This window comes from Plectropomus leopardus, chromosome 9, assembly GCF_008729295.1.
Source record: "Plectropomus leopardus isolate mb chromosome 9, YSFRI_Pleo_2.0, whole genome shotgun sequence".
NCBI classification, from domain to species: Eukaryota; Metazoa; Chordata; class Actinopteri; order Perciformes; family Serranidae; genus Plectropomus; species Plectropomus leopardus.
Genome location: NC_056471.1, coordinates 31,021,203 through 31,165,381, shown reverse-complemented (window position 1 = coordinate 31,165,381; position 144,179 = coordinate 31,021,203). Strand labels below are relative to the sequence as shown.

At 39.2% G+C, this 144,179-nt stretch overlaps 1 protein-coding gene and 1 long non-coding RNA gene across 3 annotated transcripts; one reads left to right on the top strand and one right to left on the bottom strand.

Annotated features, from left to right (window-relative positions):
- Positions 1-31,640: 31,640 nt before the first annotated feature.
- On the top strand, positions 31,641-89,060 carry ankrd50 (ankyrin repeat domain 50). 2 transcript variants are annotated; one of them, XM_042492882.1, is made up of 5 exons: positions 31,641-31,863; positions 35,099-36,210; positions 58,359-58,591; positions 83,524-87,068; positions 87,310-89,060. In XM_042492882.1, exons 2-4 carry the CDS (start codon positions 35,705-35,707, stop codon positions 87,063-87,065), a joined length of 4,281 nt encoding a protein of 1,426 aa, XP_042348816.1. In that variant the 5' UTR covers positions 31,641-31,863; positions 35,099-35,704; the 3' UTR covers positions 87,066-87,068; positions 87,310-89,060. The 2 variants fall into 2 exon arrangements, with proteins under 2 accessions (XP_042348816.1, XP_042348815.1); XM_042492881.1 differs by having other exon boundaries at positions 83,524-89,060.
- Positions 89,061-89,703: 643 nt separating this feature from the next.
- On the bottom strand, positions 89,704-106,315 carry LOC121947767. Its single transcript, XR_006106110.1, has 3 exons — positions 106,229-106,315; positions 99,568-99,659; positions 89,704-89,847 (listed from the first exon to the last, which is right to left on the bottom strand). It is a non-coding gene; the product is annotated as an uncharacterized LOC121947767 (long non-coding RNA).
- Positions 106,316-144,179: the final 37,864 nt, after the last annotated feature.

Genomic DNA, 144,179 nt, shown 5'->3' with positions numbered 1-144,179 from the left:
CAGTCTGTCTGCGTTCTCCTGTCTTGAGCTGGAATTATTCAACAAAAGTTTGTTTTTCTTGTGCGAACTCGATAATCAGCCGAGCATCCTCTGGAATAATGAATTTGAAACGCTCAATTAACATCACAAATATGCAAAAGTTCAAGGTTGTGAGGCCTTATTTATAGAGACATAAAATCAATATTGGGGTGCTGTATGTTTGTGTAATACAGTGATATTCAATTTATGGCCCCTGAGCCAAATCTGGCCCCTAATACGGTGCTAGGTGGCCCTCTAACCATTTTTTAAATTTACATGTGAAATAAAGTGATCAACACTAGGGACTGTTTTTGTACTTTCAGTATATATATGGTGTTAGAGTGCATAAAAAGGCTTCAAAATAGAGCTAACTCTAACGCTAACCCTTATCAAAACAGTGCTAATGGAGGATCCCCCACACCCTCCGACAGAGGTCCTAGCTAAGCCCCTAATGTCCTAAAACCCTAGAAATGTCCTAAAATCCTCAAAATGTCCTAAATACTGCAAAACGTCCTAAAATCATTTAATCCTGATATTTTTGCATGGTCCCATTAGTTCAGTGCTGGTGGTATTTGCGACTCACCTCATAGTAAAATATATTTCAGAAATGTTATTAATGTCATGATATTGATTTTTTTAACTACTTTTTAAAAAGTGAGTTCAAGAATTGCTTTGGTCTGTATATAATCAAATCATCACAGCCAAATATGTAATTTTTACAATTGTTATTAACATTTTGTTAAAAACAGAAAAAAGTTGGAGTTGTGTACTTTTGAACCATGAAAAGAAGTTATAAAGTCACTGGCTTAAATTCCCTCCAGAGCATCAGATCAAGGGGAGGCAGTGAGCAACAGTCCTCTGCCCAGTTGCCCTTGAGCAAACCATTACCCTCTGACTGCTCCAGTGAAGCAGCTCAGTATCCGGCAGCAGAGGGCCGGCTGTGCCTCAGCCTGCTGTGTTTTCTATGAGCTCTCCGTCTCCCTGCAGCCTCTCTGACAGGCCATTCCTGTAAACAAGATTTTGTTTTTTCTGAAGAACGCAGTTAAATAAATGTTTAAAAAATATTGATTTTTGTCTCTTGCCAGCTCTGGGCAGCTCTGGCCATCTGCATTGTGTTAAAAAAAGGTGCCCATATATCACAACTGTGTGAGTGTAGCACGTTAGTTTGCCCAGATTGTGCTGTTAGTCAACTCCGCAGAGGATGGAGATGTTATCTGGAAGTTCACGGCTCTCTGCACGTGTCTCCGCCCGGGCTGTCGAGTTTGGAAATGACCCGACTGTACAAACAGCAGGAGGCTGTATTTATACAAAGACAGCTGATTTCAGAGACGCCTCCCGACTCCGTGTGTCATGTACAGCTCTGTTTGTTGTGACAGCAGAGACCTCTGCGGGTCTCTGTGTGTGTTTCATTGTGTATACATGTGTGTGGTGGGGCTGACTAAAAAAGTTCACTTTTAATGTATTTTTCCACTTTTTCTCCTCGGTATAACATTTCTAAGCATTTCTTTTCTCCCGATCACCCAGTTCTCCCTCCAAAATACTTGACATTCTCAGACAAACCTCCCTCGTCCAAATGGTGGAATAGAGAGTGATTAATGGCAACCCACAGCAAACAGACCAATACACACCAACACACACACACTGTCATGAAAAATATGACAGTCATGTGATTTATGTTTCTAGAGATATTTTCAGTTTTTGCCAGATCCAGCCTAAATGCCACACACTGTCATTACAGCATGCATTTTTTTTCCACACATGGAATATAGGTTCAACAGTTTTTCCTAATCAATCAAACATGTTTCATTTTGCCACTTTGTTAGTGGACTTTCACGTCTACATATTACGCACCAGGTATACTCCTGCGTCTGTAACTGATGTCCAGGGACACCACTACCAATGCTAGAATGTCAAAAAAAGCATGTGGTTAGGTTTAAATATATGTATATGTATATATATATATATCATGGTTTGGTGCAACATTCATATGGGAAACAAACAGGTGAAGACAAATCCTGGACTTTCATGGGGGAGTCTGGTGTTTGCTTCCCGTTTGAATGTGATGTTTTGTTTTCCCACACCTTACCAGCATTTGCTTTTGTTTCAAAACAAGTGTCAAAGCTTCTCATGTCAAACATTAAGTTTGAAACCTGAAGCCTTGGCTCGATTTCTTTCACAAACATGGGAAGAGTGCAATGAGCAATCTAAGAAGAATTTATAGAAAAATTAGCAAAACAAAAAACATAGAAAACCTTAAAAAGATTCAAGAAAATACTTGGAAATAAGCAAAAAAAAACAAACCCCCCCCCCCCCAACAACAACAAAAAAACAAACAAACAAGAAAATTACTTAGGAAAAGGAATTTTTAAAAAAAATTATTTTATATATTTTATTATATTTTCTTGTAACGGCGTATAATAACAATGCCACCGGTTCAGTCCAAGCACGTCCTCATATGAAACCATCCAGCCGCATTGTGGTTGGATGCAGAATGTGGCTATTACCGTGACACTCGTATGCCAAAAGCACTGACAGAGCGGACACATTTGACGAATTCGGAGTGAGAACGGGCTGGGCCATACACATCATCCATCTCACCAACTTTTGAGATTTCGCTCTTGTGATGGATTTGAGCTTGCTCTCTGTGTGTACGGGTCTCCACGTTGTGTCGTTAGATGAGCCTTCCACATTTGCACCCAAACTGCTGTCAAAACATTCATTTATATTTTACACTGCAGTCTCCATATTTATCAACCAGGACAGAGGCAGAAAATGGCACGCACAAGTTGAATCTTTGTTTACAAATTATGAACATAGCCGATTTGCATAGGATAAAACTCACAGACGTCCTCCGAAATTATTACAAATTACCCCCATGTAATCCGAGTGTAAATAGGGCTTCAGACAATGTAGTTCAATCCCCTTTTTAGACGTAGCTTTGTGTTTGTATCTGGATCGACTTGATTCAGCTTTTATTTTGCATTTCCTCAGTCAATGAGAGACAATATCATGATCCTGCTTGGTCTTGCTCTCACTATGTTTTGAGTAATTTTCTTTGCTTGTTCTTTGTTAACAGCTCAGAGATTCACAGATTGTGACCGCTGATCGCTCATACTGTAACGCTGACGTCTTTTGCCTCTTGAGCTGCAGTCAGACAATAGACGCCTTATGAGTTGTTCCGCATACTCCACATGCCTCTGAGACGTGGTGGAGAGCTGGCAAAAACTCTGCCTTCATTTGTTTAGTGTCACTGTTGAGGACTTGTGATGGAGGACTCCTACAGTCAGATGACCTCTCGCTCATGCTCATGTGACACCGTGATGATAGAGAGAAAAAAACATGATTTCATGCTGCACAGACTTCATAAGAAACTACATACAAATGGTTTACCCTCAGGGGAGTTTTCTTATTTATTTCAGCGCTCATGCATAAATGCAAAACTCATGAACAAAGACATTATGAACAAATTCATCTATTAGAAAGATCCATAATATTAAAAAGGTTAGCGTCAGCTTTTGATCAAATGATTCAGCCATGAAAAAGTCTAAGGTCAGATTTCCTGAGGGATTTCTGCGTGCTTTGTCAACCCAAGAGCCATAATAAAAAAGGATGTGCATCATCCATCTACACCACTGCAGTGGTTAAGCAAACAAATCGAGCCCTTGGTTATTGCCATTGATAAATTCTGAATGAAATGTCTCAAATAAAGCTTAAATCATATTTCATTTTTACCATTTTATCATACTGAGTGCTCTCAGTATTTCCAGTAATTTCATGCATGAAACTGTGTCCGTTGTACAGTGTGCGTGTAAAGATATAGGGTCCAGTGTGTGTTAATGTAACGCAGAATTTACATCCAAAAGGCCAAAGACTAATTTCACTATGACATCATAATGTTTGTATGATATGAATAAATTTTAGTTCATAAAGGTTAGTATGCAGCTCTCATTTATTAGCACTAAAAAATGATGTGAAAGATGTGAAACCTCTCGTCGATCTCATTTGCTCATTCCAAAGTTAGTTATCGAGCGATGCGAGCAGTTTATCTGCTTCATCTTCTCTTCTTGCATCCTCTCCTCCGTCTATTCTGATATAGGGTTCACAGGCCATATGCCCCCGTTTCGCCTTCTGCACAAACACACAAACTCACACTTGACATACTCAACACACACACATAATTCACGGACATGCTCGCACACACACACATCTCACACATAACACCCACAGGTCTCCAGAATACATCAGCAGATGGTGCGAAGAACATGACTGGGTTTGACTTGTGGGCCGGATCGCTGAGTCTGACTTCCGTGTAAGTTTCCATCTAAGCTGCTCTAAATGAGTTCAGGCTGTGTGGAGTCTTGAAACTAAGTTTAAACAGATTCATAACAGTGGTTTTTGGGAATAATCTCAGAAAAAGAAAGAAATTATTTTCAAATATTTGCGGAGATAGACAAATATCACAGCACGTTTTCATTTCTAGTGTGTCAAATACCAACGCTTTGTCATGTGATATCAACGCCAACTTTTAACGCCTTTACTAGATATTAGGCTTTCAGCTAACTCCAATTTAAACCTATCCACAGCAATACTTAACACTGAGAGCTACTGACATAAAGAGTGAGAAAGTCTGCATATGAGGTGACTGGGTCAAATAAAACCGGACAATCATCCAGGAGACTAAATTTTGTGTCCATTGTGAACCCAAAAGTTAAGGAGCAGTGAGTAGGATTCAGTGGCATCTAGTGGTGAGGATTGTTTATTGCAACCAGCTTAAACTTCTCCCATGTGCCAAGGGTTAACTCCTGGTTAGAAGTCCTTCAGTGTTCATTGTTCATAAGGTTTTTACAGAGAGAAAAAAAGTCCACGATAGTCTCTTCCTCTCCAAAACAGATAGAGTTTGTGATTCAAACCTTAAAAACCCCGATAAAGCAAGTTTAGGCTACAAATTAATGTTTCTCTGACCCTGTTCTGCATGTCGCAGACGGCCCACCTTTTTCTGCTCCACACATTCAGGTAGTCTTTGCTGGGAGCCGGTCTCTTCCTCTCCAAAACAAATAGATCTGGTGATTTAAGCTGGAAAAACATAAATCAAGCAGTTTCATGTTTTTATGATGCTGCTCATTGCGAAGGAGTTTTTAACTACAGTTATCAATGAAAAAACGTGAACCACCAGCCCTTCCTCATTCTGAAGTTGTCAAATATCACTACTTTGTCAGTGATTTTGGCGTAAGATCCCAACGACTTAGACCTCCTTCTATGGTGTCATCAGGTGGCATCAGTTTGTAATGTAGTCGGTCAGAACCTTTCACGATGTTTTTATATGCTGCCGGTCAGCTGGACAGCACCTGTCACTTGATAACGCAGTCGGATGGTTCCCGTCATGGCCGTGTGATCGTCACTACATGGCCTCACGTTGAAACACTGCTGGTGACAACGTTATATAAAGTGCACACGAGGGTGCCTATAGTGGAGGGGTCAAACTAACTTTGGACTCTTACCCAGGAGGTCGATATTCGCTTCCTGTCTGAAATTAGAGCCAAACCATGATGTTTTTGGCCAAACCTAATCACGTGCCTTTGTAATGTATTTCCACCACGAGCTTATGTTGACATTCTGGCGTTGGTAACGGCATACTAGAACGCCAACAGCAGACACAGGAGGATACCTAAACCGTAATATGTAGACGCAGAAGTCCACTGACAAAGCGGCAAACTTTGATCTTGAGCATGACACCACTCGCATAGCCAAAAGCATGATTGGCACCTAACTGACAGTTCGTTGACAGCTAACAGAAGCCAAAATAACAGACTGTGTTGGATATCAGTGAAAACACACATAGAATATCAACCTAGTATTGAGACAAATTTGTGTTTTATTGTGTTGCTATCATTTTAAGATCTCACATCACCCCAAATAACCTTCAAAGTTCATTTTTACAGTGTTGGCCACCAGTCAGACTGTTGAAACAGAAAGCAGTGAGTATGATAAGTTATTTTTTGGACAGCAACTATAAAATGTGCTTTCAAGCTGATAGCAGGACAGTAATACATTCATTTATGGGGCTTATGCAACCACGCAAACCCATTATGTGTCTGTATTTTCCTTGTAAAGCTTATTGACTTGAACAACATCTCTGCGGTCAGGATGTTGGCAGAAGCAATTAGCTCTCAATCTCCTCGTCATAATGATGCCTTGCATTGCAGCGCTGTCAGTCGTTAACGTCAGGAAGCCTCATCCCTCGAGGTTTTTACCTTAAGTGAAATTTAATCAACTAATTTATCCATTATACTGTATCAAAAGCCTCATTCAACTTAATGTGTCTCTGCTCAACAAAATATTAGGCTAATTAAATTAAATTAATGGACGAAACTCATTATGGTGGATGGATTGAATTAGTTAGCAAGTTGAAGGAGATAAAAAACATCCACGTTTCTAAAATGGGTGCTCATTTTGTTACAGTAATCTGCTTAAAGTCCTCCTACACTCAAAAATGTGTTTTTCTTATGTTTCCATCCCCTGAAACTGTCTGACCTTGACTGTACTGACTGAATCTGTGCAAAGTTCATCGTTCCCAAGGTCATGGTAAAGTCAGGGTATTTCACAAAGACATTTTCCAGGCCTGGAAAAGTCATGACACTAGCTACAAATCATTGAAAGTTTTGGAAAAAATCATGGACATGTGTAATAAATTAAACTATGTTAATGTAGCATAACAGTATTTTTTTTCTGTAGCTGACGACGTAATGTAGCTTCATTATGCATCAACCTGTGACAACACTGTGCTTGTTTTTGTTTATTTGTTCATTGAGAAAGTTTATTATTTTCTCCCTACGTTCCATCTCACCCTTCACGTGTGCCAACTAGGCTTATTGAACAATGCTTTTAATCTTTTTGGTGAAAGGGAGGCGTATACACCTTTAACTGGCAGTATTTAGTTTTTAATCTTATTTTAATTTGACTTTTAAAGAAAACATGCTTTCCAAACCTGCACATTTCTTTAAAACTTTTGACACTTTTTTTTTTGAGTTTTTTTTTCTTTCTTATAGAAAACATTTTTTATAGGAAATTTCGAGAGGAAAAAAATGTGGAGATTTTTGTCTTTTAATTTTTAAAACAGGTTTGGAAGGCATGCTTTTTTAAAAATGCTTTAGCATTTTTTTCTTCTTTTTTTGCAATTTTTGTTTGTTTGTTTGTCTTAAACCTTTGAAAGGCATGTTCTCTTTAAACATTTTAAAATGACACCATTTGCATTGCCAAAAGCTGATTGACAGCTGACAAAAGCCACAATGACGGATGACAGCAAATTCAAGTGACCAATGAAAGGCGCATGGTAATATTAGTAAATGGATTGTTTAAGTGAACAAAATAATCCTAGAGATTACCAACAACAAATCAATGAAAACAACAATCACAGAGAAATGTGTATGTGGGATAATTTAATGCATATAAAAGGTAAAATCCACAATCTATGCTGTTATAAAAGTTAAACAAAGTAACAACAGCAGAGCTCTCCAGGCTTACCTCTGTCTCTGGCAAGCTTCGCGAACAGCAATTTGTTTGAGAAAAAGGGTCAAAGTTCAGGGTGCAGTCTAATGAAGAAGTAGTATGTCCCTATTGTGTGCATACTTCATGCAACAGGACTTTGTACTTGTTTTTACAAATAATAAAAAATAAAAAGTATGTAATATGGAACACAAATTACCTCCTCCTCTCTGTGCAGAGTGACTGAGCACACATGAGTGGATGCTGTGTGTTGCATTAAAGACTGAAGAACTTGAATTGTATTGCACCGAGATCTTCCTTTTTGTTGATTAATTTTAACATCTCTAACTTCTCAAACATCACTAAACATCTAATTTCACCACTAATTTGGCTGCGCTTTCTTTGTTTCTTTTTTTTTTTTCAAGAAAGCAGCCTGTTTTCTTTGTAAAATAAATCACAGTTTTTGTTTATACACCTACTTCTGCTTGCCTTTTCCCTTTTCCCCCAGCTGAATTTGATTGTTACCCCCTCATCCCCTGAGCCTGGTCTGGAACACCTTTGAAACTGGCACAGTGGTGCATGAAGCCAAAAAAGTTTACCTTCCTCATTATGTAAAATTACCCACTTTTCCACATTGTGGTGCTCATAGAGCAAGCCCGAAAAAGACTTCTGCAAAACATTCTCATCCAAAGCTGTCACATATTGCCACTTTGCAGTGGACCTCTGCGACTAGATATTATTTTTTAGGTATCTTTCTGCAGATGCAGAAGGATACCTAACCTACCTGTTGCTACCATTATGTCAACAAAAGCCCATGGTGGGATTATGCTGCACATGCTTCTGTTTATAGCACATGGCAACAGATGCTGGGACGACAACAAACGCACATGTTGGCACGGATTGTGAGGTTTAGGCAAAAGAGGCGAATGGTCAGGTTTAGAGAAAAAAAATGAGATTCAGACGGGATCCCTCCATCGCCCCTCCTGCCCGCCCCATAGGGACCCTCATGCTCCTTATATTACACTGTTAATGGCAGTGTTTTAACCTGATGCTGTCCTGCAGTGTGTCATGTGGACGTGGCAGGTGCTGTCCAACCGTCCACTGTCATATAATAACATTGCAACCGGTTTTGTCCCCAGCTGGTGATGTCCTGCTGCGTATCATGCAAACTAGAAAGTCTCTTTTGGCATTGAGATCTTACACTTGAAGCAGTGACAAAGTGGCAGGATTTGACGACTTCAGAATGAGAACTGGCTGTACATACTAAGACTTTGGCTACTGACTTCATAATGAAATTTAAAGGAATAAGCGTGTAAATCTACTTTTTGTTTTTGTTTCTTTTGCCCATTGTAGCTCAGAACACATTTTTTCTGCAGGTGTATTAATGTGCACTGCGTCACCTCTTTCTTGTACTGATGAACACATCATACAAAAGGGAACCAGCACATGAAAATATTGCTCAACAGCTCCCCTATTGATCAAAAACTAAATTTGCAGTATTTGTTGAGTTGTGCCCTTAAATATAATGAAAATGAAGACATATAAACATGACATGTGAATAACCTGAATTATGTGGCTTTCAGTTTGCCAAAATGCAGATGCTCAGGAGTTTTTATGTGCATATGAAACCTTGTTAAGTGTTAGTACTAAAAACCAGACTTAGAATATAAAATTTAATCTCCCGAGCTCTCCAACAGTCAGATATCAAACGAAGTAAAAAATGTAATTGCCTGGAATTGACACTAACCTTTCCCCACCACTTTGAAGATATTTAGTCCTTATTCTGGCTGAACTCATAATGAAAAACATCCATCACTGGGATTCATAGCTCAGTTGGCATTTCTTCAGCACTTCCACTGCTCAACATTCAAACACACTCGGCCATCTGGGCGCTCTGTGAGCTCTCTGCAGTTCAGCTCGGGGGAAGCTTTTCTCTCGTCTAACAAGAAGCAGCTTTTCACAACTTAACGAGAAGCAATCTTTATACGAGAAGAGTCTCAGTGCCACTGTGTATCCACTACCCAGCATGCCAGTGTCGGAGGCTGGTGCCACTGTCCAAGAGAAAATAAACAAGCGATAGTAAAGCCCCTGCAGACTGAATACAGCATTGTTGTTTCAAACTGCATACAAAGGAAAGTCATTGTACCAGGCCCAGATGGGTAAATCACAGTAGTATGTTGGATCACAATGGTGCCCTATATTCAATGTGATTCATAGGAAAATACCTCCGACAGTACTGTATGGCCACACATGCACTAAGATATCGCTCCGAGACATGTCCTTTCTGTCTTTGCTTGAGAACAACTGGGATGTATCAAACTGAATGTTGAAATCTCATTACGTTCTCATCCCAAGATGTCACGTGTTGCTGCTTTGCAGTTTACTTCCACGTCTACATATTACGCTCTAGATATCCTTGTGCATCAGCTCTTTGGTTTCTGGGATGCCGCTACCAACGCAGCTCATAGAGCAAGTGCATGAGCGGCTTCTGCTGACACAACACGTTTTTCATCCCAAGTTGTCACATGTTGACACTTTGCAGTGGACTTCTGCGTCTTATCCATCTGAATTTGCTGTTGACATTCCAGTGTGCCGCTACCGGGATGTCAGCAAATGGTCATGGGATTACGCCATCACGTGGTTATGTTTAGGCAATGAAAGCACATAGCGACCAACGTCAGGACATCAACAGACGGATGTACTGGCACAGGTGGTTAGGTTTAGGCAAAAGAGGCGCATAATAAGGTGTAACGTCACATTCAGACACGAAGTGAACACCGGACCCCATCATGAAAGTCCAGGGTTTGTTGGACCCGTGGTGGTACTTTTAGATGAGCTTGTTACCTGCAATCAGTCCAATCAGTCAAAAAGATATTTTTTCCCAACCTGGCGACCCAAAAGTTATTCCTATTAGAGGCTAATAAGCATAAGTGTATGATTTTTTAACTATTAACAAAGTTACAAGTACTTGATCCTGTGTAAAGGTTGCTTTGATAGAATATGTCGCCAAGATGTCAAATCTGGACCAGCACCAAAAGCTGAGCAGGTGAGTTTTTGTGTTAAAGTCCGTCTGTCCTGTTTTTAATAATGAAAAACAAACCCACTCATGCAGCTTTGGAGACAAAGTGCTGACGGACAGACAAACAGAGAGCAGAAGACAATACTTGTGGCCTCTCTGTTGCAGTAAACACACCCACTCGCTTCTCTTTTCTCAACTGGCACTAAACCTGCAACATTTACAGAAACTTTTGGGTCATATTTGGGTAGAAAATAAACAAGTAACACTTTGAATAAAAGCCATGAAAGCTCGGTGTAGGCGGCTGTGGGCCTGCGTTGCACCAAAACACTGTCTTTTGAGTGTGTTCTCTATCTTCTCCGTTCGTTATTTGTCCCGTCCCAGCACAGAAACAACAATGAAACAACACAGACAGGCTGTTCTTTTTTCCTTCTTTTTTTTTTTTAAAAGAGCATTTTCCCGAAAGTCACCAACAATGTCAATGTCGCATGCTTTTTAAACTGCGGTGTCTTTTAAAGCCCTGCTTGGAATAACAGTGCACGGCCATAAAAAGGCCCATAATGTCAGTATACCCTGGATGGATCGCATTCCTGCAAAACACACAATTTTCCAGCACCTGGTACGGCGCAGAGCTCACTTTAGGCAATAATTGCATATTGGTTGTGGAGGGGAAGGAAGTGGCACGCTGTGAATCGCCACCTTTAAAGAGGTTGACAGAGCAATCTTCTCTGAAATGCATTGGAGGAGCGGCGGAGCACGCTCAGAGGGAGACAGGGGAGAGATGGAGGGGAGAGAGGGGAACAGCTTGCAAATGTTGCAGATCATTTGTATATTTCTCAAGGCATTAAGTCCCTGTTGTCTTGCTATTGTGCTTCCAGGTTACAATTTGTGGAGCAGCTCCTAATGCTTTCTTATTACTGGATCAGAGAAACCATGCCGCATGCTGGATTTAAAGGAATTAAATCAATTTCATGGATGTATCTTGGGACTTAAAGCTACACTGAGCAAGACTTTTTGGTAAAAATACACCAATTTAAATGACAACACGGGGCTGCGACAGAGAAAAGCAAATCTTTTCCTCAAAATTGAGGATAGCAGTGAAATGGCAGTGAATGAACATTCGTCGTGTTCCTCTGTGATTCAACTAATCGTTCCAGACGGCATTTTAACAATCGTGAAATTACAGGATGTTGTCTGTAATCGACATCCAGCAGGAAAAGGCAAGAGAGAAAGAGAGCCCAAAGTCTCCCAAGAGGATTGTTTATTAAAAAAAAAAAACTGGTTAAATGTTAATAAACATGTGCATCTTACTTCAGGTTATGGTTGACTTTTTTAACCTTTTGAGGGTTGGATCGACATCAGTTTTCTTGTGCTGTGTTCAGATGCCTTTCACAAGTATTTGATCCTAAGAAACATTGAGCAAATTTGTTTGTCTTTCAGAAACATGTTAAAGGGGCAATCAGCATCTTGCAAGAAATGTCATGCAAATTGCCAAAAAATAGTAAAAGGTGACAACAAAATTACCTGAAAAAGCTTATAAAGAGAGAGAATCATTAGAAAATTTTCAAAAAACATTTGGAAAATACTCAGAAAACTACATTTATATTTGTTATAATTCTCAGAATTTTTTATTATTTATATGTATTATTTATTTATTTATAAGCACATTTTTTATTTCATTACTTTTTTTTTTGTGGGGTCATTTTTTAAGTGTCATTGCTTGCTTTCTGTGTTTTTCAAAGACAGCTAGCTGCTCAGGTTGCTCAGGATCATATAACAGAGAGGGTAATGATTGTTATTGGCATGTGATTCCTTTGTGATTGTTTATAAAACGCTGCAGATGCATATGTTATAAGTCCTATAAGAGGCCGACGCTGTTGTGTTAAACATCCCGCCTGTCACGCCTCTTTTGGTTCTGTGATGCCGGATGCTATTTATAATCAAACACTAGACTGGCATGATGCCACCGTTGTTTCGTTTTGTGTAAAAATGCAAAGGAGGCATAAAGGAGGAACTTAGTTACGACCCTGTGCTGCAATCTCTGTGTAAAAAGGGCTCGTGTTTGTTTAACCCATCTACAGCCCCTCCAGCCCGCTCTATGCAGAGTCCTCACTGTTTTTACTTTATTCATGTGTCCAACATGACAAAGGACCCTTATTGACCTCACACTGGCGCTGTTTTCATGTTGCCAGCACTTAATTTTAACACATTCTGTGCCCTCAGCCATGTAATGTGTTGATAGGTCATATTTTCACTTATTTCTATGAGAGGCTGATATTTTGTTCTCTTTCCACTAGTCTAAAAAGAAAACATGTTATTAAAGCAGAAAAACCCAAAAAGCCCCAATTTGATTGCTGCATGAATAAAGTATGTTTTTACATGGAGTGTCTCCCCTTACACTGACAACTTATTTTACCATAACCTAGAATAACAGAAGAATAATTTAAAGCAGAGGTTGAATTTGTGAGCAGCAGGGGGTTGCATGTAAGAGAGGGAGTTTGTGGATTACAGCGTTCAGTTAATAATTTAATTTTTTCTTGGCAGCCCTTTTAAAAACTCCCACAGCTCCTGGGTGGGTCGCGACACAGATTTTTGAAAAACATCTAATTTTAGCATTAAGTTCAACTCAGTGAGGAAAGAGATGAGATTAATCTTACTTTCTCGGTCGCACAGTTTGCAAAATTGTTCTACTTATGCAAATGGTAGAAAAATGATTTAGTCAACTCATTTACAACTGTGTTTGCAACTGAAGCAGTTGATTCCCGTATGCAAATCAAAGTAAATACAACATTAGAATAAATGCTTATTACCAGCACTGCAGTAAACAATCTGTGGTTGTTATTAGGGCTATATGTGTGGCAAAACACTGCAGCGACCCAGAGTGAGCTCATGTTGAGGGAACAGAAAAAGAGCTGAGGAGAGAAACCGGGAGGGATTTTTCACAGCAAAAGCATTTGTGATTGATTTCCATTTCACATTCCAGCTCACACACTCTGCTTACAGTACGTGGGACTTTAAAATGTGTCTGAGGTTTTATTTAAAGACCTGAGTGAAACAGATTTCACACACTGAGATGATGGGTTTTACTGTCCTGAACTGTCACAGAACCCAAACCTAATTCACAATCAAAATAAAGGGATTAGCACTGGGAACTGTTTTTGTACTTTTAGTATGCATGAAGTGTCAGAGTGCATAAAACAGCATCAAAATAGAGCTCGTTTATAAGAACGTAAAGTGTCAGTGGAGGATCCCCCACAACCCCTAAAAGAGGTCCTAACTAAGCCCCAAATGTCCTAAAATCCTAGAAATGGCCTAAAACCCTGGGGACATCCTAAAGAAATCCAACAACCCTAGAAATGTTTTGAAAATCCTAGAAACACCTGAAAAATCCTTTAAATGTCCTAAAATCTGAGAAAATTTCTGAAAACATCCTACAATTCTAGACATGTCCTCAAATCCTATAAAAGCCCTGGAATCCTAGCAATGTACAGCAATAGTAGAAATGTCCTAAAATCCTGGAAATATCCCAAAATCCCAGAAATGTCCAACAATCTTAGAAAACGTCCTACAAGCCTACAAATGTCCCATAATCCCAGAAACATCTTATAATCCTAGAAAGATCCTAAAATCTAAGAAATATCTTGAAATCCTGGGAATGTTAGACACATCCATAAGACCTAGAAACATCTTAAAATCCTAGGAATGTCCAGAAATCCTAGAAATGTCCTAAAACCGTAGAAATGTCCTGAAGTCCTAGAAACATCCTTAAGTCCTTGAAATGTCTAAAATCCTAGACATGTCCAAAATGTCCTGAAACCCTGAACGTCCCAAAAACTGTAGAATTGTCTTGATATCCTAGAATCCGAGAAATGTCCTAAGATCCGAAACATTTTTGGGGCTGATGCAACTGGCCCCTGGCCTCCTGTCATAGTGGCCCCTAAACAAGTATAGTAGGTAAGCCCCCAGCTGAGTTTCCCTGCTCTCCAGTATAAAGAGATCCTTGTTTAATCCAACTTTTTTTTAACTGCAATGAGTCTTTATGATGCATTTTATGACTTCAATACACTTTACCTGGCATTTATGAGAAACTTTACTGCATATGACTTCAACTAACCTCCATGAAGCCAACTCCTCCTGCAAGGCTTTGGTCATTAAGTCGCCAAATTAGTCCGAGTGGAAGAGAGAGAGCAGAGAAGTTAAGAGCCTCGGCTCAGAGAGCGCTGACCTCTGACCTCCTTGGTCACTGCACACTTGAGTGAGCGTGTGTGTGACAGCGAGGGGTTAACCAAAGAATGCGTGAAGTCTGCTGGTACCTTGGATAATTGAGCCATTTGTTGCAAGGTCACTGCAGAGCAAACCCCCCCCCCCCCGACATCCTGGTGTTGTCAGCAGCCTTGACCAGAAACAGGCTTTTGTAACATCAACAAATGTGTAAGAAAACGTGATGTGTTTTGGTCATTTCTCCATCTGTGACATACGGCGGTGTGCACCAGGAAACATAAAATGCATGAATTTATAAGACCGATCAGACAGAACAGCACATGTGCAGGAAAGGTTTATTTGGTGGGTGTCTGCTAAATCTGTTAAATCTCTCCTGTTGTATCAAATAACAACTAAAAGTGGAAAACCAGATATTTTTATTCATGAAAAAATTTTGGAAATGTTAGAAAACATCACTTCCCCATATGTATTTTTGCTGTAGCACCAAGCTGCTATAATCTACATTTTTATAATCATATTGTGTCAAATGACATTGTGACAACAGTGTGACAGTGTGAGAGGCCGGTTAAAATGATGATGTCATGAGATCACTCAAAGAGGAAGTGTAATAAACGGCAGAGTCTGGTGAGACCTCGCTCTAATTCACTTTATAGCCTCCACAAACACAAACTGCAGCCTCAGCTGAGAGTGTGTGTGTCCTTTAAACAACCAGTATCACCGTCATAAAATCACACAGACAGGCTTCTCCCCAAACGCTCGGTGCAGGTCAACAAACGGTCGAAACAGACAACAAAAAGACAACTTCCATTTGTTTCATTGCACACAATCCGATTTAGTGACGCATTCTTTCCACCGAGCGTCACAAGCTGCCAGTTTTGGTGCTGCAGCGTTTCAGGGCAGAGCAGATCTGTGTCACACAGGCCGCTGTCTGTTTGTAATTACACATAAACCAACCAATACTGGGACTCTCAGATTCTGGCTTTTTATCAATAGAAAACAAAACGTGGGGAGTATTAAAGTGCACCACTGTATCTTACTGTTTTGTTCATTTCATTTGAATTTATTTGTTTTACTTAATACTTTTGGTGTCTGTAAAATCATGCAACAAGTTGTTGAAAACTTCGTTTGATACTGGGAAGTTTCATAACGGGCCAAACTTTGTGGCACTGTGCGCGTTGCATGTGGGCGTGCCTGGTGCCGTCCAGCCGTCTGGCAGCCAATTATAACAACACCATCGGTTCCGTTCGGTCGTGTTCTCATCTGATGCCGTCCAGCTGTGTTCCAGATGGACGCAGAATGTGGCTTTTGGCGTCACGCTCGTACACCAAAAGCACTGACAGAGTGGACGTATTTGACGAGTTCAGAGTGAGAACGGGCTGTTTCAGCAGTTACAGAGCAGCATTATCATTCATTTGGAGTCATGTTTGTGTCCACCTGGTGTTGCAAATTTCAATATTCACTCTTTTTTAGCTCACTTTTGGTCTCCACCACTTCTGAGAGAAATATTTGGTTCTTTGGCTGTAAGTTTAGTTTAGTTTTCACTGCTTTACAAAACCACCATCATGACTATAAAATAGCTTAAGCACTTGCTCGCTCTGTGCATCCAAACCTGAGTCATACGTACCGTTTGAAATAAAATGGCAAAGAAGGAAACATGGTGTGCTGTATGTGCTAAGAGCCGATCTGTTTGGTGTCGTTGCACACAAAGAAACTGCCGTCTTCATGTCACCGAGTGCTCAGTGTGTCAAATCTCTGGGCGGCAGAGTGAAAAGACTTTGGAATGAAAACCTGACACTTACACTGAGGATTCAGGAAAAAGGGAGATTGAGAATGAGAAATGACGCCTGTAAGTTGTTCTGTGGAGGTTATGTAACAGAAACACAACGGGGTGATATTTTTAAACTCCGTCCTGTGCAGAGGAACAAACATTAGACACCTCGCTCACCTCCATCATCTCCTTCTGTCATTAATGATGCACAAACTGTACCAACTGTTTTACAGTGTTCACGAGTCGATTTTCATGTCCTAGATTTCTGGAGATGACATGTCGCTGTGAGACGCCTTTTGTGTTGTTTTAGGATCAATTATTCACAGGGGTTATGAATTTACAATGAGGAGTTTGTGTTGAATTTGAGAGCAGAAAGCGTAGTGATACTGAGGCTGGGGTGCTTTGGCTCTCGATGAGTGTTTTATTCAGCTCACTCATTCAATCATTTTCTGGTTATTTCATTCAAAAATCATTTGGTTTGTTTATTATGTGGTAACTTGTCATTCACAGACAACGTTTGTGATAAAGCAAAGCGACATTAGAAATGAAGTATGAACAGATAACAAGTTCTCATCACATTGTGCTGCTCTGTCAGTCACCTTCTGCGTCAGCTTCTGATGTTTTAGGTATCCTTCTGCATCAGCTGTTTACGCCTTAGGTTTACCGTGATGCACAGTATGCATGGTGACGCAGCACATTGTTATGTTTACACAACAGCAGATGGCAACCGCAGCCTGTCTAAATGGTTAGGATTAGGCATCGAAGTCATGGATGGTCCATGGATGGAAAACCCTCACATCCACACAGGAAGTGAACACCGGACTCCTGCATGAAGGTCAGTTGTTTATGGGACCAATCCACCACCCCTCCACCCGCCCTATAAGCCTGCTTGCGCTCCTTAATGTTGCCACTAGCAGAGTTGCAAACTGACACCATCCTTCCATGTTTCATATGCACGCGCCCTGTTTGGTCCAGCCACGTTGTCAAGCGATGCCGCCTTTGCGAGTTGCATTTGGACGCACCTGATGCCATCAGGCCGTACAACAGCGTATATTAACAGCACCACCGGTTCTGTCCAGTCGTGTTTTAATCTGGCGCCGTCCAGACATGTTCCAGATAGACGCGGAAGATGGTTTTTTGCATCATGCTCGTACGCTGAAAGGACTGACAGAGTGGAGTTTAGAGTGACAACAGATAGGTAGAGTTCTGCAGATTCATCAAGAAAAAGGTGGGAAATTTTTCTCGATAAGAAACAACTTTGACTTGCTGATGGCGCTAAATAAAAAGTCAGGCAACTGATGCATAAAGACACCTAACTCATAAACTGTACACGCAGACGTCCACTGACAGAGCTGCAACATGTGATGCGTTGGGATGACACGTTGGTAATATATGACCGTTTCATGCCGCCTTTATTTACATTTTCATGTACGAGTTTATATTACATCACCCACCAGTGGGAGTGTTTATTTGTCTGGAGCAGCAAAGTGCATTCTGGTAGTTGTATGTTTTCGACTACTTGAACAAAAGCCTACTTTTTTTTTTAAATGACGCTATGCACGTAATCTGCAGAATTTGATCATCCAAAGCTAACGCTAAAGGGGTATTTAGAGCGTCTTAGTTTGAAGTGTACGGCCACTGACCAGTCTGCTATTTTTAATGATTTGGGAGTGAAAACACTTTTTTTTAAGTATCGTTTTTTATATGGGAACTTTTATTAAAAAATCTTGCTACATGTTTATGTCTGAGGAGTTTGAGAAAATAACATCTTTTTGAATATCTAAGTAGTCAAGATATCATCAACAGTGACAGAGAAAAAAACTGCCCGCAGGCACACAGAGTCCAACCTTTGCTTTAATGCCGTGCACACATTAGCTTGGATGTTATGTTGTGCCACTTTTTGCACGCACACACACACACACACACACACAGACACAGACACAGACACAGACACACACACTCTCTCTCCAGGGACATAAATATTTCAGAGAGTGGTTGTTAGTTCCAGTCTGCTGGGCTGGACGAGCCTGTAGCGAAGCAGCAAACACCAGTTTTCTAGAGTAGAGGGACACGAGTTCATGACCCATATAGAGGAAATAAAGTCAATAGAAGCAATCTGGCTTAATGATTTCATAGTCTGCGGCGCCTGGAGGAGGTGTTTTGGGGAGAAATTAAAAATTAGAAAATAAATAAAAGTGTTCAAGTCAGCAATACAGGTTGTTTCCTCGTTGTTATAACTTCTCGTGGGGTTTTTTGTTCTTTCTTAAATCTGTGCTTGGTTGGTTTCTGTTTGACCCTTGACTCCCATCAAATCAATTAGCGTCATTATCTTCATGAAGACCACCAGATGTTCGATTACAACTGCTTTAACTTACTTTCTTACATAGGTGTTTTTATTGACTTAAAGATCACAAAACAATAAAACTTATTTTCCACCCCTACAAGGTCTCATCTGTTGCCCAAATATCATTACATAGAATCACGACAAGTAGAATAAAAAAAAGTTAATCCTAGTTCTGTTTTATGAATTAACCCTTTAAAACCTGGTTTGACATCAGTTTTCCCCTGCTGTGTTCAGACACCTCATACAAGCTACTTAACCAACCAGAAACAAACAGCAAGAAAACAGTAAAAGGTGAAAAAGAAAATGACTTGAAAATTAATTTTTAAAACGGGGGGAGAATTATTAGAAAATTATTAAAGCAAGGTGGTTAAGCTGTCCATTATGGGGGGTACATTGAGGGTAATTTCTTGTTTGCTTTAGTTTTTTTGTGTGTGCTTATTTTCAGGTTATTTTGTAGTTTACTTTTTTATTTTTTTATTTTCTTGTAAACATTTTTTCCCCAATTTCTTGCTGTCTTTTGGGTCATATGTTTTTAAGTTGCTCACTGCCTTCTCCTTGTGTTTTTTTGTTTTAAGGAATTCAACACAATTTGCTCAGTTTTCAAAGGGTTAAACTCATATAATCAGGAGTGAAAAAAAGCGTGTCACGCACGTTTTATGCAAAGTAAGATTTTAAGAGTCACTTTCAGGTTGCTGAACGTATGATGGATGTTTCTGCAGTGCAATTCGTCAATTGGTCAAAAAGTATCATAAGCTAATTGAAAAAGATTCAAACTGTCCTTTCAAAAACATGACATTTTAATTTCGGTCCCTTTCTCCTATCAGACATATCACGTTTTCCCCGTAAAGTAAATATATGCCTCCAAACTTCCCGACATATTCATCATCATATCTCTGTGATCTGAGGAAAGCTGCGCTGTGAAACACAACATCATTTTCTGCAGCTCAGTAGCCTTGAAACTGCCAAGTGTGCTCCCTCATTTTCCGAGGGGTCACTCATGTGAATCACACAGTTTGCCTGTCGACTGTTTGCGGAAAAGCCGGAGGACACTGAGCAGGGAAGACTTGTCCGGTCTGACAGGGAAAACAGAAAATCTCTATTTACTCCAAAAGGCCTCTGGGCTCTGCAGACATCATAAAAACATAATCTGAAAACTGACATGAGCGAGTAAAGAGCATACAAAGGAAACGAGATATGTTTCATGATTGAACCACCGCAGGAAAAATGGACTTAATTAAGACAGCTACATCAGAGTGTTACAGAAAGCAACCGTGATCTCAAGACTTTCAAAAGGAACCATATTTACAGTATGTTCTCAGACAACAAAAGTTAAAAAAAAGAGAAATTGTGTGCTTAATCACATATTTTTCGCAATACTGGATGTAGCACAGTTGGCACCCTGGGCCTCCCCATGATATTAAAACATGAGACTTATTATCATTAGATTTATTGTATTTATTGCAAAAGAAGAGGGGCAAATGTTTTGGCGGATCTTTCTTTCTAATTTTAAGAACATAATTACAAGGTTTTCTTATTAAATTATTTCATAAGAGAATCATTTTAGCGCGTTTGCTTGCTGGGTGACTTTCACAGTAATGCATTGACGCTGAGCAGAGTTTATAAAGAACTGAGTGCCGCCACGAATCACCTCAATGAAATATTATTCTATAAATAAATGGACAAACTAATCAGCTGTGAATGCTACCAAGGTACATGCCAGGTTTAATCTGTTTTCGCACGCTTTATCATCGCCCACAGTAACAGAAATTGATCATGCGTCTGACTTATTTCTGTACTTTGTAGCACTCGAGCACACACACATTTACACATATATATGCACACTTGGGACACACACAAAGAAAACTCTCAGAGTGCCAGCGCTGGCCCACCCAGTGATTGCAAATTAGCGCTTACAGGCCTGTAGCTTCGGGCTCCATGATTGCCAATTATGTTTTACTCAGCCTCTATTCAGAGAGCGAGTGAAGTGCTGTTGCATGAGTTATCACGGTCAGCATCCTCATTGTTCATTATTACCACATTATCATTCCGGCTGGTGAAATATTGATTTCGCTTGTCATTGTGCAGAAGTCATTCCTATAATATGATGCAGTATTTGCTCTGCAGGGACCTGCGTGGACATTCTGAGAGGAGGTGGCTGAATAAAAAAAAACCCTCCCCTGACAATATCATCTGCTCACCTCCTTCTAGTGTCAGCCGTCTTATAGCAAATGAAATGCCAGGTCAGGACACACACACTCATCTCTCATATGTATGCACATGCACAAACACACATTTCTTGTTTGGTTTTTTTATTTGCTGGATTTTAGATGTTTTTATTTGTCCAGAAAATGTAATTCTAACAAAACAGATGCCAAATAAAAAGGCTTTTTTTTTTTTTTTTTTTTGCAACTTCTTGAGGTCATTTTTTTATTTGTTTTGGGGGGTCTTATTTTTAGGTAATTTTCTAAATATTATGGGCCATTTCTTGTCAAGTTATTTGTCCCCCTCTTCCCATTTTTTAAGGGAAATGAAGCCTATTTTCCTCAGGTCTCAAAGGGTTTCAATTTAAGACTACATGTTATTGTTTGGGCAAAGTTTCTGTATGGCTGCTTGGGATTATTAAAGAGCTTTAAAGGGATTTCAGAGAGGAAAATCTCAACATTATGCATGAAAAAGTATGTTGGTATCAGTACCAACTCTCACATATCAGCAGTGATAATATAGTAGTATTACATTGTATAGTAATAATATATTGAATATAATACTGTGTTTTAATCCTGACTGGGGTCTAACTATAGAATCTGATGTGCAGCAGTGTGCACTTGCATTATTTCTATACAGTGCCGCCACGAATCACCTCAATGAAATATTGAGGTTACTTGCATCTGTAACAAAAGAGAAAGAAACAAATATAGTTTTGGAGGTCATGTTTAAGAAGTGTTTGCTGGAAGTTTCAGTCATCATTATTCAGCCGTTGTCTGTCTGCTGCTTTGAAACCAGCTTTACAGCAAAGCCTCCTTTAGCTGCCTCCCTCAGCCTTTTCTTTCTTTGTGCTTCTGACGCCTCTATTTATTGGGCACTGCCACCGTAAACAATGTGCAACACCCAATATGAGCCTTTATTTATAACTCAACATTCGCTAACCGCAGTCGACAATTAGCCTTTTGTTGGGAGCAAATATGAGCTCCGGGATGTCTAATGCGACATGATTTCCAAAGTAAGGGCCCGAATACTGTTTGAAGAACATAAACACAGACATCTCCCCTCAAAGCTTGTACAAATTTCAGTGTCCTTTATGCTGATTAGCTGATTTATGGAGAACAAGTACAGAAAAAAAAATCTTCAGTCCTAGTTTCAGTAAAATATGCAAAACGACCACAATAAGTGCCTTCCATAGCTCGCCTGTTACACCACTCTGGAGCCGCAGCCAAGTCAGAGAGAAGAAGAGACACAAAGCAGAGAAGACATGGACCAGTCCAACTCAATTTTCTAAAGCAAACCTAGCGTCCCCGAGCCAAACCCCAATCACCAAATGTGCGTCATCACGCTGTTAATAACAAGGTGGAGAATATTTCTGAATATTCACAAAAGAGGGAACAATCATGGCGGCTCATGCTGATCCAGCCTCTTGAGGACTACGGCTTGGACCAGTTGGTATTCAGTCGGCAAAAAGACAGAAAAATTACTGCAATTATTTGAATTGGGCAGATTGGCGAGCGTGGTGGGAGCGGATATACACATTGGTCTCCGTGTGAAAAAAAGGAATAAACAGCAACATGCGGCGTTGCATTTTTCCTGTGTGTGTGTGTGTGTGTGTGGGGGGGGGGGGGTTGTAGCTTGGCTCCTGCTGATACTGGAACGGCAGTCAGATTGAAGAGGACTCGTGTTTAGCAGAGCACTCTCTAAGAACTGGCTGCATGATGCGTGTCTGTGTGCAACGTGGTATAAAAATATGCTCGTACGACAGAAGGCCCATGACTTACAGCCTCTGGTAACGTGGCATGAAGTAGTAATAACTTTGATAACTTTATTTATATAGCACCTTTTTAAAAAAGATACTTACAAAGTGCTTAAACAGACAAAGCAAAGGCAGGAACTCAGGGAATAATAAAATCAACTTCAGCAAGCACGCCAGAGAAAGGTCGAGAAAAGTCAACAAAGGCAAGAACAAAATGTGAACACAAAAGGTCAACAAGAATAAAGCAAATAAAAGGAATAAAAGTGATAAAACAGGCCGATCTCGAAAGGCAGTTCAAACATTATATCAATAAAGATTTAGAAAATATGAGAATAAAAGCAATAAAACGCGATAGAAATAAGAAATAACATAAGAAGACGACATCACATCAGGGGGATAAAACAAAGACAAGAAGATTAAAACAGATGAAAAAGAGATGGATGGACAAGTAAATACTTAAAAACATGAAAGGATGGTAAGAACAGGACATCAGCAGGATGAGGAAAGGATTAAGAGTAAGAAGCAAAATGAATAAAGAAAGATAAAAATGATGAATAAATAAATAGTTGAGTGTCTCATTAAGTATCTACAAAAATCTGAGTAAAAATAAATGTTTCCAACTGTTTGAAAACCGAGTTAAAAACAGCTCACGTCATCAGATCACATTTCGATTGACACTTCCTTGGATCCCACCTTTGTCAACTGTCTCTCGTCTCCACGGCAACAGCCATGGAGCAAAGCAGACTTTGAATTTTTGATTGCTTTTATCCATATTATGTGTAATGGATCGGGGATAACCATGCCCAAATCAGCCCAGCTTCAGGAATCTGTGAAAAAGCAAAAGTGATAATATGTCAAATTTTATGCTTTTTATTACGTATGTAAAACCCTGCATCACATATTCAGAAAGCTTTTGGTGATTTGGGTTTCCCACAAACTTTAAGGGTTCATTCTTATTTATTGAGCATCAGTGAAACTAAATTTGAATGAACAGAGAAGGTGATAAGCGTAAAATTTATGTTGTGTCTCAGATCATAAACTTCCATCAATACTCTGAACAAGTTCTGCATGTATACACTGTATTTAGTTGTTGTCAGGGTATTGTGTATTTAAATATTTCCAGCTTTTCTTCTGTTGCTAAGCAAACTGTAACTGGACAGAGCATCATCGCCAGCATTTAACCAATCAGTCAGTATGTTTACATGACGTTTGAAAAAGTCAAATTATTGTGTTAGTGCGATTAAAACTGGATGTTTAAAAACACATTTAAAGTATTTGGTTGGCTGATCTACTAAGTTAATGATCGCTGCCAAATTTTGCAAATATTTACATCGTGTCAAGAGTCTGATCACAAATTTAATGTTAAAATCTTTAAAATATGCAAGTTTAACATGCATTAACACAATGGATAATATCACAACATGACAGCGTGAAATACGAGGCTAATGGATCACTAATGTACGGGTTAATTAATGATGAAAATGATCATTAGCTGCAGCCTTTCAAGGTGAAAATCAAGACCCGGGCAGTTCATCTTCCTCCTGTCTTTCTCTTGCTTATTTGCGGAGCGGGCATTAGCAGATGAAGCATCATGTAAGATCGATCAGAGTTTGTGATAACTCTGGAGGGCAATTCAATATATGGATTTGTTTATCCCCTCTCTGCATCCACGCGGGGCACCTCTACGCCTCCCGCCCTGCACACCAACGCGACAGGTCCACATCCGCCCGCACAGAAACTGAATAAACTCCAGCAAGTTTTCAGTAAAAGAAGTTCACATAACGCTCAATAACAGGAGTCCTTGAAGTCATATTTACTGTTTTAAACACTCTGCGGGGAATCAAGCGTGATTTGCTACAGAAGTGACAGCGGACAGCTGGTAAGTAAAGAGGGAGTGTTTTGTTTTCCCAATCAGCAGGCTTCCTACTGTCGTCCTGGTGGGCTTTTTTCCGACACTGTTATTATCGCAGCGCGCAGCTTATTTTGCTCTTCGATAAACCTAACAAAAAGATCATTATGATTTTCCTCAATAATCCAGTAGGGACTTCTAATATGTTTGTGGGACTCAGTAATGAGAGTGTTTATGAAGACTTTATCAAACTCGGGCTTATTACTGCAGAGTTTTCAGACAGCAGTATTTTGCTTGCAGTTGCTCTGTGATATTAAAACTTCTAAAATGTAACCCTTTAAAACTTGGACAAATTGGCTTCATTTCAGAAGGCGATAAACAACTTAAGATGTAATTGCCCCAAAAATTTTGTGAGAAGTTATAAGAAAATTAGTTGAAAATAAAGAAAAACAAACAAACAAGAAAGAATACGTTATGAAAGTGCTAATCTATCTCATTTCATATATGTCGTTATGATTATAAGAATTATAAATGTACATTTTTCCCTTGTTTTTATTATTATTTTTTTCTATCTAATAGTCCTTTCCAGATAATTGCCGGGTCATTTCCTTGTCACCTTTTACTTTTTTCTTCTTTCTTCTATTTCTTTTTTGCTTTTTATTTAACATTCCTTGCTAAGTTGCTCATTACGGTTTTTACCATGTTTTTCAAAAGAAATCAAATCAATTTTCTCAGGTTTCAGAGGTTTAAATGCTTGTGAAATACTATGTCATTCCATGTGATGTGTTAAAGGGTTAAATGCACACTTCTCTTCCACAATGACCATTTGTGTATTAGTTACTCACCCTGTGTTACACTGAAAGAAAACCTTATTTCCCTTGTATGCCTCCACAGTACATCTCAAAAATCTCGTAATCTCATAAATTCGGGATAAATTGAAGTAAATTGTGTCCTGGTTTAAAACGGTAATTTGTAAATGGATGTTTTACTGTTGGTAAATGCAGTGACCTTTTACTTCAAGGCATCAGTTTTTGGATTCTTCATCTACTACAAAACAAAAGTTTTGTTCACTAACTCAACATAACACAGGGTGAGTAATTAATATAAAAACGGTCTTTAAGAGGGTCAGGTATTTCTTTACACATGGAAATGAGAAAATGTATAAATGTACGTTTAGTGAGTGTGCACTCTACTGTACTCATATACACTCGTGCTGTATATTATGGTCAGATTAATCTGTTAGGGGCCCACCGTCCCCCATATTTAGGAATGTGCTCCATGTGAGCACAATAATAAACTAAAATAACCAAGGGCAAAGCGGGCCCCTGTAGCAGCCTGGATGGGATTCCTGCCTCGCTGCATATGTTGGTTATAATAAGTAACATTCACAGGCTTTGAACACTCAGATTCTTCATTATCTTTATTCCACACTAAGACTGTAATGCTACTAGAGTCCTCCACATCTTTCCCCTCTGCAAACCCTCCCTGACGTGCTGTTTGTGTAAGTTTTGTAAATCACAGTCACACTTCTCACTGAGTCAGTGTTCGGTCATTGTGTTTCATCAAACGTCATTATACTCGCTTACTCTGTGACTGAGTGTAGACGCCCCTCATGTTTTTGTAGTTTGCAGGCTGTGCAGACCGTCTCCTCGAAACTACATTCATATATTACTAAAATGACATCATAATCTCTGCCTAGATGATGTTTAAATGCAGTTTTTGTTCTGAATGAATCAAGTGCGACAAGTGTGACTCTAAGCAGAGCCACAGTGAGTTGTTTGGGGCGGGTGTTGAGTCTACAAAGTGCAGGACCACTTTGACACCACAAACCAGGCTTGGCATCCAGATTCCCATTTGAGGTCATTTTAACCCTTTAAAACCTGAGCAAACTGGTTTAATTTCTTTCAGAAAGACAGAAAAAAACATAAAGAGCTATTTGGCAAGAAATGTTCTACAAAAGACAAGAAATTATTAGATTTAGAGAATTATATTTTAAAAGGCTAGTGTTGAAAAATTATTGTCATTATATATATTCTTTACATTATTTTTTATAGATTTATCATAATTTTAAGCCATTTTTCAAAAATAACTGTTGTTTTCTATCTATCTATCTATCTATCTATCTATCTATCTATCTATCTATCTATCTATCTATTTTAACTTAATTTGCTTATTTGTTGTGCTTGTCCTGTAAAAAGGTAGTAAAGGGAAACAAGGAAATGACCTGAAAATTAGTAGGAATCATAAGATTGTCAAAAGAAGATGAAAACCTTTTATCTTTCTTTTTTTCTTGTTTTGCTTATTTTCAGTTAATTTTTCTATAACTTTTAAGTAAATTCTTGCAAATTTTTGGGCCATTAAGTTGTTGGGAGTCAAGAAATGTAGCTCAAAGTGCTTCAGAATAAAAATGCAACACATTAAAACAAAACCAAAAAAGACAACAAAATTCGTAAACAATAAATAAAATGTATGTGAAAGTAAAAGCACGAGTAAGCAAATAAAAATGAGAAAATTACCAAAAATAAATGAAAAAAAGAGCATGCTGACACATTTTTCTCAGATGATAGTCGTGCTCATTAAAAAGACATTGTCTGTACTTGTTAAATTGGAGTATTCTGTTCAACTCTACTGAACATGTTGTGTCTTGGGATTCAAGCTTTGCAAACTTTTTCTGTGCCAAACCAGAACCACAAACGGCTCCTAATCTTAGCCAAAGGGTTAACTGGGAGTGCAGAGAAGGCTTAAAGTAATCACAAAAGTGCACCAGTGCTGCAGTTACAAGTTCTGCATCAGATTATTGGTTTTGTCCTTTGTCAGGTGTTGTGTCACGGTCCCGTCCACATTGATTATATTAACCTGAACCGAACCGTTGACCTAAACCCAATCAATCATCTCTGTGCAGCCTAAACTTTATTGATAACCTGAATTAAAGCCCAGCTACAAACACTGAGGGGAGCAATATCGCAAACACGATTTGAAGCGGGAACTGGCTCCGACACAACAGTGGGTTATCTCCGTGAGAGCGCAGACAGACTGTCAGTTATCAGAACCGACTGCAGCTACACCTCAAAGAAAAAGTCCCCGAAGTCCGACCGCGGGGAGCGATAAATAAGTTGTAAGATCAGCAGCCTCCAGTTCAATCAAAACACATCCTCATGTGAATCCCTGCCAGAGGGAAGAAAAAGAAATCTCACATTTCTGCTACAACTTGCCCACTTGTACTATTCAATTTTCCAAAGGGGCTTATGTAACAAATTTAATTTTGTTCTGCAGCCGAGGCGAAACACCCAGTAAACTGCAGGTCAAAGTTTTCACATCTCACTGAGTTTCACTTGAGTTCACAAAACAACAAAGCAGTTTTGTTTGAGTGCGGGCTGTGATGAAACACAACCGGAAAAAATGGACGTGGCATGACACGGATGGACTTCTCTTTGGATTTTATATCTTATTTTAGAATAAATCAGCATCAATCAGTCCAGTCACCAAAGAAAATGTGAGATTGTACATTTCTGCAAATCACAGATACGTTTTAATGTTTAATTTGTGTCACATCAACGTTTCTAGAGTGATACAGCTCTGAAACGTCAGTGAGCAGTGGTCCCCAGCTGAAGACCCTGCAGCTCAACCTGTTCCTTGGTATGCGGTCAGGTTTAGGCCTGGCTCAGGGAAGCGGACGCCCCTGCCATGCACAAGTCCTCCTTTGGCACCGTTGGAGGTGCGCCAGGCTTAAGGCCAAGCGGATATACCATCACCCTGTATGTAATAATCCAATTTCATGTATATGAGCTGACAAACAACATGTTTTAGTCGAGTGTTTTTAGTGAGATATCAGCATTTCCAGCATTACTGTGGCTGTGGATGAATGGATGGACAAGGCCGGCATTTATTCGGGTGATTGGGTTTACTCAGTGATAAAATATGAATAAAAATCCAGATCATCAACCTTCTTATTCAGGCTGCAAAACTGAGGAAGGCCTCTTCAAATTACTGTCGAAAATAAAACCTAATTCCAAAACACACACCTGCCTGCTGCTCACCAACAATGGCAACATCTGGTGCATCAGCTGTGAGCTGTGCGAAGAACAACGAGGGAATGTTTTTATTTCCGATTAATCCTTCATTAATTATCTTCCAGCAGATCCATAAACATACATAACAAAGTATGAATAATAAAATTGTAATGGAGCCAGAATACTCAACTTACTTCACCTGGGGGCCACTTTTGCAAAATGACAGGAGGCCAGGGGCCAGTCTCAGCAGCAGGGGATTGTAGGACGTTTCTAACATTTCAGGACATTTCTCAAATTAAAGGACATCTCTAGGATTTTAGGACATTTCTCAGATTTAAGGAAATGTCTCAGGTTTAATGACATTTCTAGGATTGTAGGACATTTGTCAGATTTAAGGACAGTTCTAAGATTTTAGGAAATTTCTAGGATTTAAGGACATTTCAAGGATTTTATGAAATGTCTCAGATTTAAGGAACATTTCTAAGATTTTAGGACATTTCTCAGATTTAGGGACATTTCTAGGATTTCAGGACATTAGTGGCTTAGCTAGGACCTCTGTCTGATGGTGCGGGGGATTCTCCAAAAGAAATTCTTCTTAGAAACAAGCTATATTTTGATGCTGTTTTATGCACTCTGGCACCTTGTGTGTACTAAAAGTACAAAAACAATTCCCAGTGTAATTCACTTTATCTTAATTGTGAATTAGAAAATGGTTGTTGGGGGCCACCCGGCAACCTATGGGGGGCAAGATTTTGGCCGTAATTTAAGTTTCATTGCAAAAGTGGATAAAAGCTGCGTCTATATGCAGCCCATACCACCTGTGGCATTGCTTAAATGTTAACTTTCCATAACCCTCCTACATTTCTGTAAGGTTCAACATATCATTGATTAAGAGCAAACTCTTGCTCGCCTGTCCTGCGTTGTTTCAATCTCCGCTCCTGTCTGAACCCATTCGTCAACAGCCAGGGGCCGAATGTTACAAATACACAGAATCTCCTCCCAAAAAACGAAAAGCCTTGGGCAGAGTGGAAACAGGGAGCCAACAACTTTTACATCATGTTTGTAGAGACGAAACTATTGCATTTCATGTCAACTTCAAAAGACATATTGGACTGTATCATCAAAGAAACATCGACAACATTCAACCCAGGACTGTTTTTATGTTCTCACAGTTGGAGAAGCATTTGAAAAAAGTTTTTAAAATGTAATCTTATCATTTGCATCGACTGTGTTAATGCCACCATGACACATGAGCACATTTTAAAAAATCAGGGTTTGGATTTTGTCCTTCCTTTGTCCTCCAGGTCTCTGGCTTTCTTGAAAGTCTGCAGCAGTTGTTTTGATTCTGCTTTCAATAAATTATTTTTATGGCTGGATTTTATATGTTCTTTGAGACTGAGGAGGGACAAGGACGGAGAGAAAAAAAGCAGTGTTTGGAGTGTTATGAGACTCATAACACATTTCAGTCAGGTCAATCAATTTACTTCATTTCACCAGGACAATCTGTTCGGTATCAGTACTGCTCTTCAGGAGGCCGTGACTTCAATAAACAAACAAACAAACAAACAATAAAAAGTACTAAAACACGTCAGTCAGTGCAGTGTTTCTAAAAGAAGTGTGTGTCCTTCGTTTGTCTTTGAAAAAGGAAAATAATTTTCATCTATTGTACACCTCGTGTTAAAAAAAAGCTGGCTCAACAGAAGTAAAAGATTTTAAGCTGCATTTGTTTTACTGAAGCAGCGACCTCGAGGGTTAAAAAATGAAGCCAACATAAAAGTGCCTAAACTGCAGTTCCTCTAATGTCCACAAGAGCCTGACTCCAAAATGTTTACAGCCTGGTACAAAAATGTTTTTGGTCTCTTTAGCTAAATTAAACATTCATGACAACTGTGCGGGGGGTTAATTTAACTCACCTGTTTACATTTCATAAAGGCTTAAAGTTACTCATATTTAGGGATGGGGCCACATCTTTTTTTGGAAAATAAAAAATATTTTGAAAATGAAAAACAAAAATATTTTGAAAATGAAAAACAAAAATATTTTGAAAATGAAAAACAAAAATATTTTGAAAATCTCAAGGCAAAATCAAACAGAACTAAATTAAAGATTTCATATAACAATGTACCCAGTGTTGGGTAGTAATTAACTACATTTAATTAAAGTAGTGTTTATATTACCTCTTGCAGTTGCATATTGGTAGTTCAACTGCATTCACATTTCTATAGTGATTAAAGTTGTTCAGTTATTATTATGATAATGCTAATACTAATACTAATGTTACTGCTACTACTACTACTACTACTAATGATGATCATAATAATAATAACTATTATTATTATTAATTTCTCACATATTGCAAGAAATTAGTAAATTTAAATTTATTTCTTTAAATCTAAGGAAGAATGTCGAGAAAAAAGCAAAACGTTGGGGGAAAAACTGTATAATTATTATTAATCTATTCTTAGCATCTGTCTTTGTAATTTTGTTTAGTTAAAAAATGATCTTCAGGCAATTTTCTTACTTTTTGCAAATTTGGGGTCCTTTCCTCTTCCCCAAATCCTGTTTGGCTTATTAACTTTTTTCCACACTTTTTTGTTTTTATATGATGTTATAATTTGTGTAAATGTGTAATTTTCTTGTAGCCTACTTTTTTTTTATTTTTTTTTATGTACTAATTTTTTAAACTAATTTCTGGCAAATTTTTTGGTAATTTCCTTTTTCGTTGAATACAGCGGTAAATAGCATATACTACTCATAGCAAGGAAGAAATCTATGGTTGTAATTTTGGTTCTTCTTCTTTTTCTTTTTTAAAGTTTTTATTAAGCCAAATATTAAATCTCTCGATTACGTCTAACTAATGGCGACAGGAGGCAAAAACTCCAACTCCCAGCAGACCTTGCGCGGCTCATTAGCGTGTGCTCTGCATGCAGGGGAGAGAAATGTAGAGTGTTTGGAGGCGGAGAGTCAGTCGGCTCGCTGTGGAGCTGTGTCGGGCAGCAGGAGGAGCCGCCGACAGAAAACACGGATTCAAAGAAAAGACCCGAATGCAGAAATTTGGCTTTTTGAATTTTACCGGAAGAAACGACCGAGCGGTTTTCACCTGAAGCGTTTTGATTTGGACAGAAAGGGTGTTGACTACGGAAGCAGCAACCCCCCTCCCCAAAAAAAAAACCCACCGGGAGGGAATCGGCAAAGAGGTGAGAGCAAAACCGTTTGAGAGATTTGAAACTGTAGCGAAAACAGTGAAACGCTCCACGATGGGATTAAATGAAGTTTAAACAGTTTTAGGAAGCTGCGGCGACACAACAGGCTACATGTATGTTTGGAGGTTTCTCCTGAAAGCACAGTCCAGTCGGCTTTTCTTTTCTAAAAAACAGAGAGGAGCCCCCATAGGTGTAAATCGTATCCCAAGCTGAAATGGGTGAGGTTTGTCTGCTCATACAAAAGACTTGTGCTGCCTTTTTGAATTCATTTCGTGATTTTTTTGGCTGAAAACACAAGTGGCGGTTGATTTATTTCATATGCGTGTGTTCATCTTTGTGCTGGAGGCAGGGAGCGCCTTAGAAAAACAGAAAGGTGGGATGGCAGCTCCTGTTAAACCTTGTTATTTGGCAGCGTTACAAAGTAACCAGCAAGACTGTGACTGTGTGTGTGTGTGTGTGTGTGTGTGTGTGTGTGTGTGTGTGTTTTCTTGGCTGTAGAGGCTGGGTAATATTTGCATTTGCTCCAGTACAGAGATGAGGGGCTGAATGAGAGGGTGGTTAACCCCCCCAAAAACCTCCAGAAATCGAGAGAGAAGGTTAAATTTTATGCATTTTTCCTTCTAAAAATCCATCTTTATGTCACACATTATCACATATTCTGCAATAAAGATTCCTGCCACCTTTAAAAGCCATTAACCCCCTTTTTTGAGGTGGCGTTACCTTCCGCTTCCACCCATGCAAACGACCCCTGTAAGTGCAGGAAAAAGGGGGTCCTCTGCTCTCCTCTCTTTGGACTTTCCCCCTCCTCTACAGTCCAGGACGGATGTGGACTGTTTGGGATTTAAAGCCACATAGGAAGGAAGGGGGGGATCAGTGGATAGACTAGAGAAACTGGACGAACCCCTGCCAAGAATTTAGTTGCAGGGCAGGCAGGCAGTGATGTGGGTTGTGGAGGATGAAAGCACCGAAACTTGCACCTTTTTGTAGCTGCAGGAATAGAGTTAACCCTTTTTGTGCAGCCTGGAAAATAAATATAACAATGTGCATCGTGTAATACATAAGGGCAAACTGTTACAGCGTCTATGGGAAATGTTGTACTGCAAGAATAGAGTTAGCCATTTATTTGTAAGTTGGAAAATATCTATTACAAAAATGTGTATCGTCATACATATTGACAAACTGTTGCAGCTTATATGGGATATGTTTTGTTGCAAGAATAGAGTTATAGAGTATCTATAGGTCCACTAAAATGTCAAATGTTCGGTCTTAAAGTAATTAAATAGTCATGAACTTAGGTTTTGAGGTCATAATTTGCTTCATTTATCCATCTGGTCATAATTTTTTTGTCAAAATGAGTTTTACATGTTGGTTAATCCTTTTTTGTATACTGGAAAATATCTATACTAATAATATGCATCATTGGCAAGCTGTTGCAGCTTATATGGGATATGTTTTACTGCATGAAACGAGTTTTTCAGGGTGTCTGCAGGTCCTGATAAAGTATTACAATGTTAAGTATTAGCTCCTGAAAGTCACCAAATAGTCTAAGAATTTAGGATTTGAGGTCTTTTTTTTTTTTTTTATCAGAATGAGTCTTACATTTGGTTAAAAATGATCTTGAAAAAGTCTTTAAAGGCATTGAATTTCAATGTCTGATAACTGTAGACATGCTGTTAACCCTTTTTTTGTAGATTAGAAGATATCTGAAACAATTATGTGCATCACAATACATATTGGCAAACTGTTGCAGACTTTATGTGATAATTTATGCTGCAACAATAGAGATAACCAGGTTGTCTGCAGGTCCTTAAAAGTCTTAAAATATCAAATATTAAGTCATTAAATAGTCTTTATTTTTATATATAGATAATACATAAATTAACATAAAAAAGAGACACTGCACGTACACAAGAAATACAATATGGAAAATATCTTAAACAATAATGTGCAACATAACCGGCACCTTCTGGATTAAAAAACGAGTTTATGGAAGCACATCTGACGTGAGTCTCACGCTCACACCAAAACACAGAGACAACAGAAGCGTTGAACAATTACGTAATTAACTGAGTGAATTTGACTCCAGAAAACAGCTGAGTGTTCGGCGTTTTTATGATCGCGGATCAATCAGCTGATCGGTTAGCTCGGTTAGAGAGAGACAAACAGAGCAAACATCCAAATATTCAGAGGTGGAAAGTGATTTCTTTAGACTTCTACAGATTACTTTGTGTTAGTTTCGGGTTTAGTCAGACTTTGAATTATTTAGAAGCAGCTTGCTGAGCTCTTATTATTGTCACCAGGGGCAGATGTAGTGATTTGGGGGCCTGGGGCCACAAGTATGTTCCCCTTTTTCACCCTTTCTCTAACTTGATAAAATAAACAAATACAATAATATAAAAACAATAATGAATCAAAATCAGAAATAAAATCTGTTTAAATATATGGTGGAAAAAGCAAATAGTCAGATTCAGATTCAGACAACTTGATTTATCTTTATTTATTTATAATTTCATGTACTAATGATTAAATTGAAGAATTACAGTAAAATCAAAATACTAACATGCATCAAATAAAAACGTCTGTATAAAATGAAATTGGGTTTTGTCAAGTTTTTAGTGAAGCAGTTTGAGCACAAAAAATGTCAGCTGTGCAGTTACAACACCTGTTAAAGAGTTAATAAATAATAATGCATCATATGTTTATTACACTCCAACAACACAATGAAATAACGTCAGTAAACTACAAGGGCAAATAACAAACCGCAGGCAAAATAACCGTTCATTAATAGTAATCGAGGCAAATGTTCAGTTAATCGTGATATTGATTTTAGGCATAATCGCCCAGCGCTAATCTGTAAAGAAACATTAATTACAAAAAAATGCATCAGTGCATTGCAGTTATGAAGATGCATCGATGATCGTTTTATCATCACATCGTAGCCCTCTGAATCGTAAACTAATCGTGAGGTTGTAGGTTGTCTTTCTTTGTAGGTTGGAAAACAGCTCTAACAGTGATGCGCATCATAATTCATCGTGGCAAAGAGTTGCAGCTTATGTGGGATATGTTTTTAAAGCCAATAACTGCACTGATTTACCACGTCCTCCCCTTCAAGACTGTAAATTATGTCAACAAACTCCTCTTCAGTCTCCTTTCGTGCATCAGCGTAAAGCATAAAGTTGCATTTGAATTGTGTCCTAATCTCGCCTTTATTTCTGTCTCTGTTTTCCAGGGAAAGAGCCAGGCCTCGTATGTTATTGGAGAAACTGACTCCGTGCTGGCAGCCTCCTCCATGTTAATGTAATGGAAACGCGTTTTGGTCACCCCCGGTAGCATCTGAAATGCATCAGCGGAAATATATCAGCAACTCCCATGGCTAATTGTATCAAGCGGCGGTGGCTCGAGTTTGCCAGTGGATGCACTCTAGAGCCGGGTGCCTTGCCATGCCCAGCGCCATGCTAAAGCAACACACTCATAATAACAAGGAGCACTCGGTTCATCCAGTGGGGAAGCTGTGGAAAAAGTTGGTGGAAAATCTATGGTTTGAGCCTCAATTTTGATTTCCTTTTTTATTTTTTTATTTTGACCTAGATATTCTGTAACGCACCGAAGCTCGGCTGCTTTTCCTGCCATCTGCAGCAGCTCTCTGCTTTCACTCACTCACTCTGGCTTTTTCTCAACATCAAGGACGGTGAGACCTGCTTTTTTTCTGAGAGGCACAATTTCAGCCGGAGAAATGGATGTTCAAATTTACAGCCGACCTTTGTTGGAGTTGAGAATGTGAGGGGCAGAATGACGGGACCCCTATGAAGAGAAGGAACAGCAGCAGTAGATCAAAATGGCCCAAACCAGTTTGCTGCAGGGGAAACGCTTTTACTGCCGGGAGTGGGTCTTCCATAAGATCCAGCATTGCCTCCAGGAGAAAACCAACAACCTCAGCGGAGTGACCAGCACTCCCAGCAAGCAGCCCCCGCTGACGCCCGGCGGGGGTGCGTCCAACCCCGGCACCCTGACAGCAGGATCCACAAAGTCAGGTAGCTCCTGGGGGGTGTTGCTGGTGGGGGGTCCAGGAAGCGGGAAAACGGCTTTATGCACTGAGCTGTTGTGGCCCACATCGGCTCAGGGAACACATCGCGGCCTGCAGCAGCAGAGCCTGGCCTTCCACTTCTGCCGGGCGGACGACTCGGACACGCTGTGCGTCGGCGGGTTCATCCGAGGTCTGGTGGCTCAGATCTGCCGCAGCGGGCTGGTGCCGGGATACGAGGAGAAGGTGCGCGACCCAGCTGTGCAGAGCACTTTGCAGCCTGGAGAGTGTGAGAGGAACCCCACAGAGGCATTTAAGAGGTAAGAACCAACAAAAGAGCACACACACACACACACACACACACACACACAAATACATACTGTCTTTATGCTACTTACTGTCAATCACAGCCACATGATTTAAAAGATAAGCACAACTTCAGGCGATATATTGGTCTTATGCTGGTATTAGGGCTGGGTGATATGGCTTTAAAATAATATCACTATATTTTTAGGCTATATCGCGATACATTATATATAGCCTGATATTTTGAAATCTCCAATAAACTACTGTAAACTACTAAAATACAGAATTATTAAATGAACTACTGTTACAAATAAAGTATCTACTGCCCTAAAATAAAGTTACATAAACTACTGTTTTAATAAAGTTTCATAAAACACTGTTTTCATGTTGAATAAAGTATAAAGTTAAATAAAATACTGTTAGATGGTAGATTTAAGCATTTCTTAAATTCATGTTATCTAACAAAAAGTTTCGCCTTAATCCACATTTGATGGCGTTGAGACTTTCAGACTCTTTGAACTTGTATTATTTTTTTCACATACTTCACATACTTTGATATTGTTGAAACACACAATTGTTGCACTGACCATTTGTGTTATGTTTAAGTCATATTGGTGTTTATTGTTGTTTGCTTTATGTGTATGGCATATTGGCCTTTGTGTGTTATGGCTGGTTTGCCACACTGCACAGAGAGGGGCGGCAAAATTGCAACACAAGTGTGACATTTTGATGACGTTATGTGTGCGACCCACTGTGGGAGATTTTAAAAGGAGCTAAAATCAGTTTGCAGCTAAGTTAAGTTAACTGCTAACAGAATGGAAAAACGTTAAGGTCATGGAGTTCCTTACATAGCAGGAGACGACATCAGCCGCATACAACAGAGATGGTAAATGATTGTCATTGCCATGTTATGCCATTGTTATTGTTTATAAAGCTCTGGTTACACACGTTTGTCACACTAGAGGCTGACACCATTGTGTTAAATGTTGCATCATTTGCAAATGTTTTGCTTCTGTGATGCCGGCATGCTGTCTAAAATCACACACTGGAGCAGCATGATGCAATCATTGTTTGCATCTTGATTGTTAAGTCGTTTGAGTTTTGCAGGAAACAAACATTTTGCAGATGGCCAATTTCCACAATTCATTCTAAAAAACAAACAAAAAAACCCTCTAAAAAACTGGTTAATTTCTAATAAACAACAAATTGTTGCAGCCCTGCCTGAAATCACCTGCACTGTAGTTTAATAAAAATGAAAATGCACATATTATCTGCTCTTTTTGAAACATGCATGTTGTAGGGGGTTATAAGCACAGGGTTCCCACAGTCCTGGAAAACCTAGAAAAGTCATTGAATTTCACAGTCACATTTTTCCAGGCCTGGAAAAGTCATTTAATTGTTAAAACATATTGAACTTTTTTGCAAAGCCATGGAGTCTTGTTCTGTAGTGAAACGTTTAGTTTTTCATGGATAAGCTTTGGAGACATGTAACATTACTGCAAATTTATTTTCTGTAGCTGTCAGTGTAACGTTGATGTGCGTTTACTTCATTTTCTCCCTGCGTTACATCTTTCTCATCATATATGCCAGAGAGCTGGAATTATACTAAAATAGAATCTGATACAAGCGCCATTTGGGGAAACAAAACAATATATGTATCATGGATCCTTGGAAAATCATGGAAAAGTTTTGAATTTCATCTTTAAAAATGTGTGGGAACCCTGTAGGTAATTAAATTTGACCGCCTCTCTGGTGGTCCCAGGTAGTGTTTGAAATCTAGGAATCTGCTTTGTGTAGAAATGTAAAATGCAGCCCCTCCCCCTCCACTCCTCTCCACCTCCTGACCCTGATGCACCCCTCCCCCCTCGTTTTTTTTGACTGCTCACACTCACCGCATAGCTCCGCCTCTGCAGCCTCTCCACTTTATTTGATGTCATGGTTTTGTTGGTTTTCCCCCCTGGTGTGGCATGCTGGGTGGGACTGTCCCCGCTTGGCTTCTGATTCAAGAAAGGTCAGATATTTTTAAGTTGCAGCCGAAGCTCAGGTGGCAGGAGACTCATGAGGAAGGAGCTTTGAACTGCGACTGACTGACTCACTGACTGACTGACCCCAGTGACTGCAGAAAGACAGAGTGCACATGCGAAGTACAGTAGGCCTGTGGACTTCCAGCGCCCTGCCCGGGCATGTAACGCGATCAAGATGGACTGTTATTGTAGGCTTCGAAAGGAGCTGCACGTGTGTGTATGTGGGCTCCGTGCACGACTCGTCTGCACAGTATAGGTCAGGCGGTCTATGTAACACAGGCTGGAATGCAGCATTGAACACACACATACACACTTCTTGTCTGGCCATCTGGTGACGCTTATTGCACCATCTCAACATCACACACACACACGGGGGAAAAGTAGGTCAAACGTTCAGCAAGGTAAATAATTTTTCTAATCGCTCACCAGAGTCAACAGCTCAACCCACGCTTTTTTACCCCAGTACAGAGATACTTCATGTCTCTGCTTAGGGGCCACTTTTACAGAATGGCATGAGGCCAGGGGCCGTTCGCAGCAGCCCCAAACATGTTTCCAAGATTTTTGGACTTTTCCAGGATTTCAAGATGTTTCAGGATTTTCTGAGGTTTCTAGGGATTTAGGATGTTTTTTAGGATTTAAGGATATTTCTGGGTCTTATGGTTGTTTTAGGACATATTTAGGATTTTTGGGCAAATGTTTGGGATTTAGAACATTTTAAGATTTCTAGGACATTTTAGGATGTTTCTAGGATTTAATGACGTTTCTTGGATTGCAGGACTTTTCTTGGATTTGCAGATGTTTCTTAGATTTCAGGACATTTCAAAGAATTTTGGACATTTTTAGGATTTTCGGATGATTCTTCGATTTCAGGACATTTCAAGTATTCATGGAAATTTCTAAGATTTTTGGATATTTTGAGGATTATAGGAAGTTTCTAGGATTTTCAGACATTTCTTGGATTTTAGGACATTTCTAACATCTTTGGACATTTGTAGGATTTTAGGATGTTTCTTGGATTAAGGACGTTTCAAGGACTTTAGGACGTTTCTTAGATTTTAGGATGTTTCTAGGATTTTCAGACATTTCAGGATAATTCTACAATCTTTTGACATTTGTAGTATTTTAAGATGTTTCAAGGATTGTAGGGCATTAGGAGCTCAGCTAGGACCTCTGTGGGGGGGTGAGGGGGATCTTCCACTGACACTTTTTGGATAAACAAGCTCTATTTTGATGCTGTTTTATGCACTCTGGCACCTTACGTATACAAAAATACAGAAACAATCCCCAGTGTGAATCACTTTATTTTTTATAGTGAGTAAGAAAATGATTTGGGGGCCCTCTCAGGGGCCAGTTTTGGCCAGCGGGCTGTAAGTTGAGTATTACTGCCCTAGGAAGTGAGGGCTCCTCTTGTCATCTGCTTGTAATCACGCTGCGTCTACCAATGACTCCAGTTTGACCCTCTCAGATAAAAAGCAGGTTATCGTGGGGACACAAACGGAGACTGAACCCAGCTGCGTCCGACTTCTCACTTCAGCTCTGCTCTGTGTCACGCTGTATGTCGCGGACACTTTTTTTACAGTCACGTTTGCTCATCTTTCCTTCATGAAGCCAAGTATTCTGCTTTCAGCCTCAGGCTCTAAATCTGCGCGCTACAAAGACACCATGCTTATCGCCGCAGCCTGTTTTGTTTGCGGGCCAAATAAGCACTTCGCTGAATGCCTTATCACCATCTCAGGTGTAAAAGCGTTCCAGGCAGCGTTGTACACAAATAATCTGAGCGGCTCGCCTGCTGTTCGAGATCCTATCTGGTTTCAGGAAGCCAAGATTGTCGGCTGAATCTGGCAGTGACGTTTAAAAAAAAAAATAAAAACAAGAACCAGAAATGGAGGGGTGTAAAACTTTATTATTATTCCAACATTATGACCAGTAATTTACGTCAGGGATAAAAGCTCGCAGGCCTCGCTTTGATTGCACAGATTTAGGCCTGTACTTTACATTTATGAAGGTTCTCGTTTAACGCAGAGTTTTTGGGGAGTTTTTGACCTCCTTTCAGCCGTGATTTAAATGTTAGTTTGTGAGTGAATGCAAGAGGCCCTGTCAAATTCTTCAGCCCGGTCAGAGACAAACAAGTCTGTTTGTTGTTAGTAATCACCAGTCTTGTGTTAAAACATTGAAACTGGTTCAAACAAGGGTTTACGTCCAAACTCGGCGCAACTCGATCACTGCCTTTCCCATCTGTACATCTGCAGCCACAGCCAACCACAATTTGAATTTCAGAATAAAGTTTTGTCATTTCCTTTCAATAAACCCCCTTCATGTCTGAAATATACTGACACACTTTTCACACAATAAAAATGACTGGTTCCAGCTTTTCAGATGTGACTTTATTTTGGATTTCTTAGTCATCAGTGATAGTAAAGTGAAAATTGTTGGAATTTGGGATTGCTGTTTTGATAAAACAACATTTGAAGATTTCAGCATGACTTATAGGAACCTGTAACAGACGTTTTTAGGAAGGGATCATGCATTTGGTCGTATGTGCGAGTTTGTGTATCTGTATGTTTAATATGCTGCTGGTTACTTAAATTTCCCTCGGGATCAATAAAGTACCTATCTATCTATCTATCTATCTATCTATCTATCTATCTGTCTGTCTGTCTGCAGCTTCTGGCAAACTACAAGACCAATCAGCCTAAAATTTAGTGTCCACACTTATGACTGTTTGCTCATTTATCTGTTGTGGTCGCAGTGATTCACAATTGTTGAAAAACCTGTTTTATTGACTGTTTTATATCGTCATTGACTCCTCACTTCTCTGAACTGTCTGCCAGGGGCAGAAAGTTTACCGGAAACTGGTTCAAAAGTAAAACATCTGCTCAAAAATTGACATCTATATACAAGTTTGGTCTCATTTTGAACCAGAGCATCTGCAGCTTCACTCTGCAGCTGAAACGTTGTGGTCCACTTAAGGTCCAGTTTTGCGACACAGTTGTATTACATCCTCGGCATAGCATCAAACCACACTGTGAGCATTTTGGAATCAGCATATTTTGCCTTTTTTTGGTAGAATTGCAGATTTTGTTGATTTGGCCATTTTTCCTTGCAGTTTGTGCTTCTGGCACATGTAAGCAAGGCACCTGCATAGTTAATGGTTTCTTTTTGTCTCTTTTAGTTGTGTTGATTGTTGTTATTTCCTGCTTTGTTGTGCTGTAGCCTGCAGACACAGTTAATACCTTTTTTAAAAAATTCCAGCTATGAACGACGTGGATCCAAGATTTCCGGCTGTGTTTTAGTTATTAAAAATGCATTCATCCTCATAATTATATCTGTACAATGCTTGTTAACAGGAGAACTCAATCGGTTCTGTGCAACGTGCTGCAATAGATTAGGCACATTTTTATTATTAGAGTCCGGGATACTTTTGAAACGTACAACACCGTGTCTGCTGTAATTATCCAGAACGGCAGCGATCAGCCGCGGCGTCTGCTGGTTCACCTGGTGGAGATCTGCGCTCTGCTGAGGGCACATTTATAGTTGTTACTACTTGTGACTATTTGTTGATTCTTTAATAAATTTCTAGAAAAAAAATAATCAACTCTTAAAAATGGACCTCCTGCAGCTTGTTTGCATGACTGTATAAAAAGAGCTTCTTTAATCATGTCATGACCTTACGTTACCTTACCTGACGTGCTGTGCAGATTTAGTATTTTGAGTATTTCCTCTAATGGCTGCTGTTTATATAATCCTGTATATATCGATCTAAAATAAAAAACTGTGATAGCTAAAACATTCGCTGTTTTTTCTGTTAGCAGAAAGCTAAGACTTCAGCCTTCTGTTTCTTCACATCGTAGGCTCGTAATGACATCATTGCGCTGCGTTACCTGTTGTGCAAAAACACGCCAGAGAAACGAATGATAGAATCATCACAACGCGTTAGCACTCTGATCATTACAATGAGCGTATCTCAAAAATGAAATAATGTAGGTTGGTCAAATAGCTTATGACGTGTTAAGAATATTAAAGAATAAAGAATAGAAAATGGAATATAAAGAATGTTTTGTGTATATTTCTACATTTAAAAATCTTTTGAATCAATATGTTAGGGTTTTTATTTTATTAAAATCTGATGAAAAATTTCAGAATTTTTAATTAATTTTTTAATGAAAGAAGTTACATAATGTGCAAAGGGCAACTAAAAATGACTCAAGAATAATTGAAAATTAGAAAAAAAAAGCAAAAAAAGATATTTTTTTCTGGAACATAATTTTAAATATATAATTTTAAAAATTTCTAATAGTTTTTGGAAATTTTCCTGTTAAAAAAATCCTATATTCTCTCTCTCTCTCTCTGTTGTCCTAATTTTTTGGTTAATTTCTTGCTGCCTCCCTCTCCTAACTTGTAATTTGTGGGCACTCTTTGCCAAGTTGGTCTTTGCTTTTATCCTCGTGTTTTCAAATGAAATGAAACCGATTTGCTCAGATTTAAGCGGTTTAGATGCTTGTGAAAGGCGCCTCAGTGCAGCACAAGAAAACTGATGTCTATCCAGGTTGCAAAGGGTTAATATGATTTATTGACTGACATAATGTTTTTGCTTAGGTTGTGCAGATTTTTGGGATAGAAAACAGTAAGTGAAAATACCAATGTAGGCACTGGCGGACCTTTTCAATCGCACAGTTCAAAGGGTTGATTATCGTAAGTTTCACCCTTAATAGAAGCTTTCTGGAAAAAAATCCTCACTACTGACTGTTATTGTTTTCAGCTGCATCACACAACTTAACTAGAGTGCTTTTTTTATTTCGTGCATTACTAAAAGTAATGTGATGCATTAGCGGGGCAGCTGCCTGCCAGCAAAGGTCATGATGAGCCAGAGTCTCCAGATAAAAGGCAGTTTCACCTTTCACTTTGCCTTTTTTTCTGCTTCAGGTCTTCCAGTACAAACGATATCTCGTCCAGACATGAACTTGATACCTGTGACTGCACTGCGCTGATTTATCTGAAGAGTTTGACACTTTGGGCTGCAGCGTATCATCAAGGACTTTATTTCTAGACAAAGCCAAAGCACATTTCTTTGTATCTTTAGTCTCTTGTTTTAAGCTTTATCAAAGGCCACCGCTGTGTTTTGACTCTAGTTTGGATGAATTTAAACAACCAGTCAGCCTCCTGCGTCCAACATGTCTCACTATTTCTCCCTCCTGGACAAAAGAGCAGGCTTCAAATAGGTGGATTTAACCCAGCCATGTGGGTCACACTAAAGGCAACAGGTTTTTTTTTTTTTTTTTTGCTGATGGGACAAAGCTGGCTTTTAGTTTAGGTGTGACCTTACGCGGATCTGTCGTCGGGCTGTTCTCCCCTGAACACAGAGTTAGGTTTGAACTGCGGCTGGACAAGTTTTTTATTTCTTTGTAAAGGGCACAGGCTTCAGAATTGATGAATGACTGAGGCTTAAATTTGTGAACAGGATTTTAGGTTTCTTGGCTGTGTTTTATTCCCTCAGCGTGTCCGAGGAGGAAATTGATGCAGCAGTTCAGATTTTTTTCATGTAAGATGATATAAAAATGTTGATTTTCTGGCAGCTACATCAAACATTTCTCTGTACAACTTTGCCTGTTGCTTTGTTCCAGATAACTGTTGATATTTCAGATAAATAGTTATGTTAAAGGGACAGTTCAGATGTTTTGAAGGGGTGCTGTTTGGGGTGTTTATCCATAGACAGTAAATTACAAACAGTGGATGTCAGTCAGCTTGTCCCAGTTTGGAGAAGCAGGCTGAAGTCCGACATTAGCGTGGACGGATCAGCACCAAACATACTTTAGCCACCTAAAAAATCTATCTCAGTTTAAGTGTTTGCTATATTAAGAATATTTCCACTGCTTTGCCTTAACCCTTTGAAACCAAATTGGTTTGATTTCCTCAAAAAACATGGGAGCATGGCAACGAACAACAAGACATGAGCAAAAAAATAAGTTAAAAAGTCACAAGAAAAAAAAAACAACAACAAAAATAAAACATAAAAAATCAGTGACAATGATAAAATAGGTGGTGGGGAAAATATATGTAATTATTTGGATTTTTAACATTTATAATCTATAATCACTATACTATTATTATTACTATCATTTTAAATATATTTTTCTGGACTTTTTCCCGAGGAAAAGTACGTTTGTTGGTGCTATTCTGTGACTCAGACGTTTGAAAGAGTTCCTTTGAATTCACCAGCTGAATTTAACAGCAGTAGTAGACCAGCAGCTCTGGGTGTTCAGCGAGCTAAAATTAATTTTTGTCAATGGAGTCTGGTGGCTTTGACCAAAGACTTTAACGGCTTTCCCCGTCTGAACGGGCTTTCTGACAGAAAGGTAAAGTGGTGAAAATACACTCAATATAGCATACACTTAAATAGATATTGATTTTTTGGGTGGTGGAGGTGGCTGAAATAGATTTTGTTGCTGACCCCCATCCACAGCATTTCTTAGCTTTTGTATCAATACTCCAGCTACACGACCCCACATCAGAAAATCCCAACAGTCCTTTAAAATAAAACAGGGGTGTGATTGGGTCTAGTCTGGTCGCCTCCAGTTAGTGTGAATATTCTTAGGTGGAATTACGGGTTTACAGCAAACTTTATTTTAGTACATTTTGAGAAGTTAATTCCAGTTATTGAATCGTGGAAATGTCGAAAATTGTGAGTTGCAACGCCAGAGATATAAATAAATATGTAGCTGTCTGCAGTGACATCTTGACCTCTTGTGATCCAACAGTTACCTAAATGAGAGAAACCCTTAAATGATGTGTGATTAGTGGGAAACAGTAAAGTGTCTGTTGGCTCTCTTTGTCTGATTTTTAACACAGTTCAAATTGGGGCACATTTAAGCTTCAGGCAAAACCAACTCAGACATTTTTATAGAGTTTTCGAGGGAGCTTTGTGGGTTATTTTTCCTTTGTGTTGACTTTTTGACTGTTGCACATGGGCGGCCCTGCTTATTGGGGTTAAGGGACGCTAAATGAAAGCGGCCTTGTGCCTTTCATGTGGTGCACGGCTGTGGAAAACTCGCTGCAGATTAGGGCCACGTTTTAGGAACAAAAAAAGAAAAAAAAAGCTCCCAGTGTGACGCATCAACTCCAGTTGAGCAGATGAGGAGAAACGGCAGTACTGGTGCGGCTGCAACGATGACTCAGCAATCTGAGGGCAGCCTCTGTCTCCACACCACCGGCGGATGGTGTGTGTGTTTATGTGAGGGTTTGTTTGTGTGTGTGGATGTGCCTACACGCCTGTGTGGGCATACATAACTCATTCATATTATTGTTATCCCACTCAATAAATAAATATGTGATGGTGCCTGAACTCCTGTAATAGCTCACAGAGAGTTGATGCGAGTTTAGAGCCAGTCATAAAGGCAAAGGACGGCTGTAAACATTTGGTCTGTGAAATATAAGACAATGGTAAAAAAAAAAAAAAAAAAGTAATCTTTGTTAAATATGTAACAGTTAACCCCTTGAGATCAGGGTTGTTTTCTTTAAAAAAAAAAAACATGGGTTGAGGCAATGAGGAAGAAAAGAAGACATGACTCAAAAAATAGGAGGAGCAAGAAATAAGTAAAAAGCACAAGAAAATTACCTGAAAATTTGTTAACAATAACAAAACAAAGAAACAAACAAAAAAATACCAATAAAGGCAAATAAAACTATGAAAAAAACATTTTAAAGTTACCTTATTTTAAATGTATAATTATGATAATTTAAAATATTTTTTCCCTAGTAAAACTGTAACTTTTTTTAATGAATTTTCTAAATCTACTTATTTCTTGCTATTTGTAAAACATTCGTACTAAGTTGGTCATTTTCTTTTTTTCCCATCTTTCTGAAAGAAATCGCACCAATTTGCCTTGAGCTCAAAGGTTAAAATACTTGTGAAAAGTGTCTGAAAGCAGCTCATAAAAGTGACGTCGCTCCAGGTTTCAAAGGGTTAAAGCTCAAGTTTTAAAAAGCATCCTCTGGTATCATTTATGAAGAGTGAAACACTAAAAGCTCAGCAGATCTGCTTCATAAGGCCTGTGTGTGCGTGTTTTGATCACATTTGATTGACAGTGGTTTTGGCATCAAAAGCAAACAACCCCACAACTGTCATCACATTTTCATTCAAACACGGCTAAACTCTGATTTATGGAAATAAACCTTTTCTAGCCGAGTCCTCCCACTTCAAAGCAGTGAAGAAAAAACAGAAGAAATATCAGAACGGTTCTAAGTTTGGCAAAATTTATGTTTTGTGAATTTTGGATCCCGTCGCTCGTAGTAAGAAGCTGATTGAGGAATTTTATTTTCAGGGCTTAAAGGAACTTCAAAGATTAGATCTGCACTGATCCATTGACTTTTGACTGGAATTGGCTGATTTTCAGCCTGATGTTTCAGAGTTTACATGCATGCGCCTCACGATGTTTCAAGTCACCAACAGCAGTACCTAACCTAATCACCAATCACTCAATTAAATGCACAGTTGCAGGATAAAAATTAAAATTTATTAATCTAATGAAACCTTTAAAGTTGTCAACATAATTTTGATAAATAATGTTGACATAATAATGTTAATAATAACATCAAGTTAATATTATGGGGAAATTTAAATTCAAATGTATGTGTCAGTTGGTTTAAAACTAAATTGAAGTGATAGTAAAGGTAATGAACATGGCTTGATAATTTAACCCCTTCACCGCCAGACCACTTTAAATGCCTGGACAAATTCAGTTAAGACAGTTAAGACTGTTTTAGGGACCTGCAGGCCAAACAACTGTGACACAGAGGACATTTCATACTTTATTACTTAAAAACTTGTGTTTCATTATCAGTCATAAAGTAAACGCAACTTAAAAATGCCTTTGATGATAGAAGAGAAGCTAATTCCCCTATAGTGCACACGTTGCACTTGATTTCTTTAAGTTGTTATTACTCAAAAAGATTGTTGCAAACCATAGTATTAATGTTAATTTTTTTGTTGAGCCAAATAATTTGTTTTTGAGTGCAGATAGCAGCTGATTATTGTTACAGCAGCTGCACCTGTTCTCAAAAGTTGTAATTCAATCATAAACTTGATGCACATGGTTTGAAAGCTAATGTAGCCCTTTTTTACACGGAGATCGTGTAATAAAGTGCCTCAGGGATGACGTTTTTTATGTAGGCCAGCTCTGAAGTTGGTTGGTGTCAGCTTGGTTCCCTCTTCAAAAAGCATATGGGATTTTTCCATTTGGATTTTGGATCATTGCAGAAAATAAGCTCTGTGGCAAACGTTTCAGCAAGATAATCATATCATAATCATAAATGAGCTCCACTTTCAGGATTTTTTAAACCTAAACGCAACCGCCAAAAGTAAAAATATAACTTTAGGCTATAAACAAACTACGCTACAGTTGCATGACTCAGCGTCGCCGCCACAATGAAGCTGTGAAGCCATATTCAGTGTCAAGACCTTCTGTAGTCTCATTTAGCCACTTCAGCCTTTTTTAAGTCACATTTAATCTTTAAATCTCGTCGGCTTTGTTATTATTAATTCCATGGCAGCGAATTGTTTGTAACACTAGTGATTGAGAGGGAAAAAAATGTTACCTGAGCTTAAAGGTAGCTGTCAATCCAGATTGACCTGATCCCGCCCCCACCACCATGAGAAATAGTTTGAGCAGCTAAAAGAGCTTTTTTTTTCCACTCAGATCTTTGTTGATGCCTAATGAGACAAGCATCTTTGATATTATTTATGCACTTTCAAGCCGTGTTTCCAGTGGTTTTAAAGAAAAGTTTAAAAAATGTTTGTGTATGCTCTCAAAGGCTCGAAAAAGAAAGACTTGAGAACTTATGAATGACTGAGGCTTAAATTTGTCAACAGGACTTATTTTTAGAAAGAATATCTGAATCAGCAGATCCGACTTTTAAAACATTGGAAATCGAAATTTGCCAAGAAAACTGTAATCGATGCAGCTATGTAAAATAGTGTTTTGATGATGGACTAGTTGTTTCAGCACTCTGTTATTAGCCAGAGAGCTCACACTGCCGCCTTCTGTCACCAGAAATCTGTTCAGCTGTGGTACACCCGTCTACCAAATCCTGTCTTGGCTGGAGCTGGACACCTTGCAGGTTTACCTGTCCGCGTGAAGTCCACGTGAACTGTGTGTATTCGTGTGTCGAGGGTTTTTGCACACAATGACGGTTGTGTGAGGAGAGAGGAGAGCGGCAGCAGTGTCGGCGGGGAGAGGAGGGAGGGGGTTGAAGAGGATGAAATTTCAGATTCCTTTGACAGTATTGGATGGCTGGCCAGGAATGCACACCTCGTCTGGGCTGGGAAGAGCTCGGGGGTTTGGAATAGTTATCCCAGGTATGTGTGCTGGCCGGAGGAGAGGTGTGCACTGTGTTTACATTTCGGCAAATCATTAATAGGCTGCATCTGAGGGATAGGAAGCTTGCCGTTGATTGAGGAGCCTGGAGTTGAATGTTTTTGGTCAGAATTTGGTCTGTTTGAAGGTTCGGATTTTTGACAGTAGCCTGGGGGTCTGCAGGGGGGTCCGGGGACATCCTCCTGTTTGATGGACAAGCTTTATTGTGATGCTTTTTATGTACTCTGGCACCTTATATACCCTGAAAAACCTTTTTTTTTTTAAACTACAGATCCCTGTTTTGTTTATATTTTTAAATCATTATCAGGGACTGGCGAGTGGCTGGTCCAGAAAGGGGAGGCATTTCAAATAATTCTTGAGTTTTTTTATTTATAACTTAGAAGAAGGCCATGCAACAGTTCTGTATTTATTTTTATTGAAGAAACATGCCAAAAATAAATAAAAAAATTAATTTTTTCTGTTTAAAAAAAAACTTTTTTTTTTTTTTTTTTTTCTTTAAACATTTCTGGTTATGTTTTTTTTTTCTTTAAAAATGTTTGGTGATTTTATGAAGAAAAAAAGGCGATTCTTTTACTCCAAGTTTTGGGAGATTTTTTTTTTTCTTTTTAAAATTTTTACTTTTTAAAAAGAAAGCATGTCCTCCAGACCCCCCCGGCTTGTCAAAATTAAAATGACCAAAATAACAACATTTATCAAAGCCAGAAACTGTTCAAGCAGAAAATACTGCTGCCGTTTTAAATTTGTAAGTTTGGGGAGGCTAGAAAAAACCCCAAAACAGCCAGCCAACACCCTCCTCCTCTGACCCCTCAGGCCAAACAAAATGACTTAAAATGGCAGGTCAGAAAAGAATCATACTTTCAACAGCATCAGTGTGGTGTGACGCAGTCGAAGGGTGGGCGATGTGTTCGATTTTAGGATGGGCTCCCAGATGCAGCCCTCGCCCTCAAAAAACAATGTGATCACTGTGTGTGACCGGTCCCATGACAGCGTGTTTATAATCCAAAACATCATAAGACTTCATCTCAAGATTCAGCCAAAGTTCAAATTTGAGGAACTCTGGTCCATTTTTGGGCTTGTTTCTCAAAAGGAGGCTGTTGTTTTTGGTTTGAGTTGCCCTGATTTGGCTCTCACATGCACCTCGGCCCCCCCCCCGAGCAAGCAGTCTCCAAGACTTTCTCAGACGGCTGGAGGCAATCGTCTCGGGATCCAGCACAGAATTGATTGTGCAAATCCATTAAGCCGAGATCAGATTCTCGCATCGTCCGGCGTGTTTAAAGAACGGCAGGAACAAGCACTTTTTAAATACTTACAGGACCATTCAGAGCTGATTGTGAGGAGTTTTTCGCTGATGTGTTATGTCAGTGTATGAGGTAATGTGCCGCTGAGAGATTGTGGAAAACACCTCACTGATAGAGGCGTGGCCTGAAGTGGAGCATGGTCAAGAGTTTTACCTTTGAGAGAGTGAAACTGGGAAGCTTAAGAAATGACTATTATGATGTCATCATTTGTATGTCAGTGTTGGGTGTATTTTATTTTTGTATCTTTTTTGTCCTTGGTTTTATAATTTATTTATAATATGCATTAACATGCTTTTTAGTTTTCTTTGTAGTATCTTCAATTTGCACATTTTTTGCCTTTTTTATTGTGTGCTTTGGAGTTGCATATCTTGATTTTTTTTTCTTTCATGTTGTCTGTAACTTGTTGCTGCCGGTCTCGACAAGGACACTTTTGATAAAGAGATTTTTTAATCTGAACATTTTTCAAGGTAAAAAAAGGGTTAGATGAGAATAAAATTAAATCTTTTTTTTTATACCATCCTAACATTTCACTGTATGGTGATTATGCTACATTCCACACAAACTAACTGTTTTAGCTTAAATACTCTGATATACCATCATACTGTGATAGCGCTCGAGCCAGGTGCCAATACGACACTTTTTTTAAACAAAATAAAACATTTTTTTTATTTGTTTTTTAGGTTTCCTTTACACCAACAGCCATACAAGAACTTGCTAGATAAATAAAACTGCCTGAAATGAACAAAGGAAATATGCTTTTTTTTTAAATTGGAACAAATCCATGAATCTAAGATAGTGCCAAAATTTCAGTCTGTGATGTGATACTTCTGACGTTTTTCTGTTTGGGATTCCATAAATTTTTAAAAAAATAATAATATTCAAGCCTGGACCAAACTGGTGGACTGAGAGACAGACTGACTGACAGACCGGGAGACTGACATCATCAGCTCGTGGGGCTAAAAACAGAGGAGATAAAATATTCAGTGAGGAATTCATCAGAATTGGAGCTTCACAAATTGCACAAATTGCAAACTGCAGCTGGCTCTCAAAACTCATCCCTCTGCGTGTGGCAGAAAACGTGCTGAGACATGAGATGTGGTCAGAGTAGCTTCATGTCAGCGAACACGTTGGTTAATTGTGCCCTTAATCATAGAAATAAGCGCGCTTTGAAACTGTCTTCTGTCTAAAACGTGCTGAGCTGTTAATAAGTAAAGAAGACTCAACTTGCTTTGTTTGGACGCCACTTTTGCAAAACTACACGAGGCCAGGGGCCAGTCGAAGCAGCCCAATACATGTTTCTACAATATTAGGACGTTTCTTGGATTTGGGGATGTTTCTCACATTTAAGGACAATTCTAGGATTTTAGGACATTTCTCAGGTTTGAGGACATTTCTCAGGTTTGAGGACATTTCTCAGGTTTGAGGACAGTTCTCGGATTTCAGGACATTTTAAGAATTTTAGGCCGTTTCTCAGATTTTGGGATGTTTCTTAGATAATATGATGTTTCTAAGATTTTAGGACATTTCTTGGATTGAAAAAAAAACATTTCTAAGATTGAAGGACTTTTGTAGGGTTTTAAAATGTTTATAGGATTTTAGGACTTTTGTAGGATTTTAGGACATTTGGACTTAGTTAGGACGTCTGTCAGGGGGTGCAGCGGATCCTCCACTGTCACTTTTTTTGATGAAGCAGCTCTATTTTGAAGCTGTTTTATACACACTTGCATCTAATGTATAATGAAAGTACAAAAAAGTGAATTACTTTATTTTTATGATAAATCAAAAATGGTTGGGGGGGCCACTGTGCACCATCCCAGGGGCCAGATTTGGCCCGTGGGCCGTAAGTTGAGTATCGCTGCTTTAAAACGTTGCCCACTTCTTCACTCAGTCATGATGAACAAATGAATATAATGACCATTTCTGTAATTTTTTGAAAAATAAGTCATTTACTGCTGCGAGGCTGACATCCTCAGAGGGGTTATCCGTCTAATGAAAGGCTCTCAGCTCAAATGAATGTAAATACGTCTGTCCGCAGCTTACATAACCGCCGTGCAACCACTCTGCAACAAACCCTGATTTATTAAAAAAAGCTTTGAAAAACAAGCTTTATTCAATTTGTAGCCATCTTGCAAAAACTGTAATGAAGCTTTAGATTTGGAGTTTATGTCCAATCAGATGAAACTGGAGTGAGATGATAACAGATTGAGGAGGAAACGAGAGCATATGGCCGATGTAACGGAGAGAATACAGTTTAAGTGTCTGAGCCGGGCTGTTCAGAACATTTGCTCTCAGCACCGCTCGCATCGCTCCCATTGTCCTCATCAGTGTGATTACTCTGAACAAGATGATTGCAGTAACGTTATGCATAATGTAAGAACTGCATGTGGAAGTACGAGGGGAGAATCTGCAAGATAGTCGTCTCTCTCTTTGGATGAGCCGGAGCATGAGTCAGCTGTTGTCGTTCTACTCTGAGGCGCTAAGCTCTCTGACTTTGCAAAGACGCTGAGCAGGCTTCCTCTAAATTGACTCGATACTAAATGAAGAGTTGGGGGTTCTTCTAATGAAACGGCGCCTCTGGTTTTCTATCACGGTGGAAAGCTTTGTGAGCATCAGTCTGCGTGGTGGTGACAGCTCGACACGCCAGTCGGCTCTTTTGCCATTAAGGGACAGTTCAGATTTTCTGAAAAGGGGCTGTGTGAGGTAATTATCCATGGACGGTGCATTACGTACAGTAGATTTTGGTTGACATGACCCCTATTTGGAGAAGCAGGCGTGAGTGCCATCATGTAAGCTGTTCATGTGCTGCTGTGGAGAGGGGCAGCAACAAAAAATATTTTTATCATATAAAAATGAAAAATTAAATCTGGATTGGCATATGTTTCCTTTTGCTGCGTTCCAGCGCCTTTTACAAACCTTTGAAACCTGAACAAATTTGTAAGATTTCTTTGTAAAAAATGGGAAAAGGCAATGAAAATTAAGAAAATTAGAAAAGTCAAAAAACTTGATTTGTCAAGGTCTAATTATAATTCAAATTATTCTACAGAGAATGAATACATTTATTGTTCAATTTAATTTTCAACAACCTTTCTTCCAGGTAATTTTCTTTTCTTTTCTTTTCTTTTTTTTTTTTGCTTAGTTGTTTAATTTTCTTGGCTTAATTTTGGGTAATTACTATAGTTACTTAGTTAATTATAGTTAGAGGTTTCAAAGAGTGTACGTTATTAAGAATATTTTCAAAGCTGTACCTGTTTCGTCACATAGCCTGCTCCTAAAAGGAAGCTCTCATCAAAGCCGCCACGCTCCTTTGACCAAAACAACAATATTTTGACTCGATGAACATGTTAGCCGCTCCTCAACTACTGACTCTAGCTAGTTTGTGTGTGTTATTGTTTACGGATGCACTGATTTGGAAATTCTGGGGCAATAACAATGGATGTCCGATAACCGATACCATTGTTTCCATATTGTTGTTTATTTTGTTGTTATTATATATTCTCCTTTAAGAGCCATTGAAACAAAGACATCATCAATATGATATAATATAATATCAATAAATCTAGTAAAGTAGGTGAACTGTTAAAGTCATTCAGCCCTTCATTACATTACCTCAAATGAGCACAAATTCACGAAACAACGTGTGATTTAACCCGTCACATAAAAACATACTTACTAAGACTGATGCAGATTTTTTTGGCTTTGTTGTCCACAGCATTACATTGCTCAGCTTTCGTGTTGGCACTATTGCCACTTTGCCAAACTGTGGGCGTGCTGACTTACATCTACTGTATGTAATACCTGACTATGGCCAAATACCGCATACAATTCTACTTCAAAATGTTTGAACCACCCCTGTGATAAAGCCGTGTCAGGGCCAGCCATGAGCTGCATATTTCACCTCCTGTTTTCTTGTCTTCTGCTGTATCCTGGTCAGTGTTTATGTGTGCGAGTGTGGCGGTGTTTGGGTATGTGGCATGGATTTCAGGCTCTGTGCCCGCTCCTATAAAATGAGCAGTGTAAATTTGCAAGGCGCTGGCTCGGTGCCCGGTGCTGCCCTGTCGGCCCCAGACATCTTCACTAAACGTCACACTGAAAGCTTCACTTTGCACATTGCGGTGGGAGCAACGGCCGCTGCAGTTGCGAAGGCAACACGACAGATGGTGAGTGCATTAGATGCATTTCACATCCCCCTTCTTCCCCTTTTTCTCTCGTCTTAAGTAGCAATTGGCGTCGGCTTCGGCATATGTTGAAGACCTGAGCAAGAACCAGTTGGTGCAAATGTCCGCGGTGTGTGGCTGAGTCACTTTTAATTTTCTGGCTCAGGTATGCTGCAGGTTTGTCTGGCAAACTAAATCAGCTTTTCCTGAGCTCATTTTCTCTCCAACTCCAGCATCCCGTGGAGTTTTCTTTGTCTGCACTCTGTGTCTTTTGACTCCTTGACAGCCCGAAAGAAGCTGAATTGTAAGAGAAGAATGCGTCTTTGTTTTGCCCACTTGCTGTCACTGTGGATTTGATTGTCTCAGGAGGCAACATGGCCTCGGACACGGCCATTCACACGCACTCACACACAGTCACCCCTGTGGATGGACATTCCTTTTGGCGGAGCTCCCAGATGGCACTGCAGGTTCTCTGTGGGCTGCAGCCATCAGAAAGAGTGATTGACTGTGTTTCTGAAAAGCTGAGCAACATGACGACAGAGTGTGAAGGTTGGAGACACTTTGCACTGATTTCTCTCCCGCTGAGGGTTCAAACTGCTCGAGAAAAAAAGTTTGAATACAAGCTGAAGTTTGTAGAAGCTTTGCAAAACAGATCCAGTGTCCACTCGAAGGGAAGCTACATTTTGAGGGATTTCATCTGGTGCTGAAAGGACCAGTTGAATAAAAGAGGAGCTGTTTTAATTTAATTCCAGCTTCTAAATTGTGAGATTTTGTTACTTTTCTCAGTACAAAAAGGATATTTTCAGTGCTTTCGCAGAACAAAACAAACTAATTAAAAGACTTTGCCTGGGCTACAGGGTTGTAATTAAAATTTATCAACAATATGTTCATTATTGTAGACCGTTTTATACACTAAAATAATCAGTTAATATAACAAATAATTAACAGCTTAATTAATAAGAATAATCTTTTGGTTGCAGATTTAATTTCCACCCAATGGCAGACATTTCGGAAAATGTGTTCCAAATAGTTGCTGTGTTTTTTTTTATATAGTAGATATTATATCTTATTTTAAACTTTATTTCTGTGCACAAACTTCCATAAAAATAAAAAAATATCTTGTGCGTGTTTGTATCCTTATATTAGAAGTGCTGATGGAAAGATTGTATTTTTTTTGTAAATGCATATTGGTTACACATATTGGTTATTGGTCTCAATAACCAATAAAAATTGCTTTCAGCCCTGAAAAACCAATACCAGATGACCCCTGGTCCATGAATATTAAACAATATGTGGCAGCAGATGTTTTAATCTAACAGGCTGCCACAAACAAATGATGGGAAAACCCTGCTGACACTGCTGCAACGAGGTGAAAAATATATCGCATCTAATACACGGCAATAAAAGTTATCAGAGTTCAAATCAGGAAATTTAGTCCAGCAAGACAACTGAGTCTGTACTCACACTTTTCTGTAGTAATCAAAGGGAAGCCACTTTAAAAATGGCCTCCTCTGTGTGTCCCAGTACTTTGGACTGAAAGCACACAGACCTTCACCCCAGCCGGTCCTGCTCCCGGTGCTGGAGGATAATGAGCTGTGGGTAAAGCGGTAGATGCTTGCAGGGAATGGCTTTGGAGCCACAGGCTTAGTGACAGGCTGTTGAGCATCCAGAGGAAGTCTCATTAAAACAGTATTTTAGTGTTTTATGACGAAGCTTTACAACCAATGTCAGTTCCATTAAAGAGGAGTGGTAGTTGAAGAGTCCCATCATCTGGAAGGTGACCGATTTTTATCAGCACAACAGCTTCCCGTGAAAAAGCCTCAGATGCCCCGAAGCCGCTCTTGAATCAAGTTTTTTTTTTTTAATGTCGATTAATTGATTTGCTCAGCCTCTTTTTAAATGTTTAATTAACCCAGACCCAAATTAAAATGTCACTAATATGAAATCTTTAGATCTTTTATCACGGACAGTTGAACTGGAAGTAATTTTATGAGTCTTGGGAAATGACATTTTCTCGACATTTCCCTCTTACGGCTGGCTTTAAACTGTTGGTGGAAGTCACAGTGGAACTTTCTTTCCAGCGTGGAACAAAAAATGCATCAGTTGGCTCTCAGTGAGTGTTTATGTGTGAAGTTGCACATTAGCGCTGGAGCAAGAAGATTCCACATCTAGTTTGCAGTTTGGCGTTGCTAAAAGGCTAATGTAGCATTTAAACTGGGATATTTTTTGTGCTTAGCTGAGTATCGATGTGATGCTTGATGCAGAATGTTTTACATCATGTTCACTTTATCGCTGGAGGCCACAGGGCGGCTTTTAATCGGTCTACATATCCAAACATCAATATTTATTTTGCACAGAGGCTTTTTGAGGCTTGACACGGACAAAATCTTGCATGTTAAGTTGCCATGAACACATTTCTCTCTATGATATAGTGTCATGACTGAACGTTTAGCTCGCTCACTCACAAAAAAAAAACGCCCGCTGAATTATAAATGACTGTGTCTGCTCTGAATGTTTCTGTGAGCTCAAATCATCCGCAGTGGGCCCGTTAATGGATGCAATTTGGGATAGATGGAGACATATTTAAACGCCTACACTACCAATTGAGACTGATGAGCTGAGAAAGGTACGCATCAAGAAAATCACTTTTTTGCTCGGCAGGACTGTGTGTGTCGTTTTAGCGGCGGTGTTGCACCTCAGAGAGCAAAATATGATCCATAGGGAAAAATTGTGATGCAGGAGTATTGATTCTGCATCGAGACTTGACCTTAAAACCAAATTAAAAGAGCTCACAGTCTCAGATGTTAAATGAACATCACATAATTTTAAAGTTTTAGTAAGTTTACCGTGACAAGAGCCAAAGGCAGAATTAAAAGGAGTTTGTATCTGTTGTTGGGGTTAAAATGAGGAGAAATGCAGATATAAATTTAAAAATGTATAACTCATTTTTGGTTTTTAAAAGGTGGGTTTACAACATTACTTTTGGGGGTTACAAGTCTGATTTTTTATTTTTTTGTTCTTGAGACTAGGGCTGGGCGATATAGCTTTAAAAAATTATGATATTTTTTAGGCTATATTGTGATACATGATATACAGTGATATTTTGAAATCTCCTATAAACTGCGGTACACTACCAAAATAAAAAAATTATAAAATGAACCACAGTTACAGATAAAGTAGCTACTGCCATAATGTAAATTTACTGAAATGAATGATCTACTTACTAAATGATCTACTGTTAGAATAAATTTACATAAAATAATGTTAATGTTACGTAAAGTATAAAGTTAAATTAAGTACTGTGATAGTATAGTTAAATTTAAATATTGTCATAATTGAAGAAATCAAGGTGGGACCCACGGTGCTTTTATTCTGAAGGATTCGGCTGGTCTCGGGCCGGAAGTGTTGATGTTTTTGTTGTGGACTCGAAGCTTCCTGTAAACTGTTGGATGTTAGCATTAGCAGCTGAAAACACACTAACAGCTCGCCAGTTCATATATTGCAAAGATTTCCACGTCGCATTGGTGATCTGTGGTCGCGAAATGTCACTAAATCGTCGTGTTTGGAGTTCTGCAAAAAAAACCCACATCTCACCTGCTCACACTACAGCCACTAACACTCATTTAGTGAGACTGTCCTTTTCCCTGGTGCTGTGCGTCGTGTAGACGCCCCCTCGGCCAAGTGAACGGATGCAACCCCTTATCTTATGACTTAAAGTAAAGAAATGATAAAGCGTAATATGAAATGATGGGCACATTTTTTATCATCAGATGATATATTTCATCATATTGCACAGCTCTACTTGAAAGTGTAGTTTAAACTGATAATAGCAGGATAGACATAAATAAGTTTTTGCATCTGCTGGGCTTTTTCAGTCACTACTTAATACATATAGTGTTGATTTTTGTTTATACAGTTTGTACTTATTGTATTAATAGTGACAACTGAATTAAAAACACTGCAACAAATGCAACAAATAATTAGAACCATAAAACATCACATAAGAGCTCCTCAAACAAACACACATTTTATTAGGGACCCACTCAAGTGACCACCTGTGGGTCCCGGGACTCACTACACTGAAAACACATCAACTTCACTGCTGTGTTTTAACGGCGAGCAGTAAACTGCAGCCATTTGTACTCAGAAAAAAAACGTGTTTACTGTCCATATGGGAATCATCTTCACCGGTGTGATTATATTCTGCCTTCAGACAGAAATGTTTTCCAAAAACTGAAATCTTATTATCTTTTTAGTCAAACACAACAATGAATGAATAATAAAAACTCTTTCTTTCTCTTCTTCTCTCCGCTCAGATGTGTCCTGCTGCCTCTCCTGAGCGTTAAGCCTCCTCAGCAGTCTCTCTTCCTGCTGGTGGACTCCATCGACGAGGGCTGTCAGCTGGGCGAGGGGGAGCAGAGGTCCTCCCTCGGCTCCCCCAGGACCATCGCGGAGCTCCTGGCCAGTCATCATGAGTTCCTGCCTCCTTGGCTGCTCCTCATCTGCTCCGCGCGCAGACAGAATAAGGCCATCACGAAACTCTTCACAGGTAAACAGTCCGGCTTTTCTCCGTCTCTAATCACACTGTTGGTCAGTTAAGGTCATTATTCAGTAAGTGATCTCCCAATAATTGATTCAAGGTGTCATGTGGCGTCAATATATCACTGTCAGAATAATTGCGGTGCCATTAATCACGACTCAATTGAGCTGATGTGAAGAGACTGTTTGATAGATGAGACAATATTTGCACCTGTCAGTACCGCTCCACGCTTGTTTCCGCTCAACGGCAGCTGTTTCTTCTGTGTAAATGTGATACATTTCACTTTAAAATGCGGCTGCAAACAAAGCCGGCGGCGTTGTTCCTTTTCTGTCCCGGCTGTTTGAAAAGCACGGATGCAAAAGGCTTTCTAACATCACGACATGCCTAAAGAGATTAGGGTCAGCGTTGCAGACCTCTGTTGGAGCCGCAGCGCTTCCTTGATGTCCTGTGACACTGTACCGAACCAGCTGCTATTATCTCTTTGTCAGGCCAGCAGCCTCTTCTGTGGTGATGAGCTGGCATAACATTAATCAAGAACCTGAGTGTGTGGGAGGAAGTCTCCTCCGCAGACTCTCACTGCTCTGTGTACCCTCTCTACCTTTCCAAAACCACTGAGTGTGGGAGCTTCTCGTGCCCTCGGCTTGCTTCTTAAACCATTACGTAATAATCCCAGCAGTCGTTTCTGCGCTGCTCCTCACTCAGGAGATGCATGAAGTCATGTTCAAGGCTGATCGAGCTATATGTTTATTTTCCTTCTTTTACTGCCTTAATGGTGTTGTAGACTGTCTCAATAGTGATATTTTATTGAATTCTGGACTGTAATTTGACATTTTTAATGTATAAATTGGGGGCTGTGAGAATGTGGCATAGAGACAGAGGGAGGTTTGACTTGTCTTGTATACATTTGCGCTGGTTATAGCTCAGGCTGGGTTGTTTTCGGTTTGTACGTCGGTCTGTACGTCTGAACACCTTGAGGTAATTTCTTCAAATTTGGCACAAATGTCCATTTAGGCTTAAGTACTTGGTAGATTTTGGCAGCCATATGTCAAAGTTTGAGGTCATTGTGTGTCTCAATGTCATGAATGCGATATCTTAAGAACCCCTTGAGAGAATTTTTCTTTCAATTTTGGCACAAACACAAGGCTGAGGGAGCTCTTATTGCCTTAATGGTGTCATAGTTTCTCAATTTTACTAGTACATTACAATTCTGTACCTTTATTTGTCATTTGCATAAGTTTTCAGTGTTTATTAGATTTTGACATATTTGATAAAGGTTGAGGTTATTGTGACCTCGTCTGTCTCACTCTCATGAATGTGAAATCTCAAGAATGCTTTGAGGGATTTATTTGTATTTTTTCATATTTGGCACAAATGTCCAAGTGGACTGAAGGATGAAGTGATGGACTTTGTCAGTCATAAGTCAAAGGACGAGGTCAACGTGACCGCGTCTGTCTCATTCTTGTGAATGAGATATCTCAAGAACATCTTGAAGGAAGAGGGAGCTACATATTGATTTTCTGTCTTTTATTGCCTGAGTGTTGTCATAGAGTGTCCCAAATTTAATATTATATCACAATTCTGGACTGTTTTGAAATGTGCACCTTTGTCAGTGTTATTTAATGTATACATTGAGGGACTGTGAGAATTAAGAATCAACACAGAAAGAGATTTTGAGTCTCCATTTGGACTCAAAGATGTTCTGGTTAGATTTTGATGGTCAGAGGTGAAGGTCATTGTGACCTCGTCTGTCTCATTTTACATGAAGATGATACCTCAAGAACACCTTGAGGGTTTTTTTTTAATCTGACAAACATCCACTTGGATTCAACAAAAAACTCATTAGATTTTTGTGCTCAAAGGTCACTGTGACCTCACAAAACATATTTTTGGCCGTTACACAGGAATATTTGCACTAATTATGAGAAAATTTCACACAGAGGATATCATGATGAAGTGTTGACATTTCATATCCAAAATGTCAAAGGTCAACATCACAGTGTTCTGCAAAAACATCTTTCCGGCCATTATTGGACGTCATATCTCAGGAACAGAAGTGGAGACATTCGGTCAGATTCTGAATTGGTGACATTAATCACGAAACCGTGCTGACTGTAGAGATCGTCTGTGTGCAAGTGCAACTTGACAGGTTTGCGGAGACATAAAACCATGAAGCGGTAATTGTAGTTTCTTCGTGTGTCACAGTGTGGGAATGATGCAGAATTTGTGTTGTGCAGAGCAGCACAACGCGCAGCCAATCAGGACCCTGTATGACACAGGTGTGATCTTGTTTTGATTTGTCTCTGTCAGAAAAGTCGTGATGATATAAAGATGAAATGTTAACAAATCATCCTAACACGTTGATGGACTTGGTGACGGGTAAACCCTGCTGATACTTCGCACATCCAGCGAGTCTGACCGGCATTTAGCCGTCAGTGGGCGAGGATTCAGCCTCTGGCATATGTTCAGATGAACGCTGTGGTGTTTCGCAGGTACGCTGGAAGTCAGATGGTGCGTAGGCTTGTTTGAGACTAGCTGGCTTTCAAATGTTTCTTTGTTTAATGGAAAACAATACAGATAATGTACTAGTGCATACTCAAAATATGACCGCTTTCAATGCAGCAAAGTAGCAGTTTACTGTTAAAACATGTCACGTGTGTTGTTAACTCTCTGAAGGTTGTCTGTGAGGTCTTTCATAAACCATATGCAGAATAGTCATTACAGCTTACAGTTTTCTATCAGTGTAAGCTAAATGTGCTTTAGACTGCTGGTTGGACAAAAAAAGAATTTAAGAGTGGATTCCTGAAAATTATTTTTACTTTTTTATTGACAAAATAATTGACGCCAAGGCGCTAGTCTTCCTGCGGCCCAAGACAACATAATTTCACATCACAACAAAACACATGTTATAAAAATGGTAATCAATTAAATAAAAAGGAAAAAAAATAGAAAGAAATTATAATAATGATAATATAGAAATACAGCTACACCGAAAATAGTAATAGTAAACAATACATAGTTACCAACCAACATGCTACGGCTACACATAGACGACCATACATCTTCCCAGAAACACCCTCGGTCCAGACTACCAGACCTACTTTATTACGTGAATTCTGCTGTCACAATAAAAGTCCCGCTGAGCCCCGTTTGAACTTTAAAACTTTGCATAAAAAAAAAAAACAATTGTTGGATGCTTGTATTTAGAAGCCAAATCAGATTTGACTGACATCATTTGAAGTCGGTTACAGCTCTAGCTGTTATATATTGGCATATTGGATATCTGCAAAAAATCCTAAAATGTGCTTTCCGATCTCCAAGAGAGTGAGTGCAGACGTAAGAAAGGTCACGTCAGTCTCTTCAAACTGCTTCTGTCGAGTTGAGTTAAGAGCCACATAGATTGAAGATCAGAGCTTTTCGGACTTAAGTTCGTCTTTAAAGTGGGTATTATTCGTGTATTGATTGGGTGTAATAACGTGATGCGTTACAGTGTTACATTATCGGAGCACCTGTCTCTCATTAGAGGGATTGCTGTGTGTTTACACCGCAACTCAACAATGTAGTTTTAAAGTAGGTTGCAAATGATCGGGTGCATTGTTTGGGATTAAGTGAAATCTTAAGTGTAGGCGTCAGACTGGTGGAAGTGTAGCTTAGATCCGAATAGTGTCGACGGTGGCAGCGGTAGAGGGGTGGTGGTGGGGTTTAGGACACCAGAACTGTTTTTGAGTCCTTTGTGGGTGTCACGCATCTAATTCAACAAACCAACTGTGATGCAAGCTGCCCACTTGATAATTGCAGAGACATGCCCGCCCACGCTTTCCTCTCACATCAAAGCCTCCGTGTAGGTGCCCGTGGTAGATTAGATTCTGGATCGGTATCAGAGTGTAGTATAAAGCATCCTCACAGCATTTCCCAAAACTTTGAGCCCACAGACAACACAGATGGAGGAGAAGTTTTATATTTGATTTCCTTTCAGCAGCAATTTGCATTAAATCGTATTTTCTGCTTCACCCTGTGCGTGTGTGGGTGTGTGTGTGCTGTCTGCTGCCCGAACCGCAGATTTAAATCGTCAGATTTTATTTGCAGTTGCACATAAAGTTGACGTTGGAGTCACCAGGGGAATATATAGCCGTATATGCCACAGATGTAAATGCTAATGGGAAATTTTTTATCTGTAACTTGCTGCAGAGTGTCTCGGGGAGTTCTGTGATTGCCTCGTCTCCTCTTATGTTGCTGGCTGATGAGCTGTCTGTTCTTTTTGTTTTTGATATGGTTTGAAGGGAATTTCATCTTGGAACAATCTGATAAACAGCAGCTATCTTCTTTCTTTTTCCTTCTTTCTTTTTTGGACTGGCTCTCATCTCGTTCCCTTTTTACTGCCTCTTTGATGATGGCCAAGCTTTTGTAGAGCTCTTATTCCAAACGCTTTCTTTTTTTTTAAAGAGATTGTTTTTGAACAGAAGAACAAACTCACACATCAGATGTGATGCTCCCGACTGAAAGGAGTGAAGGACGTATGTGATGTCGCCGTGTTTATGTCCGGGTTTATACACATTTTTGCCAATACATTTCCATGACTTCTCCATGACTTTGAGGCAAATTTTAAAATCCATACATTCTCTGAAAAGGCCACCGATACTTCTTATTGGTTCTTTTTCATTACTAGAAAAATAGTATAAAAATATATAAAATTATTTTGAACAGGATTAGAACTAAATATTGAAATATAACGTAGGGACTGTTTGTTATTCATGACAGGAGAGGGGGAGGGACTTTTTTTCTTTTTTGGCTTACAGGAGGCATACAAATTAAAATGCCTACATTTTGTATTATTTTACTAACGATTATTTTTTTTTTTTTTTTAGGAAGCTAAAGTATGTATATAGTATATAAATAATATTTTTTTTGATGATATTCAAAGAAAAAAGACTTAATGATGATTTTTATTGAAATATACCCTCCAAACCTGGAGGTTATTTAAAAAAATGTTTGGCAATTTTTTTAAGTAAAAAATTTTGGTGTTATTCTTCTTAGAACGTTTTAGGTGATTCTTTAAAAAAAGAAATGTCCCTTTTATTTGTTATGGCTATTTTCAAAGAAAAAAATGCATTTTTTTTTTTTCATGGAAAAATTACACCACTTATCACAGCTAGAAACTTTAAAAACAGAAATTATCATAGGATTTTAAATTTCTGGCAGTCAATGAACACATCATGTTTTGTTATTATACAAGTTTGTCACAGTTTTCCAGTACTTTTCCAGGCCTTGAAATTGCTATTAAATTCAGCGCAGCGACTTTTCAGATTCATCATGACCGTACAAACCCTTTTGTGTGAACATGCTGTTCTAGATTTAATGCTTTTATTGGATGCTGTTGAGTTTGTGCATCAAGACGCTCCTACAGGTCGACTCGAGCTTTGTCCTTTGTCCTTGGCAGATGCTTTTAGCTGCGTTTTTGTTTTGTCTACATTCAGTCTTCCGCTTTTAGTTCAACACTGGAAATTCTTCTGCTAGACTTGAGTTTTTTTCCCCTCACACATAGACGGATGTAGACATGCACATTTACCCATTAACCGTGTCCTCCATTAGCTTGTGCGCTTTATTATGAATACAGTAGTGCTCCTTATTCATGCAGCACTGAACCTAAAATAGACCAAAGGACTTCGGAGTATGAAATTGAGGCCAAGTGTCCCCTAAAAATACCCTCCATATTGTTTACAAGTCAGAGATGGCAGTGACCTGCCAAAAGACTCCACTTTCATGCTCAGTGCAAAGCCAACTCCGTTTTTATGTGAGCGGCCTATTTTGTCTGGGGTGGAGGTTGTGTGGGTTTCCCAGTATACTCTGGTCTGCGGCGATGAGAACTTTGTGGCTGTGTGAATATAGTGTCGATAAAGCTTGAGGAATGACCTTTAACCAGAAGGTCGCTGTGCAGAAACATTGCAGGACCAGAGGTCTGCACCAGTGCTTTTAAAGGGATAGTTTGGATTTTTTAAAGTGGGGTTGTATGGGTTTCTTAGTCATTGTATTACATGCTGTACCTCCTTTTTATTTAAATCACATGTCCCTTTTTTTTAAAAAAAAAAAAAAAAACATTCGAAGTCCTCTCTCTAAATTCAGACATTTTTTGCAGGTCCTTGAATGAGTGTTTTTTATTCCTGCTGCTTCGATCAGCTTCTTAGTTTGTGGTATCGTGTGACTTAGTGTAACCCATTTAAATGCCAAAGTCAAACAGTAACATAAGCAAAATAACTGTTAAAGGCAATTTTAGACCCGCAGCTCCTGTTTTCAATTATGTTACATTCTGCTTTTTTCATTTACAGCCATCAAACATTATAATATGCTTCCAACTGAGCTAAAAACAGGCACAGACCATCAGACTTTCTCCCGTGGTGTCAAAAAATGGATATTGAGTAACCATGAGCCAGGTTTTATGAAGTGTTGGTATGTTGATGTGTTTGTATCTGTTTGCATTGTCTATTGTAATGCAATGTTTTTTATTAAATGTTTTTTACTGTGAGGTATTTGTCTTGTTTGTACCTGCAGATGTAAACTAGCTAATAGCTAAATCTCTCATGAATCCTCTCTTTTCTTTTTGAGATTAATGTTTTGTTATGCATGGTCTTTGTTTAAATAAAGACATGTAAATTACTTTTTTCTCAAAGGAGTCTAAGAGTGATATAACGGCTTCAGTTTCCTGTTGGAAATCTCTGTCTGACATTAAGGTAAAGCAGAGTAATTATTCCAAATGTAACATTTGCTGAAACTGATATTGAATTTGATTTCATTAGCAGGACATTGTTTAGCTTATATGTCAGGCTTCTACTTGGGGTGTGCCAACTGATATGTGCTGTATAACACAGTGACCACTTCAGAAGATCCTAATACTCCCTTTAAACTGATATGGAGTTAATATATTAAGGGGATGTAGTGCACAGCAAGTACCACCAGAGGTCAGCCTGTGCTGTTGGAAAAGGAAGCTGAGCTAAGAAAAATAGTAACTTCATGTGGTGGGGATAACGTTACAGGAGTAGTCACATGCTGGCCGATGGCAGAGAGAGGAAAAACAGCATATTTTCACATGCAACTCAGTGAATTAAGGCTTCAGTTTGATCATACCATAAGTCGTTATTGTTGGAGAAGTGGCTAACAAAGATGATTTTGGTGAGATTTATTTTGTTCAAAGAAACTGTCTTTTAAGATAGCAAGTCAGGGAAGATTGTCTTGGTTTGGTGAGAGCAACTTGATCTCATATAAGGAAGGAAAGTAATGAAAATAGTTGTAGTAATATATTCATTCTTGACATTTTGAGTTTATTAGACTAAAAAAAAAAGCTAAGAGAGCTTATGGAAGACAGCAAACTCGCTGCTCTGTGAAATGTCAGGATGGAAAAACAGATATTATTTTATTTTTATTTTACCCTTATTTAACCAGAAAAATATCTTGTAATAAAAAAATATCTATTTTTTTTAAGAGTGTCCTGGCCAAGACAGGCAGCAACTAGGTCTGGACTTCAAAATAATATTGCAGTATTTTTTTCAATATATCCAGATACACAGTTGAAAACACACTAGGAATAAGTACCTCATACAACCCCCCACATCAAAAAAAAAAAAAAAAAAAAAAAATCAGAACCATCCTTTTAATAGTTCTGTAAGAATTTGGGATCCTTTTGAAGAGAGAATCTGAAGCGTTTCAGCTGATTTGTGTGTAATTCGCTCGAGTCGGACACAAACTATCTGCATCAGTTGAAAGAGATGCCTTTTTCCCCAGGAGCAAAGCTCTGAATTCTTCTCTCCTTGCTCAACTGTTATTCCTTGTGTCTCAGAGTGGAATGTGCTCTGGGAAGTTTTCAACACCTCTGAGACCGAGCAGGAAGAAGGAGGCATTCTGACTTTCTGCAGCAGAAAGCCTCGCTCGCATCCGCTCGGCTACAGCCCCACAAACAAAGACCGTTCTGTTTGTGAGGAGGAGTACAAGAATTTTACAGAGTACGCTGCTGGCTGACTCACATTATGTGATCACACAGTTTTGATTACGCCTCAGTCTTTGTGTAGTGCCTTTTGAAATGGACTTAAGATTCAGTCTTGAGATGGAAACAAAAACGACGTCGTGCTTTAAACCGAAGTCGCTGTTTCTTTATGTCCTGAGTGACAGCAGACCTATGGAGAAAAGCTTTTCCTGTGCATACTCCCCCTGTGCGCTGTGCTACTGTAAGGCCATGATAGGGGTAGCGGAGTGGAAACACTTAGGCAGCGATTTTGGTTTGGAGCTCGGGTAGAATCTGTGCCAATTTAACAAGGCCTCCGGCAGAAGGGAGAGCGAGGGAAAGGGGAAAGAGAGGGCGGGGTGGAGGTGGGAGGCGGGGGGGGTTGGGCATTTAAATAGAAACAGCCTCTCAGACATGTATTTTTTTTCAACAGTTCTCATCATTTTCTTACTGCAAAAGGTGATGATATCTCAAAATTAGACTGCAGACTCAGAAATGCTTTTTAAATTCAACCCTAAAAAGGCCCCTTTTCAATATATATTAGAAAGACGACATTTTATTTGGGGTTTTTGAGGACGTTTTTTTTTTTGGCATTGTTTTTCACAAACTTTGCTCATGGTCTCATTAAAATAATTACAGACTAATTTTAATCATAATCCCCTCATGGCATTTGATCCAGCCTAGTGTGTGATCTTTTTATCGTGTGGAGGCATCACTGAACTGTAATGGCTACCATCTGCCCAATATTGTTGATGGTGCACGCTTGTCAAAGTCACTATTTCTCAAGTTGTTAAGTGTGTGTGGGCGCTGTCCTGAGGGAAGTGAGGACTACATGGGGAACATAAGAGTTTGTCTAAAAAGCGCTGCGAGTTTTAGCATAAATTAAAAAAAAAAAGACTTTAATTGATGCGTTGACTGTAGCACATCACTGCTTAGTCAGTCCTCAACCTCAACTTTTATATTTTGATATTTCTTGTTAGCAAAAGTAAACCTCTCTCTTCATTGTGCTTCAGTATGTCCATTTACATTTCTGTTTATATTTTAGTCCCAGATGCAGAAATAAACTGCTTTCCCATATTGTCAATGTGAAATCCCACGAATAAGTCATGTAAGGTCACAGCCATCACTCAGACAGAAGTGCTAGAAATATTTTTAGAAATAGGTTAAAGGGATAGTTTGGATTCTTTTAAATTGGGATTGTAAGAGGTACTTATTGATTTGGGTGGGCAATATATATAATATATTTTAGGTATCGCGGTTTGTTGCGATGTATAACATAACTATATTGCAAGCATCAAGTATAAGTTGTCATGTTGTTATTTTAAGCAACCAGAATTTTGGTTCTTTCGCTTTCTTCTCAGGCTCTCTGCCTCTTACAAACACACACAAAAAGCAGAGCTTTTGCAGAGCTCCAGACCCTGACTATTTAGTCACATTTTGCAACCATACAGCAACACTGCAATTTGCAAAAACTATTAATATATGAACTGCTGTTAGTTTGTTTCCAGTGAATTAATCAAGTTTAACAGCCCTGCAGTAACAGCCTGATGTAATGAGCAGTAGTGGTGTTAGTGTGAGCCGGTGAAGAATGTGTTTGCATTTGCAGAGCTCTGAGCGTGATTTTCGAGGTTGATAATTGATCTGGTGATCTGTTCACAGCTGATCAGATCACATCAATGGATGAGAGCAGCTGTTTGCAGATGTATGTCAGTGAAAGCAACGTTTTAGAGCCAGCAGAATGAACGGTTTGTTTGACTTTCAGTGCGCCTAAAGTTTCGTTGTGCCGTTTCTACCCTGAGTGCGCTATAAATTACCAAACATATATGTAGTCCAATAACACTCCTAATAAACAGCCCAGTTCCAAAAATGAATTTGTGGCAATGGATAATTTAGTTGTGGCAGCCCGCCACAAATAAATGATTGTGTGGAAAACCCTGCTTTTAAATGCCGAAGTCACTGAGTACCATAAACAAAATACCTGATTGAGGCAGCTGTAGACAGGAAGCTCCTGTTTTTAGAGATCTAGAATTACTGTTTTTCTTAATGGAGTCTGGCCTTGAAGAGAGCAACATAATGACTTCAGTTCCCTGTCGGAAATCGCTGTCACTTAAAGTTATACTTACCATTTAGGGTTGGTTTTTTTTGTCTGTTTTTAAGTGGCTACAATACGTTTTCTTGCTGCTCCATCCACAGCAGTACAGTCTTTAGCCTCTGTGGCGGCCCTCCTGCTTGCTTCTCTAAACACCACTTCTAAAGATCTGAACCATCCCTTTAAATAAAGGGATGGGGTTTTGGGATTGGCAGCTTTTGATTGAATCTAAATTCCGTATTAAATCGGCCTATCAAATCAGAATCCTTTGGACTCCTTTGTGAACTGATTAGCTTATAATTAAGTTGCAAAAGTTACAAATAATTTTTATATTTAAGAACTAAACCTCAAAAGACATTGAAAGAACTGAAATTCTGGCAGAGGATGTCGTTCTCCATCTCTCTCCTCTTATTTCCTGTCCCTGCTTTTCTGTTGGATATCAAATAAAGGCATACAATGCCTCTAAAAAATAATTATATATATGTACATAGAAAACCTAAAGAAGAGTTAAAAGACTTGATCAGACTCTTTATCTCTTATCCAACCTGGCCATTTGACAAACTATCTGAGCGCCGTCCTATAGAGGTAAAAGGCATGTGTTAAGATCTGAGATAATCAGTCCGAGCCGAATATTGCCACTCAAATCTCTCCTCCTGCGTGGAAGCATGTCGTGACTAATCCGCGAGTATGTGAGGAGGTAGATGACAATGATACAGCCCAGTTTAAAGGAAACACAAAGCAAAACCCTGAGCAAGCTGTACTTAGGATTCTGACTGAAAAGCCAACATGAGCGAGGGATGAGGAAGGATGGAGAAGGCATGGATCTGACAACTGCAGTGCCAGGAGTTATAATAATATAGTATCAGTGTGTGGAGCCGTGAAAGATAATAGCTCCCCTTAAACAGCCACATTCCTGCTTTGCAGTGTTATAGCAGCTTCAATTAGAATGATTTCCGCTATCATAAAATACGTTATTGTTTTTTTATTCTTTTTCAATTTGATGCAAAGGCTCCTCCAGTTGGTCACAGGGCACTTGGCATGCGTTTGGGGGGAGGGGGGTATACCAGCAAGAAACCTGGAAAAAGGCCACAGATATACACACACAGAAACACACATAAAAGCCCCTCTTAGTTATGAATCACAGCTGTAATTAAGACGGTTTATTCCTGGCTCCGTCTGAGGAATGTTGCAGGAGCGTGTGGCCGCTCTAAGAAGACACTCATCCTGTGAGGCATTTTGATGCGGCCTTTACTCATTTCCTTCCTAAGATGACACATAAGTGTTTTTTTAACCCAAAAGTAATCAGCAGGTCTCATTCCATACACTAGAACCATAAAGTGTCCTTCAGCCTAATCCCATTGGAGAACACTTTTGAGTTACAGTTAAGATCTTTTATGAAGTTCCCATCTGGAACCCTTTCAGAGGTTTCTATGTTGAACCCAACATAAACGGTTATACACAGCGCTAGAGAACCCCTCTATGGTGAAACGGTTTCACCCAAAACCCTCTCTTACCTCCTCTGTGCCGACATTGTATGAGTTTCATTGTGGTCTAATTTTGAACCATTTGGAGCATTTTAGCCAAAAATAAACTGATTACGCAGACTTTTTACTTCCGTCTTTACTCCCGTCAGCAAATTGGTCATGTGAACGCAGCCTTCTTTATGACGTGGGTTTTTACGCAAATTCAGTGTTTTTTATAGGTATATACACGAACAGCGCTTGAGAACAGCCTGCTACTGGAGGTCCTTTACCATTCAACAGTCCAGTAGCACCAAAGACAAAAAGGCCATGAAATGTAAAAGTAAAGTTAACTGATTAAGGGGATACACATATACATTTGTAAATACCATTGAAACATTTATTAACCTTTGAATATTTGAGGCTGAGGATATTTTAATACCTGTGCATTCAACAAGAACCCTTCCAAAAAGGGTTCTCAGTTAAACCCTTAATATTCCACAGAACCCTTGAATAACCCTTTCTTATGAAACATCATTTCAGCTCTTCAGAGAGAACCCTTCAGGGACCCTTATTTCTAAGAGAGTATATAGATAAGTCAATACAAATTCCAGGTCTATTGTACAATCAAAGCTACACTTTCAGGAAATTCTGAGACTGTGGGGTGGGTCTGTGTTTTTGTTTCCTGTATTTGCGACTCTTTTTGAGGGAGGGTAGCCCACCCTGCCACTTGAACCACATCTTCCACCTCCACTCTGCCCGCCGTGAATGGAGCTTTCTTTACGCAGCCCAAGAGACAGAGCTGATTTACCACCAATGATCACAAATGAAAAGAGCAGCCCTGTTTAAAGCATGCGCCCTCCTCCTCCACCTCTCTGAGCGGCCCCTTTGTCCCGAGGCCCGCGGGTGAATCCGACACAGGGCACGGTCCTTCCTCCGCAAAAAGGTCAACAAAACTCTTAACATCTCCCTGGATGTGTATACTTTCTTTTTGGTCAAATGTGAGACCTCGCCAGAGGGACCACGAGATCATCTGGCCGACTGACAACACAAACACAGTCGTAAAGCAGCGAGGACGGTTTATTTCTTCTGGCCTGAGGAATGCTCCCCGAAGAGAGACGAAGATGGCTCTGCTTTCTGACTCCCCAGTAAATGACATTTTGCAGCATCATGTAAACGGTTGAATGTTTAGTTGTAAGAACGCAGATGACTTTAACTTAACTATGAAATAAAACTGAAAGTTTTACGAGAGAAAGATGCCAAGAACAGTTTTTGATCAGGAAGGGGAAAGAGCTCTGAGGCATTCTTTGAGCCACGAAATTAAAAATCTTTATTTACTGCTTTAAAACCAATTCCAGCATGTTTTGGCCAAAGAGACTAAATTCAGGGTTCATACACATTTTTCCGAATACATTTCCATGACCTTGAGGCAAATTTTCAAGACCGTACATTCTCTGTATCTACCATCGATACTCCTCGTTTGTTCTTTTTTATTACTATGCAATAGCTCTTTAAAATATATATAATTAAAAAAAACCCTGAATATTTATGTATAATATAGGGACTGTTTGTTATTTATGAGTGGGGAGGGGTGCTGCAAAAATGGAGGAGGTTGTCAAATTATTTCTTAAGCACTGGTGAGGGACTTAAATTTTTTTAAATTTCCAAAATCCTCAGGCCTGCCGGTCTGGAAGGCATAAAGCAGCTTGTCTGTGTTAATCAATTTCAGGAAAGTGGAGAGAAAGAGAAAGTTTCTTTAAACAAAAAAAAGATTAAAAATACACCTTTTTACTTAAAAAACATCTGATGATTTTTAGGGGGAAAAAATTCATTTTTTTAAATTACAAAAAAAAATTAAATTCTGGACATTATGATTTTATTTTTTTTATTTTTTTTGTCTTTCCAAAGCATTTTTTCTTTTGAAAATTTGGGCATTTGACACCATACATCACAGTCAGAAACTGACAGAAATAATTGTTGGATATTTGTGATGGTCCTTGAACACATTATGTGTTATCATACAGTCATTCCATGGCTTTTCCAAAACTTTCAGGGTATATTTAGTTTTCTAAAACTTTTCCAGACCTGGAAATAGCTATTTGCAATTCTATGAGTTTTCTCATATTTTTATGAGCACATGAACCCTGTAAGCTGCTCCACACTAAACCAGAAAGAGCAATTCTGCTACAAAGCATAATAAAAAGTCCTCTCTGTCTTCTCTTTTTAGTATTGATTGTCTCCGTGCCTCGATGCCTGAGTAACGAGAGCAAGGACAACATATTTAATTAGCTTAACTCCCCCTTTCTTGAAATTGGCTTACACAGACAAGCTGATTTATGTCCATATTCGTGTACGAGTTGTCGTCTGTGAGGCTGCATGTCGAGCCTCACTTTGGATGAGCTGAAGACCATAATCCTCGCTGAATACTGTAATTTACCACCGTGCAGCCTGACAGCCGGGCAAATTACAGGTCTACCGTGTCTGTATCTGTAACACCTTGGGTGCTCCACTGCGGTAACGCGACTCTGAGCATGGCGGACGAACTGGCTGGCCTCTCTCCTCCTGAGGTGATGCCCTTTGGTATGTGGCATGCCCCTGCCACATTTTTATAGGCTTTTTTTAAAAATTCTTTTTTGGCTGTAGTACAGAGCACCACCTGCCATTTTTTTGCTTTAATTGAAGGGTATTTTAATTATGTCTTAATTTAACTGTAGCTGGCATGAATGCAGTGGAATTCCTGTCTGGTTCTGCTGAAGCAGTAAAGGCTTTAAAGGGTTTTTTTATACCCCACTACCTTTTGACCTGCATGCCAAGGATGACTTTACCTGATTTCACAGCATGTTGCCACACCTCTCCTCGTGCTGAAACTCTTGTCTGGACATTTCAGAGAAATCCTTCTAAAATGGTTCCAGACCTTCCTGGCTCTGTACGTTGGTAGCAGATAATGGCTTGTTTGACTGACATGCTTGACTTAGTAGTTCCTTGTGCAGGTGAATGGAAACATGTGCTGGTTGGGCTAAATAAGGTCGCCGGGAGGTCAGCCAGTGTAATGATGAACAAAAACACGGGCAGGGTCTGAGGAAATGTGATCCTGTGAGGGGCAGGAAACTCCCAGCACTGAGAGCAGACTGCATACGTACTGACCCAAGAGATGTATCAGAAACAAATTGTTTTTTTACTTTACAAGCAGGCATTTTTTAGGTAACAGGTTTTTTTTTTAAAAAAAAAATCATGGTATTTAGGATCATGGTACATATTTCTCTCTCTGTCTCTCTCTCTCTCTAAAAGACATCATCCTTGCAGCACTATATATATATATATATAGTGCTGCAAGGATGATGTCTTTTGTCAGCCGACACATATCTTACACCTTTTATGTTTTTCTAAATGCAATCGTCAGGAGTATAATGATAGGTTATAAAGAAAATACAGTGTGTTGGGACTGGTTAAGGAGTCGGTTCTGGATGTTAGCTCATGATAACTGGAAAGATGAACTGACGGGAAGTTGAGTGGATCAGTCTAACCTATGTAACGGCAGCAACAGAAAGCTTGCAGATTTTTCTAATGTTAACTTTGAATTAGTGGTTTCATAGACTAAATAAAGCTTGGTTGTTCAATAAAAGAATTTGTTTTCTATTGTTGGCCAATTTACAATCCGATTCTTACTTTATTATGCGAGTACTCTAAAATAATTTAATGCAAGTATTTGAATATGGAAGTTACTTAATATGCCCATTCCTAGTCCGTGCTATTTATGAACCGATGGTCCTGTCTGATCTGTGTATTACCGGCTTAACAATCTGTTATTTCAGTTCTCTTTTGGAATTTCTTCACATAGATGAAATTTCCAGTCATCTGTGCAGCTGCAAGAAGCTCCATGATATACAGTTACAACTCTCTTAGAGAGGCATCCATTATGGGATACAGTGAGTGAAGGCACACACATGTGACCAGGTGCGCAGCATGATGACTCAAGTCTCTTGTCACAACTTAATGAGCTCCTGTCACTCAAACTCATATAGACAGAGACTTTTTTTGTTTGGTAGTTTAAAAAAACCCACACAATTTCAGGTGTGTCTTGCATGGACGATCATGGTATTGATGTTTTATTTTATGTGCAGGCGGTTTGATGGATTTATCAGAGTGCAGCGCTAAAGGTGAGCCGTGCTGTAAGAGACTTTCCTGCAGAGGAAGAGAGAGAGAGATTAAATTCATGATGAAGACATCATCTCGTATGCACAAAATCAGCACAGTTGGCATTGAGAAGACCAATGTTCTCATACCTCAGATCAGTCATTAAAAAAATGCTTCCCATCCCGGTGTGACTAGGGAAAAGAGGTTAAAAAAAAACTTAACAATATTATGACCCCCATGCATTTCTAAAGTTCATTCATGCCAACTGCACGAATGAATAAATTATCTGGAAAACTTATCATCCTGTCATTCAATGCTTGTGCACTGTGCTGTACAAAAATGATGCAGAATTTGTGGTGGTGGGTTGATTTCTGGTTTTGACTGTCTAGCGTAGAAGCTTTAACTGCTTTGCAAACCAGCTGAAGTGACATTTGTCTTTATGACAAGTTCTGAAAAATTTAAAAAGTAGTCCACATCAGCAACCTGTGCTGACAGCATCCCAACACTAAATCCAGCTTGTATTGCTTTAGTAATAAGCAATATGGCAACCTGATTAACATATAATCTGGAGCAACTTAATGTCTGATGAGCTGTTAGCCAAGCACAGGCAACGTGATGATTTTAGATTTCTGTAGAGGTCAGAGGGGGAAGAGCAGCGCATGTTGTGTTTGTTTACTGTGAAGTTCATGTGTTTTTTGGGGTGACGAGCAGAGTTGGGTTGATTTCCAGTCACATGTACAAAGTTTAAGCAGTTTGATGTCACAGTGGCTGAATTGGCATTTGTCATTAAGATATGATCTGGCTAAATTAAAAAGTAGCCTTCACTAGTAACCCGTGGCAACAGTGTTAAGGCGCTAAATCCAGCTTGTTTGTTTTCTAGAAAGTATGTTTTTTGGGGGGGTGACGAGAGTGCAGCTAGTCTCAAAGAAACATTTGGGATTTTTGCGTGATGCCCTGTTTCTTTTTTTCCTGTCGCTTGCTTTGAAAGTGCTGCAATGGACAAGGAACAGCTGATTGGTGAGGTTATAATGAGGGAGTGTCTGTACATTACCTGAAGGGATGCACAATAATATTGGCACATTGGCATCGGTCAACATGCTGATTTCTGCCAACATGACAAACCGATACATTGATCTGTTTTTGTTTTATAATTGACAAAGAGAGCATGTACAAAACATCAACCTTAAGTTGAAGTATTTTTCTTATTTTGCACAATGAATGAATATTAAATGCATTAGAAAGCATTATATTTCATGTCTCCGTCTGCTGGTGGGTTATCACAATAAGAGTATTCATAATATGATGTTAATTATGCTACAGAAGAAAAATGATAAAATTACTAAAATTAAGTGGGAAAAAAAGAGGATATATCGATATCAGCATTGGTTTTCGAGTTGTTATATACTAAAATATCGGGTATTGGCAAAAAATCCAATATTAAATTATTAAAATTAAGGTGGCAGCTGGCTTGAGAGAGATCCTAAAAATGTTTAAATAAGGTTTCAAATCCCGCAGTGATGCAGAGTGAAAGAAAACAGAAAAAAACTCTTCTTCTGAGCTATCATAACTCTCCGCTCTCCCTCCCTCTCATTCAGTAGGTGACAAATATTGCACGAGCATGCAGCTCATTCTGTTAATGTCCTGTCACGTCTGAAATGAGTAACACCAGCGTAAAAGTCACCTACATCTGAATGACAAAATGCTGTCACTTTAACAGATAGATGCTGCGTTGTATTCAATATTTGAAAAAGGCTTTAATGTGTCACATGTATTCCTGTCTGCCCCACCCTGCAGCCCGTCAGCTCTGTTCAGTCGCACCACAACAGGTTTAACTGGAAACCTTTTTCACATCCTGTTTGAAATCCAGCGAGAGGCGTGTTTGGGCAGGAGTGTTTTTCATGTGCTCTGCCTCCAGCCTCACATAAATTAATTGTTAAAGTGTAATCATTTCAGTGTCTAGCCTGGTGGTCGTTTAGTAACGGCAGGAAATACACACTGCACATAAAATGTAGCTGCTAATCTCAAATGATTTTCTCCTGCATCGGTTATCTTTGCACAGTTGAATCAGTGCCCCATTAGAGTCAAAGCTTTGTCTTTTCTCACTTGTGAATAAGCCACATTTATCCAAGATAAAATAGAAAGTGTTATCTGCATTCGTCTGTAGGAGTAGAAATTAGAGAGTAATCAAACGAGGAGCCGTATTTTTCAAAGATTAACTAGCAGCACTCTTTTCAAAGGCCTGTTGTTTGCGGACCGTTGGAGCCGACTCTCATCCACATACTTGTGTTTAGGAGGTTGGCGCGCTCATGTTTTTTGGAGCCGGGAACACTGCAGCTGTCGAACAGACGTTTGTCGAGCGCGGGTTTACTTGAGAGCCTGAGAGGGCAGCGAGGGCTTGGGTTTCTGTTTTCTTTATGGATCAGATGACCTGAGATGGTGTCTCGCAAAGAACGTGCCGAATCAGAGCCGCTGCCACTCCGAAAATCCCGGCTGATGAGCTCGGACCTCTAATTTCTGAACACGCATGCACACACGCTGCCTCGTTTGTCATCTGAAAAATTAATCTAGAAGGCAAACAGTCCCTCTTTTGTACGCGGGGCTCTGTCTCCTGTGGCTGGTATCCAGTTCTGTAACGAGCAGCAGCTGGCTCAGAGGCCTGTACTCGGGAGCTGCATCCCTCACCCCGATGAATGTGTCATTTGTTGCTTGTTTAGCAGTCGCTTTTGTTCAGACCATCCTCTCTCTCTCGCTCTCACACACACACATAAATAGCCCGAACGCACACAATACTCAGCTACAGTTTGCCACTTATAATGGTGCAAAACCGAGACCCTCATGACTGGGTTTGGAAAGAAAGAAAATGGTTCTTGGACGGCGTTTGAACGTTTGTAGCCAATGCAAGTTCTTGCATTCTTGTGTAGTTCTTAATAGTAGTTCCTGTTACACCACAGTCATCAAATGCAGGTTGGACATCTTTCCCTCTGTGGTTGTTTTAGTGCTTTATCTGCAGGAGTGGGGCAGTAATAATGCCATGACTTCACAGTTGACATCCAAGCCGTATGAAGTGATGTCTGCTGATGACTAAAGTGGAAATTATAGGTCATCTTCCACCATGTGTGCAACTGAAAGAAGAGGTCTTTGTGTGTCTGTGCTGACAGGAGGCCCCTTCTTGTTCTGGTCTTTATTTCTTGCCTGTAGAGTCGGGCTGCAGCTAATGATTATTTTCACTGTGAATTGATGAGGAGACTTTTTTTTAATTAATTCGTTTGTTTGGTTTAAAAATGTCAGAAAATGTCGGTTTTCAAAATAGTCCGTAATAAATTCACGTCTTGTCTTGTCCATAACCCAAAGATATTCAGTTTACTGAATATCATTGTGATGGTGATTAATAATTGACAACTAATCAATTAATGGAGAAATTGTTGAAGCTCGACTATAGAATATGCATGAGCAAGTTAGTTTGGCCTATGACCCATTCACGAACATGGAGGGGCGGGCTTTATGACCTATACTGCAGACAGACACTAGGGGGCGATCCAGACCGAACAGATACACTTTGGAGTAACTGTCATGTTGTCCATCTTTATATACAGTCCATGGTTGGGACGGCAGCCGGTATTAGTGGTAATTGCCAAATTAGCGGCACCGCTAGCTAACTAGCTCCCATTAAACTGAAGAGTAGTAACCCATTTCCCTAAATGTGTTACGAGTCAGAAATATTTCTGCGGTTAACCGGTCAATAGTTGAGATTCCTACTGACTGTACATTGTGGCCATTATTGGGTATTGCAACGTGTGTGTCTCTAGCCCATAAATATTAGTATCTTTGTGCATCTCTCTTCTGCTTTTTTTGGGGGGGGGGTGACTTTATTGTTACTCTCAAAGTAGCATTGTCAGTCGGAAAATGTTATTATTGCCAAACCCCAGTGTAGAAATTCATTATTTTATTTTATTTCATTTATCAAAACAAGTGCTTTTTTCATAGCGGCTGCAGTGAAACGTCTGTCTGCTGCTCCCTCCTCCAGCGCTCCCAGTCACTGTATCTTTATAATTGGTGTGTCAGCGACCGTGGAATGTTAGAGAAACTGTTTATCATAAACTACAGCACAGAAGCCTTTTTTTCTTTTGTTCCCCAGAGAAAATATTCATGATAGAGCAACATCTCCAGATTTGGGCTGTAATGCACACGCTATGTTTTCCTTAGTCCCTCTGCGAATGGAACAAATCAACATCCAGACAAAATACTAAATGTCACACTTTATTGAAGTTACTGGCTGGGTTTAAAGTAGTTTCTTTTCTTTTATGTAGTTGTTTTTTCCCTGTTTGCAGCCTCTTCCACACTCTTAGCCAGTGGGTTTCCTGTCCCAACTGGAACAAACCCAGAATGCCCAAAGAAGGATTTGGTCCAGAAGGAGTAGGAGGACCAGTCAGTGACGGAGTCACACACAGGCGACCTGGGAACCCTTAAAAACCATTTGCACGATTCTTTTTAAACAGATCTATAATATAAATCATAGAAGCTAGAGCATTTATTCTTTTGCAGCAGAAACTTCCGGCATCTGTCTTTCCTGTGATCATGTTCAGGGCTGGGGCGACGCATTGGCGTAATCGATTAATACGTCAATTTATGTAATATACGTCGATGCGTCGCAAGGAGGATGTAAAGCCCGTTTCACACAGCGCGAGTCGGGACCGCGTGAGCAGTTCCAAGCGTTTCGTTTTCAATTTCGGCGCTCATGTTATCAAACTAGGGCATGCACACTGCTCACTGAGCATGTTTTAAAAACCAAATAATGTCCATAGTTCAAACGACTCGACAAACAAACTTTGTGTGATGCAATTTTAGTGCTTTTATCAGTCGTTATTGTTTCTTGACCCACATACCCTATTAGCTTCGATTGTAAAGATTTTAGGGACATAAACAAGGTTTCCATGGCCATGAACTTTTTCGAACATGCAATTTGAAATACTGTTTTCCAGGCCTGGAAATGCTTTGGCATTAACAGAAAGTTTTGGATATGCATTGTTGGGGCCAAATTGTGTCCATAAAACCCCCAAAACATGTTGAATGTCACACAAAATACATTGTATTTAAAACCTACTGCTAAGCTGTGTGACTGATGATTGGATCGGTGGTTTTTTATCCCCTAAAAAGGGGATATTCAGGAGGAAAGTAGTCTGGTCTCTTTGCACATGCACCTAGTTGGCGCCAGAAACGTGCAAGTAATGATTGCAAGTGGTCACAGTTTGCTTTTCCTGGGAAGTGCGTGATTACAGGCATATTTACTTTTATCTCTGTAATTGTGGTCGTCAAAATGGGGTAAAATGTTATAGAAAACTTCTGGTAAAGTTTTGAAAATTCATTGGTAAAAATGTGTTGAAGCGCCTGTGTGAAGCATTCGAAGATCCTCCGTGAAATAACATCACAACTAACAAACTACCAATGTAGGAACTGGTGGACCATTTTTATTGCAGAGTTCAAAGGGTTAAACGTAAATTGTAAATGCAAATTTGATGCCTGTGTCGACTGAGGCACTTGTGATCGAGCTTGAAAAGCAGGGGGAGAAAGCGAGTTTGGCCTTTAAGCTAAACAAAAGAGCATCAAGAACCTGACATGAAACAAAAGGCTTTGGACAATAAGAGTGAGAAATCCTTTTGATGGTTGCATGATAGGCTGAAATTTGATCTTTAGTGCTTCAAGTTTGAGCCAGAGGAGTTCGCTGAGAAAACAGGAATGCACATTAGGAACATGTGGTGCCTTCAAGTGTTTTCTGTATCTTTTGATGCAAACCTGAAATAATCCAGCACCAGCTCTTCCCGTGGCCCTGTCAAAATGAAGAATCAGTCAGCTTTTTGGAGCAAAGGTTTTGAATATACACAACGCTGTTAATGGTTTTCAGTTCTGAAAGGTAGAAGAGCTTGAGTGTTTTTACTTACCTTTAGCTACTAAACATGCTCACTGTTGATCTGTCTGGGATAGCGGATCGTGGAGCCGCTGAAAGGGGGCTGAAGGGAGAGTGGAAAATGTGCACAGTCATTGAAAACAAAGACGGACTGAAAGTGGGTTAGGGCCATTGAGTTTTAGTAATGAGTGGGCAATTATATGGTATAATGCAGGAGAATGATACTTTATAGCTTTATTAATTTAAAATGTTTGCACAGCTGTCCCCTTGTCCTGCATTTAACTACCTTTATAGATGTGAATATTCCTGAGAGGAAGAATATTTTTTTAATAGGAAGATTTTGTTTTTACATTTATCTTAGGTTTTTCACAGTTTAGATTCTAAGGGAACACAAATTTAAAAGTCACAACTCTTTTTTTGGCACAAATTATCCTTATAAAATACTTTAGGATTTAACTAAGGGACAGTTCACGTGTAGTGCTGTTTATCATTCAAGATTGTTTTAATGCGAGTTGTCGAGTGTTGGAGATATCAGCTGTAGAGATGTCTTTCTTCTCTCCATTATAATGAAACTACATGGCCACAGCAAGTCAAACCAAAAAAAATCTACTCTGATAAAAAGGAAAAATATGCAGGGTTTTTTTGTTGTTTTTTTTTAACTTTGGGATGAACAGTCATTTTAAGTCCAACCTAATTGTGTGTTTTATTAGAATTAAAATCAGTTCTTTCCTGATTTTTATTTTCTGCCATGTATCGCAGGATGTATTTACACAGCCAGTGTCTGAGGTGTGAACTTTTATCACCGTGTGAAATATAACGGACGCCTTAAGGACGAAGTAAAAGAAGATTATTGTGAGGCACAGTTAGTGGAGGCGTGCTTATCTTAAACAAACTCAGAAGCAGATGATAAAGAAAACCCATCGCTGCTTGTGTTCACCAGGGTCTGTTGTCCGAAGTGTCAGTACCTGTTTGGGAACTCTCGTTAAGCTCATCAGCTCTGTTATCTGGCTTCCAGGTGCAGTTAGCACCGGGCCTGTGTGGAGTAAGATTTCACAACCTTTCCTGCCCACACAATAGCACTCAGATGAACAGAGCGCTGCCTCGGGCTTGCTGACAGAGTCTGATTCATATTATGTACAGGGAAAAGTTGTGTTATATAATCAAAGCAATCACAGTTAACTGTTAAAGATAAAAGTGCTGGATTTTATAGTTTCTTTTCACAAAATCTCTTAGAGTGGTTTCCTGTCAGTGCATGAAATGTTCAGTCAGTAATAAGATGCAGTAATAAGGTTTAATTACCTCACTTTGAAAAGGTTAATGAGTCTGTGTTCTGCCTGGCACCCAAGTGCAGCTTTGTTAGGGAGAAAAATGCAACTGCTTTTCCCATAGTAGGAGGCCTGTTAGTCTTTAGTATGTCAGTAACACACAGAGAGCCTCTGGTGACATTTTATTCCTGTCCCAGTAACCCCGAGAACCATGGGAACTGTAAATATAAGTATGCAAAATGCTCTCGTTGCCCTCTGGCTACACAAACCACGACCAGATTGTTTTAACATGGAGGGAAGTTCACTTTATGCCCATTAGCCAAGGCCATTACAGAGCCATTTTTCCACGTCTCAGAGAGGAATTCCCATTAAAGATCATTCATTAAGACCCACTGTGATAATTTCTTTTTCTCTTTTTGTCAAGATTTCTGAAGGTCCGTGCTGGGAGCATGTAGTAAGATAATAAGTGAGGCACTGGAGAGATATTTTCCAGCACTGATGTGCTACAGGCATGGAAATGATGTCTCTCTTGCTCTTCTCGATTTTACTTAAACAACCTAATTCCCCTGCCACAGATTTGCTCCTGCTGATTAAGCACTAACAACGTATACAGTCAGTGGATCCGTTGAATGACCAATCAACCAAGTGTTGAAAGTAATTATATCATTTCTCATGGTATCTTTTTTAAGGACATAGTTACCATTTCATATGCTATTTCTTCAAGGCTTTTTTCCTATGACTCATGCTTTTCCTCTTGCACACGTATAGATGCTGTGATACATGGATAGGCAACAGCACAGGTGTATGTAATATAATTATTATTTCAGTCATGTTTTTACTGAAATCATTGCTGTTTTTATCCTCACACAGGCCCACTCTAAATTATTAATGCTGAAATCGCTTCTGCTTCAGACACGATGTGGTTCACTAATTGCCAAGATTTTGTTTTTCTTAGTTCTTTATGGGCTACACTGATCCCGAACTCCTGCTGATCATGTGTGCTTCCAGCGGCCAGAGGGGTTATGCACTCAATTCCTTTGAAAGGTTTTCCCTTCAACAACATGGCTTTACTTTTAATTATCCTATGCCTTAGGAAATTAAAGGTTGCCTTAACCTAATTATCCAAAGGTTCAAGATCAGCGGATAAATACAGGGTGTGATCTCAAGGTCAGACAGAAGTTAATGACTCAAGGGGTACTACTTGAGGTAGCACTACTCATCATCAGCTGTGATTTCTACAACCATTGCTACTACATCTTTTCATATTTTTACGGCTCTGTGCCAGCGACAGCTTTGGACAAAGACATTATGTTTTCAGGCTGTCCGTCCCTCTGTCTGTCCATCTCATTCTGGTGAATGTCATATCTCAAGAAAGACTTGAAGGGATTTCCCAACTCTGACACAGCTGATTAAATTTTAGCGGTATATAGTCAAGATCACTGTCCCCACTCGTCCGTCTCATCCTGGTGATATTTTATGAAGGTCTTGAGGGAATTTCTTCAAATTTGGCACAAAAGTCTTCTTGGACTCAAGGACAAACTGATTAAGAATTTAGTGGTCAGAGGTCACGGTGACCTCACAAATATGTTTTGGCCATAACTTAAGAATTCAAGCAAAAATGAATAGAATGATGAAGTGATGACATTTTATATCCAAAGGGTCAAAGGTCAACATCACTGTGACATCATAATGTTCTCCACAAACATTTTCTGGCCATTATTCAATGCCATAATATATTTGGACTGATATTGAATTGGCAACACTAATTTTGGGTGTCCATGTTGAAACTGTGCTGATTGTATAGATCTTCTGTGCTGCTGGGTTGTGATGTGAGCGAAGCATAAAGCTTTTAGAATTTGTAGCTTCTTTACAGCAGCATCTATATTTGAAGCATTGTCAACTGTCCTGGCTTCATATGAGTCCGGACAAATATGGACATAAACTAAAACTGTAACTTGACTGGTTCATGGAGGCATACAACCATGAGGCAGTAATTCCAGTTTATACTCTAAACAAGTTATTTTTGAGTCTTTAGATGTCCTCTACATTACTATTATCAACGTGTAATCAGACTCCACTAATGTCCATTTTTTTTCTCTTACAGGATTCCGCAAAATCAGCCTTGATGATCTGCGCAAAGCCTACATCGTCAAGGATGTGCAGCAGTACATCCTCCACAGGCTTGACCAGGAGGAGGCCCTGAGGCAACACCTGACCAAGGAGACTGCCGAGATGCTCAACCAACTCCACATCAAAAGCAGCGGCTGCTTCCTCTACTTGGAGCGAGTGCTAGATGGCGTGGTGGAGAACTTCATCATGCTTCGCGAGATCCGTGACATCCCCGGCACACTCAATGGCCTCTACCTTTGGCTATGCCAGAGACTATTTGTGAGAAAACAGTTTGCCAAAGTCCAGCCCATCCTTAATGTAATCCTGGCAACGTGCAGGCCACTGACGGTCAAGGAACTGTACCATGCAGTCTGGACCAAAAACATGACTCTGACAATGGAAGAGTTTCAGAAAAAGATGGACATTCTCTCCAAGTTGTTGGTCGACGGCCTTGGGAATACTAAAATCCTTTTTCACTACAGTTTTGCAGAGTGGCTACTAGATGTCAAACATTGCACCCAGAAGTACTTGTGCAATGCAGCAGAGGGACACAGGATGTTGGCGATGAGTTATACTTGCCGGGCAAAGCATCTTAAGCCACTCGAAGTGCAGGAATTTGCATTACACCTGGTCAACTCCAATCTGCAGATTGAGCCATTTAATCTGGCTCTTTGGATGGTTTGGAATGGAACTCCTGCTAAGGACTCTCTGACCACCTCCATACCAAAAGAACAGGAGGTCCTACAACTTCTGGTCAAAGCTGGAGCTCATGTAAGCAACGAGGATGACCATGCATCATGTATTGTACAACAGGCCCTGGAAAGAGAGGACTCAATACGGACTTTACTTGACAACGGGGCATCTGTGAACCAGTGTGACTCCAGTGGGAGAACTCTGCTGGCCAACGCTGCATACAGTGGAAACCTTGATGTGGTTAACTTGCTCATATCTAGAGGGGCCAACATGGAGCTGGAAGACAACCATGGACAAACGGCACTTACTCTTGCTGCGAGGCAGGGCCATACCAAAGTGGTCAACTGCTTAATTGGCTGTGAGGCCAACATAAACCACACAGATCATGATGGATGGACAGCCCTGCGCTCAGCAGCCTGGGGTGGACATTCAGAGGTTGTATCTGCTTTGCTTTATGCTGGTGCCAAAGTGGACTGTGCCGATGCTGATGGCAGAACTGCGTTAAGAGCTGCTGCTTGGGGAGGTCATGAAGACATAGTGTTGAATCTTCTTCAGCATGGGGCTGAGGTCAACAAGGCAGACAATGAAGGGCGAACAGCTCTCATTGCTGCAGCATACATGGGACACAGAGAGATCGTTGAGCACCTCTTGGACCATGGGGCCGAAGTTAACCATGAAGATGTGGATGGAAGGACTGCCCTCTCAGTCGCTGCTCTCTGCGTTCCTGCGAGTAAAGGCCATGCTTCTGTCGTGAGCCTTCTGATTGAAAGGGGGGCAGAGGTTGACCACTGTGATAAAGACTGCATGACTCCTCTCCTCGTGGCTGGCTATGAAGGACATGTCGATGTAGTTGATCTGCTCTTGGAAGGTGGGGCTGATGTGGATCACACAGACAACAATGGTCGCACGCCTCTTCTTGCTGCTGCATCAATGGGCCATGCCTCTGTTGTCAACACATTACTCTTCTGGGGTGCTGCCGTTGATAGCATCGACAGTGAGGGAAGGACTGTGCTGAGCATCGCATCTGCTCAGGGTAACGTGGAGGTGGTCAGAACTCTGCTGGACAGAGGTCTGGACGAGAATCACAGGGATGACGCAGGCTGGACCCCGCTACACATGGCTTCATTTGAGGGCCACCGCCAAGTGTGTGATGCCCTCATTGAGCAAGGTGCTCGTTGCACAGAGGTTGATAATGATGGTAGAATACCGCTGATATTAGCTGCACAAGAGGGACATTACGACTGTGTGCAAATTCTTCTGGAAAACAAGTCATGCATTGATGAGAGGGGATATGATGGGAGGAATGCTCTCAGGGTGGCTGCACTGGAAGGCCACAGGGACATTGTTGAACTGCTGCTGAGCCACGGTGCTGATATAGATTACAAAGACGCAGACGGACGCCCAACTCTCTACATATTGGCACTTGAAAATCAGCTGGCCATGACAGAGTATTTCCTTGAAAATGGAGCAAACGTGGAAGCTTGTGACACTGAGGGTAGAACGGCCCTCCACGTGTCCTGCTGGCAAGGGCATGTCGAAATGGTGAGGCTGCTGATTAACTATCATGCTGATGTGAACGCCTGTGACAATGAGAAGCGATCTGCCCTCCAGTCTGCTGCATGGCAAGGACACACAAAAGTTGTGCAATTTTTGATAGAGAATAGCACACATGTGGATCATACATGCAACCAGGGAGCTACAGCACTAGGCATAGCTGCACAAGAGGGCCACATCGATGTTGTGCAAATACTTCTCGAAAACGGTGCTGACCCCAACCACGCCGATCAGTTTGGACGCACAGCAATGAGAGTGGCAGCAAAAGGTGGCCATTCAATGATAATAAAACTTTTGGAAAAGTATGGAGGTACAACTCTAAATGGCTGCAATCCCTCCCCAGTCCACACCATGGAAGAAAAAACACCATTGTCTGTGACTGGTAAAATGCAATCTCTCACCATTAAATCAAGCAGCTCTGGCAGCACCGGGGCAGGAGATATGCAGTCATCAGGACGTGGTCTACCCAACGGACCTGTCCATGCTTTCAGTTCCCCGTCAGAATCTCCTGATTCCACAGTAGATAGACAGAAGTCCTCTCTCTCCAATAATTCTCTCAAGAGCTCAAAGAACTCATCCTTGAGAACCACATCATCCACGGCCACAGCACAGACAGTGCCGATCGACAGTTTTCACGGACTGACGTTCACAGAACAAATCCAACAACATTCACTGCCTCGCAGCCGGAGCAGACAGTCTATTGTGTCCCCTTCTTCGACCACTAAGTCCATTAGTCAGCAGCCGTCATCTCCATCCAATGACTTTGACTGGTCTCAGTTAAAATCTGGTCTCAAGTCAACAAAGGGAAGTAAGAACGGAAACGGGACTTCAAACAGTAAAGGAGCACTGGGAGACAAGAAAAAGGTCAAGAACAGCGGATCAACCCAAGGTCAGGTTCTGGAGTACGAGATGACGCAGTTCGACAAGAGGATTGCTCTGAACAAATCGGTCGCTAACATTTCAGTGAAGGATCCACATTGCAAGATCATGATTGGTGGTTCAATGCGGCAGGAAAGGGGGCAAAGCCAAGATCAGTTCTTTATCCAGCAGCAGAGCTGCTCTGAGAAGAAGAGGAATGGCATCATGACCAACCCCAACTATCATCTACAGGGTAATCAGGTTTTCCTGAGTAGGGTATCAGTTCCTCGGACTGTACAGAACAGAGGCCACCAGGATGTTCTAGAGAACTACCCCATAGGGGAAACCGAGCTAAGCCTTAAACAAGCCCTGAAACTGCAGATTGAAGGATCAGACCCTGGTTTTAACTACAAAAAGGAGACTCCATTATAGCTGGTAAGAGATGCTTTTCACAATAGTTCTCCAGTATGTGCTCTTGACTTTGGCTTGTCTCTTCATTTACAGTGGCTAACAATGAGGCTGATAACTGACTGTTAGTTGATACTGGATTGCACTCAACAAAACCATCATTATTTGGATTCTATCAAACTTGCATGAAGAATGCCTCAATCTGGTAAGCAGACCTTCTTTCCTCCTAAACAAAACAGTAACCCAAATCATTCCTGTACTATTTCAGATGTCTTGAATGCCATTCGTCATGCAGACATTGGAGGGAATGTGCCAAAGCAACTGTTTTCATCTGCATAAAAAAATACTAGATTTCTTTTTGCCATTAGTGGGAGACCTCAATATAAAACCTAGGGATGATTGTTGATTGCTGCCTAAGGCTTATGTGAACTGATACATCAATGTGCCTACATCTGTTACAGCCTTCTTCACGTATTCATGCAAACTATCATTTTAATTTAATGTAATGCTATTTAATAAGCAGTGTATGCACTTTTAAAAGAGTAAAATGACAGACATGCATTTGTTCTATTCACTTTGTATCCCATCCATGTTTTATCAAAGTAATTGTTTGAGAGAAACATACCAATGCTTTTTTATTATTATTTTATATTATGTTTGTTCTATTTTTTTCCACAATGACAGCAATGTACCGCTTAGTACATTGTCACAAGACCAGAGGACATAACAGTAACTGATGCCATGGTATGAATTCAAGCGCATTGATAGTCTGCCTTTCTAGAGACCCCAGATAATCTGTGTTAACCTTGATCAGTGTGCTAAACCTATGTTGTGTGTAATATGTTAATAGCTATGGCAGTTTACTTCACGAGTATATACAAGCATATTTATTTTTGGAAAAAAGCCACTTTTGCTGCATTTTGTGTTGCATTACGCTCTACCATGGTGCTGTGTTCAGAAGTTGCCTGCAGTTATTTTGGACTCCCGATTTTGTTGGTTTTGTGCGCTTGTGTGTTATTACTAAGAAAGAGGGAGGTGAAAATGTTTAAAAAAAATGTTCATTTTGTCCCTATGGGATTTCTCAATTGCTTGTGTGTTTATTATTTTTTGTGTGCAAAACTATTTAAATAACCCATTGTGTACCGTCAGCAACAGTTTGGTGCTAAATGCAGCGATTTCAAGTGAAAGCAGTGATTTAAAAAAAAAATGCATCTGTCCGCAGAGTTACATGTATAACCTACCGCAATGCAAGAAACAAAATCCAAGCTTTGTTTCATTCTTGTCATGTGGTTAATTTCCAGTAATTCCTGCTGGATTTTTCAGGGGCATGGCTCAAAAGGGTTCAGCCATTAAGACAACTCATAGCTGTGAATGATATTGTTTGAAATGCAGAGTTGGTAAAGCCAAAGTAGAAATAACATACTGTAACTCTGTCCCACCTCCTCCCTGTGAGAAGCTTAATATCAGTTCAACAAAACTTAACCCCCTGCGGGAGATGGAGGGGAGGAGGTGCTCGACTGTGACACTGAAGGAACTGAAACATCTGTTTCTCATGAACTGTGCAGAGCTGCGTTAGCGTTTACAGGCTGTGTCATATTTTTGCAGGCTTTTCATATTGTCAACAGTGAGCTATTTTTTGCCAAGAACTAGGATCAGGGTGAGTAGAAACCTATCGCATGCACAAACACTTATAAGCCCTAGTGAAAGCTCTCAGCTCTTCAGTACTACAGTAGCTCAAACGTATGCCATGAAGGGTCAATAGAAGGATTCAAGGCAGGATCGGGTCTAGAAACAGTGTTGGAAAACATACTGTATAGTCTTATTAAGCAGTTATCTCGTTTGTCTTGACTGTGTTTTGTCTGTCATCTTTGATTTGACTGTCAGTGATTGGATTGTAAATAGCTTAACATGTACATTCAACTTTCATTTAAAAAGAATTCCTGTATTATATGAAGTGGAATTTTCTGATGTATATTAAAGTGCTTAATAAACATATTTGCTTTACTGCTGAAAAAGAAATATTTTGCTAAGTGTTCAATTTTGTTAATTCATCCTATTTGTTCTCCCTTTTCGTTCTAAAATAGATAGATTCATTCAAAAGTAAATGAAACTTGCCTCGTACTTCCATGTATTTTTTAATGTTGGCATAGATACAGCCAGTAAAGGGCGCTGACAACAACAAAAGAGGCGACGCTGCAGAGTTCGCAATAATATACAGAGCCTTCGTGGGGGCAGTGTAGCACAGGCCAAGCGAGTTACAAATGCAGGAAACAACAAAGTTTTTTGTTTTTTTTTAAATTACACAACTTTTAACTCTGCTCTGTAGTGCTATCCAGTGGTGACAGTCAAAACAATGCAAATGTATGGATCTATTTTCTATGTAAAGGGAGTATAAATGAGCCCTGAGGCTTGTGTCAGCACTGATGCTCTATTAACTTTTAAGTTTTCATTTTTTTGAGGATGGATTATCCATTAGCAAAAATCAAATTTAGAGCAGATTTATAACCAAAATAATTGACTAGGAATTAGTCACTGCAGGGACTAATTCTTAAGTTACTTTGAATTCTTTAAATCCCAAGGCCCTTTTTGTATCCACTGAAGTGTTTTCCTCCTGTATCTGCGCTGCAAAACCACAGGCTATGCTTTTAATACTCACCTCACTGTTGGTCTTTTGGTGGTGGAGGGTCAAACCAGGACACTGCAGGCATCACAACACATGGATCACGGCGAAATGGAACAGACAAGCGCGCCAAGTGCTATCACCCCCTCCTTCCTGCAAGTTCACTCAGTTCAGCTCAAACAGGAACTGCGAGAGAGATCAAGAGATGGTGGATGTGTTTAATGTAAATACAAGTTTCCTGAAATCTTGAAAACTACAATTAGTTAGTACTGTAATGCAATGCTTATTTACTGTTTATTGAGTTTTATATACGTCATTTAAGGGGAGACAGTACAGGTGGAGAGTGTAAAAGGTTACCACTTAGAGACTTCCCCAGTTTATTATTTACATCGAGACATTTGTTTTTGCCTTGCATGCTTTCTGAAAATTCATTTAAGTATGCAATAATGCATTATCTAATGCACTTCCTGCATACTTTTCCTGTGCAGAAATTTGAACAAAAACACATCTAATGTGTATTTTGGAAGTTACCTTTTAACATGTCTGAGAGAAAACATGTTAAAGAAGCAAAATTGCCTGAAATCTAAAAAATTTATCCGTGCATGAAAAAACTGTTTTGTTTTTTTTTTTGGCCTGTATTGTCTCCCCTTTAATTCAAAATAAATTATTAGTCCGTAAGAAACTGACCTCAGCTCTGTATCAAATACATTTAACTGAATGAGCAGCATTTTGGGCAAAGCTGTTACAAAAATGTCCCGCAGAGCAGCTAAAGTGATATTTAGGGATTTAGACTTGCAGCAAAGCCTTTTCCTTCATGTTTTTAAGGGTGGATGTTAATGAGGAAACCATCTGGTGCTGATGTCATGTAGTATGTACTGTCCAAGCTTGGAGGATCTCCTCGTGAACCATCTGCCAATGGCCACATCTGGTTCTTCTCCACCCATGCCCTTGTTTTGGATACAGTGCTAACAAGCTCCCACGCAATATACACAACATGGCGACAGTTGTGGCCGACCTGTTCCAGACAACTTTAAACCCAGCTGCCTTCATCTGCTCGTGTGCGTGCAGGTTTCCATTCCAGAAAAACACTCTAACTGAAGATTTCTCTGATTAGCAGTTTTAGCTGTGGCTAGCAGGAACATCTGAGTGAAAACAGCTGCTTTGTCGTTTCGCTGTACTGAAAATGGACACATACATGGGGTAAGTTTTGAATGAAAATAGAAACGTTGTTGATTGTTGTGTCCTTGTAAGGATTACTTCCCAGCTCTCCTCTAGAAAAATGACCTTCTTGTGAGGCTTTGTGCCTCGACGTTGCTTCGACGTCTCTGTAATCACATACTGTGTTTCTGTGACACTCATCGCTGAGAAACGTATTATTAATACAATGATATGACGTATGGTGCTAAAACATTTTTGTTATTTTGAGTGACGTAATACGCAATAACGTTTTTGTCATATTTTGAAGGACTGTTGTTTTATGGGTTTTGGGTCCATTTTTTTGAATGTTTTTTCAATGCTGTATGCTATAACATACCTTTATACACTATACTCAGTGATTTTCAGCTGTTTTTTGGACATGTCAAATTTTGACATTTTCGCCATAGTATAGCCTTGGTGTTTTGGTCATTTTTTCACCATGCAGTTTTATGGGTTTTTTGGCCGTTTTTGCATGTTTTTTCAACACTGTATACTACAACATGCTCCTATAAACAATCCTAAGTGGTTTTAAACAGTTTTTTGGACATATCAATTTTTGACATTTTCGCCATAGTATAGCCTTGGTGTTTTTTTCGTCATTTTTTCACCATGCAGTTTTATGGGTTTTTTTGGCTTTTATTGGATATTTTTTCAACACTGTATACTATAACATGCTTCTATAAACAATCCTAAGTGGTTTTAAGCACTTTTTTGGACATGTCAATTTTTGACATTTTCGCCATAGTATAGCCTTGGTGTTTTTTTCGTCATTTTTTCACCATGCAGTTTTATGGGTTTTTTGGCCATTTTATGGATATTTTTTCAACACTGTATACTACAAACATGCTCCTATAAACAATCCTAAGTGGTTTTAAGCACTTTTTTGGACATGTCAATTTTTGACATTTTCGCCATAGTATAGCCTTGGTGTTTTTTTCGTCATTTTTTCACCATGCAGTTTTATGGGTTTTTTGGCTGTTATTGGATATTTTTTCAACACTGTATACTATAACATGCTTCTATAAACAATCCTAAGTGGTTTTAAGCACTTTTTTGGACATGTCAATTTTTGACATTTTCGCCATAGTATAGCCTTGGTGTTTTTTTCGTCATTTTTTCACCATGCAGTTTTATGGGTTTTTTGGCTGTTATTGGATATTTTTTCAACACTGTTACTATAACATGCTCCTATAAACAATCCTAAGTGGTTTTAAGCAGTTTTTTTGGACATGTCAATTTTTGACATTTTCGCCATAGTATAGCCTTGGTGTTTTTTTAGTCATTTTTTTCACCATGCAGTTTTATGGGTTTTTTGGCTGTTATTGCATATTTTTTCAACACTGTATACTATAACATGCTCCTATAAACAATCCTAAGTGGTTTTAAGCACTTTTTTGGACATGTCAATTTTTGACATTTTCGCCATAGTATAGCCTTGGTGTTTTTTTCGTCATTTTTTCACCATGCAGTTTTATGGGTTTTTTTGGCTGTTATTGATATTTTTTTCAACACTGTATACTATAACATGCTCCTATAAACAATCCTAAGTGGTTTTTAAGCACTTTTTTGGACATGTCAATTTTTGACATTTTCGCCATAGTATAGCCTTGGTGTTTTTTTCGTCATTTTTTCACCATGCAGTTTTATGGGTTTTTTGGCTGTTATTGGATATTTTTTCAACACTGTATACTATAACATGCTTCTATAAACAATCCTAAGTGGTTTTAAGCACTTTTTTGGACATGTCAATTTTTGACATTTTCGCCATAGTATAGCCTTGGTGTTTTTTTCGTCATTTTTTCACCATGCAGTTTTATGGGTTTTTTGGCTGTTATTGGATATTTTTTCAACACTGTTTACTATAACATGCTCCTATAAACAATCCTAAGTGGTTTTAAGCAGTTTTTGGACATGTCAATTTTTGACATTTTCGCCATAGTATAGCCTTGGTGTTTTTTTAGTCATTTTTTCACCATGCAGTTTTATGGGTTTTTTGGCTGTTATTGGCATATTTTTTCAACACTGTATACTATAACATGCTCCTATAAACAATCCTACGTGGTTTTAAGCACTTTTTTGGACATGTCAATTTTTGACATTTTCGCCATAGTATAGCCTTGGTGTTTTTTTCGTCATTTTTTCACCATGCAGTTTTATGGGTTTTTTTGGCTGTTATTGGATATTTTTTCAACACTGTATACTATAACATGCATGCTCCTATAAACAATCCTAAGTGGGTTTTAGCACTTTTTTGGACATGTCAATTTTTGACATTTTCGCCATAGTATAGCCTTGGTGTTTTTTTCGTCATTTTTTCACCATGCAGTTTTATGGGTTTTTTGGCTGTTATTGGATATTTTTTCAACACTGTATACTATAACATGCTTCCTATAAAACAATCCTAAGTGGTTTTAAGCACTTTTTTGGACATGTCAATTTTTGACATTTTCGCCATAGTATAGCCTTGGTGTTTTTTTCGTCATTTTTTCACCATGCAGTTTTATGGGGTTTTTGGCTGTTATTGGATATTTTTTCAACACTGTATACGATAACATGCTTCTATAAACAATCCTAAGTGGTTTTAAGCAGTTTTTTGGACATGTCAATTTTTTGACATTTTCGCCATAGTATAGCCTTGGTGTTTTTGGTCATTTTTTCACCATGCAGTTTTATGGGGTTTTTTTGGCCGTTTTTGCATGTTTTTTTCAACACTGTATACTATAACATGCTCCTATAAACAATCCTAAGTGTTTTTAAGCACTTTTTTGGACATGTCAATTTTTGACATTTTCGGCCATAGTATAGCCTTGGTGTTTTTTTTTGTCATTTTTTCACCATGCAGTTTTATGGGTTTTTTGGCTGTTATTGGATATTTTTTCAACACTGTATACTATAACATGCTTCTATAAACAATCCTAAGTGGTTTTAAGCACTTTTTTGGACATGTCAATTTTTGACATTTTCGCCATAGTATAGCCTTGGTGTTTTTTTAGTCATTTTTTCACCATGCAGTTTTATGGGTTTTTTGGCTGTTATTGGATATTTTTTCAAACACTGTATACTATAACATGCTCCTATAAACAATCCTAAGTGGTTTTAAGCACTTTTTTGGACATGTCAATTTTTGACATTTTCGCCATAGTATAGCCTTGGTGTTTTTTTCGTCATTTTTTCACCATGCAGTTTTATGGGTTTTTTGGCTGTTATTGGATATTTTTTCAACACTGTATACTATAACATGCTTCTATAAACAATCCTAAGTGGTTTTAAGCACTTTTTTGGACATGTCAATTTTTGACATTTTCGCCATAGTATAGCCTTGGTGTTTTTTTCGTCATTTTTTCACCATGCAGTTTTATGGGTTTTTTTTGGCTGTTATTGGATATTTTTTCAACACTGTATACTATAACATGCTCCTATAAACAATCCTACGTGGTTTTAAGCACTTTTTTGGACATGTCAATTTTTGACATTTTCGCCATAGTATAGCCTTGGTGTTTTTTTTCGTCATTTTTTCACCATGCAGTTTTATGGGTTTTTTGGCTGTTATTGGATATTTTTTTCAACACTGTATACTATAACATGCTCCTATAAACAATCCTAAGTGGTTTTAAGCACTTTTTTGGACATGTCAATTTTTGACATTTTCGCCATAGTATAGCCTTGGTGTTTTTTTCGTCATTTTTTCACCATGCAGTTTTATGGGTTTTTTGGCTGTTATTGGATATTTTTTCAACACTGTATACTACAACATGCTCCTATAAACAATCCTAAGTGGTTTTAAGCACTTTTTTGGACATGTCAATTTTTGACATTTTCGCCATAGTATAGCCTTGGTGTTTTTTTCGTCATTTTTTCACCATGCAGTTTTATGGGTTTTTTGGCTGTTATTGGATATTTTTTCAACACTGTATACTATAACATGCTTCTATAAACAATCCTAAGTGGTTTTAAGCACTTTTTTGGACATGTCAATTTTTGACATTTTCGCCATAGTATAGCCTTGGTGTTTTTTTCGGCATTTTTTCACCATGCAGTTTTATGGGTTTTTTGGCCGTTTTTGCATGTTTTTTCAACACTGTATACTACAACATGCTCCTATAAACAATCCTACGTGGTTTTAAGCACTTTTTTGGACATGTCAATTTTTGACATTTTCGCCATAGTATAGCCTTGGTGTTTTTTTCGTCATTTTTTCACCATGCAGTTTTATGGGTTTTTTGGCTGTTATTGGATATTTTTTCAACACTGTATACTATAACATGCTTCTATAAACAATCCTAAGTGGTTTTAAGCACTTTTTTGGACATGTCAATTTTTGACATTTTCGCCATAGTATAGCCTTGGTGTTTTTTTCGTCATTTTTTCACCATGCAGTTTTATGGGTTTTTTGGCTGTTATTGGATATTTTTTCAACACTGTATACTATAACATGCTCTATAAACAATCCTACGTGGTTTTAAGCACTTTTTTGGACATGTCAATTTTTGACATTTTCGCCATAGTATAGCCTTGGTGTTTTTTTCGTCATTTTTTCACCATGCAGTTTTATGGGTTTTTTGGCCATTTTTACATGTTTTTTTCAACACTGTATACTACAACATGCTCCTATAAACAATCCTACGTGGTTTTAAGCACTTTTTTGGACATGTCAATTTTTGACATTTTCGCCATAGTATAGCCTTGGTGTTTTTTTCGTCATTTTTTCACCATGCAGTTTTATGGGTTTTTTGGCCATTTTTGCATGTTTTTTCAATACTCTATACTATAACACACTTCAATAAACAATCCTAAGTGGTCTTAAGCACTTTTTTGGACATGTCAATTTTTGACATAAAATGACCAAAACACCAAGGCTATACTATGGCGAAAATGTGAAAAATTGACATATCCAAAAAACAGCTCAAGACCACTGAGGAGAGTTTATAGAGGCGTTTTATAGTATAAATTGTAAAAAAAAACAACAAAAACGGAAAAAAACCCCCCACAAAATTTCATGATGAAAAAATTTCCAAAAAAGCAAGACTATACAATGTCGAAAATTTCAAACTTTGACATATCCAAAAAACAGCTTAAAACCACTTAGGATTGTTTATAGAAGCATATTTTAGTATACAGTGTTGAAAAAACATCCCCAAAAGGCCCCAAAACTCATAAAATAGCATCTTGGAAAAATGACCAAAAAAGCAAGGCTATAGGATAGTGAAAATGTAAAAAATTGTCAAGTCTAAAAAACAGATGAAACCCACTAAGTGTAGCAATTAAAGGCATGTTATAAAATACAGTGTTAAAAAAACATCCTCAAAAGGCCCCAAAACCCATAAAATAGCATGTTGTAAAAATGAGCCAAAAAGCAAGGCTATAGTATGGCGAAAATGCCGAAATTTGACATGTTCAAAAAAAGGGTTCAGTGCTATGTCTCCTCCTTTTCAGCATCTACCTTCTTCCCCTCGACAGCATCATCCGTCTTCACTGTCTTTATTTCCACTGCTATGCTGATGACATCCAGCTCTCTCCACCAACTCTATCACCACAGACGCCCACTCCAAACTCACCAACTGGCCTCACTGAAATAACACATAATGACATGTCGAAAAAATGTCTGAAAATTACATATTATGGGTTGTAGAAACATATCATAAAAATGCCAAAAACGTCATAATTGAGTATGTCAAAATATGACATGTCCAAAAAAATGCTGAAAACCACTGACAACCACATAAAATAGCATGCTGAGACACATTACGGCATAGAATTTGGCAAGAATGGCTTGCAGAGACACTTCATAGTATACAGCATTGAATAAAAGGCACATAAACACCATGGTATAGCATGTCGAAAAATGTCAACCTTGACATGTGAAAAAAAGGGCTGAAAACATCAAAGTATAGTTTCCGAAAAACCTCAAATTTTGACATGTCAAAAAAAGTCTGAAAATGACATATTCTAACTTTTCAAGACACATCATAATATAAAAAAAATGGCCAAAAACGACACAGTATAGTATGTTGAAAAATGTCAAATTTTGACATGTTGAAAAAATGATTGAAAATGACATGGAAAAGTATCTCAAAAAACATCAAATTTTGACATGTCGAAAAAATGTCTGAAAATGACATATTATGGGTTGTAGAAACATATTATGTTATCGCATGTCAAAAAAAGGCCACAAACTTCATAATTTAACATGTCAAAAAAAATTACGAAAACGCCATAGCATATGCTGAAAAATGTCAAATTTTGACATGGCGAAAAAAATGGCTGAAAATCACATATTATAGGTTATAGAGACAGGTCATAATATAGCATGCTAAAAAAAAAACAACAACATAGTATACTATGTTGAAAACCTTTAAATTTTGATAATTTGAAAAAATGTCCGAAAACGACATGTTATAGCTTGGAGAGACACGTCACACTTTGTAATATAGCTTGTCGAAAAATGTCTGAAAACAACATGTCGCTTAATGTCAAACTTTGACATGTTGAGCAAATGTCTTAAAATGACATATTACAGCTTGAAGAAACACGTCATACTATACCATGTCAAAAAAAGACCAAAAACCTCATAATGTAGCCTGCCAAAAAAGTGGCTAAAAACCACATATTATAGCTTGTAGAGACATGTCATAGTATACAATGTCGAAAAAAAAAGGCCAAAAAATGTCCAAATATATCATGTCGAAAAAATGTCTGAAAATGAAACATACTATGTTCTATACTATTCTGTGACATTTTTGTCACGTTTTTGGTCATTTTTGACAGCACACTATACTATGAAGTCTTGGGGTCCTTCTAGGCGATATACTATATTGTGACATTGTCACATTTTGGGTAATTTTTGATGACATCCTATACAATGACATTTTTGTCATATTTTCAGCCAAATACTATCCTTCGATGTTTTTGTCATATTTTGAGCAACATACTTTACTATGTACTTTTTGTCATATTTTCTTACATACAATACTTTCATATTTCTTTTGGACTACATACTTTACCATGCTATTTTTAGATATTTTGAGTTCTATTATGTTGTTATGATCTTTTGAACGACATAATTTACTGTGATGTTTTTATAATATGTTGAGCAACTTGCCATATGATGCAATGACATTTTTATGATTTTTTTGGAAGACATAATATACTATGACTTTTTCTGTTTTTTTGACATATTTTCAGAGACATGCTATAGAATGACTTCTTGTGATATTTTCAGTTACATAGTATACTTTAACTGTAATAATTTAATGGCTTAGTACACTTTTTACATTCAAAGCATCATACTATATTGTTTTTTCTGATTTTTTTTAATCAAATATGATATTGATAATTTTTTTGCAACAATCTTCATGACATACTATGCAATGAGATTTTTTTCCCATTTCTGACAAAATACTTTACAATGATTTAATTTTTTTTTTTTGCCAATTCTATTGTATAACTTTTTTGTGATATATTTGACAACATACTGTACTATACAATTTTTGTCACATTGACATACTATACTTTGACTTTATTGTCGTATTCAAAATGTCAAAGAATACCATGAATTTTTTTGTGTTTTTTTAATTACTTTTTTTCATGACTTTTCTTTTTTTGTGATGACATACTAAAACTTTTTGGTCATATTTATGACAACCTACTTTTCTATGACTTTGTCATGTTTGTAATGATATATTCCACCATAACCATTTAATGATATCTTTAACCACATACTATACTGTAATTATTTTTTTGTCATTTAGAACATCATACCATACTATGACTCTGTTGTTACATTTTTTTAACAATATACTGTAAAAATGTTGAAAATATAATTAGAAGTCATAGCATTGTATCAAATCAAACGTAGTATAGTGTGACATTAAAGATATCATCAATCAAAAGTTATAACACCCATTATGGCAAAACAACTGTCATAACCAGTATAATATATCCTAAAATGTAATAAAAATTGGTCACAGTGTATAAAAAGGATCTCATTCATAAAATAGCGGAAACAACACATCTGCAATTGCAGAAGGTCAGTCGACCTTCAACTGCAAAATGACACCTTTTTAACCTTTTTTCAGTTCAATTTTTTTTTTTTTTTTTAACAATTCTGGTACACAAGCAATGGCAGTCAATCTAATTAGAAATATGATGCAGAGCTCTGCATGGTAGTAGACTAGTGTCATTATGAAAATGGATGGACAGATTTAAATACCCCTTTGTAGAAATCCTCCATGAGTCTGCCACTTGGCTGCCTCCTCACCAAATCACTGCTGGCATTGATCCGCCGAGGTTGAGTATTTATGCGTGCACGGATGCCAGTTTCCCAGAACAGCAATTAACTTTTGGAGAATAAAATTAGTCTGACAAGATGTACTCTTAAACAGTTTCACTCAGGCACTTACTTTGTACTGTGGGAGTTGTATTGCAATAGGTCAGTTTTGCAACATATATTCTCACATTTTATCCACAGTCAATAGATATGTCATTAAAGCACATATGTCAAAAACCTTCCAGATCTGTTCATTTAAGTCAGCTGTTCCTGATTCTCACAAGGTGCCACTTGTTGCGATGCAACCACAGTGTAGTATGTTGAATGAGAGCTATTGAAAGTGACAGTATGAAATGGAAAGCAAATGATTAAAACACAATGCATGCATTTCATGTTATTGCCATTGGTTTGCTGGCCGCACATTCACATACATAAACATTTACCTTGAGGACAGGATGTGATAAGAACGCAGGGCATGGAGAGTTCTTTCCAAATAACTCTAATGATGTCTTGAAATGGGTACGTGTGCCTTGTTCTACAGTAGGCAGAAGAAAAAAAATACAATATTGGTCTTTAATACTTAAATAATAATTCTGGTTAATAAAGTAAAGAAACTGGAGTATAATGGCATGTTTATATAATCACATACTATGACTTTTTATAACAATTTTGTGCAATAGTATATTAGGACTTTTTTCTAGCATGCTATACTATGACAGTTACATGTGATAGTTATGGACTTGTTTGGACTTCTCCCTGTTTGCCCCTGCAGAGAAATCAAGGGAGATATAGGCACAGGTGAGATTGAGGACAGTGAACCATAACTGATTTATACATACAACCCATATTCTACCCATAGCTGGTTGGAAAATTGTATATCGTATATATAAATAAGTATTGTATTGTATCATATGATATCTTATAGTATCTGTGTCATATCTGCATCATATCTGTATGGTATGGTATTGTATCGTATCTTATAGTTTTGCATTGCATCGTATCGTATCATAGCCTTATAACCTCCCTAAACAGGGAGATGTAGGCACTGGTGAGATGGAGGGAAGTTTATATTGTTATACAAAGTATCATATCGTATCGTATCGTATCGTATCGTATCGTATCGTATCGTATCGTATCATAGCCTTACAACCTCTCCAGGCTTTATTACTATTATTATTTTTTTGTATCAGCTTGCTTTCAGCCCCTTCCTCCTAAACAATCAATGATGACCTTGGCATCTGCAATAGTTCATAGAGCCACATTTACATTTATAGTGACAAAATGCGGAACTTCAGCCTGTAGTTAGCGCAACAGCCCAAAAGCCAGTGAAACTCTACAGAGTTTCTCTGGAAGGGGGACAGACGGGGATATCTAGACACTTGTGAGATAGGGAGACCACAGGTGATATACATACTACCCACATAGTTATGATATGAAGCTGGTTGAAAATCGGCAAAGTATCATGTCATTTCATATCGTATCGTATAGTGTTGATCGTATTGTATCGTATCACATTCCATTGTATTGCATCATAGCCTTATAACTACTCAGGGCTTTCTTCTTTTTTGCATCAGCCTGCTTTCAACCTCTTCCTTTTCAACAATCAACAAAGCCCTTGGCATAAGCCATAGTCTTCAAACCACGGTTACATTCATAACCTTTGCTCCGGTTCCAACAACCTCCAAAATCCAAAGTTTAAAAGCCAGATACCTCTGAACCCCCTGAAGTAGTTACTGATGCATTTGTATTGATCAGAAATCCCATCATCTCCCTGCAGATAAATTATGATCACTTTGTGCTGAAGGGCAATATAAATCGTAGTTATAGCTCCTATAACTATAACATTTTAGACTCCCACAATGCCAACAAGCAGTAATCACAAAGTTGGTTTCAGGTTGTTGTGATAGCCAGACTGCTGAGTTTTATACTCTTAACTGGCAACGGTTCAAACACAGAGCGTTTGAGTTGAACAAGGCTATTCTCTTCTGGATTTGTGTCTGTGTAGTGGAGCAGGTGGGTATTCATGAGCCCTTCAGGAACCAAGCATTTAAAATACGGCTTAACTGACCTGCTGGTGCTCATCTGTTTTCATTAACAGCTCTTAGATCCATCAAAAGGAAGAAATACACTTTTATGAAAGCACATTTCTGACAAAAGGGAGTTTTAAAAAGAAACTTCCCTCTCCTGTCTGTTGCAGTTCAGCTTCAACTCAAAAGTTTATTCAAAATTTGCTTTAAAAACAGACAGCTATGAAAGCAGTCTCCACTTGACAACAATGCAGGAGAATGAGAGATTAAACATACTGTACTCCTCTTTGTTGCCTGTTTACATAATCCCCACAGTCTCTCATCAAGGAGCGTGGATGAAAAGCTTTCATCGACTCTCTGTGGATAACCCGTTTTCTTCTTTGAAGCTCGACACAGTGCTGCAACATGCACACAGGTGTTCCACTTTCACTAAACACTGAACAGGATAAGTAAAACACCTGACGGTAAAATCAAAATGTCTGAGAGACCAAACACTGAAAAAACTGGTCTTTTGAGCGTGGGTGACTTGGCTAAAGTGCACCGTCATACTCTGCATCATTAATCATTACGGCTGGAGCCAAGGACAATAAATGGACCAGAGCTCTGCACAATGAAACGGCTGTAGCTCCACAGACAGAGATATTCTGGTGTCAAACAAAGACAGCTGCCTGTAAACCAGAGATCTCCATGCTTTCTCTCCATCACAGTCACTTTCAGATGCAGATGTTGTATCTCCAAAATATTTACTTTCGAGAAATGCAGGAAAACAGCTTGAAGACAATCCAGTTTTGAAGCCACTCAGTGTTTTTCTAAAGGTTTTATAATCCCAAGAATTTTCCCAACCCATGGAGCATATAATCCTCTCATTCACCCCGACTAGAGTTACGAGGTTGGCTGTGAGAAGCAGCTGGGAATTGCAAGCTTTAAATATATACCAGGAATCAAGCTCTCTTTTTAAGGAGTGTCCTGTTTACTATGTAGTACAAAAGAGTACTCATCATAAAATACAATGCAGCATCAAAATAAACAGAAACACTGCACACTAAATATTGTACAAAAGGGATACAAAACTTTCTTTTCTTGGGGGCCACTTTTGCAAAATGACAGGAGGGCAGGGGCCAGTCGCAGCAGCTCCATCCATGTTTCTAAGGTTTTAGGACCTTTGCCTGATCTTTGGACAGTTCTAGGATTTAAGGGCATTTCTAGTATTTTAGGACTCTTTGTAGGTTCTTAGAAATGTTTTTTGATTCCAGAACGTTTCTAGGATTTTAAGATGCTTTTTAGGATTTCAGAACATTTTTAGGATCTAAGTATGTTGCTAGGATTTTAGAATGTTTTTTTTTTTTTAGTATTTTATAAGATCTGTAGGATCTTAAAACATTTTTAGGACTTAAGGACCTTTCTAGGATCTTAGAAAATTTTGTAAAATTTTAGAACCTTTCTTGAATTTTAGGATGTTTCTAGGATTTCAGGACGTTTTGGATGTTTCTAGGATTTCAGGACGTTTTGGATGTTTCTAGGATTTCAGGACATTTGTAGGATTTTAGGACATTAGGGGCTTAGCTGGGACCTCTGTCGGTGGGTGTGGGGGATCCTCCATTGGCATTTTTTTATGAACAAGCTCTAATTTCATGCTGTTTTATTTGCACTCTGGCACCTTATGCATAGTACAAAAACAATTCAAGTTTGAATAACTTTATTTTTACTGTGAATTACAAAATGGTTGAGGGGTCTCTTGGTACCCTATTGGGACCCAGTTTGGCCAGCGGGCTGTAGAGTTGAGTATCACTGGTCTATCGGAATTTCTGAACAGGTAAACAGGTAAAAAAGCCAGTTTCTGTGAAGCATTGCAACAATTTGCAGAGTCCTAGAGTGTCAAACACTCAGACAGATCACTAAACACAGTACTACAATGTTAATTTTTATCTAAGCGGGAATGATCATCGACACCCTGCGGACCCCCCTACAGCTCCCTCCTTCCTCCCTCGCTGAGTGTTACGAGTGCAGCCCTAACAGAACAATGCGAAGCAGATTCACTTGAAACACAGCGTTTGTTCATCAAGCTGAGAAAAGTGAGCACCACCTGGGTGTTTTATTGGTACTGAGCTGCGAAATCGGCTCATTATGCAGAGCTATTATCGCCGGGAGTTGAGGAAATTTCACAGTGTTGGCAAAGGTTTGCTCTGGCTCTCAGTCCCTCTCCACTGCTACCTGGCTCCGTCTCTCGTCTTGGCTTTGTCTCCTTTATTTTTCTTCTTTCACATACTTGCTCTCAGCCTATTTGCGTTTCTTCCTGTCACTTTCTTTTCGCTCTTTGTTTTTCACTCTATATCTGTTTTTTTCCCTCATCCTCCATGTCGTTTTTTTCCTGTCTCTGGTATTCCCCCCTTTTCCCTTTCCCATACCCCTGTCCTCTGTGATTGTTCATTTTTTCCCATCTCCAGCTTTTCCTGTCCCCATTTATTTTCTTGGCTTTGTTGTCGTCCTCCCTTTGACCCCCTTTTTTCATATTTTGCTCATCTTCCTGTCTTTCTCTTTGTCTCTTTTCCTGTTGCTCTGCTTCTCTCTTTTTCATGCCGCTCACTCATGTGCTGTTTACTGTTATTGTGGAATTTCTCTGTCTGGCTTTTCATTTTTCTCTCTCTTGTCTCTTTCAGACTTTTCCTTTTACTCTTATTTGTCATGTCCGCCTTCTCTGTCGCCCTTTTTTCTCTTTGTCTGTTCTCGCCCTCCCCTCGCTCCCCCTGCTTCTTCCCTCTGTCAGCAGCGCGCAGCCCTCACCACGGCTGTTAGTTCATCTCAGGACAAAACCCCGCTCTGCCGCCACTGCTGCACACACACCGTTTGTCGAATCTAAGTCTTGGGTGTAACGGGGCCCGGGGACAGATGGAGAACTGTGGAGACGAAACAAAGACGTTCTCCGAGTTCCACTGACGCACAGAGCAAGGGGAGAAATATGAAAATGACACGGCAGGCTAAAACTGGGATGCCACATGATATCACAAATGCATGCTGTTCAACATTGTTTTGCACATGAAAAAAAAAAAAAAACTGGCACAGGCTCTGCCCTCTTGGCTTCAATTTTGGGATCTCTTCTCTCCGTGTTTCCTCTGCCAGTATTTAAATTTGTTTTGTCAAGAGTGCTTAACAGATTTGACCTGGTTTGACTTTTGCAGCAGATGTTAATCAGCAGTCTCAAGACCTGACAGGATATTAGCTGTCAAAAAGTATACACCACAACAGAGTTTGGAAATGGAGGGATCAGTTTCTAGGTGGCAGCTTTGGGATAAATATATCAATTTTGTTTATCTGACACTATAATGGTGCAGTAAGATGAAAGCATATCAAACTGTGAGCGAAAATCTGCGGCTCTGGGTTGCCAGAAAGACTGTTGTTCTTTGGCTCCGAATGTTGAAGTTGAACTCAACCAGTGAGATTAGCCACGCTAGCAGAGTTTCTCCGGGGATGGTAATGCTGGCCGATCCATCATCTTTCCAACCATTTCGTGTGAAATTTCTCAACACATATTGAATATATGTACATGAAAGATGATACAGATATTATGGCACCCAGAGGATGATTCCCAGTGTTCCCTGTAGGATGACATGAGAACCGATATTTTGATATTAAGCTAAGGCCAAAATTCTTTAAATGTGACGCGCTAATTTTCTGAAACACAAAACGTTCTGGCAATGCGATTCTTCCAGACGTGACGGGGCAGCATATATGCCTACAATGTGTTCTAGTGCGCTGTTAAACGCCAAAGAAAGTAGTAAAACACAGACCAGCATGGAAGAACAACAAAACATGGAAGACAGCAATGAGCGCAGCTGCAGTGACAGCTCCACCTCGACTCACAGAAACGACAAGCACGTTTTCCTGAGGTCAGAATATTTTAATTCTCAGCTGAATATTTACAGTCTGCCACAAACGCAAACCGTGGGACAAGGTGCTAAGCATCTATTCTACACATCACATTTATTTTTTTTTTTATTTTTTCCTGGTTGCTGAGAGTCTAAAGATGTGGGGGAAAACACTGCACAAAGCAGCAACATCCGAGGCTGTAAAATATGCAGAAATGCTAAAAACTACAGTTCCTGTAATGGCCACTTGAGGCAGGCTCCGAACCACACCCATATCTTCAATATGTAGTGGGAGCATACATTAAGCTGCCATGGAAAGCAATACAGTACGATTCAATTTTATGTGACACGGTATAACACGATACATTGTATTTTCTGTATTTTCTATTGTGCATTGTAGTTTCTGCAACCAGCTGCAGACAACTTGCTTTCTGTCTACATCAGCACAGGCATGCTCACTGTTTATGAATAGTCAAGTAAAATGCATTTTCAGGCATGTAAATATGGACGGAGATTATTTCTGAAATAATGCTAAAATGCTTCTATGCAGAGATTGTAAGTTATTGGATGTGGCTTTAGTCTTGTGTTTACCACAGAGACACATTTGCATAACCGAAGCTCCGAGTTGCTACACAGTTGCTACAGTATTAGTAATGGCTGCTGGCTGGGGTGTCTCTTCTTGCTGCAGACATTCACTCTCCCCCATTCAAATCACCAGCTGAGCTTTTATGTGTGACACTAGACCCTGAAAGTGGCTGCTATTCAGCACAACCAGTGCATGACTTTTTAAATCTGGACTCCCCGAAATGTGAATTAGGCCTGACCTGGCAACCCTGCACCTCCCATCACATCTCCCGGTCACCCTCTCGCCCTCTGCTCATTAGCACTAACCCTATTCCAGGTCAATACCTATGGCACACACACACACAGACACACGCACACACACACACACACACACACACACACACACACACACACACACACACACACACACACACACACACACACACACACACAGACTCTCTTTATCCCCTTCTTTCTCTCTCTCAGAGGCACACACACTCATTCTGTCTCTCTGCAGGTCTCTCTTTGTCTTGCTTGCTTTACCCCTGTCTCTCCCACTCACTCACTCACACACACACACACACACACACACACACACACAATGACACACATATTGCTGATCAGGGCGGCCGAGCAGGCAGGAGTCTGACCTCATTAGGAGCCATGGCAGGCAGCCAGAGGAGGGTCTGTCGATGAATGTCCAAGAAGAAGTGTTGAGGGAGCCGGACGAGCTGATCTGCGGAGCGACAGGAGGAGAACCGAGCCTTCTTTTCCTGTTGGATGATGATTTCATAAATAGCACTTAATACATGCGGGTGAACTGTGTGGATTAATTGATTAATTTAATCAACTAAAGGCATTTAATTTCCTTTTAGTCATGCCAGTGGTCTGGCTCTGCAATGTTAGTCCATCAGTCAGTCGTCTACTTAGGTCAAGACATGAATATCTCAACAAATATAGGATGGATTGTGATTAACCCTTTGAAAACTGAGAAAAATGGTTTGATTTCCTTTGAAAACACAAAAGGTGCTGTAAGTTAAAATTAAGCGTTAGAAGAAAATTACCTGAAATGTATCCAAAAAAAGGGAAAACAAAAAAGGCAAAAAAACAACAAAATAAAAGAAGAAAAAACCCAACACAGACAATCATATATATATATAATATATATATATATAAATATATAGATAAACAATAATTACAATATTGGTATTATAAAAAGCTGTTTTCTGGACATTTTCCATTTTTTTTTTTCCATATCATTAACTTAAATTTTTTTTCTCTCTCTCTTTCTCCCGCTGTCTTTTAAAACTAATTTTCAGGTTATATTCTTCTAAATTAAGTTTTTTTTTTTTACAAAAAAAAGAGATAGACCTGCTGTGTCATGCACCATATAAAAATGTCTTTACTTGACATTTTAGTGTTAAGTGCAAGGTTATTTTACTGTACATAAATAGGTGGATATGTATTTGGTTTAAAAAAAGTCTCTGTTTTTGTTTAGCCCTAAACCTTTGTAGAATATGCTGCATTTTAAAAGCAGCACAATCCAAAGCATTATTTGTTCTTTTAGCTTTCATCCATCATACCACTCTCTCCATGGCTTTCAGCAGGCTTTTGCATTAGTGGCCTGTGAAAAATCTCTTGTTTCCTCCTTTCTCTCCCACATTTGCCATTTACAATTTGCAAGTCACTGGATGGAACCAGAGCACAGTCAATCATACGCAGGCAAATTCCTACTTTGTCTTCTGGATTTATGGCAAAAGTTAACCTCAACTGCGCAGCTGCTCTATATTCACCAGATATTTTACAGGTAGTCTTCTATATAAATGGAACAGTTATGGAGTCTGGAGGGCCGACATGCTGCCAGACCTAGCAAATGATAGATTGCTTCCACGTTACAAGGATGTATAGGCTTTCCACTGCCGTCAGAATATGTCCAGCTGAATGCATTACCAAACCGTATGCTGGAATCGCTCAAATCCTAACCAAGGACCACAGACAGATTAACATATAAATGAAACTACAGGCAAGATCCTGCCCTTCATTTCCTATCTGTTTATGCCAATGATGTGCAGTCAGAGAGGTTTGGAGGAGGAGACCGCGAGGTGTCTCGTGGAATGCATGTCAAACCTTGGTATCCCTAAAACTGAAGGATGCTCCAAATGAACAGCCTGAGAATGTTTCTGAATGCAGAAGTAGCCACTCATGAAGCTTTTTAAACTGCAAATCAGTTACAGAAATGAATGTGCTTCTTACTTTTTTTCCCAAGTTGAGAGTATATTTAATTGCTATTACCGTTACTAAAAATACCTCTGAGCTTATCGTGAGAGAAAAACAAACCTGTAATTAATACGCTGCATAGCTTTATCAAATAGCTTGAGGATTCATTCCTCAATAAACTTTGCAAACTGAAGTTGTCGGCGGTGTTCATTTTATTAAACTGAGTTTTGGCATTCAAGATATTATGCGAGTGAGGGAGATGAATGCACACTGTCTCCAAAAAAGTCTCCTGTGTATAAAGTATAAAGTAATTTAATCAGCTGTTAAATATTAAAATCTATATCTCTTCTTTATGGGAAAAACTGTCTACTCTCTGAATGGATTTTTTTGGGCAAAGAGAAATGACTTCACTTTAGCTGTGCATATTACTTAATATAACACTTATTTTAACTAGTATTACTACCTCATGGTCGTATGCCTCTGCGCACCAGTCAAGTTGCACTTTTTAGTTTACACAGTTTACATCCATGTCTGTGAAAACATGGATGCTTACAACACACATCTTTTCCCCCAATCAACACAGATTCGATATATTTTTTGCATATTAAATGTTGTCACTTGTCATCATCATTTTATACTATTAGACATTTGTGTAACATTTTGTCATAATTAATATATGAATTCTTGAGTTATGGCCAAAAACATGTTTTCTGGGGTCTCATTGACCTTAACTTTAGATTTTTGACCAACCATTTCTAATCAGTTTATTCTTAAGTCCAAGTGGATGTTTGTGTCAAATTTGAGGAAACTTCCTTCAAGGCCTTCTTAAGACACTGAGTTCACAACAATGTGACAACAACAGTGACCTTTGACATTTGACCACCAAATTCGAAGTAGTTCACCTTTAAGTTTAAGTGGATTTTTGTGCCAAAATTGAAAAAAAAATCCCATATGGTGTTCTTGAAATAATGCAAAAAAATGTGATGGGCAGGGCCACAGTGACCTTTGACCACCAAATTCCAATCAGTGACTCAAACTGTCCGTTTATGCCAAATTTAAAGAAATTCCCTCAAGGTGTTCTTGAGAAAACACATCAACAAGAATGACAAAGATACAAGGACAAAGCAATCTTGACCTTTGACCATGAAAATCTGATCACTTCTTCAGTGACACAACGTGGACATTTGTGCCAAATTTGAAAGAAAAAAAAACTCCCCTCAAGCTGTTCTTGAGATATTGTGATCACAGGAATGAGACAGATGCAAGGGAACAGCAGTCTTGACCTTTAAACACTGAAATCTAATCTAAAATGATCATTGACTCAAAGTTGACGTTTATGACAGATTTGAAAAAAAATTCCTCAAGGCATTCTTGAGATTTCACGTTCACAACAATGGGACAGACCGATGCATGGACAACCCGAAAACATGTCTGGCCTCGGCCATCACCAGCACAGAGGCATAAAAACAGGCTTTATGGCTTCATACTCTGGTTGAGATGGACACCTTTAAAAGTGCAAATTAACTCTAATTAGTTTGCCTCAACAGCAGTTTCTAAACACACAAACTTATATCCGTCAACCAAAGCTGACTCCTTAACTGGTGCTCTGTAAAGCCTCTTTAAACCCTGTGTTTGTTGTAGCCTTCAAACATGCAGTGCAGTAAACAATCAGCATATCCAACAAAATCGCTGTATAATTGCATGTTGCGCTAAAAGAGCTGCTGCTATTTTCATCAGTGTACTTATGTAGGTAAACAATGTTTATCTAAAACAACAGTTGTGTTATGTGTTTAGTGAAATAGGGGGTATTTGAATGACTGTAACTTAATTCAAGGGCACATTATTTGCCAACTATTAGAAACATAAATACACATCTGTCTGTCTTGGTTGCTGTGCTGCAGACACAGGCCAGTATGTTACGTTAAAACACAATAAGCACAATAAAGAAAATTGAAGTGCACTCGACTATGCCGAAAATTGCAGATATGAAGGCTGTAAATGGGTTAAAGTGTTAGAGGTTTGCAAAAGAGATGTTGCATGGGAGCTGCAGTTTAAGCACCTAAAGCACCTGGAAGTGTCAGCTGATGCAGAAGCACTAAAAGAACTGATCAATAAATCAATTTCGCTTTCTCTTGCTTGCTGAGAAGACTGCGTATGTGCACATGTGGGAAGCTTGTGTTGCGGGTGGTGAGTTCTTGTGCTTGAGTTCATTGGAGATATACTCCCCTACATAGGAGATAACATCCCATACACAGGAGATAAATTTTATATTTAAATTCGCCTTGCCTCTCAGGGCTTCAGTAGATCTTGCAGGGTCACTATTTCCAAGACTACATCTATATTCTTTTTGAGATTATTTCCCATCCTGCTCCTGTTGGAAAATATTACGGTAAACTCCCTTTATAAAGTATGGCACTTCAACAATTTTCTTACGTGTTTGCAAAAACACATAACTCTAGAAACACAAGATAAAAGGCATCATATGTAGATGTGTTCTTGACATATTAGCATCAGTACAACCCATAAAGATAAAATGTGTTTTAAAACAACTTTAGTCACAGAGAAAAAGACTTGGATGAAGTGTGAGTGAACTGATTTGTCTTCCTCTTGCTCTCTGAGTAGACTGTCACACAGGCACACATCAGCCTGCTGTCATTCTGATGACATCAAAAACCGTTGCTTGGTTTTTTCCCCAAAAGTCATCAGTTCTAAAACTTTTTTCAAAAATATTTTACAAGTCTCTGTATAAGTCATGATATCAACTAAAAGGCAATACTTTAAATAGTGTGAAAATTGTTGAAATAACTGATAGTGAGACTGGTATGATACATTGACGGGCAGCGTCACTTTATAACTCAGACAGATGGAACCATTAGGGGCAGTATGATATGCTGCCGGTCAGCTGGACGACACCTGTTCCAGCTTTGAGACACGCCTGCAGTGGCACCTTTATAGGTTGTATGACATGCCGCTGGACAGCGTTAGATTGAAACGCTGCCAGTGATGACATAATGGTTTGCGTAAAAAAAAAGATCCACAAAAACAACTGAAAATGCTGTAGTATGCATGCCAGGCCAGTAGTTGTAAGCCAGGCTTTGTAATGACACACCATAGAAGAACAGAATCCACCTGGAGATAATAGGAGATAATGTCTCTGATGTATAAGATAAACTTCAAAACTTTAAACTTTAAGCTTAGGTTTTGGCCAACATTGCACACAAAAACATTTTGCACCTCACCTCTCAGGGGCTTCAGTAGCTCTGTTATAGTCAACACAGGAGTAAACCAAACAGCATCTAGGCAGGACTACAACCACGTAGGTCAAAGGACCGGTTGGAAACGGCATGAAATAACTCAGGACATGACCAGAGAAGACGAAAAGTCCCATGGCCCCCTCAGAGAATAGGATCTCTGGTTTCAGACTACACTAGCTTGTAGATTAAAGGCCAGTGACCATAATAAAATTAATTTCTGTCTTCTCCAAAAATCAGGTGTAATTTTACCAAAAGGCTACAAGACCATCTCTAGTCATCAGTAATCTTCCATGCTGATAGTTACTGACTTTTCAGCTCATGATCAAAGGCATTGAGCAGAGACTGAAAGCCCATTTTGCCAATTTCGCAACATGTTTCAACACCATGCAAAACCCAGCAAAAAGCATGGTGACTAAGCTGAACTGAATGAGTCATTACAGAAAGGTAAAGGGCTGCAGAAGGCCCTCAGAGAGCAGACCACCCACTCATGTCCCCCATTAAGACGGCCGGCTCTTCTTGCACATCAACGCCCCTGCAGCAATTTACTGCTCAGCCTGCATGGAGGGCGAATGAATGGTGAAAGACGAGGAATTCTTAATGAGACATGGGTCAATGAAATGTCAAAACTAGACAATGAATACAGGAAAAATGCCCTACATTTCAGTTTCAGTTCCAGTTTTTACACCTTTATTGGGAACAATGTTCTAGAAATGTCCTGGTGTCCTAGAAAAAAAAAAAAAAAAAATCCTACAACGTTATGAAAATCAAAAAATGTTATCAAAATGGGAACACATCCTAAAATCCTAGAAATGTCCTAAAATCCTAGTAATGTTATAAAATCCTAGAAACGCACTAAAATGCGAAATATGTCCTAAAACGAAAAAACATGTCCTAAAATCTGAGAAATGTCTTAAAGTATTATAATTGTCCTTAAATCCTAGAAATGTCCTAAAATCATAAAATTGCTCTATTATCCTATTCATGCCCTTAAATCCTAGAAAAGTCCTAAAACCCTATGGATGTCCTAAAATTCTAAATGTCCTTACAGCCGAGAAAGGTCATAAAATCCGAGACAAGTCTTATAATTCTAGGAAAGTCATAAAATCCTGGAAACATCCTAAATTCCTAGAAATGTCCAAAAATCCTAGAAACATGTATTGGGCTGCTGCAACAGGCAGCTGTCCTCCTGTTGTAAAAGTGTCCCTGTGAGTCTCCCTGACCTACATATTCTCTGTTGTGTTCAGCTGTTGATCGAAACTGAAATAATTTGTGGCTCTTAAGTAATGTGTTTAATAATGTTTGTTTAATGTGTTTAGTAATGTATTTTTAAGGACATTTTGATTAAGATTAAATCTGTTTTTCTGTAAAAAATGTCCACTCAATTTGAGATTTTTTTCACAACTTGCAGATAGAAGAAGCCACTCACTTGCTCACTCACTTTTATCCATGTCTGTAGTGTCTGTTAGGAGTCACTGTGCTGTGCACAGAAAACCCACTGGACCACAGTCACTCACTAACCTCATTTATTCAACTCAATGACCTGTGCAGGAGCTTCATGTCTGTCGCTCAATGTGTCCTTGTTTGATTCATTGCACCTTTGCCATTGTGCTTCCTGGCATGAGGGAACTTGGCAGTGGCGGGTACATGAGAATGTAGGTCACACAGTACGATGAGATGAGTAGGTTTTGCTGCATCCTTTCAAACAACAATGACATCCAACTGGCCTTGTACTACCACAGGAAGTCATTTAAGGACACAGCTGTCTATTAACAATGCTGCGGCTGCATCCTCTTCCTGTTGTGTGATAACACTGAATACAGTGAAAGGTGTATTTGACAGTTTCCAGGAGTTAGGTTTCTCTGTGAAGAAAGGCTGGACTTTTACTGGTCTGTGGGCAGAGGTGAAAGAAATACTCAGATCTTACAGGTCCAGTGTGTAGGATTTAGGGGTATAAATTGGCAGGAATGGAATATAATATTTATAATGTTGATTTTTTATTAGTACAATCACCTGAAAATAAGAATCATTGTGTTTTTGTGTGTTTTTTTTACATGGGAATGAGCCCTTTAACTACATGGAGCAGAGGTTTTTGTGTCAGCCACTGTAGCAGAAGCCTATCTGCAATAAGCTGAAACTACTTTAAACTTTAGACTTGTTAGTATTGTCAGACAACACAAAACACAACAGCACAATACCCATGTAGGCAACAACACATTTAATCAGTGTTTCTAGCAGTTTAAATCACCAGATCCGTTCGTTTTAGAGAGGAAGAGGAAGAGACCTCTGTAGATAATTCTACTTCAGGTAAAAACCCCTCGACTGGATCTCAAGTTACCATGGATAACAGGGCGAGCACACTTTAGCGTGTGTTGGACATGCCAAACAGAGTCGGAAATACATGATTTGTGACGTGAAACTGCTATATTTGGTATTTTTTTATTGGTTTAAAACACCAGGTCTGTCTTTGTTTGTTTGTTTGTTTGGGCTTTTTTGTTAAAGAGAGGATAACTCAGCTTTCGGTGAAAACCTCCTGAATGTCTGGATCAGAAAAAGGGTAGTACACATTAAGTTTTTTAGAGAAATTAAGAGAGCACACATTAGCAGGTGCAAGCAGGCCATCTGAAATGTACCAAACAGAGCAGAGAAACAAAGAAACACTGATTTGTTACATGAAACTGCTCTATTCAGTGTTTTTACCACTTTGAGGATGAAGAGACCTCTGCTAATAATTGTGTCTCATGGTGAAAAACCTCCTGAGCGATGAACACTGAAGGACTTCTGACTGGAGGAAGCTTCAGCTGGTAACAGTCTGCAATCCTCACTACTAGATGTCACAAAAACCCCCTTAACCGTACATATTGGACCTTTAGGTACAGTGTTCATTGAGTGAATGTACTTAGCTTTTTTCCATCACTAAGACTTAAATAAAAACAAAGAGGACTTCACTAACCACATTCTGCCTCCAGCAGTAAACTGAGTAAAGTTGTGTTGCTATGAGCAGCTCCTTCTGGCACAGATCCAAAACACTGTTACATCCACCATCTCAGAGGGAGTCTGAGACAAATACAACGAAATACAAGCAAATATAGACAAGCATCTTTGACCCTCTATGTCTGAGCCTCTCTGTGTCAAACTACAGCACATGCTCATAATCCATTTCAACAGTACATTTGGTCCACCTCGTCTGTGTTTACTACATCTCTGTCTGCTTTCAAACCACAGACAGCTTTGACTTGGGACTTGACTTGCCTCAGAAGGTTAAAAATAGCTGTGTCACTTACCAACAATCCACTCTGCTGCTGTATGTCATGTGTCACAGCTGTATTATGCCTCTAATCCCGAGTTAAACCACAATCTGCCTCCAGCAGTTACTTCCAGTTTCATGTTCTGTTGCTACTTGCAACCCCAACAGTGTAAGATGCACCATCTCGTCAGAATAAGACTGAGAAAATAGACGCCAACATCTCTTATCCAGGCTCTTGTAGCATTAGGTACCTTGTGTACATAATAATGGATAACATATTTTGTTCGTACATAATTTTTGTGCAGAACTGAAATGTTAAATAAGCCCCTTTTAAGACCAATTCATGAAGCTGTTAGTAGCTAATGCAACACTGTCGGTCACTTCATGCTGTTTTTATTTTGTGGTAGTGTTTTACTTTGCGTGTTTTATTTCTCAAGGGGATGGTGTGTCACCAACAGACAAGAGACTGTGCAAGACCAACAAACAACACAGACGTTTCTTTAGCACCACCATTTTTAGCATACATGGGCTTTTTTTTTTTTTAGAAACCTGTAACTGTGTTTTCACCGCTGATACTGTCACAAAAAGCGTCAGCATTTCTTGCTGGTATACGGTCACAAAAAGCAGTTGATTTTTCCACAGAGACATTGCTATACTACTGATAGTGCCACCAACTCACAATTCACTTTTACTGTGACATTGCAGTTTTTCCGCCTAAAGTACTGCCTCAAAAAGTGGTTATGTCTTACCAAGACATCGCTGCTTTTCCACCAGGGAAAGTGCCACAAAAGTGGCTGTTTTTGACTGAGACACTGTTGTGTTTCCACTGGTGATAGTGTCATAAAAAGTACTTGTTTTTTGCCAAGACAATACTGCATTTCTTGCAGGAATATTGCTACAAAAAGTTGTCTTTTTTTTAACAAAACATTGCCGCATTTCCACCAAAGATTGTGTCATGAAAGACACTTGTTGTGCTGTGTTTTACGACGAAGATTGTGCCAGGAGACCAGTTGTAATTTTTCCAAGACATCACTGCATTTCTAGTGGGGACTGCGGCACCCAAACTGGGAAGTTTAAGTCAAAAAATGACATTTGTTGTGGTTTTTATGCTTAAATTTGTTGAAACATGAAGTTTCATTGTATGATCCACATAATAATGTCTAAATGTAACATATTCAGGGTTTGAAGAAATGTCCAATATCAACATTTATTCTGTCGATTGAGTTGTGTATACGGTAATAAACTAATAATATATATGTTTTTCTAATAAGAATTTTTTCTTTGTTGCTTAATCTACCATTACAGACGAGCACCACCTGTGAGTTAGTATCCAGCTATTTGTTAGCCTGTTGTACTTTTAGTTTGTATTAAACTGATTTTAACCACTATTACTGAGCTTACTGTTGTTTATTCAATACTGTTGTCATCCTGCTAATGCTCAGGTCAACTCCTGCCTTAAACCATTATTGGAAATGCATTTAAGTTGCTGTATAGCTGTGCAGCTACACACATAATGAAGACAAAAGAGGCATCTTTAAAAACACAGAATGTTAAAATGTATTGTCATTAAACCCATGGATATAATGTCCCAAATTAATATTATGTTACATATACCTGTGGGTGATATTTTCTTGCGGTGAAGTGATCTTTAATGACTTCACAACGTTTGTCACGAAGCAATCACAATTTGTATGCAAGCATCATACTTTTAATACGTTTTTATTTCACGGCTGAGGAATTGAAGTGAGAGGAGCGGATGCACTCAGCGATGGCCTTTAATCTCCAGAATACTAATAAACAAAAAAGAGAGCAATCTGAAGCCTGCAATCAGTCTGCAATCAGACGGGACAACTACGAAGTCTGCAACAAAATCCAAAAAGCTTCACTCAGAAAATCAGAGGATCACTTTGCTCACCACACGACCAGCTGCTACAGCGTCACACAACAGACGGTTCAATGTGGAGCCAGAGTTAGAACTGAGACTAATATATCGATTAATGCTGTAATTGATTCATCAGGTAGGAAATCTGCAGCTGAGTGACAAATCTTTTGACAACCACACCTGGCCCTTTCATCTGAGAGCACTATGGAGCCCAGCAGGCATCTGGGGTAACTTGTATGCACAATTAGATTTTTGTACCCCTGCTAGTTAATTAATAAGTTCACTTTAATTAACAATGCCTGCACACAATTCAGCAGAAACAAATATTTTCATGTGAAATTAACTTACGGACGGCAAAGATAACAACACAATGTTTAACCGCCAAAAATAACATTTCCAAACTCAAATTCAAAAAGCAATTAAATTATAAAACATGTAAAATATATAAATAAAAAAATAAAAAAACAAGCTTTTTTTTAGATTGCCCATGACAACTTTAACTTTGCATTTTGCATTGTGTTACTTTGCACAGCATGTATACACTTTAAGGGTTAGACTGAAGTAACATAACTGAAGTAACATGAGTAACATAGCAACGTGATGCCTGCATGTAAGTTACATTAAGACAATGTTGACTTTTGGTTTTACATGAGTCCCGGACAGCTGTCTCCTGGGTAAAAGTCCTGTGTTTGTTTGTAATATAAACCCATCCATGGAAATCCTTGACACTGAGAGCAACTGACATAGTCCTAATAGCAAGAAAGTCTGCATAGGATGGGCGGGCAGGAAGGAGAGTTGGTTTATAAGCCAAACAGTTGAAAGCCTGGTGCATCTATTAAAGATGCTAACAGATGCCTTCAGCATCGGTTTCACATGCTGAGGGGTGTGACAAACAAGCCCCGAGGAACAGCACCAGGATTTTAAATGAATTTTACACAGTGGCCAAACTGTGGAATTACAACTTCTGTGTCCGTCATGTGATGCCAAGAAGCCCAAAAATGCCTTTTCACGTAGACTTAAATTGACAGAGCAGCGCCTGCAAGTCAGCTAATACATCTTTTGTGTGTGACAAACCGTTGGAAATGACAATTTAACTGTCAGAATTTGATCAACTCTGTACGATTATCATTTGGAAAGTCTACATGAGCCATGAAATTCAATCATTTCATTCCTGAATATTGGCCACTCAGCCAGCAGAGGTCTTTAGTGCACTTGCATTATGGGCCATATCCAGTTACTTTTGTACTCAGGAAGTCAAGATCTTTTTGCTGTATGCACCAACATTCACAAGGAATGAATTGGGCCCCACCACCGATGCTGCATCCACTTCTCTTTACACATTCATGGTGACAAAGCATCAGTCTTTGACCCCCTGGAAATGAGAATGGGCTAACACTTAACACTCATAAATATGATCGATTACAAGGTAGAAATAACTTACTGAGTTGACTTAGGCAGGTTTAAAGTGGAAAAATTGTGACAAGCAAGGTTGAGATCAACGAAAAGTCAATATAAGTCAACGTTAGGGAAATATCAACCTTTAACAGTATTTTTGCTCCGCTTCCTAATATATAAAAACAGGTACATTGGTGACCTTGCCTCAATTTTTTTGAACAATCACAACAAAGAATTTGTATTAATTATTTTTCCTTGATGTAATTTTTAATAATTGTAACACACCTGTTTGTTTTGACTACGTTGGTTATGAATGACTTGAAGGTTTAAAATTGAGTCCTGCAGCACAGAAACAGCCTCTTTGGACTCCTGGGGGTTTAATAATTTCCGAGCCAATCAATAACCTCTCAGCAGCTGTCCAAACGCGTTGCACAGGTTTCCTTAGTTACCATCCCCCACTACTCCTGCGCACACATACACACACACACACACACACACACACACACACACACACACACACACACACAGAGCTGAGTTGACAGGCTTTGGACAGATGACACACGACAGACACAAGGAATCACTACATCAGAGTGAATGAAGGATAATTCATCCCCTGTGTTCAGTGTTCAGTGCAGATCTGAAACTGTTTCTATTGTTGACTCGCTAAATGCTGTCTTAAAGGACAGTTTCAACATATTTCCTATATTCCCACTTTAAAACTGAAATCAAATACCCTGACATCTGACTGCACACAGCACCCGTGTTTTTCAGTTGATACCTAACAGCTGAACAGTGGTGCAGTGGACGGGATACGCAGGTGCGCAGCATATGCACACCTCTCTTCCTGACTATTTGCAGTATACCCACCAATCAGCTAAAAAGCACTGGAATATACAAAAAAGTATACAAATTTCCTCCCAGTGGTGCAATGTAACAAAATAATAACATTTTAACAGTATTCAAATATTTTTAGGGAGCATGTGTACTACAACTTTCACTTTTACTCCACTAAGTAACCTAAATAAAATGCATATTTTTATTCTAATACACTTCCCTAAGCATATTTGTTACTGACTACAAAATAGAGAAGGAAGGGAAGAAAGACGGAGGGGACGGGCACACAAATGAAGGAATGGGAGGGAAGGCGAAATTGGATTTTGTTCTTAACCCTGAGCAAATAACTTGATTTCTTTCAAAGATATGGTAAGATGGCAATGAAAAACAAAAGAAGAAATGACCCAAAAATGAGCAAGGAATTAATAAAAAGTACAAGAAAATTCCTTGAAAATTAGTTGTTTTTTTAAAAAGGCAAAACAAAAGAAATTAACAAACATACAAGGAAATGACCTGAAATGTCCATTTAAAAAAATGCTAAAACATAATTTCCAATATAATTATAATTTTTTTTTTTTAAAAAAAGCTTCTAAATTATTTGTGTTTTTGTAACTTTTTTTTAAAAGACTGACATCCTCAGTAATGAATACATTTGGGCTGAGTGCCGAAGCCTGGATATGTAAGTTTTGGGATATGAGAAATAAATATCAGAAATAAAAACAGAATTAAATCCCCCTCTACTTTAGAGGAATGACATCGAATTTCTGTCTTTGTGGATCAGAGTCAAATCACATTGAGAAATTAAATGTCTATATATAAGCAGCACTGTTTAACTATTGAGCTCCAAATTATATCAGGAACTTGGAGTAAAACACACTCACGCATCAGGTTAGTGCAGCGTCGTTCGGGCTGATTAAGATACTGTACATCGATTGCAATGCAGTGACAGCAGTAATACTTCAACCCTGACCACTGTTAATGGGGAAGTGTATTTGTTGTCCAGTGCAGTCCACCGGTGCTTGATGGGAGACATTTTGTCCACTGGCCTTGCAAATTGAATTTCCCCCAGGACAATAGCTGGTATTGCATCTTACATCTGATGAGCTGAAGGAGGAACTGATGTGTGTGCTCTGCTGATCATTGATTTCTATTTTGCTGAGTCTTTCCTGAGAAGAGCAGGGCTTTTTGTGTTTTTTGCTGGGAGACTGTCGCCGGTGAAACAATCTATAACTTAACACTGAAATATCAATACTATATGTCATTATGTCAAATCATAGGTGAATCACTTCCAGAGCCACCTTTAGAGCCTTTTTATTGGTCTTAATAGCTTTTATTGCTTTTAACTGCTTTATCTGAAGCCTATTTTTATATTGTTGCAAAGATGTACTGTTTTTTAAAATAAATGTCTGTTTTAGGGATGTCAGTTTTGATTAATTTTGCTTTTGACAGCCCGACACCCATTAATCAGCAACTAACTGGTCACGGAAAAAATTGTATGTAATTACCCACGTATCCCTAACAGCAGGAAAAATGTGGGCTCTCATTAGCAAAAAGAAGCAACAATTGGGTAATTCTTTAGTGATACACCAACTGTAAAAGGAACTTTAATGAAGTGATTTGCCAAAAATAAAAAAAAGAAACAAGCAAGGCAGGACTAAGAATGGTAACACAAAAATCAAAAGAAACAAAACTCCCACCACTGTGAACAATCAGCTTCACAAAGGCAAGACAAAACAATAACATGACAGTCAACAGTTAAATAAATTATTGAATAAAAGTAGCCTCACCAGTTGATTCACATGATTTATTGGTCTCAGTGTGCCTATGTGTCAAATAGGAATGTCAGTTTTGGTAAATTTTGTTTTCGATAGTCCTGCACCCAACCAAAATGCCAAATGACATGATTTTCTATCTCCTCTTCTTTTTTTTTTTTTTTTTACTTTGTCTCGAAACATCCATCTAGCTTCACAACAGCCAACACGACCTGATAAAGTGGCCCTTTCCAAAAAAACACTGAAGCACCACCATGTCTCTGTTTGTACAGTAAATCGCTCTGAGGTGAAAAATGTCAGCTAATCACCTGGATGTAAATAAAATGAAACTGTTCCACATGGCTCTTTCTCAGTCTCGTTTCCTCTCAGAGTGTGACTGAGGTTACTGATCACAGGTCAGCTGAGACGGCGCCCAAACTGCAATCCATCCAGAGAGGAAAGTGCGGCTGCAGAGCCAGACTGACAGTTTCATTTGTGCAATATTGATTGTGTTGTCATAAACATGATAGTGTACTTAATATTTACTCTCCTGCAAATATTTGCTGAAGTCGAGCTCGGCTGCGTGAAAGCAGTCCAACAATATGCAAAAGACAGAATGCTAACGTTGACAGAAAATGATTGCTTTGGCTGTGACTGAGCTTCTGGGCGTGCCTCGTTCATTAATCTCCCTCTTTCCCTCTCTGTCTGTCTGATCGTCAGAGCTGGTTAAAGACGGGGGTGGGGACGGCGGCGCAGGATGGGGGTGGGGTTCACAGGTGCAGCCAAACGGGTCTGCGCCATGGTTAATGGCGTTGTCTGATCAATTATGTCCCAGCTGAGGCACAATGTCTATACATATTTCATGACAGGCAGCGGATGCGAGACCAGCTCTCTAAACCTCTCACCTTCCACCCATACACACACGCCCTCTCCCCCAAATCTACCAGCACTCAGCCCCCCCGAGGGCCAGATGAAAGGGAGGCTTGACTTGTTAGTTAGCTCCGGACAGGAAGGTGGGGTGCCACAGCGGGGGAGCGTGGCCAGCTTCACCCCGAGCTGTGGGAAGCTCCTGGTTCCTATTTGTCTTTGTCTGCCGGCACATGCCCTGTCTGCAGTAGGCGTCCATACGTTACAGGCACAAGGCAGAGGTTACATTCGCCAGATACTACTTTTAAAGGCAGGTGATATGATAGAACAGCAATAAAGATTATTCATTCATTCATTCATTTTCTGTAACCGCTTGTCCTCGTAAGGCTCGCAGGGGGGCTGGACCCAATCCCAGCTGTCATCGGTACACCCTGGACAGGTCGCCAGGCTATCACAGGGCCAACACATATAGACAGACACATATACACGCTCACAGTCACACCTACGGGCAATTTAGAGTCACCAATCAACCTGAGCTGCATGTCTCTGGACTGTGGGAGGAAGCCGGAGACCCACGCAGACACGGGGAGAACATGCAAACTCTGCACAGAAGGGCCCCCGCCCACGGACCAAACCCCGTTCCAACCAGGTTTTGAACCAGGGACCCTCTTGCTGTGAGGCAACAGTGCTAACCACGACACCACCATGCCATCCGCAACAAAGATTATTAAACATTTATTTTGGAAATTTTCTCTATATATAGTTTTTATCATCCATCCATACAACACGTTCTCATCCCAAGTCATCACATATTGCCGCTTTGCCAGTGGACGTCTGTATCTTCATATTATTCTCTGGGTATCTTTCTGTGTCTGCTGTTGACGTTCTGGGATGCAGCTACTGTGACATCCACACAAGCATGGAGGGATGACTCTGCACGTGGTTACTTTTAGGCAACAATTTCACACAGCAACCAACACTGGGATGTCAGCAGACACACATGCTGCCATGGATGGCTAAGATTTAGTAACAGAGGCACATGTGGGAAACAAACAGCAGTCTCCTGGGTGAAAGTCAGGAGTCTGATTGATCCAGCCACCTCCCCTTTAACCCATGTTAGTATGACACAATCTTTCTCGCTCTTTATACCATGGCAGTTGCTTGGATCGTCAAATAATGTCGATGACCAATTCACTTCATACCCCCATTTAATCTAAAACATTTTTCAGTCTTCAATGATACAGCTGATAACTACTCCCATACACTCTGGCTCTGCCCACCAGTACAACACTTCTGTGTAGAAATAACTACTAAACTATTTTTGTAATTTAGTCGCAGCATCCCCTCTATCTTCATCACTTGAGCATACCAGGAACATCAAAACTCAAATCAAAACACCCGTACTTTTAACTCTAACTCTTGTAAACTATTCCACTAAACTGGAAAAACAACTCACAAAAACATCTCACGGTGGTCAAAGCCTTTACCAAAACAGAAAAAAACAAAACTAAATTCCAAAAGACAAAACAAAACAAAACCAATCTGAACAAAATAATGAAAAATATTACAAACATTTTAAATGCCCTGAACCTTTGTTCTTTCTACAGACAGCCTTTATCTTAGTTTCTTTGATTACTGCAAAACAAGTACCATAAGTGACTCAAAAACTTAAAGCCTAAACTAACTCCACACAGCTGCTTCCCTACAAAATCATCACTTTTTATTTTCTGCAAACACATCGACAGTAAATCCCTCTATTTTAATTTTTTAATATTCCGTCATTTACCTGAAACCAATCCAACCTCACAAAAGAAAACAACTCCCCACACATGCGATTTCAGGCATGTAATGGAGGCATTGGTAATAATCGGGGTCATAGTAGATAATTACGGCAGGTCATGAAAAAATGGGATGGGGGAGGGAGGGGCACATACATATTTAGTGGAGGCTCTGGTTGCCCTCTCTTGGGAATTTTTCAGTGTAAAACATTTCATTTCCGGCTTTCTGATAATTTTTATGCACCAATTTATGGTGGAAATGTCTGTTTATGCAAAGACAAATCTAATTAAAAATGGAAAAATATGATATAATGGAACATAATGCAGGAAGGCTCTCAGGCATTCTGAATTTATTTAAAATACTTATTCTCCCGCAGATCAACTTTTCCATTTCATATTATCGCTGCTGAGTGGCATGACATGATTTACCACTCAGTCCTTTGTCTTTTGTTTGGGAAGTGAAGTCTCTAAATGTGCATGTGGCACCTATTTACGCCATTTAAGACATTATATATCTGAATTTATTTATAAATCTGTCGACTTAATATCAGTAGGCTAAGGGTTTTTTTGTTGTTGTTGTTTTGCTTTTTTGTTTTCTTTTCAAAAATATTTTTAAATCTATTTTTCAAGCTTTTGTTTAACTTTTTACAAGCCTTTATCTTTCTTTTTTTTTTTTTTTTAATGTTTTTTAATGCTTATATTACCTTTTATTGTATGTTTTCTTATTCTGCAAATAAATCTTTGTCAAATTGCCTTCATTTGTTGGTGAGTATTTCCTAGTGCAAGCTATTTTCAGAATATTTTTAACTATATTAGCGATGGAGACAAAATCAATCATTTAAAAAAGTGGTCGGGACATACCCTCAGCATCACCAGTCAAAATGACACCTGCGACCATCATTTTTAAATTCATCCAACCACCCAACCATTCATTTTTATATCCATCAATTGATGTGTTTTTCCATCCAGCCACCCATGCATCATTTTTATATCCACCCATCCCTCCATTCATCTATTTTTCTGTTATTTAATCACCCATTCATCCATCCATGTATCCATTTTTTTATGTGTTTATCCTACCTTTTTTTAGATATCAGATTCTTCATGTGTTCTAATCCATCTCACGTTTAAAGGGGAATGTGGTGGTGATACCATTTTCCCTTTTTCTTGCTCGTTCCTGATTACTCCTATGATTACACAACTGAACCCTTTCATGTAATCAAACTGCATCACTGTGGATGGAAGCCATTTTGGTTGAAGGGTGCAAGGGCCCTGCAATTATGGCGGTGGGGGCTGGGAGAGAGAAGTGGGTGCTGGAGGCTGTTGGCCAGTAGCCGGTTGGTAATGCTTTGTAGTCTTTTTCCACAAAATAACCCACTGCTGATGCTCTCGAGAAAAAGACAGACACTGCAGAAAAAGTCCCATGTAAAATAAACCATTTTAGGTTGCTCCGATTTAAAAATCCAAAATGAATTTAGACTGTTTCCCACGCAGATTTGACTGTTCCCAGAAATTTCTTGACATTCCCAAGATGACAGCAGTAATCTACACCATTCCTAAAGCTTCGTTTTACTAATGGAAATTTGTGAAACAGTTTGGGTTGCATTATCAAACCTGAAGGCCAGATGTGTTTTTCCGATTTAGCAGTACCACACAGAAAAATGAAATAAAATCCCATATGGCAGTGGTAGACAAAAGCAGCACCCACTGGAGTTGTCATAATCATAGGAAAAGACCGGTGCTGATGTTATTTGAAGAGACTTGAAGCATGCATTCGCAGCGCTGCTCTTTATCTTGTAGCAGATTTTAAATTGGTGCGCTCACAAAAGACTCTCTCGCCTTAATATGTTCGGCTGGGAGTGTGTCCTGATCAAACAGATCAAAGTCTCTCCTCACTCTGTTAGGAGGCTGTGTTTGAGCCCTCCCTAAACCCTCTTTCTGTTCTCGATAAGAAAGTTTGATGCAAGAATTCATTAGTTCTTAAACTTGAAATGTCATGCTTTGAGGGGTAGAGAGGACGGAGTGATGACTGGTTTCGTTTTCAGCTACATTAAAACCCTTTAATGGCTTCTGTATCCTGGGAGATACAGTCATTTGACAGGCTGTGGATGGACGGGCATTAAGTGGTTGCCTTTTATATCATGAGAGGTGGGTCAACCAAGGTCATGCGACTTCATGCCAACGTTCAAAAATATACTCATCACTGGTATCAAAATTCAAAATGCAGTCCTACGCAAACAAAGTCGATGGCCGTGGCCTATTTGTCATTTTATTTCATGTTTATTATGTATTTTTTTTAATATCGTTTTTCTAAGGATGGTTTTGTATGTTCTTGTTGAAAAATAATGATTTGCATTATCACAACTTTGATAATAGGCATTCAGTGTCTGTATGATACATTGCATAGATAAGGATTAAACATTTATATATTTTTTAAACTAAATTTCCATAAATAGATAAATGGATATTCAAAATTATTAGTTACAGAATAATAATTATGTTTTTAGGAGTTTTTTTTCCAATTAATTTCCTCTAATTTTTTACTATTTTCTAGCTAATTTTCTTGTATTTTATTTTATTAATTATTATTTTTGTTGGGTGATTTCTTTGCTCACTTTCTCATTGAATTCTTACCACGTTTTTGAAAGAAGCCAAGCCGGTTTGCCCAGGTTTCAAAGGGTTAACAAGCACATTCACTTCTCCTTCTCTAATGTATATATTTAATGAATTTTCTCAGTTTGTAAGAAAAACAAACTGTTATATTTCTGCCAAATTAGATGCTTCACAGGGGGCAGAACGACTTTGTACTAGTAAAATTAATTTATACTCTCATTCAGTGCTTTTGGGTATGTAAACATCTTATATCATTTTTTTTATGAATGATTTCAATCAAGTTAAAGAAAGTTGCTTTAACAGCTCTGCAGAGCAGAAAAGAACTGCAGAGTTTAAAGATGTGTCCGTGTTTGTCATCACAACAACTTTTACCTTTCACATAGTCATTTGATCCATTGCTAATATGACAATATGGATTAGTGCAGCTTTATCCAGGCTTTACATGAGCCAAAGAAATGTCAGATTAAAAACCTTCTAGAGATTTTCAGATGCACAAACAACCTATTTTGCCTTTAAGATGTGAGGACTTTTTGGTTTCTGGCTGCAGAGGTGGTCAAAAAAGCCTATTTCACCCCTTGTTAATTTGCATGATAATTAACTTTTTTAATTAGCATTTTGAAAAGCTATTAATTTCGTACGCCGTGATGCACATTTAAGACAGCAGACAGAGTGTTTTGGGTCCAGTCATGAAGCATCCCTCTATGTTCAAACAACAGATCCGTCGCGGCCTGTTTACAGGGTGTTTCCTGGCAGTTAAGAGGGAGAGAGCAACATGTCCGAGGAATTTCAACAGAGAGATCGACATTATCAGCTACGCTTTAAAAAAAAAGCTTCCCTATTTTGTTGTAACTTCTCCAAAATGGCGTCATGTCCCTTGTAACCTTTAATAACTGCCCCTCGGTTAGTGAGAGCTCTGATCGCTGCTCTGGGATCGATTCGCCCCTTTGCATGGACTCAGTGTGTCTGACGCTTCGTTGTCGATATTGTGCTGCAAAACAACTGATTACTACGGCATTAGTCACTGCAAAACACTGACCACAACATTCCATATCGGAAATGTCAGACATTTTTCAAATAGCTTTCTTTTGAGCCGTCGATATGAAATTGAACAGCAGAATAAATTACACAGTGCTCCCTTCAAAACTTGTAAATGGCAGTAACTGTGCAGATTTAACACACTATTAACCAGGTGAAAACCAGAAGGTGAGCGCTACGCCTGAGTGATGATGCCGTCCCGAATTCAGTAGTAATCATCGTATGAGCATAATTCAATGCGGCAACGATGACCCAAGCACTGGAATACACAAATTCACTAACACGCTCAGCCGGACCATCTATGATGAAAAACAACAGAAAAGCTCAGATAACAACACACACTCACGGGAGCTGTGACTTCAATTTCTGCTGAGGACACCATATAAATCTTTACATAGCAAATAGCTGATGCTGCTATAATAACTTTATTTATATATCACCTTTCAAAACAGAGTTTATAGAAACATAGACGGTGTTACAACAACAGTCCTACTGAACACAAGCGAGATGAAACCAGAGGAGAGTTAAAACCAGATGACAAATAGTGCAAGATGCAGGACGTATAATGTCAATATGAGATAATACAAATAGACTAAAAACAACAACAGAAGCAATAACAGCAATAAAACTGCAATTAAAAGGACACCAAAATAAATAAAACAAAAACTGAAAAGGTAAAATAAATCAAAGGAAATAAAAAGAAGACATCACATAAAAGAAAATCTATAAAAATGGGTTTTAAGAGGTGATTTAAAAGAAGTCACTGATTCTGCCAGCCTCATCTCCTCAAGCAGGACGTTTCAAAGCCGAGGGGCCCCGATGGCAAAAGAACGGTCACCTTTAGATTTAAACCTCGATTTGGGACCCACCTGAGGAGCTAAGGCTGAAAACTGGCTGATATGGGGTCAACATTTCTGTTTTGTAGCTTGGGGCCAGACCCAAACGAGCTTTAAAAGTGATCAGTAAAATCTTAAAATCAATTCTAAAACAAATAGGGAGCCACAAATGTTGCAAACAGAACCTTTAACATGTAGTTAAAAATGACAAATCACATGTAAATGCCATCCACACCCTGAGATTTACTTTGCAATCCAACACTTCATCTAAAACATTCCACACCCACATGTCAGATGTGACGCCTGTGTCATATTTCGAATGCCGCGACTAACAGAGAGCATTACTCCTCAGTGATGTCCGTCTGTGCTCAGCCCAAAGCTCACCGAGGTCAGAAGTTCAGTCTGTCAGATACAAACCATTTCACAAAGATACTTCACAGACATTTCTGGTTTGATCTTTGTTTATGCCACAAAAGAAAGGCTTTCTGCAGAGCTGTTTCTTTCATGGTGGAGGATTGCAAAATTCCTCTTTATACAGTTTTTGTCTTATGAAAGAAAGAGCTACATTTGCAGCTTAACAGGGCTAAGACAGAGCAAATAAATAAAGGAAAAAAAGTCCGGTTGTGTAAAGTAATGAGATGAAAGAAGGACATGTGACATTTGGCGCTCTGTGCTTTTCAGCTTGAGTGGCTCCGGGTGTCTCTGTGCATTATTTTCCTCCCGGGGAATTAAACCTAACGACATATCCAATCTAAAGATAACTGCTGAGCGAGAACGTATGTGGACATATGTACAGCTGTTGACATACCACTCGTGTCTGTGTGTGTGAGAACGAAGAGTGATATGCGTGGGGGTGCGGCTGTGTGCTGGCAAGGCTGAGAAAATGCTTCATGGGAAAAGACGGTGTTTATCTTGATTTGGACAAAAAATAAACGTGCCAACAGCTGTCACACTGGGCATTCTCCACGGACGGGCTAGCACAGATGTAGTGTACAGCAGAGTGTGTGTGTGTTTGTGTGTGTGTGCATACATTTCAAAACTAACTTCTGTCACAGCGGTTTGCAGTTAGGCTTCAACAGAGCCCAATGATAAATCCACCAAATTGCATTTGACTAATCAAATTACTGAGAAGGTAAATGAAGAAACATTCAGTGACAGTGCATGGAGACCTGTTAACTCGCAGAGAACAAAAAGCAATTTAGATCGGTTGCAGCAAATCCTGTTAGCATTGATTCACGGGGAGAAGAAACCCATAAGACAATTCTTTAAATCTCTCCATCTTCACCCCATTAGCATCGCTCTCACATCTCTCAGAATCTAACTCCTTAACCGTATGAACTCACCAGGTATATCTGAAAAACAAATCTCATCGTATTATTATCAGGAGCTGAAGAGTCACACGCTGCCACTGAGATGACAGAGTTTTAAATCGGGGTGCCAGCGGGAGGAGCAGAGCACGATGTAAAAAGGGAAATATTATCACCATACCTTATGAGGCGAAAGCTCCATTAGCAGTCGTAACAATCCTGTGTGTGAAAGGAAAGAGGGTTTAACCCTTTGAAACCTAGATCATCGTCAGTTTTCTTGTGCCTCTCCCAAGCATTTTAATCTCTGAAACATTGAGCAAATTTAAGTGATTTCTTTCAAAGACATAGGAAATAAGGTAATAAGCAACTTTTCAAACTGAAAAAAAAAAATAATAATAATTATTAAAAGTGGCAAGAAAATGACCTTAAAAATCAGCTAAAAATCATTGGAAATGTTCAAATAACAAGGGAAATATACCAAAAAAACTAAATGTATAATTTTTATAATTATAAGAAATTATAATTTTATTTTAGGACCTTTTCAGGTCATTTCCTTTTTTATTGTTTGGCTAATTTTTTAATTTTCTGTAATTTTTTTATTTTTATTTATTTTTTTTTTTTACAAATTTCTTGCAAATTTTTTGGTCATTTTTTGAGTTGCTCATTGCTTGCTTTCCATGTTTCTGAAACAAATCAAGCCAATTTCAGGTTTCAAGGGGTTAAAAATAAAAACGTGTATGTGCATGGACAAAGAAGTTGCAAAGAATTGAGCAACTTCACAAGAAATATTGCAGAAATTCCCCCCAAATTAGTACATATTTATGTTTCTTTTTTTTTTAAGGCTAGGGAAAAATGTACAGAGGGATATGATTTTTGTTAACATAATTACATATTCTAAAATATGTTACAGACCTAGTGTAATTTGTTATTTTTCGTCATTTATTTTTTAGTTGCTCATTGCCTTCTTCCCATGTTTTTGAAAGAAATCAAGCCAATTTGTTCCAAGGTTTTAAAGGACTAATAACAGACTGTTCATGTCACAGTATTATTCTTGACATCTGCAAACTGTAAGAAGCCGTCCGAATCTTATACCACAGCAAAGTTTATAAAAAAAACAAACAAAACTGGTTACTGTTAACAGGCATCTTTTTTTGACATTGTAAAAAGCTTGGAGGACTAAGAGAAAACAAAAGGATGTTAAAACTCTTTTTAACATCTGCAGTTTAACTGAAGTATACAGTCTTCCTCAAGAATTAATTTAGGGAAATACGCTCTGAGGCTTGGTGGCCACAAAGTTATTGTCAAAAAACCCAAAAACCTTATTTAGCCAGAGCAAAACATGCACTGGCTAAATTAGAAGGCTTTTATTTTTTATTGTTTTGTTTCCTGAAGAATTTTGTTTCTAAATGAAAGATTGGACTGGGAGTTTCCAAACACTTAAAAATAATCAGGTTAAATCTGTAAGGGGACCAGGAGTGATTCCTCACCCATTTAAACTTCAATTTATCCTCCACAAACCTACCAGTGATTTTAGGAAAAGAAAATTCCTCTTTGTATCAGCTGCGTTCTGATCTATAAAATGTTACAGGTAATGAGTTGATAATGACGAGGTTTTAGGAAGGTTGCAGGGTCTCCTGGGTGGCAGAATATAGTGTTTCCATTAAGCCTGCTCTCTTGCCCTCTTCTCTTTGTTTCCTCACTCTCCGTCTCTCCAGGGAGCCACTCCATAAGTTCCCAAGTGGCTTATTTACTTGTAAGGCAGTGCCATGTCCCCCTCAGCAGCCCTCCAGCCAGAGCTGACAGTGGATTGGCTTGTGGCGTTGCATTCAAGAGCTCTTATCGTGCTAAAGTGGAGCTGCTCTCTAAGACCTAAGATTCACTGCCGGTGAGGCAGCGTCAGAAGTGGAGGTGAGAGGAGGGGAGAGACTGAAAAATTAAATTGTCTGAAGTGAGATGAAGACAGTGGAGAAGGTGAAATGGTAAAAAAAAATGAAACAGGGAAATGGATGGAGAGAGACAAAAGAGAGCGAGGCGCCTGTTTACTAGAGGTGAAAATAGTGTGTTTGTGCATGCTAGAGATGACCTTTGCTTTTTAAAGAGTATACCTGACATGAAATACAGTAAGTCTTTCTATTAAATCCAGTGCTCCATTGACTCGTCGAGCTTCAGCCAACAGCACTCTCATCTCAAGTCGTCACATTTTGTCGCTTTGCAGTGGACTTCTGCATCTACATATTACGCTCTAAGTATCCTTCTGGGAAGATAACACCAGACTCCCGCATCAAAGTCCAGGGTTAATTGGACCCATCCACCGCCCCTCTGGTGCCCTTGCACTCAGTATATCACATCGTTACCTTTTCAACTTGATGCAGAATCAGTATTCACAGAATGAGTGGCGCCACAAGCTAAGTAGCTCCCACCAGACCCAGGTGGTGCGCAATGAACTGAGTCAGATTTAGAAAAATTAACCTGTTGACTGATATTTGTAACCGGTCAAAAATATTCTCTGCAGTTACCCAATTAATGGTTGACCACTGACATTCCTAATCTGAAATTTTTTGGAACCTGTCTTTACCAACGGAGATGTAGTTTGCAAAATACATACGTACATAAGTATACATACATAAGTATTTGACCTTTAGAAAACTGAGAAAATTGGTTCAGTTACTTTAGAAAACATGGGGAAAATAGAAATGAAAAACTTTGCAAGAAATGTATCACAAATTTCAGGAAATTAGTAAGAGGTGACAAGAAAATTATGTAAAATATTTTTTTTAGAAGAGGGGAGGATTATTAGAAAATTATATATAAAAAAGCACATAACATTGATATTATGTTACAACAATGATATACAATAAATACATATTTATTTTGTCAGCACTTTTTTAGGTAATTTCTGTGGGGTTTTTTTGCTTATTTTTTAGGTAGTTTTCTTTTAACATTTTTCTAATTACTTTGCACTTTTTAGGGTGATGGTTTGTTAAGTTCTCTCCATGTTTTCAAGAGAATTCAAATCAATTTGCCCAGGTTTGAAAGGGTTAAATGAATTTGCTAATTTTAAAGTTTCTTGGTGTTTTCCATTGAAAAATCAGAAAAAAAACCCCAAATCAAAGAGCCTTGAATATGTTTGTCTATTTGTCTTTACACTGTCTGTCTTTTGTGAGACGCATTTTGTATTTTCTGCAGCCTCCCTCCAGAAGATGATTTACAGGCTGCCGTCAGAGACGTGTCATAGAGGGAGATTAGAGCCATCTCCGGCCCCACCATCAATACTGTGAATGGGGACCGAAGTGCCCTGCCTGCAGATAAATAGGGGGACACCAGCCTGGAATTGATTGCCAAAGTGCCACATCTGTCATAAAGCTAACCAGAAGGTGATTGTACAGGACGCTGGGGGAGGATGAGATTTTGTTTTGTCTCGGCCGAGAGTCAAAACATCCATGCAGATCTTAATCCGGAGATCGATTCATGCATCCTTTCGGTGCCCACATGCTGGTTTAAGCGGCGCCCTGCTTCTCATTCAGTCAGTTGCATATATTCACACCCCGGAGCTTTGCAGTACAATTAGTTTGTCTTCTGGTGGCTACTGAGCAGCTGCACTACAGCAGGTGGTGGCTAAGTGCTTCTCTAAAGCACACTCACAGGGTCTTTTTTTTCCAGCGAAGTGATGACTATTTTCTCTCACTATCCTGATTTTTCCCACCACCTCTGGATCCAAATTTGTAACTTTATTTAACAATACAAAGTAAGCAGTTCACTATTTCAGAAATTAACTGAAAATGTAAAAATAGGTTTCTTTGCAGATTGGTGATGAATTGTCTGCAGTACCATAAGGCACCATTTGCAAAGATATTCATAAATTATCACCAATATGTTACAGATCAGTTTAGATTATCATTAAGAAGAATTTTGGGGTTGCCAGGTTGTGAGAAATCTATGGCTGCAGTTAATTACCCTCCAGCTTCACAATTGCTTTTTCTTGGGTTGAATGAGATTAGTTAAAAGGCTGCAAAGAGAAATTGTTGATGAGATATATAAACATGCTGCTGTTACCGCCCTGAAGCCCTGTATATCGCTCTGCTGTAAGCAGGTGGCATGTATTAACTGAATGAATGGTTCTTTACATTCTCAGGTGACGATGTCCAGCAGCACAACAGGATGTTACGCCAAAGCAAAAGTGACAGGCTGCATTATTATACCAGCCTTTCAAAACCAACTATTAGTCGGCCTCTATGAGAAAGCAAGAAACTTTTAACCCTTCATAAATAATGATTCAAGGTTTGTTTGTTTTCTTGGTTTTTTTTACAAGATGGCAACCCAAAAATGGTTCTACAAAATGCTATAAAGCATTAGTCACTGATATAATAAGAATGAATATAAACCATTAGCTGTATAAGCCCTTTGTAAAGGCTGACTTTTAAGAAAGTAGCACCCTGTGTATGACTTTCTGGCAGGCTCTTGCCTCTTTGCTTCTATGTAAGAATACAAGAATCTATCAACAAGACAGCAAATCTGTCAGCCACTGCTACCTGTACGTTTTTGCATCTGTATGGCCTTATGTATCCTAACAATCCAATCTTTAAAAATCACATAATTTTCTACAAAACGACTGTAACAACACCATTTCTGTTGTTTTGACTGATCGATTAGACTTCCAACTTAATGGCCGACTGTTCAACCAAGTAACTTCACAAAATTAACTCCAGCCGCTGACAGCGTGATTCATGCCTTTCATACTAGTTAAGTACTATACCTGCGAGGAAATATCGACTAAAAAGTAAAAACGTAACAACCGGACAACCCACTCTGAATTCTGAAACAAACGACATGAGTAAAGAACGCCAATATAGGTGACGGATGGTGCCATTGTGCTGCTTTCCCTGGGCTCTACAATGGCACTTTATTGTAAAGATTTTCTAACAGTGTAAGCTCAGACAGGAGCACAGCAAGCATCAATAAAACTAAAGTCAGTGTGAGCGAGAAACAATAACACCCCTAAGACGCTGATCGTATAGAGAGGAGCTTACGATAACCGAACAGGTAAGAGTTTGATGTCTTGCTCCTTGACTCTGGATATTTGGGATTTAAACTGCTAAACTTTTCACCCTGTTTTCAAGCAGTACTTTAGGTTTATTTCCCAGGAGTCACTGGATTGACATTCATATCAGACATCCACCATGTAGTCAGTGATGTCAGCAGCCCTCAAATGGCAGCCAGTATGCCGGATGAAAAACAAAAGTGCACTTTGTGCTTTTCAATATCTTTTTATATTTCACCACTTTAAAAAATGCCTTTGTGAAGACGAAATACTGTGAGTGCTACATTTAGGGACCTCCACAAAAAGAAAATGTAGGCTTGTTGACTGACTTATGCTGTTAGCGTCATTTAAGACAAAGGTTTTCAGTATTTTGTGTTTTCCAGTCGATTTGCTTCGTCATTGATGACAGATAATTAAGAACGTTTGTTTGTGTGGGTAATTGCTGTACCACGAGCACTTTGTGACAAATTATAAAGGACAAACCATAAATGGACTGTGGATTCAGGTAAAAAACTGAATATTGATTTTACAGAACAAAAAAAAAATACAACTTTCTCTCTTGTGACACGGAGAAAAAGGTGAGAAGCCAAATTTAAGTCTTTCACGGGGTTCAAACTGGACATGGAAGTGATGCGGAGCAGCGAAATTTTCAGTGGAGCGTTGCCCACTTTTTTTGGTGTCCTTCTTGTTCCTGGCTCATTTATACTCCCCTTATGTACCAAAATAGCTCATACTTCCAAGTGTTCTTTATGTTGGCGTTAATACAGATATTAGATGGTGAAAGAGGGGAGACTCAAAAGTTTAAACAATGAAAAAAAGGAGACAGTGGAGGAGTCATAATAATGCACCTGTAAACAGAGGCAGTGTCGTAGACGGCAGAAGTCTATGCGGCCATTATATACATGTGAATGGAGAATTATTTTCACTAATTCCACCGTATATTACTATATATTATTATTTCTTACTGTTTTTTTCCGTTTTGCCACTATTAAAATTTCTTCGTTGTCTCCTACAGTCATATCTCTCTTGAACTATGGTGAACTGAATCTTCTTCACGTTCTACCACACAGCTTAATTCAAAGGAGTGAGGTTAAGCGAACAGGATTATTTGAGAACCTATCTTGGTCATCACACATCACCCCCCAGGTTAAAAAAGCACAGAAAACGCTCTTCTTCCTACAGAAACTTAAGAAGGCTAAATTACAGAGCAAGCTCCTGGTTAACTTCTACAGAGCAGCAATAGAAAGCATGCTGACTGGAAACATCACAAACTGGCATGGTTCGTGTGCGGCCCAGGACAGGAAGGCTCTACAGCGGGTGATTAAAACTACCCAGAACATCACTGGTTCCCATCTACAGAGCATCAATAAAATCGGAAAAGTGAGATATTTGCACAGAGCCCACAGGATAGTAAAAGACAGATGTTTCCCCTCTGAGGAGCTGCAATAGTGTCCAGACTTTTTTGGGAGTTTTCTCACAATCTTGCAACAGAAAGTACAAACAGAATCAATAGAAACCCTACAACTTAACAGTGTTCACTCCCATTGCTCTGTCTCTTGTGTTGCATTTTTACAGTTTAGAGATCAATACTGCTGAATCCCCAGAGACAGATCTTTATGTTTCTCTATTCCAGAGTTTACACCAGTCCACTCACTGAAGGTTTAAAAGCAAGATTTCTCCTTAATAGAACGTTCTGACTTTAACAAGCACACCTCTCACACAGAAGTTCAGAAGTCACATTAACCTCCATCAGTTACCACGTTTTGGATTTGCAGTCCACTGAGGCATTCAGTTTTTTTTCATGCTCTCAGTGTTTTTGACTGCAAAACAGAACCAGCCCAGAAAAAGTCAGGGCTACAACACAAACTGAAAAAACCCAACAACAACAGGAAACTACCATGTAAGGCATCAACCTGACTAACAACGAAAAACCTGATTTTGCCAAATAGGGCATATTTATGGATCCACATGCCACATTGTGATCCTGGACCAACATCGCAGCCAACAAATCACAGCTGTGTTCATGGTCCTGACATTCCATGTTCTCATGTTAGCAGATCATCTAGGTGTTAGAAATAAAAAGAAAACACAGCAAAGTTTTCTGTTAATTTGATATTCATGCAACATTGTGGACTATAGCAAAAAAAAAAAAACAAGGCTAGCTTGTTCTACCTTTATGCTTTGTGATTCTGCTGATTACTCCTCACAATAATGATTTAACCTAAAGTAAGCTCCAAATATGTTTTACAGCAGGTGTTGGGGGGTACACAGCAGGTGATCTCAGTTATTGCCACCAGGAGCTTTAGCAGCAGTTCCCATCAATAAATGAAAGATTACGGTGCATTTTCTGGTTTACAGATTATCCTTAATGCATCTTAGCAACAAATAATTCCTTGGCAATTGTAAATAAATTCCCAATTCCCAAGAAATTAGTAAATTTAGTTTGTTTTTTTTAAAGCTTGGGAAAAAATTCCAAAGGACTAATCTCAATAATGATCATAATTATAAATTTTAATGTATTTTACAGAATCATTTTAACTAACTTTATTTTTTTTTCATTTTTTTCTTTGTTGATAATTTTGATGCACTTTTCTTGTACTTACTAATTTCTCGCTTACTTTTGGGACATTTCTGCTTGAGCTGCTCAATATCTTCTCCCCCCGTTTTTGAAAGAACACAAACCATTTTGCTGCTCCTGTTTTAAAGGGTTAACTGTACTACAAGATCGTTTGTTGCTAGCTGGCCGCCACTGTGTCAAACGGTTGAGGTCACATTACATTACCCACCAGGAGCAGTTAATGGTCTGGTGCAATGCAGTGAGTACTGGTAGTTGTAGGTTTGAACAAAAGCCAAAGCCACAGCCCTATTTCACAGTTTTTTTTCCAGTCATATAGCACCAATTTCAAAAATATTTGCGTCTTTCTACTGCAGAGATGGACAATTTTATGCGAAGACCCTCTTTATATCAGTGAGATACTTAGATACAAAGAGAAACACCACAGCGCTTATTGTTGAAAAACGTAGAGAAAATGCCTTATTTCAAAATGAAAGCAGAAGAGAAGAGAAAAATTCCAGCATCAGAAAACTTGGAAAGGTCAACCTCTACACTTCATCCCCATTTACAATGCAATCATCGACCATTAGAGATTCTCATGTTACCGCTGCGGCAAGAGACAGAACAGCATTAGGTACAGTGCAGAGGAATGCTTGTGCAACATATTTGGCTCAGCCAGAGAGCAGCAATGAAGTCATGATCACAGTTCAAGGTTGTTCTGAAACACCACAGCTGGATTGTATTTCATATTTCTTGCAAAGACATCGGGGATGTGATGTCTGATGTCATTCGAGAGGAGAAAGGGAGGTGGGGGAGAATGTGAGAGACGAGTCAGCCGAGCCATGAGTGTGTAGTAGCTGATGTACCCACATGGGGAGTGCAAAGACTGGATAATAGCACGATGGGATGTGAAAAAAACTTCCTGACATGGGAAAAAGGGAGAGCAGTGCAAGAGTGCATATGGAAAATAGATTAGTGTTATACGAGAAGCTTCCTCTTCAACTTTCATCATTAACTTCAGATTCATCCTTTTGAACTTGAAGAAGTTAGACAAAGTCGAACAGGAACCACAGGCGTAGATTTATTCAATGATCCACATTAACATTTGACTTTTAACGTTTAATAAAGTTCCCGCTAAAGTCTTGGGGAGTTCCATTTTTAAATTTAAATGAAGGTTTAAGAGATTCCTCATTTTTGTGGCTGAGAAAATTCAACCCAACCTTTGATCTTTTGAAGCTCTTTTAAGTCCAAATCAATAATGTTTAAACTACACAACGCCAACGCTCAAAGCATGGTGGTTTTCAGCTGTTCTTGAAAAGATTGATGATTTTAAATGATGGATTTTAACTTGAGGATATGATATTCCCAAACAAACTAACATGTAGCTGTATATTTGGTGTTTTTATTTTTCCAAACCAAAGTTAAAGGTTTACACTCAGAAATGTCTTTCAAAACACATTGTACATGCTGAAGATATTTCTTGAAAATGAGAAAAGTCCAAGCTATACAGTACTGCACTGTGGAGTTTGTTAAATTGTTTTTTTGTTTTTTTTTTACTATTTCTATGTCCAGGACAGTCCATGAATCATGGCTTGGTGATGCACTGAGGCGATATTTATCCTAACTCCTCCACCACCATATAAAAGCTAAAGTGTGAGTGGCAGGTTTGCTATGTTCAGCAAGCTATACTGCTCTTGCGATGCTTTTAAGATCCTGACGTCAAAAGCCACCTTTTGCATCCACATGATACAGTGCTGGATGATATCAGCTGAGGACTTGGCTGGACAGAACCATTCGCGGCGTTATTATCCTCCACCAGGCCATTGGACGGTACCTGCCATAGCAACATGATACACAGAAGGTGGCGTCAATTGTGAATGACAGACAGAATCTGTTGCATCTACATGAGTCACCGCTGGACGGCGTCAGATTTTAACGCTGCCCTAACAATGTAATGTAAGGAGCATGACAGTCTCCCTATAGGGCTGGTGGGTGGGAGGATGAATCCAAAAAACCCCGGATTTTCGTGCAGGAGTCTGGTGTTTGCTTCCTGTCTGAATGTGATGTTTTTCTACACCTTACCATGTACCTTTTTTGACCAATGCTAACCACCCATGCCAGAATGTGTGTGACTTTATGTCCCGGTGTTGGTTGCCATGTGCTTGTGTTTCCTTAACACAACAATGTGCAGCGTAATCCCACCATGTGCTTGTGTTGACATCTTGGTAGTGGCATTCCAGAACGTAAATAGCAGATGCAGAAGGATACCTAGAGTTAAGTAATATGTAGACGCTCGAGTCTACAGTAAAGCACCAATGCATGATGATTTGGAGCAGGAACGAGTGTGCTTCAGCTGCTAACAAGAGGGTGTTGCTGCACAGTATGTCTTTTTATCTTCAGATGATTTTGTGTTAATGAGTTAGCTGCTAAGGAGAGTCTGTTGCTTCACAGTGGCTTGCTCTTTGTGTTAGCTGTTTCAGCAGACATGCCCACACCCTTTCAGCACAGGTAACTTTGCTTACGTTTTCACAACTTTTAAACCTAACTCTGTATACTTAATGACCTTTCTAATTATTCAATTTTGGCTGGATGGTTAGAGAAGCATTTTCTGTGGTGTGATGAACTCACAGGCCTAAAGTAAGGCCTCGTAGGCCTATTACTTTTTGCTCTACCTTCACTTTAATGTAACCGATGGGTTAAGAGGTATCTCCTCTTTGGGCTGAGAAAATGACCCGACCTTTCATTGCTTCAAGCCCTTTCAAGTCCAAATCGATGAAGGTTAACACAAAGCTCAAAACATGGTTGTTTTTTCAGTTGTTCTTAAAAAGCTGACATTTTAAAGATAGGATTTTTACCCAAGGATGTGTTGTTCCCATAGAAACTAACACGTAGCTGTAATTTCTTTTTTCTTTTTTTGCAAACTTGAGTCAAAGGTTTACACTGACAGCTTATTGTGTTTGATGACCGCTTGAAGCCATTAAAAACCACATCAGGGCATCATAATTTTTTCTGAAAAGCACTCATTTTGATTCTTTTTTCACCTGGCATGTTGTGTCTTTGCCCGGCTGCTTTAATCACTCTTAGTCAGTTCTCACCCTTCCAAGGCTTCTCCATGTCCTTGTGATGTGATGAAAAGCCTACGGGGGGCGGGGGACCAGACAAAGTCGAGTGAGCCATGCTTTGATCAAACCGAGGCTTGATACACTCATAAAATGGCCGATGATTCCTCGTTTGGACCAGCGTTTAGCCGATGGCAGTTCCAGATGTTCACTGGGTGTCCCACAGAGCGACAGAGGGAGTTAACACCAGCAGCGTGACCCCGGGGGAACCCGTAAATCCAGGCGAGCAGTGATTACATGTATCGTAGACTGTGAAACAGCCTTGTAAGTTGTTGCCCTCCTGACACAAAGTTCCACTCATTTGGAAAATATCAAAGCGAGGCAGTAGTGGAGCTGGATGATCGGGTTGTTGCACGTGCTGACTGATTGCAACACTATATCGTGTGGAAAGATCGCTCTATCACATCTGTGTGCAGCGGCCAGGAGCCTCTCCCCTCCCCGACTGTCTGACCTGACAAGGAAAGACTAACACGCGTTGCCAGGCCTTTTCAAGCCGCTCAGCAGAGCACGGACGCTGCAATGATAATAAATCAGAGTAGAATTAAATGTGATGACATGCTGAGACATCTCCAGCAGCAAAAGGTTTCACTGTGTGCATGCTGCTCTGGTAGGCAGTGTAGCCAGTTTGTTGAAATTTTTTCGAGCACTATCATGGATGGATTACTGAACTACAGGGCACAGGACCCAGGGGCCCCCCTGGCCTTCACCTGCAAAATGTCACTCAAATTGACATGTACTGGCCAGAAATGCACGGAAGAAGACCACACAAGACGTGACACAACTACAAAAATAGTCAAAATCATCAGCTAGAGATTTAAAATCATCAGAAGAGACACTAAATTAACTCAAAAAGGCATAAAAGGTACTCAATAAGACACAACATTACCCCAAAAAGACAAAATTACCCCAATTAGACACAGGAATCCTCAGGAAGAGCTGCTCGATGTAGCTATGGAGACGTATAAGATACCTTTCTTAGCCTGCAGCCACCGTGACATGGATCCCCGAATAGCGGCCAAAAATGGACATTAGGAGGAAAGTAAAGTAGAAAGACAAGTAAAGAGAGTGCCTGGTTCTGGTCAGCCGTGTTCTCACCTGACACCATCCACTGGTGTCCCATGCGCATGGGAAAGGTGTCTTTTGGCATCGAGCACTTACTCCAAAAGCACTGACAGAGCGGAGTATTTGACAAGTTCATAATTAGAACGGGCTGCTCCTACATAGGTGATAACTTCCCAAATGTAGGAGACAATATTTCCTACATAGGAGATAAATTTAGGTTTTGGCCAACATTAGATGAAGCTTTTTTTTCTATTTGCCTCTCAGGGCTTTTGTGGCTTGGTCATAATCAACATGTGAGTACACCAAACAGCATCTGGACAGTTTTACTGTAAAAATTTGTGGTTAGTTAACGGAGAATGTGAAACCTTTTGTTATTGCATTTGGCTGAACTTTGAATGCTCTTTGTATCGTTCACTAAATACTTCATTGTGCACGTCTTTCTCACTCTCAGCCTAATGAAGCCTAAAAGTTTATCTCCTAGGTGGGAGATATTATCTTATAACTTGGATATAATGACATAAAATCATGGACAACTGCCTGCAACTATTTTTTGTCACATTACCTTACCTTCAGTACTTTTTTATTAACAGTGTAGTAAGGACTCTTTATTCAAAGGTAAAACAAACATCATCACAGTTCTAATCTGTAAAAATGAGGCGATGTTTACATTTGGAAATGTTTTGTCTCCGTATAAAAGAGCCAATAACAAGAAGCGAGTGTTGTGAAGGAGGTCCCATTAGCCCCGCTGTCATCGCCGAACCTTCTCATTCATCACCATGACATTTGTGTCAAACTCATCTGAGTGGCAGTTGCTCATTATCCCAGCATGCAACATGCCATTTAGAGATAAGAGACAATTATACGGCGCATACAACGGGTTATTGAGGATCTCTCTGTGACCCTGACGGAGCCATTTTTGTCTAATCTGTATCCCTTCTGAGCAGCTATTAATACCTCACCACCTGCCAGATGACATGTTTACATTAATTAAAGGAGCTATTAACACCAGGAATGAACCGCATCACGTGAGGAAGACTCAACTTCAGCGTCGTCCTAATCTTGTCTACTTGGCGCGACAGGCCCAGATGGCGAGGCCTGTTAAAGATAGCACAGCTTTTTCGCTATTTATCTCGCCCTTGCCGAGCCCGGGGAGCACTGCCGTCTCGCTCACAACATCACAGCACAGCTTCACTTCACACCTTTTGTGAAACAAGCCACCCTTGGTGCCTTTGGCTTCGGCAACTGTTCATTACAGAGGAGCGAGACTGCGTGGCGAGAGAGCTCGCAACCTGTTTGACACATTTCTCTGTGGGTGTAATTGCATTTCCTGTTTCCCCCGTTGTTTCATTTCGGAAAAATGCCAAGCTCTCCCAATTAAACCCAGGTCGCCGCTATTTTGCAGCACATTTTCCCTCTGTCCGTCTCTCTTTTTAGCCTCCCCCCTCCCTCCCTCCGCCTCGCCCAGTTGGCTCAAGTTGACCAGTAATGCGTGGACAAGAGGGATCCAGACAAATTCCGTCACAGCTCACAGCCTCATGCATCCAAAAGCCTCTCTGCGCTCAAGATGTTTTCCAAGACACTGTTGTCAGTTAGTAAAATATTTGTCTCCTGGGTGCATAAAACCTGCAAATCTTGACCTACAAAAGGAAAAGTGCCTTTTTGTTATTTTTCTCAGCCCTTTTCCCAGATTAGTGTGATTGCAGCACCTTGCAGGAACCCACATCAGAGGAATCCCAGTGTATAAAGATGCGCAATTAATTGTTATTCTGTCGGCTCTTTGATAACAATATGTTCCTTCAGGCTCTGGGAACTGAGTGAATGCACACTACATTAAGTTTTAATGAGTTGATTAAGATTTAATACATGAATGCATTACAAAAACTTCCTGTAAAAGTATTCATACAAGTTATACCATATGGAAAGATACAGATTACAGTACTGCAGTTCATAGATGCATCTACAAGCAAAGGCAATGACAAAATTGACACTATTACTTATAATTAAGTCTGCTGCGTATATAGCAAGACCATGGCAACTATTCACCAGCAACACCCCCTGTAATCTAATGTGCGTCACAGGTCAATGACAGTTATTCACACTGTTTAAAGCTTACCGCTGCACCAAATGATGAGTTTGGCAGCAGATAAGATCACTTACTTCTTCTTGCTCAAAATGCATTTGCATCATATTACACAGACCTTGATTACAAGCAGCCAAGTGGCAAAAAAGCATTCAAATTACCCCCCTAGTTGTAATTCCAAGTCGGAGACATTATATCAGAAATTCTGAAAGCACCGATACCTTGCATTTGGGGAAATACATATCGACAAACCAGTGGCAAAAAATGGTGAATTTTAAGTTGATTTATCTAATTATTAGACTGTTTGTATTTTGTTTAACTTTTAAATGCTCAGTTACAGACATGCAACATGATGAAAAAAGTTTGAATGTCATCTATCTGGTTGGTTTACAAGATCGTAGTGGGATTTATCATCTCAGAGGGACACATAAATGCTCCCAACTCTGAATACCAAGAGGTTTCCCCATTGTTCCCATCTGACCGACATGGCATGAACACATGTTCAACCTCACCAAATTTTGGGGGGTCTTCTGTATATATATATATATTGTATGTATGTATGTATGTATGTATGTATGTATGGGGGGGGGGATAACGACTGAATTTTGATTTTAGATTTAACTATCATTTAATACATCCATGATCCAGACTGAAGGTCAACTAAGGTCGCTGGTTACTTATCGTGACAACAGTAGAATTTTTTTGCAACCCATCACTGTTTTTCAAGCAGGATTGTGCCCAAAACAACATTTTTAAGCCAAAACATGATCTTTTCCTTTATTTTTCTTATATATTCAAGAAGTTCATTATCCCAAGTGCCATCAATATTCGTAACTCAGCAAAGTGACTGATTAGTTTTAAACAACAGACAGAAAGTGATATGAACTGATTTAATATGTTAAGTGTTCCTAAAGACCTGTTTATGTGTTTGTTTTACCAACCACTTTTCTTGTTTTTATTGTCTTGTCTTCTGTGTTTGGTGGGCCGAAGACACATTTCCACCCTGGTGGACATAAAGACATATTCTATTTTATTCTTGTCTAATCATAACCTAATACGTTTTATGCCTAAACCTAAACACACGTCAACAACAGCTTTGTTAAAAGGTGAAGTTTCACCATGACAGATACAGTTAGGTCCAAATGTAATGTATCAGTGACACGTGACTGGGTGCATTTATCCAAAAGATTTCATATCGTTCACAAAACAGCTGAGATGGTTGTTTTGGGGGTAAAAAAAAAGTTGCCGGCCTATCATTGTAGACAGAGCCAACATCACCTGCATGCCCAGTGAGATAATTACAGTATGAATATCCTGAAAAGCTTGCTTGACAAATTTGGCTCTCAGCTAACAGTTTGCTGCCAGACCTGTGATTTTTTTTACAGCGTTGTGTGCCATGAGGGGGGGGGGGGGGGGGGGGGGAAGAGGTTATTCTGCGAGGAGCCGCTGGGCACACAGGCATGCTGGACCAAGCTGCTTCTAATTAGCGAGCACAAAGACACCCGCCACCCGAACACGTCCAGTCCAAGGGAAGCTTGGCATGCACAGATCTCGCCGAAAAGCATTCCATCGCTAACAGTGTGGCGCTCTGGAAAAGACCCCAGACTGGAAAACACCGGGCGGAGGAGGACAAGGATGAGACTGCAGTGCTGGTGTGTTTGTGTCTGTCAGGTGTGTCTGTATGCGTGTATGAGGACAGAGGGTGTAATGTGCAGGATGTTTAAGTGTTCCCTCG

Bases quoted from the DNA above. Each gene is read 5' to 3' on its own strand.
- ankrd50 (XM_042492882.1), top strand. From the start codon at position 35,705: ATGGCCCAAACCAGTTTGCTGCAGGGGAAACGCTTTTACTGCCGGGAG. The intron at 36,211-58,358 runs GTAAGAACCAAC...CTCTCCGCTCAG, and splicing joins CCCACAGAGGCATTTAAGAG to ATGTGTCCTGCTGCCTCTCC. The intron at 58,592-83,523 runs GTAAACAGTCCG...TTTCTCTTACAG, and splicing joins CATCACGAAACTCTTCACAG to GATTCCGCAAAATCAGCCTT.